Below are 144,179 nucleotides of genomic sequence, written 5' to 3'. Positions count from 1 at the left end.
GTGCTGGTTGCAGACACTCCACTATGCCATGTCTGCCTGGCATAGTAGAACTGTTGGCTCTCAGCAGCCCCAGATCAGCTCTGCCAGGGTCTTCTGTCACTTTGCTGGTCTGTTATTCCTATAACTGGAGCTCAAGTTTCAGTGAAAGCCTGAACATTAAGAGTAAAAATGTAGTGTCTCCCAGAGATCTTTTAAAACCCCTTGAGGAACATAGTATGTACATAAAATATTAGAACAATCTAATATATAAAGTTGAGTATATGTGTGTATGTATCTATGTGTGTATGTATGAGTGTATGTCCACTAAATGAATCTGCACTATTGCATTTGCAATCAAGAAATTTTGCAGAGACACCTCACTTGTCTCAGGAAATGTCGTAGACTATGTTTTAGGGGAAATTTTAACCCTGCACTTTACAGTTATTCACCCAAAAAAACGCTTACTTATTGTTTGGATGTGTGAGGTAATATATTGGCTGTTTTGACAGATAGTCTGGATTTGTATCAGGTGGCCTATAGCACCCAATCACAGCTAGGCTTCTATTTTGCTACAGGTCAATATTATAAGCTCTGATTGGTTGCTATTGGCATCAAAGGACATTTTTAATATGACAGCTTATGTGTCAGTTAATATGATTTCAGTTGTGAGGGGGGAGTGGGAGAGATGGAGAGAGTGAGAGAGGTAGAGTGGGAGACAATGAGAGCGGGAATGTGGGTGAGTGCAAGAGTGGGAGAGAGGGAAAGAGGCAGAGAGTAGGAGAGAGAGAGTAGGACAGAGAGAGAGACTAAAGGCCACTTTACACACAGCGACATCGCTAGCGATGTCGGTGGTGAAAGCACCTGCCCCTGTCGGTTGTGCTTCACGGACAAATCGCTGCCCGTGGCGCACAACATCGTTAGTCCCCCATCACACATACTTACCTGCCTAGCGACGTCGCTGTAGCCGGCAAACAGCCTCCTTTCTAAGGGGGAGGTTCGTTCGGCGTCACAGCGGGGTCACTAAGCGGCCGTCCAATAGAAGCGGAGGGGCGTAGATGAGCGGCCGGAACATCCCGCCCACCTCTTTCCTTCCTTATTGCCGGCGGCTGCAGGTACGATGTTGTTTCTTGTTCCTGCGGTGTCACACCGTAGGAACGACGAACAACCTGCGTCCTGCAGCAGAAACGATATTTGAGATTAGAACGTGTCAACGATCAATGATATGGTGAGTAATTTTGATCGTTAGCGGTTGTTCATGCGTTTCACACGCAACGACGTCACTAACGAGGCCGGATGTGCGTCACGAATTCCGTGACCCTAATGACATCTCGTTAGCTATGTCGTTGCGTGTAAAGCCCCCTTTAGTTACTATCCCGGGCAAAAGCTGGATACAACAGCTAGTAGTATAATAAAAATGAATCATTTGACTCCTCCACCCCAAAAAAAACACAAAAAAGAAATTACTTAGTAAAAAAAAAAAAGCATTTTTATTGTGTGTACATTCCACAAGACAACATACTTATTAGATATCTACTTGACTGTAATAACCTGTCAAATTAATTCATCATGTTAATCAGTGGGAAATATAGGCTGCATAAAATATATAAAAAAATGTAATTTTTTATTGTCAGTAAAAACCTATATTAATCACACAGTAATTTCCAGTTAGGTCTAGAAATATTTGGACAGTGAACTAATCATGATTTAGGTCAGCATACCACTATTTTATATTTAAAATTAAATAAACTAAGATGCAATTGAAGTGTAGACTTTCAGGTTTAATTAATCCTTTCACCACCTTGCAATTTTCCATTTTTGCGCTTTAATTTTTTCCTCCCCTTCTTCCAAGAGCTATAACTTTTTATTTCTCCTTCAAGGTAGCCATATGAGGTCTTGCTGTTTGCAGTATCAGTTGTACTTTTGAATGACCCCATTCATTTTACCATATTGTGTATTAGAAAACAGAAAAAAAAATCCCAAGGCGGTAAAATTACAAAAAAAAAATGCAATTCCACAATTCTGTATATTTTATAATTTACCATGTCCACTATATGGTAAAACTGACCTGACAATATGATTTTGCAGGTCAATACAAGTACATTAATACCACCATGTATAGGTTTTTTTTTACTTAAGTGGTGAAAAGAAACTCAGAAATGTTTTTAAAAAATAAATAAATTAGATTTTGGTGCCATTTTGTTGAACCGTACTGTTTTTATTTTTCGTGATCTGGGGCTAAGGCTTTTATTGTGTCCTGAGCTTTTACTGATACAATTTTATGGTAGATATAATGTTTTGATCGCCTTTTATTGCAATCTTGTGGTTAATTCTGGCGTTTTGATTTTTTTTTTTCTTTACACTTTTTCTTTACATTTTCTTTACAAATTGGATTAATTTGTTTTATATTTTGAAAGAGTGGACATTTCTGAACAAAGCAGTACCACACTTTGTTTTTTTTTTTACATTGTTTTATTGTCAAATGGGCAAAAGGAAGGTGATTTGAACAGTTTTTTTTATTTTTCATAATTTTAAAAACTTTTTATTATATTTACTAGTCCCCTTAGAGGACTTGAAGCTGCAACTGTCTGATCACTTCTGCTATAGAGAGCAATGCATCAGTACTGCTCTGTGTAGCACAAATCCTGGTCTCCTGTGAATGCTGGCTGGCAGCCTACGTTCACAGGAAGAGTGACATGACTGACACAGGGATCATAAGCTGAGTCCTGGGTGTCATGTCACGGGAGAGCTGATGGAAGTGGGCATTGGCGCACTCCCCAAACGACGCAAGTTATATCCCGCTGCCAGAGATTGACAGCAGGATTTAACTTGCTAACAGCCATGGGTGCATTCACCAGTCCAAAGTTGGACATGATGGATCATATTTCCTGTACAATCAGATGGTCATCAGTAGAGTTGAGCACGGTTCGTGGTTCGTGGTTCTCCAGTTCTAGGCTCGAGTGATTTTGGGGCATGTTCTAGATCGAACTAGAACTCGAGCTTTTTTGCAAAAGCTCGATAGTTCTAGAAACGTTCGAGAACGGTTCTAGCAGCAAAAAACCAGCTAAATCCTAGCTTGGTTTCTGCTGTAATAGTGTAAGTCACTCTGTGAATCACACTATTATGACATTTCAGTGTATACTGTGCGGGAACAGCGCCTTCAGATCACTGCTGTTTGTATAATGGCGATCGCCATTTTTTTTTTTTTTTCTTGTCTTCCTTCCCTAAGCGCACGCGTCTTGTGGGGCGGGCCAGCATGTCAGCCAATCCCAGACACACACACAGCTAAGTGGACTTTTAGCCAAAGAAGCAACGGCATGTGTGATAGGATGTCCATGTCACATGTCCCTGCATTATAAAAACGGACATTTTCCTCCAGGACGCCATTATCTCTTCTGCGTCTTTGGTGTCAGACATCACTGTCGCAGCTCCGTCCTCCTGAGTCCTATCGCCGATACAGCTGTATGCGCTCCATACACAGCGCTGGACAGCATAGGGATAGCACTTTCTAACAGTCCTTTTAAGGGCTCAAACCGGCAGGGTCAGAGTTAAGGTGACAGGTCCTGAAAACAGCGCCAGCGTCTGTGTAGCCAAGGTCAGGGATTTCCTCCCTGCATTTCCCTATTAGGAGGGATAGAAAGGCAGGCTTCCATTCCTCTACCCAGAGCCCCAAAATCCTGGCACTGTACCCTCGTGTCGTCTGCATACTCCAACTCATTATAACTAAGCCATTATACTAGCAAACACTCAGTGTACCTAGTGGCATCCTATCTGTGGCTATTGGACTTTGCTATAGTCCCACTAGTGCAAAGACATTTGCAGAGCGCGTCTGCCTGCATTGCACACTCCAACTCATGATAACTAAGCCATTATACTAGCAAACACTCAGTGTACCTAGTGGCATCCTATACGTGGCTATTGGACTTTGCTATAGTCCCACTAGTGCAAAGACATTTGCAGAGCGCGTCTGCCTGCATTGCACACTCCAACTCATTATAACTAAGCCATTATACTAGCAAACACTCAGTGTACCTAGTGGCATCCTATCTGTGGCTATTGGACTTTGCTATAGTCCCACTAGTGCAAAGACATTTGCAGAGCGCGTCTGCCTGCATTGCACACTCCAACTCATTATAACTAAGCCATTATACTAGCAAACACTCAGTGTACCTAGTGGCATCCTATCTGTGGCTATTGATCTTTGCTATAGTCCCACTAGTGCAAAGACATTTGCAGAGCGCGTCTGCCTGCATTGCACACTCCAACTCATGATAACTAAGCCATTATACTAGCAAACACTCAGTGTACCTAGTGGCATCCTATCTGTGGCTATTGGACTTTGCTATAGTCCCACTAGTGCAAAGACATTTGCAGAGCGCGTCTGCCTGCATTGCACACTCCAACTCATTATAACTAAGCCATTATACTAGCAAACACTCAGTGTACCTAGTGGCATCCTATCTGTGGCTATTGGACTTTGCTATAGTCCCACTAGTGCAAAGACATTTGCAGAGCGCGTCTGCCTGCATTGCACACTCCAACTCATGATAACTAAGCCATTATACTAGCAAACACTCAGTGTACCTAGTGGCATCCTATACGTGGCTATTGGACTTTGCTATAGTCACACTAGTGCAAAGACATTTGCAGAGCGCGTCTGCCTGCATTGCACACTCCAACTCATTATAACTAAGCCATTATACTAGCAAACACTCAGTGTACCTAGTGGCATCCTATCTGTGGCTATTGGACTTTGCTATAGTCCCACTAGTGCAAAGACATTTGCAGAGCGCGTCTGCCTGCATTGCACACTCCAACTCATGATAACTAAGCCATTATACTAGCAAACACTCAGTGTACCTAGTGGCATCCTATACGTGGCTATTGGACTTTGCTATAGTCCCACTAGTGCAAAGACATTTGCAGAGCGCGTCTGCCTGCATTGCACACTCCAACTCATTATAACTAAGCCATTATACTAGCAAACACTCAGTGTACCTAGTGGCATCCTATCTGTGGCTATTGGACTTTGCTATAGTCCCACTAGTGCAAAGACATTTGCAGAGCGCGTCTGCCTGCATTGCACACTCCAACTCATTATAACTAAGCCATTATACTAGCAAACCCTCAGTGTACCTAGTGGCATCCTATCTGTGGCTATTGGACTTTGCTATAGTCCCACTAGTGCAAAGACATTTGCAGAGCGCGTCTGCCTGCATTGCACACTCCAACTCATGATAACTAAGCCATTATACTAGCAAACACTCAGTGTACCTAGTGGCATCCTATACGTGGCTATTGGACTTTGCTATAGTCACACTAGTGCAAAGACATTTGCAGAGCGCGTCTGCCTGCATTGCACACTCCAACTCATTATAACTAAGCCATTATACTAGCAAACACTCAGTGTACCTAGTGGCATCCTATCTGTGGCTATTGGACTTTGCTATAGTCCCACTAGTGCAAAGACATTTGCAGAGCGCGTCTGCCTGCATTGCACACTCCAACTCATGATAACTAAGCCATTATACTAGCAAACACTCAGTGTACCTAGTGGCATCCTATACGTGGCTATTGGACTTTGCTATAGTCCCACTAGTGCAAAGACATTTGCAGAGCGCGTCTGCCTGCATTGCACACTCCAACTCATTATAACTAAGCCATTATACTAGCAAACACTCAGTGTACCTAGTGGCATCCTATACGTGGCTATTGGACTTTGCTATAGTCCCACTAGTGCAAAGACATTTGCAGAGCGCGTCTGCCTGCATTGCACACTCCAACTCATGATAACTAAGCCATTATACTAGCAAACACTCAGTGTACCTAGTGGCATCCTATACGTGGCTATTGGACTTTGCTATAGTCCCACTAGTGCAAAGACATTTGCAGAGCGCGTCTGCCTGCATTGCACACTCCAACTCATTATAACTAAGCCATTATACTAGCAAACACTCAGTGTACCTAGTGGCATCCTATCTGTGGCTATTGGACTTTGCTATAGTCCCACTAGTGCAAAGACATTTGCAGAGCGCGTCTGCCTGCATTGCACCCTCCAACTCATGATAACAAAGCCATTATACTAGCAAACACTCAGTGTACCTAGTGGCATCCTATCTGTGGCTATTGGACTTTGCTATAGTCCCACTAGTGCAAAGACATTTGCAGAGCGCGTCTGCCTGCATTGCACACTCCAACTCATGATAACTAAGCCATTATACTAGCAAACACTCAGTGTACCTAGTGGCATCCTATACGTGGCTATTGGACTTTGCTATAGTCCCACTAGTGCAAAGACATTTGCAGAGCGCGTCTGCCTGCATTGCACACTCCAACTCATTATAACTAAGCCATTATACTAGCAAACACTCAGTGTACCTAGTGGCATCCTATCTGTGGCTATTGGACTTTGCTATAGTCCCACTAGTGCAAAGACATTTGCAGAGCGCGTCTGCCTGCATTGCACACTCCAACTCATTATAACTAAGCCATTATACTAGCAAACACTCAGTGTACCTAGTGGCATCCTATACGTGGCTATTGGACTTTGCTATAGTCCCACTAGTGCAAAGACATTTGCAGAGCGCGTCTGCCTGCATTGCACACTCCAACTCATTATAACTAAGCCATTATACTAGCAAACACTCAGTGTACCTAGTGGCATCCTATACGTGGCTATTGGACTTTGCTATAGTCCCACTAGTGCAAAGACATTTGCAGAGCGCGTCTGCCTGCATTGCACACTCCAACTCATTATAACTAAGCCATTATACTAGCAAACACTCAGTGTACCTAGTGGCATCCTATCTGTGGCTATTGGACTTTGCTATAGTCCCACTAGTGCAAAGACATTTGCAGAGCGCGTCTGCCTGCATTGCACACTCCAACTCATTATAACTAAGCCATTATACTAGCAAACACTCAGTGTACCTAGTGGCATCCTATCTGTGGCTATTGGACTTTGCTATAGTCCCACTAGTGCAAAGACATTTGCAGAGCGCGTCTGCCTGCATTGCACACTCCAACTCATGATAACTAAGCCATTATACTAGCAAACACTCAGTGTACCTAGTGGCATCCTATACGTGGCTATTGGACTTTGCTATAGTCCCACTAGTGCAAAGACATTTGCAGAGCGCGTCTGCCTGCATTGCACACTCCAACTCATTATAACTAAGCCATTATACTAGCAAACACTCAGTGTACCTAGTGGCATTCTATCTGTGGCTATTGGACTTTGCTATAGTCCCACTAGTGCAAAGACATTTGCAGAGCGCGTCTGCCTGCATTGCACACTCCAACTCATTATAACTAAGCCATTATACTAGCAAACACTCAGTGTACCTAGTGGCATCCTATACGTGGCTATTGGACTTTGCTATAGTCCCACTAGTGCAAAGACATTTGCAGAGCGCGTCTGCCTGCATTGCACACTCCAACTCATTATTAGAGTTGAGCGCGGTTCGTGGTTCGTGGTTCTCCAGTTCGCGGCTCGAGTGATTTTGGGGCATGTTCTAGATCGAACTAGAACTCGAGCTTTTTGCAAAAGCTCGGTAGTTCTAGAAACGTTCGAGAACGGTTCTAGCAGCCAAAAAACAGCTAAATCATAGCTTGGTTTCTGCTGTAATAGTGTAAGTCACTCTGTGAATCAAACTATTATCACATTTCAGTGTATAGTGTGCGTGAACAGCGCCTTCAGATCACTGCTGTTTCTATAATGGCGATCGCCATTTTTTTTTTTTTTTTTTCTTGTCTTCCTTCCCTAAGTGCGCGCGTCTTGTGGGGCGGGCCAGCATGTCAGCCAATCCCAGACACACACACAGCTAAGTGGACTTTGAGCCAGAGAAGCAACGGCATGTGTGATAGGATCTGCATGTCACATGTCCCTGCATTATAAAACCGGACATTTTCTTCACGGACGCCATTATCTGCCTTCTGCGTCTTTGGTGTCAGACATCACTGTCGCAGCTCCGTCTTCCTGAGTCCTATAGCCGATACAGCTGTATGCGCTGCATACACAGCGTTAGACAGCTTAGGGAGAGCACTTTATAGCAGTCCTTTTAAGGGCTCCAACCGGCAGGGTCAGAGAGCCATAGGTGACAGGTCCTGCAAACAGCAACAGCGTCTGTGTAGCCCAGGTCAGGGATTTCCTACCTGCATTTCACCATTAGGAGGGAATAGAAAGGCAGGCTTCCATTCCTCTACCCAGAGCACCACAATCCTGCCACTGTACCCTCTTGTCCTCTGCACACTCCAACTGATAACTAAGCCATTATACTAGCAAACACTCAGTGTACCTAGTGGCATCCTATACGTGGCTATTGGACTTTGCTATAGTCCCACTAGTGCAAAGACATTTGCAGAGCGCGTCTGCCTGCATTGCACACTACAACTCATTCTAAACAAGCCATTATACTAGCAAACACTCAGTGTACCTAGTGGCATCCTATACGTGGCTATTGGACTTTGCTATAGTCCCACTAGTGCAAAGACATTTGCAGAGCGCGTCTGCCTGCATTGCACACTACAACTCATTCTAACCAAGCCATTATACTAGCAAACACTCAGTGTACCTAGTGGCATCCTATACGTGGCTATTGGACTTTGCTATAGTCCCACTAGTGCAAAGACATTTGCAGAGCGCGTCTGCCTGCATTGCACACTCCAACTCATTAAAACCAAGCCATTATACTAGCAAACACTCAGTGTACCTAGTGGCATCCTATACGTGGCTATTGGACTTTGCTATAGTCCCACTAGTGCAAAGACATTTGCATAGCGCGTCTGCCGGCATTGCACACTCAAACTCATTTTAACTAAGCCATTATACTAGCAAACACTCAGTGTACCTAGTGGCATCCTATACGTGGCTATTGGACTTTGCTATAGTCCCACTAGTGCAAAGACATTAGCAGAGCACATCTGCCTGCATTGCACACTACAACTCATTCTAACCAAGCCATTATACTAGCAAACACTCAGTGTACCTAGTGGCATCCTATACGTGGCTATTGGACTTTGCTATAGTCCCACTAGTGCAAAGACATTTGCATAGCGCGTCTGCCTGCATTGCACACTCAAACTCATTTTAACTAAGCCATTATACTAGCAAACACTCAGTGTACCTAGTGGCATCCTATACGTGGCTATTGGACTTTGCTATAGTCCCACTAGTGCAAAGACATTAGCAGAGCACATCTGCCTGCATTGCACACTACAACTCATTCTAACCAAGCCATTATACTAGCAAACACTCAGTGTACCTAGTGGCATCCTATACGTGGCTATTGGACTTTGCTATAGTCCCACTAGTGCAAAGACATTTGCAGAGCGCGTCTGCCTGCATTGCACACTCCAACTCATTAAAACCAAGCCATTATACTAGCAAACACTCAGTGTACCTAGTGGCATCCTATACGTGGCTATTGGACTTTGCTATAGTCCCACTAGTGCAAAGACATTTGCATAGCGCGTCTGCCTGCATTGCACACTCAAACTCATTTTAACTAAGCCATTATACTAGCAAACACTCAGTGTACCTAGTGGCATCCTATACGTGGCTATTGGACTTTGCTATAGTCCCACTAGTGCAAAGATATTAGCAGAGCACATCTGCCTGCATTGCACACTCCAACTTTTTTAAACTAAGCAATTTTACTAGCAAACACTCAGTGTACCTAGTGGCATCCTAAACGTGGCTATTGGACTTTGCTATAGTCCCACTAGTGCAAAGACATTTGCAGAGCACGTCTGCCTGCATTGCACACTACAACTCATTGTTACTAAGCCATTATACTAGCAAACACTCAGTGTACCTAGTTGTATCCTAAACGTGGCTATTGTACTTTTGTCTATTCACAGTATTGGAACGATATTTGCAGCACGTCTGCCTGCATTGCACACTCTAACTTTTTTAAACTCAGCCATTTATAGTAGCAAACACTCAGTGTACCTAGTTGTATCCTAAACGTGGCTATTGTACTTTTGTCAATTCACAGTATTGGAACGTTATTTGCAGCACGTCTGCCTGCATTGCACACTCAAACTTTTTTAAACTCAGCCATTTATAGTAGCAAACACTCAGTGTACCTAGTTGTATCCTAAACGTGGCTATTGTACTTTTGTCTATTCACAGTATTGGAACGTTATTTGCAGCACGTCTGCCTGCATTGCACACTCTAACTTTTTTAAACTCAGCCATTATACTAGCAAACACTCACTGTACCTAGTTGTATCCTAAACGTGGCTATTGTACTTTTGTCAATTCACAGTATTGGAACGTTATTTGCAGCACGTCTGCCTGCATTGCACACTCAAACTTTTTTAAACTCAGCCATTATACTAGCAAACACTCACTGTACCTAGTTGTATCCTAAACGTGGCTATTGTACTTTTGTCAATTCACAGTATTGGAACGTTATTTGCAGCACGTCTGCCTGCATTGCACACTCAAACTTTTTTAAACTCAGCCATTATACTAGCAAACACTCACTGTACCTAGTTGTATCCTAAACGTGGCTATTGTACTTTTGTCAATTCACAGTATTGGAACGTTATTTGCAGCACGTCTGCCTGCATTGCACACTCAAACTTTTTTAAACTCAGCCATTTATAGTAGCAAACACTCAGTGTACCTAGTTGTATCCTAAACGTGGCTATTTTACTTTTGTCTATTCACAGTATTGGAACGATATTTGCAGCACGTCTGCCTGCATTGCACACTCTAACTTTTTTAAACTCAGCCATTATACTAGCAAACACTCACTGTACCTAGTTGTATCCTAAACGTGGCTATTGTACTTTTGTCAATTCACAGTATTGGAACGTTATTTGCAGCACGTCTGCCTGCATTGCACACTCAAACTTTTTTAAACTCAGCCATTATACTAGCAAACACTCACTGTACCTAGTTGTATCCTAAACGTGGCTATTGTACTTTTGTCAATTCACAGTATTGGAACGTTATTTGCAGCACGTCTGCCTGCATTGCACACTCAAACTTTTTTAAACTCAGCCATTTATAGTAGCAAACACTCAGTGTACCTAGTTGTATCCTAAACGTGGCTATTGTACTTTTGTCAATTCACAGTATTGGAACGTTATTTGCAGCACGTCTGCCTGCATTGCACACTCAAACTTTTTTAAACTCAGCCATTTATAGTAGCAAACACTCAGTGTACCTAGTTGTATCCTAAACGTGGCTATTTTACTTTTGTCTATTCACAGTATTGGAACGATATTTGCAGCACGTCTGCCTGCATTGCACACTCTAACTTTTTTAAACTCAGCCATTATACTAGCAAACACTCACTGTACCTAGTTGTATCCTAAACGTGGCTATTGTACTTTTGTCAATTCACAGTATTGGAACGTTATTTGCAGCACGTCTGCCTGCATTGCACACTCAAACTTTTTTAAACTCAGCCATTATACTAGCAAACACTCACTGTACCTAGTTGTATCCTAAACGTGGCTATTGTACTTTTGTCAATTCACAGTATTGGAACGTTATTTGCAGCACGTCTGCCTGCATTGCACACTCAAACTTTTTTAAACTCAGCCATTTATAGTAGCAAACACTCAGTGTACCTAGTTGTATCCTAAACGTGGCTATTGTACTTTTGTCAATTCACAGTATTGGAACGTTATTTGCAGCACGTCTGCCTGCATTGCACACTCAAACTTTTTTAAACTCAGCCATTTATAGTAGCAAACACTCAGTGTACCTAGTTGTATCCTAAACGTGGCTATTGTACTTTTGTCTATTCACACTACTGCAAATCTATGTGCAGCACCTCTGCATGACAACCTCGTGCTCTGTTTTTAATAAGCTATAATGATAGCACAAAATACTGCCATTTTGTGGCATCATAGAACTGGCTGTTGTATTCCATTAGTGCCCCACTGGTGACAAGCTATTTCTAGCACCTCTACATCACACCCTCATGCACATTTAGCTACGCTAATGTTATAGCAAACTCATGGAATTCATTGCTGCATTTCATAATTCGGAGGGATAGAAAGTCAGGCTTCCTTTAGCTTTTCCTTCTGTTCATAGACAGCATCTCCAAGACAAATTTCCCCTCCACGTCTAAGTGTGGAGAGGCAGCTAGTGCGCATGCGTGTGCCGATGTACCCCAGCTGCAGCATAATTACAGTGTTTCGCCTAGTGAGTATGCTCAGCCTGACTGTGCCATTCCTGACGCTAAGTCTTCATTTCGGGATACAGCGCATGCTCCCACACTAAGTGTGAAAAGCCTCTTTGCACAGGTGCTTGCATTCTGTGCCGGGTCTAAGTCCTGTTTTGTGCCTAGACACCATGCTAAAGCTGATAGTCTTTTTTCAGAGACTGTATTTCATGCTACTGAGCATGCTCAGGCACTTCCTGCATCAGAGACTAGGTCCGGTAATGAACTCTTTGGCCCTGGCCCTGATGTGGGGGTCCCATATAGACCACAGGGCATCAGGTGTCCTCCCAAATGGCTTGCAGAGGCCCACACCTATGACTTGTCACCGCATTATTGATGGTCAGACGATGACTGGTGAGGTGTTTGGGTCATGGCAGCCATGAGGTCATCATTGAAGTTGCGTTTCCAAATAGGACGCTAGTTATGCCACTCATGACGTGTCACTCTGCTTTTGTCTCCAGGAGGTGCATTGTGGTTCACCCTGGTTTGGGGCGGACCCAGGTTATAAAAGGGGCTGGAGCCAACAAGGAGGTGCGCAGTCTTCTATTATGCTCCGAAAGAGCACACCTCCATGTGTTGAACCCATTGCGGCTTTAGGCCAGAGGTAGGCAGGGATAGGGTGGTGGATGCAGGCCACCACCACAGTTGGTAACGCAGAACGGTTAAGACCAGCTCCTGTCCTAACAGTCCTGCTTGTGCAGCCCAGTGGCATTAACAGGCCTGCTGCTGCTGATGCGCCTGCTGTCCACAGGTGTGGCCCCTACGCACACGGTCAGCGTACTCAATGGCCCCTGTGTTGTTAACAGGGAGTTCCTGGGCTGGGTGGGCATGTGGACCCTGTGACGCTAACAGGGCTCACAGTCTCCAGATCCGAATGGCGTCTAACTCGGTTCAGGCTACTATTAGTTTCATAGCCACACAGCTCTGTATCCTCCACCAAACCTTCAAGTTGCCAACCTCTCCTTTTCCAACTGGGAGCACGGTGGACACTGACTGCTGAAGGTGATATATACCTTTCTCTTTCTTTTCTTATTAATTTTTGTTATATAGCGGTCACAGATTATATACCACTTTATCCAAATCTGCCAGTCCCACTGTAACAGATGTTGTTTCTTCAGCAAATGTTACAGTTGTTTAACCACCAAATCCACGGACCAAAATTTTTTTCCCCTTTCCAACACACCTGTTCCCCTTTCCAACAGCATCTGTCCTTTTTCAACTCATTTTGGGATATGACCAAAAGTGCAACTGTGCAGGGACACCGTACTCAACGCCATCTCAGCACAGCAGCCATCCCTCGGTCCCTCCGATGTGGACAAGTAAAAGACCATTTCCTCCTATCCATGACAAAGTGTTGAGATTCACTCTGTGCAGCACTGGTGTTTAGTGGAAAAGTAGATCTAAGATTGCGTACCACATTCTGCAGATACTCCTGTATACGTGCGTCTATTTCTATGGCAGGAATTAGTTCGCCAAATTTTGTCTTGTACCGGGGATCTAACAGTGTGGCAACCCAGTATTCAGGATTACTTCAAATTCATACAATCCGAGGGTCATGTAGGTAGTGCAGCAAGAAGGCGCTCATGTGTCTTGTGCATCCAGGAGGACCAAGTCCTTGGTGTGTTGGTGGCAGAGAGGTGAGAATCGTGCATCCTTCCTCTGCCCTCTACCCACAACCTCGCACAACCGAAATGTGAGCAAGCTCTCACTCATCTGCTGAGTCTTCCATGCCCATCGCCAGTTCGTCCTCCATTTCTTCATGGGCTCCTGCACTTTCATCAACACTTTTTGCTGATACTATGCGCCCTTGTTAATCCCTCTCCCTCACCATGACTGCCGCATAGGTGCCGCTGACCATCTGGACCTCGTAGATCTTGTTATCCCTTCCGCATATGACTCCTCCTGTACTTCCTCCCCTTCCTCTTGTCCCAACACCTGACTCCGAATAATAATTACAGTGTGCTCCATCATGTAGATGACCAGAATTGTCACGCTGAGAATGACATTGCCAGTGCTAAACATCTTCGTCGACATTTCAAAACTGTGTAGCAGGGTGCATAGGTCCTTGATCTGACACCACTCCAGCAGCGTGATCTGCACCACCTCTGGATCAACTTATCACAGGCTATATGTCTTACCGTATTTCAGCAGGGCTCTGCGGTGCTGCCACACACGCTGCAACATGTGCAGATTCCAATTCCTGCGTGTCGGAACATCGCATTTCCGGCGTTTAACTGCCAGACCCTAAGACTTCCGGAGTGATGAAAGTTGTTGAGCTGCTGTGTGCGCACGATGGAAGTGAGCACATAGCGAGCGTGCCCGCTGCACAAGGCCATGTAGGCCGTGATGGTGTTTTAAAAATTGCTGGAGAATTCGGATCAACACGTGAGCCATAAAAGGCACGTGTGTCACATTGCCCTGAGGATGGCCCGCAGCCAGGTTTGCATCATTGCCGCACACGGCTGTTAAGTCACCAACGGAGTCCGCTCCGTCAATTTGTACTCCGGTCGCCAGGTGACAACGTGTTCCTTTCATGAATAGTGCTGATGATGGGAGAGTAGTCGATGCCAGCGGCGCAGGTGGACGCAGGTTATGCTCACCCACTGGGCTGCATTACCTTGACAGATGCAGAATCTCTGGCTGAATGTAGCTGGTGGGTATCTCACAGATGAAATACCATCATTCAGCTACAACCAATGGGAAGACACCACACCCTTTTTTATGCCCATCCTGTCTGCAGACCACTGCCAGACATAGCTATGAACCTCTGGTTAATTTTACCCCCAGTTCAGTTTTATGATTTTGTGTGCTTGTTACCTGACTACTTTTCCTGCTTGCTGTTTATGTACCTTGTTGGCCGATACGCATTTCACCTCTGCTTGTTTTCTGATTAAGTCCTGGCCGTCCCATTCTGTTCCTGTTCCTCAATTAATGTTTTGACCCTGCCTGACTACTATTCTCTGTAATAGCGGTGTGACTCACATTTCCCATACATTTCAAAGTAAAACTTTGACCGCCTGATGGCATTGAGCTCTGCTGCCAGCATAGTAAGGAGGTGTGTGGTAGTCCTTGTGCGCAGTTGCAAGGAAGGGTGGCCTGACCACACAGGGTTTGCGCAAAGGTAGAGGACCCACACGAGGTTGAAGAGGCAGAAGCAGTGTATTAACTTCTACATACAGAACAAGGATTGAAACAACTCGTGGGGACGGCAAGACTTGTACAGCAGACCCTTCTCCATCTCTCACCATAGTTTGCCAGTGCCCAGTCAGTGACATGTAATGACCCTGTCTATGCTTACTGGTCCAAGTATCTGTGTTGAAATGCACCCTGTCGCACACAGATTTTCTCAAGGAAGTGGTGATGTTGTGTGCGACATGCCGGTGTAGCGCGGGCATGCTTTTCTTGGAGAAGCAGTGGTGATTGGGCATCTGGTACTGGGGCACAGCGACAGACATAAGGTCTGTAAAATCCTGTGTGTCCACTACGCGTAAAGGCAGCATTTCGGTAGCCAACAGCTTACAGAGGGATAGAGTCAACCACTTAGCTTTGTCATGGGTCGCAGTAAGTGGCCTTTTATTTGACCACATCTGAGGGACAGAGATCTGGCTGCTGTCTGTAGACGGTGTTGAGTAGGGTGTCCCTGGAAAAATGCAGGTTTGTGAGAAAAGTGCAGGCGGAGACATGATGTTGGCTTCATCTTGCCTTCAGATCTGTTCATCTTGTATCATTTTTAAAAAACACAGCAAGCAAGGGTTACTCCAAGCGGAGTCTCCCTTTTTTTCCAAAAATTGGGCCCCACACAGACACCTTATCAGTGGCAGCACTTGTGCCCTAGTTGCAAACAGGATGTTTTGATTTGCATCAAGCACATTCCAAATCCACAAGCATTTACTCTCCCCAGGATGACACAGGGGTAGTAAATTCCTTCTGGATCCATGACTTGTTCATTTTGATGAACGTCAGTCTGTCCACATTGTCACTGGACAGACGCGTGCGCTTATCTGTCAGCACACACCCAGCAGCACTGAAGACACGTTCAGAGACAACGCTGGCAGCTGGACACGACAAAATCTTCGAGGCGTAACTGGAGAGCTCTTGACATTTTTCTAGATTTGAAGCACAAAAGGAGCAAGGCTCCATTTGCAAAGTCATTGCATCGATGTTCATTTGGAGATACTCCTGTATCATCCTCTCCATCCGTTGACTATGTGTCAGACTTGTTGTCTCTGGTGGCCTTGCAAAGGAGGGTCTAAAAAAATTATGAAAAGATTCCATAAAATTGCTGTTACCAGCACCAGATACGGTCCTACTGGTACGGGTAGACTGTTGAAGATGACGAGGCCGTCCCATGTTTGTCAAGTTACAACTGGGAGAATCACTCCCTTCACCTGCACGGTTGTTTGGTGGAAAAGCCGAGCTAAGATCGAGTAACAGCTTCTGCTGATACTCCTGCATACGTGCGTCCCTTTCTATGGGTGGAATTATGTCACAAAATTTGGACTTGTCCCGGGGATCTAATAGTGTGGCAAGCCAGTAGTCATCATCACTTCTAATTTTGACAATACGAGGGTCATGTTGGAGGTAGTGCAACAAGAAGGCACTCATGTGTCTTGCGCAGCCATGCGCACCAAGTCCACGCTGTGTTTGTGGCATAGAGGTGCTAACCGTTCTTTCTTCCTCTGTCATCTCCCCCCAACCTCTTTCAACTGAAATTTGACCAAGGTCCCCCTCATCTGCTGAGTCTTCCATGTCCATGGACAGTTCGTCCTCCATATCTTCATGTCCTCCTGCACCTTCCTCAACATCTCACCTGCTACCATGCGCCCTTGTTGATCCCTGTCCCCCATGGTCCCATGCCTGCCGCGTTGGTGATGATGAACGTCTGGACCTTGGTGATGTTGTTGTGTCTTGCGCATATGAATCCTCCTGTAGTTCCTCCCCTTCCTGTTGTCCCACCCCCTGACTACGAATAGTGTTTAGCGTGTGCTCCAGCATGTAAATGACTGTAATCGTCATGCTGATAATGGCATTGTCAGCGCTAAACATATTCGTCGCCATGTCGAAACTGTGCAGAAGGGTGCATAGGTCCTTGATCTGAGATCACTCCATCAGGGTGATCTGCCCCACTTCTGCATCTCGTTGGCCCAGGCTATACATCATGACGTATTGCACCAGGGCTCGCCGGTGCTGCCACAGTCGCTGTAACATGTGGAGAGTTGAATTCCAGCGTGTCGCCACATCGCATTTCAGGCGATGAACCGGCAGGCCGAAAGACTTCTGGAGCGATGCAAGTCGCTCAGGTGCGGCGGTTGAACGGCGGAAGTGAGCACTGCAGACAGTTTCCGTGCCCTGGTCAGAAGGCCATCTAGGCCGGGATAGTGTGTTAAAAATTGCTGGACAACAAGGTTAAACACGTGAGCCATACAAGGCACGTGTGTCACCTTGCCCAGGCGAAGGGCCGCACCCAGGTTTGCAGCATTGTCGCACACGGCCTTACCAGGCTGCAGGTTGAGTGGAGACAACCATTTATCAAAATCAGTCTCCAGAGCTGCCCACAACTCAGTCGCTGTGTGACTCCTATTTCAAAGACATGTCAAGCTAAAGACCGCCTGATGCCGTTGCGCTCTGCTACCAGCATAGTAATGAGGGGTGCGTGATTCCTTCTGCGCAGTGAGAACGCTGGTGGCCTGACCAGGCAGGCTTGGGGCGGAGGTGGAGGACCCAGATGAGGTGGAGGATGCAGAAGCAGTGGCGGAACTTGGACAGACAGAGGATTGACACACAAGTCGTGGGGACGGCAAGACTTGTGCAGCAGACCCTTCACCATCTATCACCATAGTTACCCAGTGGCCAGTCAGCGACATGTAACGTCCCTGTCCATGCTTACTGGTCCAAGTATCGGTGGTGAAATGCACCCGTTCACACACAGAGTTTCTCAAGGAAGCGGTGATGTTGTGTGCGACATGCTGGTGTAGCGCGGGCACACCTTTCTTAGAGAAGTAGTGGCGACTAGGCATCTGGTACTGGGGCACAGCGACAGACATAAGGTCTCTAAAATCCTGTGTGTCCACTAGGCGGAAAGGCAGCATTTCTGTAGTCAACAGCTTACAGAGGGATAGAGTCAACCTCTTCGCTTTGTCATGGGTCGCAGGAAGTGGCCTTTTATTTGACCACATCTGAGGGACAGAGATCTGGCTGCTGTGTGTAGACGGTGTTGAGTCGGGTGTCCCTGGAAAAATGCAGCTTTGTGAGGAAAGTGCAGGCGGAGACATGATGTTGCCTTCATCCAAAGTTGGTGCTATCGATGTCTGAGAGAGCTGTACACACTCACTTGTTTCCCCTTCCAAACCAACTGACGACCTACCAAGCAAACTGCCTGTTGCGGTTACAGTGGTGGAAGTTGTGGGTGGAAAAACAGGTGTGACAGCTGTCCCCACAGTCCTAGAAGATGACGAGCGCGCGGATGCACTGGAAGGGGCAGGCGGTGGATGGTTCGCTCCGCTAGGCCGCATTGCAGCACGGTGAGCTTCCCATCGGGCCATATGATATTTATTCATGTGACGATTCATGGAAGAAGTTGTCAAACTGCTGAGGTTTTGACCTCTACTAAGAGAACCATGACAAATTTTACAGATCACATAATTTGGGCGATCTTTTTCTATGTCAAAAAAGGACCTGGCTAGGCAAGGCTTAGAGGCCATGCGACCTGTTGATCCACCCCGAATAATGCTCAGAGGCAGAGTGGTGGCTGAGGATGCAGTTGTAGACGTGCTACCAGTGCTCCGACTGTGTCCAGGAAGGCGCCAGGTTACTTCGACGTCGGTTGCATCCTCCTCCACCGCCTCTGTTGACCTCCTCGAGTGTCTGACTGTGGGTTGACAGTAGGTGTGATCTAGAACTTAATCATCAATTGTTGTGTTTGCACTCCCCTACCCCTCAGACCGAGTTTCTTCTTGCCCTGACCGAATATTTAAGTTGTCATCCCAATCGGGTATCTGCGTCTCATCTTCATCAGTATGTTCCTCATTGCCTATAACCACAGTTGTTGGAAAGGCAGCATTTTGGTAGCCAACAGTTTGCATATGATGAAAGTCAACCTCCAAGCCATTTCATGCCCTTCTAAAAGCATGTAAAACACAGCGAGGGGACTCCAACCACAGTCTCCCTCGTTGCCACTAACTGGGCCACACACACCCCACTTGACTGGCATCGGTTGACCCCCCCTTTTGACAAAGAAAAAGATGCTTTGCATGAAGCACTCTCAAAAATACGCGTGCCTTTCCCGTCCCCTGGCTGACCCAGGGGAAGAAAAGTCCTCTGAGAGCCATGACTTGTTCATCTTGGTTCTTTTAGAGACACAGCGAGGGGACTCCAACCACAGTCTCCCTCGTTGCCACTAACTGGGCCACACACACCCCACTTGACTGGCATCGGTTGAGCCCCCTTTTGAAAAAGAAAAAGATGCTTTGCATGAAGCACTCTCAAAAATACGCGTGCCTTTCCCGTCCCCTGGCTGACCCAGGGGAAGAAAAGTCCTCTGAGAGCCATGACTTGTTCATCTTGGTTCTTTTAGAGACACAGCGAGGGGACTCCAACCACAGTCTCCCTCGTTGCCACTAACTGGGCCACACACACCCCACTTGACTGGCATCGGTTGACCCCCCCTTTTGACAAAGAAAAAGATGCTTTGCATGAAGCACTCTCAAAAATACGCGTGCCTTTCCCGTCCCCTGGCTGACCCAGGGGAAGAAAAGTCCTCTGAGAGCCATGACTTGTTCATCTTGGTTCTTTTAGAGACACAGCGAGGGGACTCCAACCACAGTCTCCCTCGTTGCCACTAACTGGGCCACACACACCCCACTTGACTGGCATCGGTTGAGCCCCCTTTTGAAAAAGAAAAAGATGCTTTGCATGAAGCACTCTCAAAAATACGCGTGCCTTTCCCGTCCCCTGGCTGACCCAGGGGAAGAAAAGTCCTCTGAGAGCCATGACTTGTTCATCTTGGTTCTTTTAGAGACACAGCGAGGGGACTCCAACCACAGTCTCCCTCGTTGCCACTAACTGGGCCACACACACCCCACTTGACTGGCATCGGTTGAGCCCCCTTTTGAAAAAGAAAAAGATGCTTTGCATGAAGCACTCTCAAAAATACGCGTGCCTTTCCCGTCCCCTGGCTGACCCAGGGGAAGAAAAGTCCTCTGAGAGCCATGACTTGTTCATCTTGGTTCTTTTAGAGACACAGCGAGGGGACTCCAACCACAGTCTCCCTCGTTGCCACTAACTGGGCCACACACACCCCACTTGACTGGCATCGGTTGAGCCCCCTTTTGAAAAAGAAAAAGATGCTTTGCATGAAGCACTCTCAAAAATACGCGTGCCTTTCCCGTCCCCTGGCTGACCCAGGGGAAGAAAAGTCCTCTGAGAGCCATGACTTGTTCATCTTGGTTCTTTTAGAGACACAGCGAGGGGACTCCAACCACAGTCTCCCTCGTTGCCACTAACTGGGCCACACACACCCCACTTGACTGGCATCGGTTGAGCCCCCTTTTGAAAAAGAAAAAGATGCTTTGCATGAAGCACTCTCAAAAATACGCGTGCCTTTCCCGTCCCCTGGCTGACCCAGGGGAAGAAAAGTCCTCTGAGAGCCATGACTTGTTCATCTTGGTTCTTTTAGAGACACAGCGAGGGGACTCCAACCACAGTCTCCCTCGTTGCCACTAACTGGGCCACACACACCCCACTTGACTGGCATCGGTTGAGCCCCCTTTTGAAAAAGAAAAAGATGCTTTGCATGAAGCACTCTCAAAAATACGCGTGCCTTTCCCGTCCCCTGGCTGACCCAGGGGAAGAAAAGTCCTCTGAGAGCCATGACTTGTTCATCTTGGTTCTTTTAGAGACACAGCGAGGGGACTCCAACCACAGTCTCCCTCGTTGCCACTAACTGGGCCACACACACCCCACTTGACTGGCATCGGTTGAGCCCCCCTTTTGACAAAGAAAAAGATGCTTTGCATGAAGCACTCTCAAAAATACGCGTGCCTTTCGCCTCCCCTGGCTGACCCAGGGGAAGAAAAGTCCTCTGAGAGCCAGGTCCACATTGTCAGTGGACAGACACGTGTGCTTATCTGCCAGCAGACCCCCAGCAGCACTGAAGACAGGTTCCGAGAGAACGCTGGCTGCAGGACACGACAAGATCCTCAAGGCGTACGTGGCGAGCTCAGGCAATTTATCCAGATTGGAAGCCTAAAATGAGCAGGGCTCAAGTTGCACAATAATGGAATCGATGTTTCTTTGCATATACTCATATATCTGTGTGTCTCCCTCTTTTTCCTTGTCCAGCTGTTTTGTTTTCACATGAGTATATGTCCTTGTCACTTTCCCATGTGTTTGTGTTATGTTGTGAGTTGTTTGTCACCTTTTGGACACCTTTCAGGGTGTTTTCTAGGTGTTTTACTGTGTTTGTGATTGCCTGCCATTGTTTCCTATGGGCTCGAGTTCGGTTCGTCGAACGTTCGACGAGCCGAACTCGAGCCAGACCCCCCGTTCGGCGAACCGCCTCGAGCCGAACCGGGACCGGTTCGCTCATCTCTACTCATTATAACTAAGCCATTATACTAGCAAACACTCAGTGTACCTAGTGGCATCCTATCTGTGGCTATTGGACTTTGCTATAGTCCCACTAGTGCAAAGACATTTGCAGAGTGCGTCTGCCTGCATTGCACACTCCAACTCATGATAACTAAGCCATTATACTAGCAAACACTCAGTGTACCTAGTGGCATCCTATACGTGGCTATTGGACTTTGCTATAGTCCCACTAGTGCAAAGACATTTGCAGAGCGTGTCTGCCTGCATTGCACACTCCAACTCATGATAACTAAGCCATTATACTAGCAAACACTCAGTGTACCTAGTGGCATCCTATACGTGGCTATTGGACTTTGCTATAGTCCCACTAGTGCAAAGACATTTGCAGAGCGCGTCTGCCTGCATTGCACACTCCAACTCATTATAACTAAGCCATTATACTAGCAATTTTTGCTGCCAGTTTAAGGGCCGTAGTTGCATTGTCAGGGATATTTATTCTTTATTATTCTGCTTTTAATAAAGCTAGACCACCACTGCAATCTTCACCACCTCTCAATTTTTACTACCACATTTTCAGTCCACAATCTTGTCGCAATCAACATGAGTGGCAAAATGACAGATGCTGGTGGAAAGGGGAAGAGGCGTGGTGGAAAAGGCAAAAAAGGTTTTGTCTTTGGGGAAGGTGGCAAAGCTCCATTATCATCTGCTGAAGATAGACCATCTACCAGCAAAAGTAAGATGTCTACTACTTACCGTGGACAATCCGATGTGCTCCCTTTTTTACGGACACGAACAACAGGAAGAAAGGTAGATGATGGGCAAAAAAGGAAAATGCTTGAATGGATCTCAAGTGGTCCAACAAGTGCCCTCTCAGCCACTTCAAGTACCGCATCCAAAAAACACCAGTCCTCTGAGTTGTCATCCCAATCACACTTGATTTCTCCCAGCTCTGAAGTCTCCATCAGCCCTGCACAGTATGGTGGAACTGAGATGGCTGAGTCTGCAGAGCTGTTCAGTCACACTATAGCCTGGGAATCAGAGGTCTGCTCCCAAGCTACAGTGAGTACAGAACAGGAAATGGTCTGCAGTGATGCCCAGAACCTTTGTGAGTCTGATTCAGGCCGTGAGGACCAAGTGTCTGAGCATAATGTTGACCCTTTGTCACAAACTGTAACACCTGTGGTTATAGACAATGAGGAACATACTGATGAAGATGAGACGCAGATACCCGATTGGGATGACAACTTAAATATTCGGTCAGGGCAAGAAGAGGCTCGGTCTGAGGGGGAGGGGAGTGCAAACACAACAATTGATGATGAAGTTCTAGATCCCACCTACTGTCAACCCCCAGTCAGGCACTCGAGGAGGTCAACAGAGGCGGTGGAGGAGGATGCAACCGACGACGAAGTTACCTTGCGCCTTCCTGGACAGAGTCGGAGCACTGGTAGCACGTCTACAACTGCATCCTCAGCCACCACTCTGCCTATGAGCATTATTCGGGGTGGATCAACAGGTCGCATGGCCTCTAAGCCTTGCCTAGCCTGGTCCTTTTTTGACATAGAAAAAGATCGCCCAAATTATGTGATCTGTAAACTTTGTCATGATTCTCTTAGTAGAGGTCAAAACCTCAGCAGTTTGACAACTTCTTCCATGAATCGTCACATGAATAAATATCATAGGTCCCGGTGGGAAGCTCACCGTGCTGCAATGCGGCCTAGCGGAGCGAACCATCCACCGCCTGTCCCTTCCAGTGCATCCGCGCGCTCTTCATCTTCTAGGACTGTGGGGACAGCTGTCACACCTGTTTTTCCACGCACAACTTCCACCACTGTAACCGCAACAGGCAGTTTGCTTGGTAGGTCGTCAGTTGGTTTGGAAGGGGAAACAAGTGAGTGTGTACAGCTCTCTCAGACATCGATAGCACCAACGTTGGATGAAGGCAACATCATGTCTCCGCCTGCACTTTACTCACAAACCTGCATTTTTCCAGGGACACCCTACTCAACACCGTCTACACACAGCAGCCAGATCTCTGTCCCTCAGATGTGGTCAAATAAAAGGCCACTTCCTGCGACCCATGATAAAGCTAAGAGGTTGACTCTATCCCTCTGCAAGCTGTTGGCTACCGAAATGCTGCCTTTCCGCCTAGTGGACACACAGGATTTTAGAGACCTTATGTCTGTCGCTGTGCCCCAGTACCAGATGCCTAGTCGCCACTACTTCTCTAAGAAAGGTGTGCCCGCGCTACACCAGCATGTCGCACACAACATCACCGCTTCCTTGAGAAACTCTGTGTGTGAACGGGTGCATTTCACCACCGATACTTGGACCAGTAAGCATGGACAGGGACGTTACATGTCGCTGACTGGCCACTGGGTAACTATGGTGATAGATGGTGAAGGGTCTGCTGCACAAGTCTTGCCGTCCCCACGACTTGTGTGTCAATCCTCTGTCTGTCCAAGTTCCGCCACTGCTTCTGCATCCTCCACCTCATCTGGGTCCTCCACCTCCGCCCCAAGCCTGCCTGGTCAGGCCACCAGCGTTCTCACTGCGCAGAAGGAATCACGCACCCCTCATTACTATGCTGGCAGCAGAGCGCAACGGCATCAGGCGGTCTTTAGTTTGACATGTCTTGGGAATAAGAGTCACACAGCTGAGGAGTTGTGGTCAGCTCTGCGGTCCGAGTTTAATAAATGGTTGTCTCCACTCAACCTGCAGCCTGGTAAGGCCGTGTGCGACAATGCTGCAAACCTGGGTGCGGCCCTTCGCCTGGGCAAGGTGACACACGTACCTTGTATGGCTCACGTGTTGAACCTTGTCGTGCAGCAATTTTTAACACACTATCCCGGCCTAGATGGCCTTCTGAACAGGGCACGAAAACTGTCTGCTCACTTCCGCCGTTCAAGCGCCGCAGCTGAGCGACTTGCATCGCTCCAGAAGTCTTTCGGCCTGCCGGTTCATCGCCTGAAATGCGATGTGGCGACACGCTGGAATTCAACTCTCCACATGTTACAGCGACTGTGGCAGCACCGCCGTGCCCTGGTGCAATACGTCATGACGTATAGCCTGGGCCAACGAGATGCAGAGGTGGGGCAGATCACCCTGATGGAGTGGTCTCAGATCAAGGACCTATGCACCCTTCTGCACAGTTTCGACATGGCGACGAATATGTTTAGCTCTGACAATGCCATTATCAGCATGACGATTCCAGTCATTTACATGCTGGAGCACACGCTAAACACTATTCGGAGTCAGGGGGTGGGACAACATGAAGGGGAGGAACTACAGGAGGATTCATATGCGCAAGGGACAACAACATCACCAAGGTCCAGACGTTCATCATCACCAACGCAGCAGGCATGGGACCATGGGGTACAGGGATCGACAAGGGCGCATAGTAGCAGGCGAAATGTTGAGCAAGGTGCAGGAGAACATGAAGAAATGGAGGACGAATTGTCCATGGACATGGAAGACTCAGCGGATGAGGGAGACCTTGGTCAAATTTCAGTTGAAAGAGGTTGGGGGGAGATGTCAGAGGAAGAAAGAACGGGTAGCACCTCTATGCCACAAACACAGCGTGGACTTGGTCCGCATGGCTGCGCAAGACACATGAGTGCCTTTTTGTTGCGCTACCTCCAACATGACAGTCGTATTGTCAAAATTAGAAGTGATGATGACTACTGGATTGCCACACTATTAGATCCCCGGTACAAGTCCAAATTTTGTGACATAATTCCAGCCATAGAAAGGGACGCACGTATGCAGGAGTATCAGCAGAAGCTGTTACTCGATCTTAGCTCGGCTTTTCCACCAAACAACCGTGCAGGTGCAGGGAGGGAATCTCCCAGTTGTAACTTGACAAACATGGGACGGTCTCGTCATCTTCAACAGTCTACCCGTACCAGTAGGACCGTATCTGGTGCTGGTAACAGCAATTTTATGGAATCTTTTCATAATTTTTTTAGACCCTCTTTTGCAAGGCCACCAGAGACAACAAGTCTGACACATAGTCAACGGCTGGAGAGGATGATACAGGAGTATCTCCAAATGAACATCGATGCCATGACTTTGCAAATGGAGCCTTGCTCTTTTTGGGCTTCAAATCTAGAAAAATGGCCAGAGCTCTCCAGTTAAGCCTTGGAGATTTTGTCGTGTCCATCTGCCAGCGTTGTCTCTGAACGTGTCTTCAGTGCTGCTGGGTGTGTGCTCACAGATAAGCGCACGCGTCTGTCCAGTGACAATGTGGACAGACTGACGTTCATCAAAATGAACAAGTCATGGATCCACAAGGAATTTACTACCCCTGTGTCATCCTGGGGAGAGTAAATGCTTGTGGATTTGGAATGTGCTTGATGCAAATCAAAACATCCTGTTTGCAACTAGGGCACAAGTGCTGCCACTGATGGGGTGTCTGTGTGGCCCAATTTTTGGAAAAAAGGGAGACTCCGCTTGGAGTAACCCTTGCTTGCTGTGTTTTTAAAAGAAGCCAAGATGAACAGAGCTGGGATCAGGAAAGACTTTGCTACCTACCCCGGTGTCATCCTGGGGACGGATAAGAATGGCGTATTTTTGAATGTGCTTGATGCAAATCTAGCTGTGAAGTGTACAACTGGGGCACAACTGCTGCCACTGAAGGGGTGGGTGTGTGTGGGGCCCAATTTTTGGAAAAAAGGGAGACTCCGCTTGGAGTAACCCTTGCTTGCTGTGTTTTTAAAAGAAGCCAAGATGAACAGAGCTGGGATCAGGAAAGACTTTGCTACCTACCCCGGTGTCATCCTGGGGACGGATAAGAATGGCGTATTTTTGGATGTGCTTGATGCAAATCTAGCTGTGAAGTGTACAACTGGGGCACAACTGCTGCCACTGAAGGGGTGGGTGTGTGTGGGGCCCAATTTTTGGAAAAAAGGGAGACTCCGCTTGGAGTAACCCTTGCTTGCTGTGTTTTTAAAAGAAGCCAAGATGAACAGAGCTGGGATCAGGAAAGACTTTGCTACCTACCCCGGTGTCATCCTGGGGACGGATAAGAATGGCGTATTTTTGAATGTGCTTGATGCAAATCTAGCTGTGAAGTGTACAACTGGGGCACAACTGCTGCCACTGAAGGGGTGGGTGTGTGTGGGGCTCAATTTTTGGAAAAAAGGGAGACTCCGCTTGGAGTAACCCTTGCTTGCTGTGTTTTTAAAAGAAGCCAAGATGAACAGAGCTGGGATCAGGAAAGACTTTGCTACCTACCCCGGTGTCATCCTGGGGACGGATAAGAATGGCGTATTTTTGAATGTGCTTGATGCAAATCTAGCTGTGAAGTGTACAACTGGGGCACAACTGCTGCCACTGAAGGGGTGGGTGTGTGTGGGGCCCAATTTTTGGAAAAAAGGGAGACTCCGCTTGGAGTAACCCTTGCTTACATTGTTTTTAAAAGAAGCCAAGATGAACAGAGCTGGGATCAGGAAAGACTTTGCTACCTACCCCGGTGTCATCCTGGGGACGGATAAGAATGGCGTATTTTTGAATGTGCTTGATGCAAATGTAGCTGTGAAGTGTACAACTGGGGCACAACTGCTGCCACTGAAGGGGTGGGTGTGTGTGGGGCCCAATTTTTGGAAAAAAGGGAGACTCCGCTTGGAGTAACCCTTGCTTACATTGTTTTTAAAAGAAGCCAAGATGAACAAGTCATGGGTCAGCAAAGACTTTATCTACCTACCCCGGTGTCATGCTGGGGACGGTTAATTATGGCGTATTTTTGAATGTGCTTGATGCAAATCAAAACATCCTGTTTGCAACTAGGGCCCAAGTGCTGCCACTGATGGGGTGGGTGTCTGTGTGGCCCAATTTTTGGAAAAAAGGGAGACTCCGCTTGGAGTAACCCTTGCTTGCTGTGTTTTTAAAAGAAGCCAAGATGAACAGAGCTGGGATCAGGAAAGACTTTGCTACCTACCCCGGTGTCATCCTGGGGACGGATAAGAATGGCGTATTTTTCAATGTGCTTGATGCAAATCTAGCTGTGAAGTGTACAGCTGGGGCACAACTGCTGCCACTGAAGGGGTGGGTGTGTGTGGGGCCCAATTTTTGGAAAAAAGGGAGACTCCGCTTGGAGTAACCCTTGCTTGCTGTGTTTTTAAAAGAAGCCAAGATGAACAGAGCTGGGATCAGGAAAGACTTTGCTACCTACCCCGGTGTCATCCTGGGGACGGATAAGAATGGCGTATTTTTGAATGTGCTTGATGCAAATGTAGCTGTGAAGTGTACAACTGGGGCACAACTGCTGCCACTGAAGGGGTGGGTGTGTGTGGGGCCCAATTTTTGGAAAAAAGGGAGACTCCGCTTGGAGTAACCCTTGCTTGCTGTGTTTTTAAAAGAAGCCAAGATGAACAGAGCTGGGATCAGGAAAGACTTTGCTACCTACCCCGGTGTCATCCTGGGGACGGATAAGAATGGCGTATTTTTGAATGTGCTTGATGCAAATGTAGCTGTGAAGTGTACAACTGGGGCACAACTGCTGCCACTGAAGGGGTGGGTGTGTGTGGGGCCCAATTTTTGGAAAAAAGGGAGACTCCGCTTGGAGTAACCCTTGCTTACATTGTTTTTAAAAGAAGCCAAGATGAACAAGTCATGGGTCAGCAAAGACTTTATCTACCTACCCCGGTGTCATGCTGGGGACGGTTAATTATGGCGTATTTTTGAATGTGCTTGATGCAAATCAAAACATCCTGTTTGCAACTAGGGCCCAAGTGCTGCCACTGATGGGGTGGGTGTCTGTGTGGCCCAATTTTTGGAAAAAAGGGAGACTCCGCTTGGAGTAACCCTTGCTTGCTGTGTTTTTAAAAGAAGCCAAGATGAACAGAGCTGGGATCAGGAAAGACTTTGCTACCTACCCCGGTGTCATCCTGGGGACGGATAAGAATGGCGTATTTTTGAATGTGCTTGATGCAAATCTAGCTGTGAAGTGTACAACTGGGGCACAACTGCTGCCACTGAAGGGGTGGGTGTGTGTGGGGCCCAATTTTTGGAAAAAAGGGAGACTCCGCTTGGAGTAACCCTTGCTTGCTGTGTTTTTAAAAGAAGCCAAGATGAACAGAGCTGGGATCAGGAAAGACTTTGCTACCTACCCCGGTGTCATCCTGGGGACGGATAAGAATGGCGTATTTTTGAATGTGCTTGATGCAAATCTAGCTGTGAAGTGTACAACTGGGGCACAACTGCTGCCACTGAAGGGGTGGGTGTGTGTGGGGCCCAATTTTTGGAAAAAAGGGAGACTCCGCTTGGAGTAACCCTTGCTTGCTGTGTTTTTAAAAGAAGCCAAGATGAACAGAGCTGGGATCAGGAAAGACTTTGCTACCTACCCCGGTGTCATCCTGGGGACGGATAAGAATGGCGTATTTTTGAATGTGCTTGATGCAAATCTAGCTGTGAAGTGTACAACTGAGGCACAACTGCTGCCACTGAAGGGGTGGGTGTGTGTGGGGCCCAATTTTTGGAAAAAAGGGAGACTCCGCTTGGAGTAACCCTTGCTTGCTGTGTTTTTAAAAGAAGCCAAGATGAACAGAGCTGGGATCAGGAAAGACTTTGCTACCTACCCCGGTGTCATCCTGGGGACGGATAAGAATGGCGTATTTTTCAATGTGCTTGATGCAAATCTAGCTGTGAAGTGTACAGCTGGGGCACAACTGCTGCCACTGAAGGGGTGGGTGTGTGTGGGGCCCAATTTTTGGAAAAAAGGGAGACTCCGCTTGGAGTAACCCTTGCTTGCTGTGTTTTTAAAAGAAGCCAAGATGAACAGAGCTGGGATCAGGAAAGACTTTGCTACCTACCCCGGTGTCATCCTGTGGACGGATAAGAATGGCGTATTTTTCAATGTGCTTGATGCAAATCTAGCTGTGAAGTGTACAACTGGGGCACAACTGCTGCCACTGAAGGGGTGGGTGTGTGTGGGGCCCAATTTTTGGAAAAAAGGGAGACTCCGCTTGGAGTAACCCTTGCTTGCTGTGTTTTTAAAAGAAGCCAAGATGAACAGAGCTGGGATGAGGAAAGACTTTGCTACCTACCCCGGTGTCATCCTGGGGACGGATAAGAATGGCGTATTTTTAAATGTGCTTGATGCAAATGTAGCTGTGAAGTCTACAACTGGGGCACAACTGCTGCCACTGAAGGGGTGGGTGTCAGTGTGGCCCAATTTTTGGAAAAAAGGGAGACTCCGCTTGGAGTAACCCTTGCTTGCTGTGTTTTTAAAAGAAGCCAAGATGAACAGAGCTGGGATCAGGAAAGACTTTGCTACCTACCCCGGTGTCATCCTGGGGACGGATAAGAATGGCGTATTTTTGAATGTGCTTGATGCAAATCTAGCTGTGAAGTATACAACTGGGGCACAACTGCTGCCACTGAAGGGGTGGGTGTGTGTGGGGCCCAATTTTTGGAAAAAAGGGAGACTCCGCTTGGAGTAACCCTTGCTTACATTGTTTTTAAAAGAAGCCAAGATGAACAGAGCTGGGATCAGGAAAGACTTTGCTACCTACCCCGGTGTCATCCTGGAGACGGATAAGAATGGCGTATTTTTGAATGTGCTTGATGCAAATGTAGCTGTGAAGTGTACAACTGGGGCACAACTGCTGCCACTGAAGGGGTGGGTGTGTGTGGGGCCCAATTTTTGGAAAAAAGGGAGACTCCGCTTGGAGTAACCCTTGCTTACATTGTTTTTAAAAGAAGCCAAGATGAACAAGTCATGGGTCAGCAAAGACTTTATCTACCTACCCCGGTGTCATGCTGGGGACGGTTAATTATGGCGTATTTTTGAATGTGCTTGATGCAAATCAAAACATCCTGTTTGCAACTAGGGCCCAAGTGCTGCCACTGATGGGGTGGGTGTCTGTGTGGCCCAATTTTTGGAAAAAAGGGAGACTCCGCTTGGAGTCACCTTGCGGTGTTTTACATGACTTTAGAAGGGCGTGCCATGCCTATATCTGTGTGTCCTCCTCTTTTTCCTTGTCCAGCTGTTTTGTTTTCGCATGAGTATATGTCCTTGTCACTTTCCCATGTGTTTGAGTTGTTTGTCACCTTTTGGACACCTTTGAGGGTGTTTTCTAGGTGTTTTTCTGTGTTTGTGATTGCCTGCCATTGTTTCCTATGCAGTTCGAGTTCGGTTCGTCGAACGTTCGACGAGCCGAACTCGAACGGGACCTCCGTTCGGCGAACCGGCCTCGAGCCAAACCGGGACCGGTTCGCTCATCTCTAGTCATCAGCCCCATACCAAGAGTGTCAGCCAAACCCATTGATATCAGCAGGTGCTGCCAACATTAATCTAATGTGTATGGGGGGGCTGTAGGAATTATCCATTGTCTGTGTGTACAGCTCATACATATATATACCACTAGGAATAGGCCCAATGCTATCACATCAGGAGTGCTGTGAAATGAACATCTGTCTATGCTTAGTGGTGCTGACAGAAGCAATGGACTTTTATCTGTTGTATGTCATCCCTTTGTATTTGTGTATTGTATGTGTTGCATCATTTGACCTCTTTCACCCCTGTGCACTGTCTCTTCCTTGTGTGCTTTATATTGGTATTTGGTGTTGTGTTTCTTGAGCTGTTATCACTATGTGATGTGGTGTCTTCCCTGTATGCTGTGTGTATTTACACTATGTGGTCGATTGTAAGCTGTTGTGACTATAATTGGAGGTGGTACATTGTTTAGTGCAGTTTGATGTGTGTGTGATTGTCCGTTCCCAAAGTGGACAAAAAAACACAAAGGAAGTGAGAGGATAAAATTTATTAACATGTCAAAAATAATGGCAAAGCTCCTTACTTTTACATAACAGTCCAGAAAGACAATAAATGGAAATGTTATTATATTCTATTTCTATGTATTAGGTATATTGATATATATTATTTATGTATGTACGGGTAAACTATGTATATTTGTATCTATAATGTCTCCTCAAGCTATATATGTCTATATATCTATCATCTATGTTTATCATATTAAGAAATTATATATCTACAGTGTCTTGCGAAAGTATTCGGCTCCCTTGACATTTTCACCTTTTTCCCGCATTTCAAGCTTTATCATCATCAGTCATTTAGGACAACATTGAATCATTCAGGGATCCTCAATGAACTTCTGGAGTCAGTTTGCTGCACAGAAAGTAAAAGGGACTAATAATATTGCACGCCCCACTTTTCAGTTACCGTATTTTTCGCTTTATAAGATGCACCTGATTATAAGACGCACCCCCAAATTTGGTGAAGGAAAAGAGATTTTTTTAATGTTAAATGGGGTCTGTCTTATAATGCCAGTGTCCATATAACAAACCATATAGGGTATATGTCCCTCATAGCTCCCCATCCTAAATTTAGCCCCCTTAATCTGGATATGGTCCCCTTATATTGAATATAGCCCCCTTGTGCTGGCACACGTCCCCCAGTGATGGCACATGTCCCCTATTGATGGCACATGTCCCCTATTGCTGGCACATGTCTCCTATTGATGGAACACATCCCCTATTTATGGCACACGTCCCCCTGTGCTGGAACACGTCCCCTATTGCTGGCACATATCCCCTACAGCTGGCACAGGTCTCCTACAGCTGGCACACATCTCCTACAGCTGGCACAGGTCTCCTATGGATGGCACATGTCCCCCTGTGCTGCCCATGGCCCCCTATGGGTGGCACACGTCCCCCTGTGCTGCCCATGGCCCCCAATGTATGGTACACGTCCCCCTGTGTTGATACGTCCCCCTGTGTTTGATATGGCCCCCTATGGATGGCACACCTCCCCCTGTGTTTGATATGGCCACCTATGGATGGCACACATCCCCCTGTGTTTGATATGGCCCCCTATGGATGGCACACCTCCCCCTGTGTTAGATAGAGCCCCCTATGGATGGCACACCTCCCCCTGTGTTAGATATGGCCCCCTATGGATGGCACACCTCCCCTTGTGTTAGATATGGCCCCCATGCTGCTGCCCATAGTAAAATAAAACACTCTTTCCTTACCTTCCCCAGTGCTGTCCTTCCTCATGTCACCCTCCATGCTGCTGAGCTCCTGCACTTCCTGGATCTCGGTGCCGGTCATGTGATCAGCACAGCAGAGTGACATCATCTCTGCATGCCTGATCACAGCGGCAGCAGGGAGACACCGGGAGATCAGCGCTGTAGGTGGTAAGTAAAGAGTTTTTTATTTTACTATGGGCAGCAACATCGAGGCCATATCTAACACAGGGGGGCATGTGCCATCAAAGGCGGGCGCAGGCAGATATATTTTGCGCCGCTGCCCCAGCGGTTTCAGCACCACAGTGATGGACATTGGCAGTGCATATTATATGAGCGGGAGCAGGAGATCTCTCGCTGCCTCCTGCAGCTTTCACCAGCCCCCCAGCACCACTCCAGAGCTGCCCCAACCTCCCCTGGACTCTGTACAATATTATATATACAGTTAGGTCCAGAAATATTTGGACAGTGACACAATTTTCGCGAGTTGGGCTCTGCATGCCACCACATTGGATTTGAAATGAAACCTCTACAACAGAATTCAAGTGCAGATTGTAACGTTTAATTTGAAGGTTTGAACAAAAATATCTGATAGAAATAGTAGGAACTGTACACATTTCTTTACAAACACTCCACATTTTAGGAGGTCAAAGGTAATTGGACAAATAAACCAAACCCAAACAAAATATTTTTATTTTCAATATTTTGTTGCGAATCCTTTGGAGGCAATCACTGCCTTAAGTCTGGAACCCATGGACATCACCAAACGCTGGGTTTCCTCCTTCTTAATGCTTTGCCAGGCCTTTACAGCCGCAGCCTTCAGGTCTTGCTTGTTTGTGGGTCTTTCCGTCTTAAGTCTGGATTTGAGCAAGTGAAATGCATGCTCAATTGGGTTAAGATCTGGTGATTGACTTGGCCATTGCAGAATGTTCCACTTTTTTGCACTCATGAACTCCTGGGTAGCTTTGGCTGTATGCTTGGGGTCATTGTCCATCTGTACTATGAAGCGCCGTCCGATCAACGTTGCGGCATTTGGCTGAATCTGGGCTGAAAGTATATCCCGGTACACTTCAGAATTCATCCGGCTACTCTTGTCTGCTGTTATGTCATCAATAAACACAAGTGACCCAGTGCCAATGAAAGCCATGCATGCCCATGCCATCACGTTGTCTCCACCATGTTTTACAGAGGATGTGGTGTGCCTTGGATCATGTGCCGTTCCCTTTCTTCTCCAAACTTTTTTCTTCCCATCATTCTGGTACAGTTTGATCTTGGTCTCATCTGTCCATAGAATACTTTTCCAGAACTGAGCTGGCTTCATGAGGTGTTTTTCAGCAAATTTAACTCTGGCCTGTCTATTTTTGGAATTGATGAATGGTTTGCATCTAGATGTGAACCCTTTGTATTTACTTTCATGGAGTCTTCTCTTTACTGTTGACTTAGAGACAGATACACCTACTTCACTGAGAGTGTTCTGGACTTCAGTTGATGTTGTGAATGGGTTCTTCTTCACCAAAGAAAGTATGCGGCGATCATCCACCACTGTTGTCATCCGTGGACGCCCAGGCCTTTTTGAGTTCCCAAGCTCACCAGTCAATTCCTTTTTTCTCAGAATGTACCCGACTGTTGATTTTGCTACTCCAAGCATGTCTGCTATCTCTCTGATGGATTTTTTCTTTTTTTTCAGCCTCAGGATGTTCTGCTTCACCTCAATTGAGAGTTCCTTAGACCGCATGTTGTCTGGTCACAGCAACAGCTTCCAAATGCAAAACCACACCCCTGTAATCAACCCCAGACCTTTTAACTACTTCATTGATTACAGGTTAACGAGGGAGACGCCTTCAGAGTTAATTGCAGCCCTTAGAGTCCCTTGTCCAATTACTTTTGGTCCCTTGAAAAAGAGGAGGCTATGCATTACAGAGCTATGATTCCTAAACCCTTTCTCCGATTTGGATGTGAAAACTCTCATATTGCAGCTGGGAGTGTGCACTTTCAGCCTATATTATATATATAATTGTATTTCTGAACATGTTTTTGTAAACAGCTAAAATAACAAAACTTGTGTCACTGTCCAAATATTTCTGGACCTAACTGTATATATATATATATATATATATATATATATATATATACACCTGTATATTCGGATTATAAGACGCACCCCCTTTTTCCCCAAAAATTTGGGGGAACAAAAAAATGCGATGTCGCTAACGGCGCCGGATGTGCGTTACAAACACCGTGACCCTGACGATATATCGTTAGCGATGTCGCAGCATGTAAATGGCCCTTAAAGCATTTCAATGTATGTAAAAAAGTAAATCCCTATTAATGTGATATAATACTATGTACATATTATTGAGATGACTAAAGAAATAAATTAATTTAAAACATTTTTATAAACTACATTTTTAGGGAACACTTTATCACTACCATGTAACAACTGTCCTTGTAGTGGTGAATCTAAAACTTTCACTTTGACATGGGAGCGTTGCTTAACTCTGGAGAAAGCAGCATATAGCTGCTCATGGCCAAAGGCTGGTTGAGGTAGATAAATACCCCTACAATGTAGAGTCTGTCCTTGCGCCTTGATAATTGTCATTACAAAAGCTGGCTTAACAGGAAACTGTCGTCTTTGTAGTTTGAATGGTAACTGACAGTGCCGCAGTGCATTGTGGGTTACAGTTACATCCACAACTGGCAATTATGTAGATGTTGCCTGCTGATCAGATAGCATATTTAATGTGACAAGTTTCCTTTAAAAATGTTTGTCTGTGGGCAATGGTAAGTTATAGTGGCTTCCGGGCTCCATATAAATTTTTGAAATTACTCTATATGGCTCCAGATTGCCAAATCCTCATTCCACTCTATTGCCGACATGAGCCGTTGTCACAAAAGAGGAAGTAGTTGCATTCTGGCGGTCACTCTCCGATTGGCAACTTTTTTCGCTTAACTTTACCCATTCACCCAAAGGTGATTTTTCTTTTTGTTTTTTTTTGTCCTCTCCTTTTTCCAAAATACATAACGTTTCTCGTAAATATAGCCATAAAGGCTTGTTTTTTGCTGGACAGGTTGTACTTTTAAATTACACTATTTATTTTGCTACATAGTGTCCTGGATAATGGAAAAAAAATTCCAAGAGTGGTGAAATTGTAAAAAAGTGCAATTACACAGTGGTTATTAAGGTATTTTATTTAGCATGTTCAATATATAGTAAAATTGACCTGCAATATTCTCCTGGTCAGTCTGATTATGTAGATAACAAAAATGTATTTCTTTTTTTTATTTCAGGTGAAAAAAATTCAGAAATTGGTCCTCCCCAAAATTTCCCTTTTTGTCGTCATATTCAAGACACATAACCTTATTTATTACACTAAGCACACCATCTGGAAGGAGTTTGTATGTTCTCCCTGTGTTTGTGTGGGTTTCCTTCGGGTACTCCAGTTTCCTCCCACACTCCAAAGACATATTGATAGGGAACCTAGATTGTGAGCCCCAATGGGGACAGTGTTGCCAATGTATGTAAAGTGCTGTGGAATTAATAGCGCTATATAAATGAATAGATAGAATGATTATTATTATTATTTTTAATGTATAATGGCTTACTTTTTTATGCCCTGAGCTGACATTTTTACTGATCCGTTTTTAGGGTAGATACAATGTTTTGATCACTTGATATTGCATTTTATTGCAATGTTGTGGAGATTGAAATGCTGTAAATCTGTTATTTTGATTTTTTTTTCTCATTACGTCATTTACTGATCAGATTAATTTTATTCTATATTTTGATAAATCAGACATTTTTGAATGCATTGATACCAAATACATGTATTTTTTTAATGATTTTGTTTTTAATGGGGAAAAACAGTGGTGATTTGAACTGTTGTATTTTTTTGTTTTTTTTAAGATTTTAAAAAGGTTTTTACATTTTTTCTACAGTATTTAATAGTCTTCGTATGGGACTTGAAGCTGCGGTCGGTCGATCGCCTGTGATATACAGAGCAGTGCATCAGCCTCGTTCTAGCTCTCATAGAGATGGATTGGGAGCTTGTGATGTAACTTCCTGCTATTCACAAGTTACTGTCACAAGTTGGCGCCACGGCAGCGGCAAAAGGTGAAGCCACCGGAAGGTGAGTATATTGACAGGAGGCTTAGAAAGCCACTCCAGTGCTGAAAAATAAACTCTGGAGTGGTGCTTTAATGAGAAGCTAGTTGGAATATCACATACTTGCAGTTCCGTGACGTTCGAGCTGCCAAAGTGTGACTGTGTGCACATTGCACACTGTTATGATTCACAATTTTATGTCCAGTCCAAAACCCCTTTAATTGGTGAGCGTAAAACATATTCATAAAATATAAAACATACCCTTAGTTTAACATTTTTTTAATGGGATCCAAGTATACATTTGTACATTTCTTTTTTCTAATTATTCCTTGAAGATCATTTTTTCATTAATGTGCTTAGTATAAAGTGACCATTAGAATTTGAGAATATTAGAATTTATAAACAGGCTGTCAATCCAAGACATGAAGTATGTATTTAAAGGGTTTAAATTTCATGTCTCCACAAGTTCACACAAACCTTCCTTTGTGTTGTATGATTTTTTTACACCACTATAAATGGGCTTTACTTCACAATCTAATTTGTTAACATGCATTCAGTTGCACTCAGTCTACCATGAAATGAATATATTATTGCAATAATAAGAAAATGTCTACTGACAGAAAATTAAGAAGAATTCTTTTTTGGTAGTCATTTCTACAACATTATTGGAATAGTACATTTGTTTTGGAGAATAAAAATTATTTCAAGAGATTTATATTCTGTATTGTATTTTATATGTCACAGCACAAGATGATTTGATGCAGATTCTTGATGTCATGATTCTCTTGTGGCTCTGCTCTCTGCAGAGCCAGTGTGTTTTGTGTGTTTTCTCATTGTCTGTATTCTCTGGGTCTGTGCCTGATGGCAGGGGCCTATTCAGTCATGCCCTGTTTCGGGGGATCGCTCTGCCTTATCTTGGAGCCGTTTTACCCGGAATGCTGCCAGTGATAGTTTCTGCTCTGCAGTGTATGTTTCTATTTCCCGTGAGTTGTTCTGATCTTCCCCTGTTACCTAGTTTTCCATTTCCTGTTCCTTCACTGAAATCCATATGGCAACACTTCTGTCTTGTGTTGTTATGGGGTCACTAGAGAGGTCACTTCTACAAAAGGGTGTGCATAAAACACACATGGAGTTCCATATTCATAAAAATATGTACATTTTATTAAATATATACAAAAATTAATAATATAAAACATCATCATACAATAATGTGATATATGTGGAGGGAGGGCTCCAATAAGTATCCCCTCAGGTCAGTGACAGCATACAAAAACAGAGAATAGGATAACATTTCCATACTTATAAAGTGCGTGTTCCTTTTGTAGTTTATAAGAAGGAGTATTCAGTCAAGTGTCCAATATAAAGGGAAAAAGGAAAAATATTTGAATATAATTATGATTTCTGTATAATACTCTAATTCCCAAATATCTGTGATTGGTGTTTTTTTGGTGCCTTGTAAGGTGTGCCTGAATGATAACTGTCTACAAATTTAGTAATTCAGGAACTAAGCTAACCCTAATTAAATTTTATAGATGTGATTATTTTGTTTAGTTTGTTAATAAACCCATTATGAACAACAGAAGAATGAAGCCTTCAGGGAGCTGCCTGCTGCTATTAAATGGCTATTGTAAGGATTTTAACCCCTCACTCCCTCCATTTTTATTTTATTTTTTTTTTCATTTTTTCCTCCCCTTCTTCTAAGAGACATCTTTTTTTTTTAGTTTTTCCTTTCACATAGCCATATGAAGACTTATTTGTTTGTAGGATGAGTTGTTATTATTTAATGAAACAATTACCGTAATTCTACCACATAGTGTAGTGGAAAACGAGAAAACAAATCCAAGTACGTTGAAATTTCAAAAAATACAATTCTACTAATTTTAGATTTTTTATTTTTTTATTTACCATAATAACTATATGGTAAAACTGACAGCACAAGATGATTACTGAGACCAGTATGAGTGTGCAGATACCAAACATGTATATATTTTTTTTAATTACCAAATTTTTCGCGTTATAAGACGCACTTTTGTTCCACCAAATTTTGGGGGAAAGTAGGGGGTGAGTCTTACAATCTGAATATACGGGGGGGGGTGTATATATATATATATATATATATATATATATACTACAGAGTCCAGGGGAGGTGGGCACAGCTCTGGAGTGCTGCTGGGGGCTGGGGAAAGCTGCAGGAGGCAATGTTAGATCTCCTGCTCCCGCTCATATAATATGCACTGCCGCTGTCCATCACCGTGGTGCTGAAACCGCACCGCAGTGATGGGCTGGGGCAGCGGCGCATATTATTATATCTGCCTGCGCCCCCCTTTGATGGCACATGCCCCCCCCTGTGTTAGATATGGCCCCCATGCTGCTGCCCATAGTAAAATAAAAAACTCTTTATTTACCTCCTCCAGCACTGATCTCCTGGTCTCTCTGCTGCTGCTGTGATCAGGCATGCAGAGATAATATCACTCTACTGTGCCGATCACATGACCGGCACCGAGAACAAGGAAGTGCGAAGCTCAGCAGCACAGAGGGAGACACGAGGGAGGACAGCACTGGAGAAGGTAAAGTAAAGTGTTTATTTTACTATGGACAGCAGCATGGGGGCCATATCTAACACAGGGGGACGTGTGCCATCCATAGGGGGCCATATCAAACACAGGGGGATATGTGCCATCCATAGGGGGCCATGGGCAGCACAGGGGGACATGTGCCATCCATAGGAGGCCATGGGCAGCACAGGAGGACATGTGCTATCCAAAGGAGACCTGTACCACCTGTAGGAGACGTGTTCCATCTATAGGAAACCTGTGCCAGCAATAAGGGACGTGTTCCAGCACAGGGGGACATGTGCCATAAATAGGGGATGTGTTCCATCAATAGGAGACATGTGCCAGCAATAGGGGACGTGTGCCAGCAATAGGAGACTTGTGCCATCAATGGGGGATATGTGGCATCACTGGGGGACGTGTGCCAGCACATATCAATATCAGGGGGCCATATCCAGATTAAGGAGGCTAATCTTAGGATGTGGGGCTATCAGGGACATATACCCTATATGATTTGTTAGATGGACACTGGCATAAGACGGACCACATTTAACATTAAAAAAAAAAATCTCTTTTCCTTCACCAAATTTGGGGGTGCGTCTTATAATCAGGTGCGTCTTATAAATCGAAAAATACAGTATTTAAATGGTAAAAAAAATCCTGAAATATGTAAAAAAGAAAAAAACAGTAGCTTTTGTCGCCATTTTCTGAAACCCCTAACATTTCAATTTTTGAGATACATGGCTGTTTGATGGCCTATTTTTTGTGCTCTGAGCAAATGGTATCACTGATAGCATTACCATACCAGCGGCAGATATGAAGTTTTGATTGCCTCATACTGCGGCCTAAAACCCATAATTTCTGTGTTTTGATTTTTTTCTTGTTACATCGTTTACCAATTAGATCAATTTACTTTATATTTTGATAAATCAGACTTTTACAAGAGCAGTCATACCAAATGTGTATTTTTTATGTTTTTTTAATTCTTTTAATGCTTTTATCAGTATTAGGCTGGGGCCACACGGGGACTACTGCAATCCACTTGCAAGACACTCGGCTCGTGCTGGCAGTACAGCAGAGCCGAGTGTCGTGCGTGTGTCCTTGCAACTGAGGTCCGTTCGTGCGAGCAGACCTCAGCTGCAGGGGGGCGGGCCGGCACTCAGGAGGGGAGGGAGGGATTTCTCTCCCTCTCTCCTGCGTAGCCGGCTATTGCCATTCTCGCACTGCACTAGCGGTACACCGGTGTACCGCAAGTGCAGTGCGATTTTTCTCTCGCCCCATTCACTTGAATGGGTGCGAGAGAAAGTCTCGGCTTACATCGCAGCATGCTGCGATTGTTTTCTCAGTCCGATTAGGGCTGAGAAAATAATCGCTCATGCGTGCTGACACACATGCTAGAATTGGTCCAAGGGGAATGCGATGTTTTATCGCACTCCACTCGCACTGTTTTTCTCGCCGTGTGGCTTAGGCCTAACTTCTGCTGTAGACTCTGGGGGGCCTGGGCAATTTTTCATGTGCATAAACTATTGGAAGGCCTTTGATTTATTGCTATGGAGTCCCCAATTTTACAGTCTACATATCGATCTGGATAGCGCATTTACTGGTCAACCTAGTTTAATACTTTAAGCATTAGAACATCGTCTGAATGGGTGAGATCTTTCTTTTTTGTGCTTAATTTATGTGTTGATAACAGATAAAAGGGGATATATGTCCTTATATTTGCGGTGCCCTTTGTGAAGCCGCACTTAGGAAATAAATATCCTTTTGTTTGTGGTGCCGTGTGTGGAGCCACACTTATTGTATATCCATTTTATGTGATCCTGGTCTAAACATAGAAACAAAAAAGTGAGCCGGAGTATGAGATGGTATACATGGAACTTGTGAGACCATGTTCACACTGGCCATGAGACAAAGAGAAACCAAGGAAAAAATTGTGAAAACATACCCTGCTGTAACTAAATAAAAGCATAGTGCATATAAACATAGGGTACTTGGTAAACACTGTTTTTGATAAAAAAAAGCATAAAGCTATCCCACCAAACGTCAAGGTGTACCCAGTTGGGATAGTACCTACACTCTCTAATATTAAAACCTTACCATGGGTCTAAAATAGGCCTCAATGTGGCTAAGGGCTGAGAGCGACCGGGTCCCAACAGGACACACACAGTCAGGGGGATTCACAGATTCTATTCTATTTCCTGCCTCAGGGCAAGATGGGAAGGAGGTGACGTGGGGTCAGCAGCACCGCGCTTGCGCAGAACGAAGGAGGCCGAGGGGGAAAGCGCGGTCCCACGATTATGGGCGGTTGCTTGGTAATAAACATCACAGCACTGCCCATAATCTAAAGCCTGTGCGCACGTCACCAGCGGTGACACTGGGCACAGTGCTCATCCACGAGAGATAGGCACTGGGAATGCGCGGGGACCTGTGGAGCACTGGACGGCGTCCACAGCTATGGAAATCAGCTATGGGGGACAGGAGGCAGAATAACGGCCATCAGGCAGCCCGCCCCGTGTCACATTTACAGAATCTGAATACAAAAAAGTACCACTTTATAAAGTCTTTATTTTGGTCAGAAAGGGGGCACAATAATAACAGGGACCTTTCTAGAATGCAGCCCAGGAGCTGCAGAGGGGGAATCTTTTAGGTTTTGGGCGAAATTTCTGCTGACAGGTTCCCTTTAAGTTTCATCCCATTGCTTCTTACACTTCCTTGTGCTAATGAGAATAGGGTAGTTCCCTCTGCACTGTGACTACCTTTCAGATATTTGAGGACTGCTAATAAGTCTCCTTTCAGTCTTCTCTTTTTCAAACTAAACATCCCTAGTTCTTTTAGCCGTTCTTCATACGACATGGTTTGGAGACATTCTACCATCTTGGTTGCTCTTCCCTGGACTTGCTCCAATATATAAGGTGCTGGATCCGGTTCCTCATTGCTGATAATAGCTCCAGTGATTCTGGTCTTACCGTGCAATCCAGTTTCTGGTGATCTGTTGTATGATCTTGTGTGGTTTGTAAATATCCTTTTTGTCAGTTTTTTTTCCTCCCTGTATGTTATTTCTTCCTGTGCAAGTGTTGTCTCTCCCCTGAGTCTGATTGTAGTGTGTATGTGTTTTGTTTCTCCCCTATGTTATTTTTGGGATTTGTTACTTCTGTCCCGACCCTTTCCAGGGAGGGGTGGGGGAGAGGGGGTGTTAAACCAGGATACGGACAGGAATTAGGGTCATGCTGGTGGTCCACACCTCGCTACCATAGAGCATACCTTTGGAATAAGGGACAGCATAGGGTATCCAGTCTGAAGGCCAGTCTAGGTGCCCCTGCTTCAGTTACCCAACACTACCGTGACACATATATTCACATATAGCATATTTTTGTAAAGTAAACTATGTTGAATATATTACACTACAACTGTACGACAATAAAATTGAGTCCCATTTAGTAAAGCAGCTAGACAAAATGAAAAGGACAATTTGATATATTTGATTGTGTATATAAATGTTGGTCATGCCCCATTATTTTGGTAGAGCAGGTAAGCATTAAGTCATAAAACAGCAAGCTCTGTATTGCTGAATCTCCGATGTAAATAATAAAGCGATGCTTCTGTTATCATAGCTGCGGCTGTTTATTTCACTTAAGAATCCCCAGGGCAAATTCACTGGGAATAAAGTAGAATGCGCTAATAGAAACATTTTTCTTGTATTATTTACTATGTCAGGGTATGACAGACAAAACAGATGAGCTGCAAGATGTTGCACTTCATTAAACAACATTAGCCTTTTCTCTTCTAATAAAAGTCTCCGTTTATTAAATTTACAGGTCTGGTCCTATCTATACAAAGATCTCTTAGCTGTAATAGTTCACATTCAAATGTACTGTACCGAACATTCTTCAATTGTCATCCAGTTTCTTGCACATAATTATAATACTAATGCACTTTCTTATACATTTATGCATGAGTGAGCCAGAATCCTAGTCCATGAATTTATAGTGCAATCTTTAGTGCAACACATCCTCTGTGGCTTAGGCTAGTTTCCCACTTGCATTGAACGGTATCCGTTGCATTGCGTTGTGTGACGGATGAAACGGATGTGTTGCATATAGTGGCACAACGGATGCAACGGATGCTGCAAAACAATGGAATCCGTTTAGATTTTTTTTTTTTTTTTACAGTTTACCGGCGGCAGACTATTGTGAACGATCAGCTGATCGCTCACAGCAGCTGGTCGCCGGATGATCAGTTGATCGCTTCCAGTAGCCAGGCGCCGGGTGATCAGCTGATCGCTCCTAGTATCTGGCCGCCGGGTGATCAGCTGATCGCTCCCAGTAGCCGGCCGCCGGGTGATCAGCTGATAGCTCCCAGTAGCCGGCCGCCAGGTGATCAGCTGATCACTCGGCCACCGAGAATGTGTGCGGGGGGTGGAGTGAGGAGTGGGTGGAGCCGAACGGGGCCATGGCGCTGAGGACAGGTGAGTGTGCGTGTGTGTGTATGTATATGTATGTGTGTATGTACATACATGCGGGATGGGGCGGAGCCAAGCGGGGAAGTGTTGGGTTCCCTGCACACTTAGGCTGCTTTCACACCTCCGGTTTCTGCAATGCGGTACAATCCGGCACTTTGCAGTAAAATCGCAACCGTTTTTTTTTGCTGCCGGTTGCGATTTTCCTGCATAGACTTTAATTAGTGCCGCATTGTGCCGCATGGCCTTGGGTTCCATCCGGTTTTTGCCGCATGCGGCAGATTTAGCCGATGCGGCGGCCAGATGGAACGTTGCCTGGCACGTTTTTTCGTGCAGCAAAAAAAAACCGCATCGCGCCGCATTCGGCCGATGCGGCACATTTTTCAATGCATGCCTATGGTGGCCGGATGCGGCGCGATGCGGTAATAACTGCATCCGGCCGCCGCATGCGGTTTTTGCCACTGCGCATGCTCAGTAGCATGCCGCAAGCGGCAAAAACCGGACTAGCCGCAAAGGAAAAACTTATGCAAAGGATGCGGTGTGTTCACCGCATCCGTTGCATAGCTTGCACAGCCGGATTGAGCCGCAGAGCTCAAGCCGGATGTGTGAAAGCAGCCTTAGCAAGGGTAAATATCGGCAAAGCACTTTGCTTGGTTACCCGATATTTACCTTGGTTAAAGGGTACAGGGAGCCAGAGAGGGCATGCGCAGTGAAATCCAACGGATTGCGCTGCTCAAAAAAAGCTACATGCTGCGTTCCTCCTGCCCGGCACAGCGTCAAAATAACGATGCTGCGTCGTCCAGCGGATGCAACGCTGACACTTGCGTTATAGTGTGTAGTCCATACAAGTCTATGGAGAATAGCACAGTGCGTTAACGGACTGCGCTATTCTCCATAGTGATGGACTCAGCTGAACGCAAGTGTGAAAGTACCCTTACTGTAAAACAGACATAGCCCAATTTATCCAAAATGATATTACCCTCTCAAACTCAACCATGGGCAGACATATTCATTCAAGGAGGTAAGGGAGCCACTTCTACCTTCAAAGCAGGTGGAATTGTGTATTAACCGCTTCATCACCCAACGATTTTCCATTTTTGTGCTTTCATTTTTTCCTCCCCTTCTTCCAAGAGCCATAACTTTTTTTATTTTTCCATCAATATAGCTGTTTGGGCTTGTTTTTTGTGTTAAAACTCCTTTGAACTTGGGTGTTAGGTAAACAAAGTTAAGGAAAGTTGAATTTTAACCTGTAACTGTGCACTGACATAAGAATCCACTAGTGACTTATTTACTGATGATGAGCAAGCACTAAAATTCTCGAGTGCCCAAATCGAAGAGGTCGGATGCTCGGATTGGCTCAATTCGAGTAACGAGTATAATAGAAGTCAATGGGAAACTCGAGGATTTTTCCTGAAGACCTGCAAGGAGGGCTGAGAAGGCATAAAAATTGTTAAAATGGATGGAAACTATGCTCAAATGAAATGGGAACACCATGGGGAAGACGCCTGGATGCATCTCTGACTTTCAGGTCACTGCTGGGAACAATGTGGTCAGAGTATTACGTCACTTTTATGAACTGACTGTAAAACATATAAACCGAAGATATAATTGTGACGCCCTGCCTATCAAGTCGTCACAGGGTATTGTGCAATCTGCTCTTCCATACAATATCCACCTCCTCCTTGGTTACGGGTCCCTGACCTTTGTTGTTGCCGATTGTGAAGATGTAATTTACCCTCTCACTGTATATGCTGTGATACTATGTCATGATATGCATATTTCCCTGGTTGTATTAGTTGTAATTCATGTATTTTCTTGGGGGAGCTACTGATCTCAATGTGTCTCTCTCATACAATTGTAGTCTTGGCATCTAATGTGATTATGTAAATAGCCTGTCCTCTTCTTTCCAGAGTTGTGTATCTAACCTGTAATTGAATTGGCCAGTGAAGGAATAGTCATTGTTCTGCACAGCAGGGGATCCCTTCATCTACTGTGGCTGGCAGACATATCGGAGCCCTGTGATGGACCAAACCATAGATGATAGGAGGTGTGACCCCCACCCCCTGAACATGGTGGGCTGGTCAAGGAGCACAGACAATGCATTTCCCTTTCTGTAACTTCAGAGTGAGCTGAAACTTGAAGAGAGCAGGAGCCCCAGCCTGTGTGGCTGTGGACACGGACGGAGCTAGGCCTGTGTGGCGGCCCGTGGGATTGTGTGGAACTCTTTGGACTACTGTAAGGACGATTGCTTTGTTATCCGGTCCGAGGATTGTCGGGAAGGGCCCCCGAATCTGTTTTACGTGGACTTATCGTGTGCTGTTCTTGTATTCCTGTTAATAAACCTGTTGGATCGTCCCTCGGCCTCGTCCATCCTTTGCTCTGCTGTACCCCCCGTCACAAACTGGTGGCAGCGGTGGGATCAGAGCAGAAGGAATGGAGGACAATGGCTCAACATCAGGAACCAGCACTGCAGAGTACAAGACCTGGACTTTGGGGAGCCTGCAATCAAAGGCCCGTGAAGTAGGAGTTCGTTTCAAAGGACTCTCCAAGGAGCAGCTGATTGAGGCGCTAGAAGGAGTCTGCTCGCAAAATGACGTGGAGGAAGGATCCTCACAGCAAAGGGAGGAAAGACGGGAGCTGGAGGTAAATACCCAAAAAAGTCAATGGATTGTGTGGTACAAGGAAAAGATGGCACTGCTTGGAGATGAGGCCACCATAGAAGATAAGAGGGAGGCCATGCGTGGAGCTGAAGAGAAGGAGCGCAGGATGGAGGAGATGGCATTGCTGGATAAGCAGCTCGCTGTGGAAGCCGCGAGAGGTTCCAGACAGACTGTAACCCCAGCACCCATCATGAGGGAACTTCCCAGAGTGTCCCGCAAAGACTTCAAGCAGTTTAATGAGGCTGCTGGTGACATTGAGGGCTTCTTCCAGGACTTTGAGCATCAGTGTCGATTAATGGAAGTCCCAGAAAGGGAGCGCGTCCGGCATCTGGTTGGGCTCCTAGAGGGGGGAGCTGCTGAAGCCTATAGAGCTATGGACCCTCGGTGGAACTGTGAGTATGCGGAGATTAAACAGACTATTCTAGAACATTATGCTGTGACCCCAGACACTTACAGGACTCAGTTCCGTGCTTTAGCCTGTGATGGGGAAGTGTCTTTTAAGATATATGCTCATAGACTCAAACAAATATGTAATCGCTGGCTGGAGGCAGAGGAGGCCTTATCTTGGGAGACCTTCCTGCAGGTCATCCTAAAAGAACAATTCTTTGCCCAGTGCCCCGCTGAGATCCGGGAATGGGTGCGTGAGAGAAAACCAGCGACAGTGGAGGAAGCTGCTGCTCTCGCTGATGAGGCTCTCACCATCAAGCCTCAGTGGAGGGTTCTGTTGGAGGATGGAGAGACGCCTAACAGCTCCACAACACCGGATGCCCCCAGTTATTCTGTCCCCATTGTTCCCCGTTCCTCTAAGCCACCACATGTTGATACCCGTGTTAATGTGCCTCCTGTTGCTTCTACTGCACTTTCTGGAATACGCCGGGGAGAGGAAGTAACAGAGCGCAGGTGTTATGTTTGTAGGCATCCCGGGCATTTGCAGGCCTCATGCCCAGCCAGCCCATGGAGGAATCATCCTCAAACCCCTATAGCACCTTCAGGTGGGAGCCGGCCTCCAAGTTCCCCTACCCCTTACCCAAGAGGATGCCTTGGATGGAGGGAGACCCAGCTCAGATGCTATCAATGTGGACAGCCAGGGCATCGGCAAGTCTCCTGCCCAGCTGTTCAAATGAGGACTGATCCTGCACCCAATCGGATTGTTAATTATTTACAGCCCAGTGCCATGGAGGAAGATGTGGCACCGTTATGTGAGGACTGGCCTAGTGACTCAGCCCCCCATGTTGCACCACCAGGAGTTTACGGGGTGCGACCCGCAGTTATGACGACTTCTGCTCATCGAGGTAAGCACTTGCAGGAGGTTGTGCTGGATGGACAGAGACTTGTTGGATTTTGTGACTCGGGTGCTTTCCTCACACTGGCTGATCCCCGAGTGGTTCGGCCTGAGGCAATCCATAGAGGACCTGGGATTGTTATTGAACTGGCTGGTGGACAATGGAGGACTATTCCCACAGCCACTGTGGATCTGAACTTTGGTTTTGGGGTCAAGCGATGTGTGGTTGGGGTGATGGGTGGTCTGCCTGCAGCTGTTCTCCTGGGCAATGATGTGGGAGAGCTACGATGCCAATTCGTGGCTGCATGAAGCCACATGTAAGTAACGCTCTGCCTGTGTGTACTTAACCAGTGACCTGTAGAGGTCCCTAGTACGTACACAAGTTGGGAGGGGGAGGTATTGTGAAGATGTAATTTACCCTCTCACTGTATATGCTGTGATACTATGTCATGATATGCATATTTCCCTGGTTGTATTAGTTGTAATTCATGTATTTTCTTGGGGGAGCTACTGATCTCAATGTGTCTCTCTCATACAATTGTAGTCTTGGCATCTAATGTGATTATGTAAATAGCCTGTCCTCTTCTTTCCAGAGTTGTGTATCTAACCTGTAATTGAATTGGCCAGTGAAGGAATAGTCATTGTTCTGCACAGCAGGGGATCCCTTCATCTACTGTGGCTGGCAGACATATCGGAGCCCTGTGATGGACCAAACCATAGATGATAGGAGGTGTGACCCCCACCCCCTGAACATGGTGGGCTGGTCAAGGAGCACAGACAATGCATTTCCCTTTCTGTAACTTCAGAGTGAGCTGAAACTTGAAGAGAGCAGGAGCCCCAGCCTGTGTGGCTGTGGACACGGACGGAGCTAGGCCTGTGTGGCGGCCCGTGGGATTGTGTGGAACTCTTTGGACTACTGTAAGGACGATTGCTTTGTTATCCGGTCCGAGGATTGTCGGGAAGGGCCCCCGAATCTGTTTTACGTGGACTTATCGTGTGCTGTTCTTGTATTCCTGTTAATAAACCTGTTGGATCGTCCCTCGGCCTCGTCCATCCTTTGCTCTGCTGTACCCCCCGTCACACCAAGAACAAGCAATCAAAATCCTAGAAACACTCTGCACCACACCCACCAGACACACCAGTGGCTAGCCTGAAGGGAATAGGGTTGGCCACTTGGGGGGTTGGTTGAAGGGGAGGTCAGGAGTGTTACGAGATGGGGAGTTGAGTGGACTCCTTGAGACTACTAGGTGCCAGACATTGGTCTGGGCCTGGTAGGAGCTGGACCCCGGTTACAGGGGATCGTGACAAGGGGCACAGACTGTCGAGGAGGACAGTGGGTGGCCTTGTGCCATCACCGGGCAGGGGCCAGGGCACAACGGGGTATGTGGACCCTAGGCCAGGAAGTAGCTTCAGGCGTCCTGGTAATTTACCCGACGAGGATGGAGCCTTCAAGATCCGTTCTCCACCCGCTCCAAAATCGGGGTACTAGCGCAACGAGGGGGATAGGACTTTCCCACTACAAGGTCCAGAATATCCAAAGTGTGAACCCTGAGAGCAAGTTCACCCAGTTAGCCACACTGGAGAGCGGGACCCGACTAGTTTTATGCTAAAGGGACCAGTTAGAAGAAAAAGTGCCAAGGAAAAGGTCACAGACTAACAGGCAACACCAATGGGCACGGGATCCAGGCGTGCTCCATCCCTGCTGCAGCGATATCAAGAACTTTGGTTTACCACGGTTGTCGGTTTCAGCGTTATTGGACTGAGTGAGTACAAAAGTGACCCTTACAGCCCCAACGTCATATCCCCGTCACCATTACCGAGTCTCGAGGCATTCCCACTACCCGTGGAGAGGTTAAACACCTGGCTGCCCACACCATCGCCACCGGGTACTCCCAACTGCAGCTGTGGTACTCCATCTTACCACACACCATGGGTGGCGTCACGAACTTTCCACATCCTCCCTTGTAAATATTCCCCCTTTAATTCCGAGTGGCCGCGCGACCCCGACCCCCGGGTCCGGAGACCCCTCGAGCCACCGCAGATCCGGATCCAAGCAGTAGCGGCAGGCTGCTGATGCGGGGGCAACACGTAATGGATTTTACAGAAACAAATATTAAGAAACATTAGTTCCTGTATAATGACTTGCATATAAGGCAAAATAATAAAGAGAAAATAACACCTCCTCCCCGTACACTATGTATGCACGCACGTAGCGTTTTTGCTGCATTTGTGCTCTTTCTCATTACTTTCAATGTTTAAAAATGCTGTCAAAAAGCTGCTAAACGCTGAAGGAGTTGGATTGAATCATGCTTCTTTCAAAAATGCAGCATTTCAGTAGGAAAAAAACATTTATCTGCATTAGATTTATGAAAGCTTGTAGCTTTTGCTGGTACTGTAAAAAATGGATTTTAATTTGCATAAAACTCATGGAAAAACGCTGTAAAAATGCAGCAGGAATGCAACATATGAACATAGACTTACACTACATGCGTATGCCGCGTTTTTGCCGTGTTTTTGGTGCAGTTTTGTTGTAAGAAAGTTCTCACTTTTGAATTCCCAGTATAGTCTATGAGAATTCAAATTTGCTTGTCAAAAACCTGCAGGCGCCCAGGATTGTGACATCCATTAGACAACCCTCGCACTTTACCTGGCTCTTCCTGATTGCCCTGGCAATCCAGGTAATTAAGGGTTAATGGCAGCCCTCAGCTGCCATTAAGCTTTTGATTAGTAATGGTAGGCATCTATGAGACCCCCCCATCACTAATCTGTAAGTGAAAAGAAATAAAAACAAACACCCCAAAAATCCTTTATTTGAAATAAAATACAAAGAAAGACCCTCATTCACCCCTTTATTAACCCTAAAAACATCCCTGCAGGTCTGACGTAATCCACACAAGATCCTATGACGATTCAGATCTGCTACATCTGAATTCACACCGAGCGGCCATAGAACATGACCGCTTGCTGTGAGGGTCAGGCAGAGACTGAGTGATGTCACACAGGTTAGCTACGGTCATGGCTGTAGGTTCCCACTGTCCTCCACCTGTGGCCACGGGTAACCTGACCTCAGAGGTCCTCAATGAACTCAAGTGAGGTCACTGAAGCCCCACACCCGCCTCCCCCTGGCCAGCAATGTCAATAGTAAAGTGCGGGGCCATGCCCCACACCCCGCCAACTCTTTAACACTGACAGTTCTAGCCAGGGGTCTGGGAGTATAGGGCAGCCACGAACCCCCCCTCCTCATGGCTAGCACTGTCATGGCTAAAGCATTGACAGTGCCAACACGGTGGAGGGGAGAGTGGGCCTATCCCACACTCCCCTCTCCCCAACGAGCACTATCACTGTTAAAGCGCGGGGCCTTGCCTCACACCCTGCCAGCCCTTTAACACTAACATTGCCAGCCAAGGGGGAATGCAGAGCTGCCAGCTGCCCCACAGTCCCTAACCCCTGGCCGGCACTGTCAAAATTAAAGGGCACTTTAAGTCAGAGTGCAGTACTCAGGTAACTGGAGGTCATACATTGGGAGCCTTGGTATGACCTCTGGTGAACTGAGTGACATCACTGCTGCCAGCTGGGTCCCACTTGTCAGTGTTTCTCAGAGCCTGGAGAGATCGGACATGCTTTCGGTCTCTCCAGGCTCGGATGTAGCAGAGCCAGGACCATTGTGGGACCTCGTGTTGATTACTTCGGACCTGCAGGGAAATTTTGGGGGTTAATAAGGGGATGAAAGAGGGTCTTTCTTTGTATTTTCTTTCAAATAAAGGATTTTAGTGGTGTATGTGTTTATTTCTTTTCATTTACAGATTAGTGATGGGGGTTAAAAGCAAAAGCTGCATGCGGTTCCTCCTATTTTAATACATAGCCAAGATAACTGCTGGGAGCTACAGCCTGTAGCTGAGGGCTTTATCTGTGCTGGGTATCATAATATGGGGGAACCTTACGCCAATATTTTTTATTTATTTATTTTTACTGTACGCTATAGACCCACAGACTGGGTCTGTGATTGGAAACGTCAGACAGGCTGTCACACAGGCTGGGGGCGCATCTGACATTAACCAATTACAGATGCTGGTGGAATGGGAAAGCAGTGAATATGCATGCGCCTGATGAGTAGCCCCTTAAGAAGAATGCGCGGCCACGGGAGCAGTGTACAGTCGCGCCGGTGACTCGGTAAGTAAATCGCGTTTGCTTTATTATTTTTTTTTTCATTCTACTTTATTTTTTATTTATATTTCCTGAGTGTCCAACTCCCGTGGGTGCCTTTGAACCCAAGGTAGGCAGACTTCACAGTCTGGTCCACCCATCACAATTTTCTTTTACAAAAAAAATCGCATTAAAATCAGAATTAACAAACGCACCAAAAACACATCCAAAACGCACCCAAAATGCAGAATCATTACAAGTGATGAGTTTTTTACATTTCCAGGCACTCTGTGACAAAGTGCAGTTTTTGTTGCAGTTTGGGTGCAGTTTTGGTGCAGTTTTTTGTGACAGCAAAACTGCAGCGTGCACATGTAGCCTAATAGCTGGGCCATAACTCACCGTATTTCCCTATGACTACAATAGATGACATAATAGAGGGGGAACTAAAACTGTACCCGCCAGTAGTGACCGGTAAATGTAATGTTAACATTTTACTACCTTAGGCACCCTTCACACGTCCATATTTCATATACATGTGGTGTCCATTTTCACACGTACCAAAGACATGTTCGCAAGCATGCTAATTAAAATCAATGGAGATCTTCACACCGTCTTGTTTTCACACAAACCATGTGGCACTGTAAACACAAGGAGACATGTCCGTTTTTTCCAGCAGTGTGGATGAAATGCAGATTGGATAGCATCCAAATGACATCCGTGTGACACATACCAGAAAATATGAAAATACTGAAATGAATGCTTTTTTATGTGTAAAAGATGTGCATAGATAGATAAATAATAGACAGACAAAAAAATGGCTGGGGCTCCCCTCTATTTTTCATAATCAGCCAAGATACAGCAGACAGCTGGGGGCTGATATTAATAGGGTGGGAAGGCCCATGGTAATTGGGCCATTCCCAGTCTAAAAATAGCAGCCTGCATCCGACCCAAAATTGGCACATCCATTAAATGCCCAATTCTGTCTCTGTATGTGGCTGTTTCCAACTACCCTGGTGCGATGGCAATTGGGGTAATGGTTTATGGGTTTGGTGCCAGCTGTGAATTGCCTAGGCTCCTTGACTAGTAAAGTCTATGCACTACATGCAAGGGATGTCAAAAATTTGAAGAAGGAACTGCAATACTCCCTGGAAGACAAGTAGAGGAGGGCCTCAAAATGCAATTTTTTTACCACTATTAGGGAGTGGAACTCTTAGACTAGTAAAACCTATGCACTATGTGCAAGGGATGCCAAAAACTAGAAGGAAGAGAGACTCTGATATACTCTGGAAAACATGTTGAAGAGTGACTCGGAATACAATCTTTTTCCAATTACTAAGGAGTGGGACTCGTGGAATAGTAAAGCCTTTGCACTATGCACAAAGGCTGCCAAAATTAGAAGGAATATTGACTCCGATACACCCTGGAATACAAGTAGAGGAGAGTCTCAGAATATATTTTTTTCCCATCATTAAGGAGGGGGACTACTAGATTGGTAAAGCATGTGCACTCTGTGCAAGAGCTGACAAAAATTGTGAGGGACTGCAATATCCCCTGCAATACATGTTATGGAGAGCCTTAGAATACGATATTTTTTCCCAGTATTAAGCAGTGATGATGACGCGATGTGGCCAGCAAATCACAATGAAAATATATAGCATATGTTTATTGGTTGAAAAGCGGGGTGAGTACTCGAGCATAATTCTCAAGCACCTGTGATAATGATTGAGTAAAAAATGTGCTCAAGCACCCCGATAATCAATTGAGTATCGAACAGTGGCAAGCACGCTCACCCATCACTATTATTTATCTCTCTATAATGAAACAATAAAGAGCCAGGTGTACATGCTTATGGGGAGGTCAGGGAGGTAGACATTGACTGAATGAACATTTGGATGACAGCTAATTCACAGCTTTGGAGAATTGCATTATGTAAAGTGCCAAAATATGATATATTGCTCTTAGACAAATTAATTTGGCTGCAAAAACCTGTTGTGAAATGAAAACTTGATTGAGTGATGCTGGCGTCACACGGTACGATATATCAGGCGATATGTCGTCGGGGTCACATCGTTAGTGATGCACATCTGACATCATCAGACATATTGTACCGTGTGACACCTCGGAACGACTGTGAACGAGCAAAAAATACTCACCTTATCGTTGCTCGTTGACAAGTCGTTCATTTTCAAAAAGTCGGTCCTCCTTTTGTGCTCCGGTTGTTCATCGTTCCCATGGCAGCACACGTCACTCCGTGTGACACCACGGGAATGACAAACACAGCTTATCTGCATCCCGCTGGCAATTCGGAAGAAAGGAGGTGGGCGGGATGTTATGTCCCACTCATCTCCACCCCTCCGCTTCTATTGGGCGACCGCTGAGTGACGTCGCTGTGACGCCGAACGTCCCTCCCCCTTCAGGAAGAGGATGTTCTCCGCCCACAGCGAGGTCGTTTGGATGGTAAGTACGTGTGACGGGGGTAAACAAGTTTGTGCGACACGGGCAACAAATTGCCCATGTCGCACAAACAATCGGGGCGGGTACGATCGTAGATAGATAGATCGTCCCGTGTGACGTTGGCATTAGATCAGAGCTTTTTCTCTGTGCTCCACTGTTTTCCCACTATTTCATGGCCAGTTGTGGTACAGATGTGCAATCTTTCTATTTTCAATGCACTTCCTCCGTTATCACTGAAGACGAATGACTCAATATTTAGAGTAATGTAAAGTTTCTTTTACATGTAAATATTGTTATGCTGTTAACATGATGAACAGTCAAGGTCATTAATTTTAAAAGCAAACACGGAAAACCCACATGCATCACTGTGCTATATAATTCCAGAGCATAAAGCAAATGCACATAAAGTTTCCATTACATTTGCTGTACTGCTGTACTGTTCATTTACTTACACTGCAGTTAATCTGCTTCAGCTTTCTAATGACTATTGTAAAATGTATGTGTGGCGCCCCTGACCTGGTCAGGCACCACTGAGTACTGCACCCATGCTGGGGACAGTACAACACAGGTAATCCAGAAGGCTGACAGGGGTGTGGAACACAGGCGCATAGTGATCAGGTCTCACACATGTACCCATGAGAGGACCCCTGGGGATCCCAGGAGGGGGCAAGCCTTCACCTTCACTGGAATAGTGGAGGGGGTAGAGCCTCCATCTCCTCTCAAGGGGTGTGGTGGAGAGTCTGGTTGCTAGGTGGCGTAGGCAAGAACAGGAGAGGAGGAGCAGTGAGCCAGTTCAGTGTAGAGTCCAGGGAGCTCAAGTGAGGAGCAGATCCCTGGAGCTGTGCAATCTGACAGCGTCCGCGCAGTGGCTACAGACGGGGGAGAACGGTCAACTAGGAGTGCTGCCTGAAAGCCAGCTTCAGCTAGAGAGTGCAACGGAGTGGGAAGTAAGGAGACTGCTAGAGAGCACCAGGCCCAACCGGGCGGCAGATCCCGAAGCGAGGATAGATTCACCTTTCCCTGCTAAACCTGCCAGTGTGGGGCTCTTAAAGCCCACACCACAACACCACAAAAGCCGCAGCCACGTAACCGCAGTGAGGGCCCATAGGTCACAGGAGGCAAGCAGCTGGAGTGGCCTGGTCCGGGGAACAAGCACACGGCCAACAACAAGGGGAGAGAGGCTGCAGCATCTTCCCTGGGTGACCCCCATAGGGACTCAAAGTCGGGGTCACCCCAAACCACCAAGGGCTAAGGAAGGCGAGTCAGTAGTCACCCTCATAAAGTCAGCCTGAAGGATACCTGGTTCCCATCTGGTTCATCCCAGCTACGCCCGGGCTACTCACCCTGCCATCAAATGTGAGTAAAGCCCTTGAAAGACAGTTCTGCCTGTGTGAGTCATTCTGCGACTTGTGGTACTACAAACCTACACAGGGCCCTGGGGCTTGCCTCACTCTCAGGAGGCTACTACATCCGACTGCACCCACCATCAGCCCCAGGCGTCCCCTAACCTGCAGTGGCGGTCCCCACTGACCGCAAATCTGAGAGTGGCGTCACGATCAAAACAGAAGATTTCCTACCAGTGACGGAGATCCAGCAACGTGGAGTCCCTGAAGGTAACGCACCGACACCGACACAACACCTGCGGGGCTTCACATCTGGCGTCACGAACAGGATAAGGACTAGACCTGTTCAGACAGGTGACCATGTGCCTAGGCGGTCCGTTTGGAAAATTGGAAGCGCCGCCATATTGCCACCATGAAAAGCGCTCTGAAAAACAACAGCAGCCCGCGCTGGAAGAAGTTACCGCCCACGAAGAGGTGTGGCTACCCAGAGATCCCCTGCAGAGTCCTGACCTCGCTGATGAAGAAAGCGGAGGCGTCCAGAGACGGCGGAGCAGAGAAGAAGCCAGTAGCGTGCTAGAGGAAATGGAGTCCAGACGTGGATACCCAGAGCCAGGCTCTGCTGCCTGGTGGTGCCGGGAGCTTGCCATCTTCTGCGACCAGCTGGAGGCCAGGATTGTGCGACAGCTTAGGGAAGAACGCACGGAGCTCCTGGAGATGGCTGCGGCGGTGCGGACCTACGAGGAGGGAGCCGCGCGACGCATGTCAGACCGAGCGGCGACGACGCAGACCCCGATGCTGCCACAGATGGGTGAGTCGAGTGATGCCCCGGCCAGCACAAGTGCCCCGACCCCTGCTGCCACGCCCCGCGGTCCCGGAAGAGGCGCCCGGCGCGGCGCCACCGAACCAGGCCGCAGCCACGCTAGATGCGGCCCGCCAAATCCAGGCCGCCGCAGCCATGCCCCGCCTGGCCCGCAAAGGTCCGACTACCACTGCGATACTGATCCGTGCCGCAGGTGTGACACTGACCCAGGCTGCCACCCTGCTGAGCCCAGTCCGCCAAGACCCCACCGCAGCAGCGACGCTCGTCCGCGCCGCAAGTGAGATGCTGAACCAGGCCGCAGCCCCGCCGGGTGCGGCCCGCCAAGCTCCGATCGCTGCAGCGACGTCCAGCCCAGCCTGCACAGAGCCCCCTGCAACAGCGACACTGATCCAGGCCGCCGCCATGCCGGGCGCGGCCCGCCAAGACCAGGCCGCCGCCATGCCAGGCGCGGCCCGCCAAGACCAGGCCGCCGCCATGCCAGGCGCGGCCCGCCAAGACCAGGCCGCCGCCATACAGGGCGCGGCCCGCCAAGAGATTGCATCACTATTTTCCCCGGCCTGCAAGGCCAGAGCAGACACCGCTCCCCAGTCCAGAGAGGTCCCTGCTAGGAAGACCCTGATAGGAGAGGACCCCGAATACTGGAAGCTGAAGGCTGACCTAGAGGCCCAGTTTCCACAAGAGATGGTGGATCGGTATTTGCTCCCTCCGTATACCCCCAAGGAGATTCCGGCAACCCCTGCAGCCGCGCCAGAGAGTCCACCGCCCAGACCAGCTGAAGAAAGCCCATCCCCAGCACTGCCACAACCAGAGTGCAGCGAAGAACTAAGGGGGAGAGGAGGCCAGGAAGCTGAGGAGCTGACTCCAGTGCCACCAGCAGTGGACCCATACCCAGAGCCAGAGATGCTGCCCTATTCTCGCTGGGATGAGGAAGATTTGACACCGTCTGCAGACGAAGATCAGCCCAAAGACCTCACCTGGGAGCCCGCAAGCATGAACCCAGCCCGCAAGACACGGCGCAGCAGAGCAAAGTATCCTCCAACACCACAGTCTCCAGAGCAGAGAGAGGTCACAGCCAGAGACCTGCAGGAGAAAAGATTACTGAGAAGGTCTAGAGTCCAGGTCAGAGGACCCCTTTACAGAGGAGTTGTAGAGGACTTCAATTTGAAAAGCGGATACGGCTTTATTGTAGCAAGAGGAATAAAAGAGGGCATATTTGTGAATCGGAGAGATGTTCAAGCCCACCTGCCCAGAGGACATTCAGGCAGAAATTTGAAAATTGGAGACGCAGTACAGTTCACCTTGCATCAAGGAGAAAGGGGCTACTATGCCTTAGACGTAGCACCATGTCCCAAAGAAGAAAGAAAAGACAGAGATAAAGAAACAGATGCAGAAAAGGGAACAGATGAAGATCAAGAAAGAAAAGACAAAGAGCCTACAGATGAAACTACCTCAGAGGATGACAAGGAGCAAGAAAACAGCAGGTGCCGTAGCCCAATAGGCCAAAGCCCTGGTACCGAGGAGTAAAGTAAAGAAAGAAGTACCGAAAGTTTGACCAGTTTGACAAGTTGAAAAGTTTGCAACGTTATTGTTTAAGCATGTGCCCACAAAAACTATTGTGAGAAATAAACTTTAAGGCTATGAACTTGCTATAGCCACAAACTCTCGCAGTGTAAATAGTTACACCAGTGGCACCGCTACCAGAGCCAGCCTGTTTAGGGGCTTGGCTCGTCTGCAACCAGGAGGAGTCCGTCCGTATATAGGGCCTTGGCTCACTTGCGACCAGAGAGCATGCCTGTTTATGGGGCCTGGCTCTCCACCACAAAGAGGGTACCTGGTCAGCACCAACTGTGGAGGCCGCCTCTACATCCTGCCAGAAGAGGCTGACGGCGCGGATCCACCAGGCCAGGTATACCCTGAAACCACCAGCCCATGAAAGCCGCCTCTACATCCTGCCAGAAGTGGCTGAAGTCGCGGCCAACGGGAGAGGAAGATTGGAGGAAAGGTCTGGGGAAACGGATGGCCCAGACCTGGTTACCAACAGGACCGGTGACCTGCCTCCTGAGAGGGTTTTGGGTGGGTTAACGGACTTGTGGGTGGAGGGTGGTGATGTCTGATACCTGGTGGTTTTAAAAATGTTTTACATGTTTTAATGTTTTATGCATTTTAAAATGTTGTCTTGCAGCCCGAGGACGTGCTGGTGATAACTAAGGGGGAATGTGGCGCCCCTGACCTGGTCAGGCACCACTGAGTACTGCACCCATGCTGGGGACAGTACAACACAGGTAATCCAGAAGGCTGACAGGGGTGTGGAACACAGGCGCATAGTGATCAGGTCTCACACATGTACCCATGAGAGGACCCCTGGGGATCCCAGGAGGGGGCAAGCCTTCACCTTCACTGGAATAGTGGAGGGGGTAGAGCCTCCATCTCCTCTCAAGGGGTGTGGTGGAGAGTCTGGTTGCTAGGTGGCGTAGGCAAGAACAGGAGAGGAGGAGCAGTGAGCCAGTTCAGTGTAGAGTCCAGGGAGCTCAAGTGAGGAGCAGATCCCTGGAGCTGTGCAATCTGACAGCGTCCGCGCAGTGGCTACAGACGGGGGAGAACGGTCAACTAGGAGTGCTGCCTGAAAGCCAGCTTCAGCTAGAGAGTGCAACGGAGTGGGAAGTAAGGAGACTGCTAGAGAGCACCAGGCCCAACCGGGCGGCAGATCCCGAAGCGAGGATAGATTCACCTTTCCCTGCTAAACCTGCCAGTGTGGGGCTCTTAAAGCCCACACCACAACACCACAAAAGCCGCAGCCACGTAACCGCAGTGAGGGCCCATAGGTCACAGGAGGCAAGCAGCTGGAGTGGCCTGGTCCGGGGAACAAGCACACGGCCAACAACAAGGGGAGAGAGGCTGCAGCATCTTCCCTGGGTGACCCCCATAGGGACTCAAAGTCGGGGTCACCCCAAACCACCAAGGGCTAAGGAAGGCGAGTCAGTAGTCACCCTCATAAAGTCAGCCTGAAGGATACCTGGTTCCCATCTGGTTCATCCCAGCTACGCCCGGGCTACTCACCCTGCCATCAAATGTGAGTAAAGCCCTTGAAAGACAGTTCTGCCTGTGTGAGTCATTCTGCGACTTGTGGTACTACAAACCTACACAGGGCCCTGGGGCTTGCCTCACTCTCAGGAGGCTACTACATCCGACTGCACCCACCATCAGCCCCAGGCGTCCCCTAACCTGCAGTGGCGGTCCCCACTGACCGCAAATCTGAGAGTGGCGTCACGATCAAAACAGAAGATTTCCTACCAGTGACGGAGATCCAGCAACGTGGAGTCCCTGAAGGTAACGCACCGACACCGACACAACACCTGCGGGGCTTCACATATGAACATGAGCAATTTACCTTATATTTATGGGACATGGACAACAAGATTCCCAATACCTGCTTCATCTGCTCAATTAACCATCTTTACATGAATTATTAATGGCGTCTTTTCCATAGAACAGAAGATATCAATATGAATCCAGCCCACCTGAAGCAATATGCGGGATGAACAGAAAAATCCTGCACTCTTGATTATATACAATGTAGAAATAACAATCCAGCATTAGGGATGAGCGAACCCAAACTGTAAAGTTTGGGGTTAGTACTGAACACTCGATGTCCATGTTACTGTTTGGGTTCACCAGCTTTTAGGCTATAGGCACATCTGGAGCCATCACAGCCATGTCAGGCATTGGCATGGCTGTGATTGGCACCACGTGACACGGCCTATATATAAGTCGGATAATGGCTTGCACGGCCATTTTGAATCCTGATTCTGGTGCAGTGAAGAGTGCCCTAATACTGGCTGCTTTAATCAGCTCTAATACCACCTGGTCCAAACAGCTCGAATATAGCCTGGTGTTTTACTGCTCCAATACCACCTGGTGCAATACTGCTCTAATAGGATATGGTGCAATACTGCTCTAATATTGCCTTGTGCAAATAGCTGTAATAGCAGTATCATTAACTAGCTCTAGTATCTCCTGGTTCAAACAGCTCAAATATAGCCTGGTACACTACTGCTCTAATACCGCCTGGTGCAACATTAGTCTAATAGGGCCAAGTGCAATACTGCTCTAATATGGATTGGTGCACTTAGCTGCCATAAACAGCTTTAATACCACTTTTTGCTAACAGCTCGAATATAGCCTTGTAAAACTCTGCTCTAATACCGCCTGGTGCAATAGTGCTCCAATACATCTTGGTGCTCTATTGCTCAAATACTGCCTGGTGCAAACAACTGTACTACCGGCTGCTTTAAAAAGCTCTAATACAGCTTGGTGCAAACAGATCGAATATAACTGAACTACATCTCTAATTCCAGCTGGTGCGCTACTGCTCTAATACGGTCTGTTGCTTTACTGCTCTAATAGCGACTCCTGCAAGAAACTGTAATACCGGCTGCTTTAACTATCTGTAATACCACTTTGTGCAATACTGCTGTAATATTGGCTGCTTTAGTCAGCTCTAATACAGCCTGGTGCAATACTGTTGTAATACTGGCTGCTTTAATCAGTTCTAATGCTGCCTGGTGCAATCTGCTCAAAAATAGCCTGCTGCACTAGTGGTCTATAACCGCCTGGTGCAAACAACTTGGATATAGCCTGGTGCCCTACTGCTCTACTACCACTTGGTGCAATAGTGCTCTAATATGGCCTGGTACACTACTGCTCTAATACCGCTTGGTGCAATACTGCTCTAAAACGGCTTAGTGCTTTGCTGTTCTAATACCACCTGGTGCAATACTGGTCTAATACTACCTGGTGCAATACTTCAGTAATATCACCTGGTGCAATACTGCTCTAATACCACCTGACACAATACTGGTCTTAACCCTTTCACGACCGGCCGATTTTTCGCTTTCCGTTTTTTTTTTTCGCCATTCTTTTTCTGAGAGACGTAACTTTTTTATTTTTCAGTCAATATGGTCATGTGAGGGCTCATTTTTTGCGGAACGAGCTGTACTTTTAAATGAAACCATCAGTTTTACCATATTGTGTACTAGAAAATGGCAAAAAAATTCCAAATGCTGAAAAATTGCAAAAAAAGTGCGATAGCACTATGGTTTTTGAGATATTTTATTCACTGTGTTCACTATATGGTAAAACTGATGTGTGGGTGTGATGCCTCAGGTCAGTGCGAGTTCGTAGACACCAAACATGTATAGGTTTACTTTTATATAAGGGGTTAAAAAAAAATCGGAAGTTTGTCCGAAAAAAGTGGCGCACGTTTTACGCCATATTCCGTGACCCGTAGCGTTCTCATTTTTCGGGATCTTAGGCTCAATGACGGCTTATTTTTTGCGTCTCGAGCTGACGTTTTTAACGGTACCATTTTTGCGCAGATGCTACGTTTTGATCGCCTCTTATTGCATTTTGCGCAAAAGTTGTGGCGACAAAAAAACGTCGTTTTGGCGTTTGGAATTTTTTTGCCGCTACGCAGTTTACTGATCAGATTAATTGATTTTATATTTTGATAGATCGGGCGTTTCTGAACGCGGCGATACCAAATGTGTGTATATTTTTTATTTTTTTAACCCTTTAATTTTCAATGGGGCGAATGGGGGGTGATTTGAACTTTTAGGTTTTTTTGTTTTTTTTTAATTTTTTAAAACTTATTTTTTTACTTTTTTTTTTTATTTTACTAGTCCCCCTAGGGGGCTATTGCGATCAGCATTCCGATCGCTCTGCAGTATCTGCTGATCACAGCTGGAAGGCTGTAAACAGCAGATACGCTGTCTTTCTCTTTTGCTGTGCCCCGGGCACAGCGAAAGTGAAACCAATTCATGTGTAGTACAGGAGTCATCACATGACCCTGTACTACCATGACAACTATCGGGAGTCACGTGATCGCGTCACGTGACTTCCGGTTTCGGCGGTAAGTAAAAACTTTACCGCGATTGCGCTTATAATGGCGCTGTCATGTATTGACAGCGCCATTATAAGGGGTTAATCGGCACGAGCAGATAACGATTCTGCTCGTGCCTAGCAGGCACACATCTCAGCTGTGAAAATCAGCTGAGATGTGTGCCGATCGCGGCATGCTGCCGCCGGAGGACCGCGGGCAGTAAGATTATGTCATTTAGGACGTAATTTTACGGCCCGCGGTCGTTAAGGGGTTAATACTGCCTGGTGCAATCCTGCTTTAATGACTCCTGATTAGTGATGAGCGAGTATGCTTGTCACTACTCGGTACTCGCACGAGTATCACTGTACTCGGGCTACTCGGCGGGTACCGAGCAATTTCGCAATACTCGTGCTGTACTCGTGGTCTTCATCCCTGCATGTTGGCGCTCTTTTGAGAGCCAGCCCTCATGCAGGGATTGGCTGGCAGACCACTGCAATGCCACAGCCCTGTTAGTTGTGGAATTGCAGTGATTGGCCGGCCCGCACAGCGTGACCGAACCTTTATACCGGCGTGCACGCTGTGCTCTGCACACAGCCATCTCGTATTCCCTGCTATCCCCGCCCACAGGCGCCTATGATTGGTTGCAGTGAGACACGCCCCCACGCTGAGTGACAGGTGTCTCACTGCACCCAATCACAGCAGCCGGTGGGCGTGTCTATACTGTGCAGTAAAATAAATAAATAATTAAAAAAAACGGCGTGCAGTCCCCCCCCTATTTTCCGTGGAGTACGCCGGACATGGAGGGTTTGTCGGGGTTAATAAATTGGTGATGAGGGACTTTGTTATTGTTTTTTATTTCTAATAAAGGATTTTTCTGGTGTGTGTCTTTTTAACTGTAATTTACAGATTAATCATGGAAGGTTTCTCGGGGAGACGCCTGACATGATTAATCTAGGATTTAGTGGCAGCTATGGGCTGCCATTAACTCCTTATTACCCCGATTTGCCAACGCACTAGGGTAAATCGGGAAGAGCCGGGTACAGTCCCAGAACTGTCGCATATAATGTATGCGGCAATTCTGGGCGGCTGCTGACTGATATTGTTAGGCTGGGGGGCTTCCCATAACGTGGAGCTCCCCATCCTTAGAATACCAGCCTTTAGCCGTATGGCTTTATCTGGCTGGTATTAAAATTGGGGGGACCGCACGCCGTTTTTTTTTAATTATTTAATTATTTATTTCACTGCACAGTATAGACACGCCCACTGGCTGCTGTGATTGGGTGCAGTGAGACACCTGTCACTCAGCGTGGGGGTGTGTCTCACTGCAACCAATCATAGGCGCCGAAAAGCAGGAAAGCAGGGAATACGAGATTGATTAATGAGCGGCCGGCTTTTTCAAAAGAGGAAAAGCCGCCGGAGTTTAGTGAACAGCTGTGCAGCGCCGCGCCGGAGATCGGGGAACGGTAAGTATGAGAGAGGGGGGAGACTGACCGACAGACTATGAGAGGGGGACAGACAAGACAGAGAGAGACCGACCGACAGACAGAGACCGACCGACAGACTGAGGGAGATAGAATGAAAAAAAAAAAATGACCGACATCGCTAGTAAAAAGCACAAAACGTGCGTTTTGGACATCGGAGTGCCACACAATGTTTTTACGTAATATCTTTCATGTAATAATCTCAAAAAGTAACATACACCAGCTCTATCTCACTATTGGGTATGTGCCCTTAAAGGGAACCAACCATCAGGATTTTCGTGTATAAGCTGCAGCCAGTGCAGTACTGGCACTATCATGCACAGTGTGTACATACCATCAGGGGGCAGCTCGGGTGTTTAGTCAGTGAAATACAACTTTATAAAGTTTGAAATTTCGTGCACTTTTTGATTGACGTGTGCACCTCTGTTAATGTCCGGGCGGGTTATGCAGGAGTTCCCCGCCCCCCCGCGCCGCCTGTTCCTCCCTCCCTCCGGCTGTATGTAAATATCTAATCTTCAGAAACATGACGCCGGAGTGGGCCTCTGCGCATAGCGCTTATCTCCGGCGCCATGTTTCTGAAGCCCCCGCATTACACAGCTTGGTGTCTGCAGACTGCAGAACAGCTGATCGGAGGACGCGATCAGCTGTAGCTATGATGACGTGCCGCCCCAGGACACCGGGCCAGGACAGGAGCTTGCCAGCGACATCGGGGGTCAGGTGAGGTAAGTTCACAATGGACTCACATGACCCCGTGACGGCAGTGCTGCGAGACCCGGTCACGGTAGTGATATCGGGTGGCACTGTCTTCACGGGGTCAGGTGAATGAAATTACTAGCACCTGTGATGTCATTGCCCCAGCAGGCACGCACACATTATACACACACACACACACACACACTATATATATATATACACACACACACACACACACACACTGCTGTGTGTGCGCCCCTGCGTTGACCTGGGCTCATGTCCGCGCGCGTAAAATGTGTGTGCGCGTGTATAATGTGTGTGTGCGCGCGCGTGTATGTGTGCGCGCGTGTATAATGTGCGTGCGCGTGTATAATGTGTACGCGCGTGTATAATGTGTGTGCGCGCGCATGTATAATGTGTCTGTGCACGCGCGCGTGTATAATGTGTGTGTGCGTGCGCGCGTGTATAATGTGTGTGTGTGTGCGCGCGTGTATAATGTTTGCGCGCGTGTGTGTATAGTGTGTGTGTGTGTGTATAGTGTGTGTGTGTATAGTGTGTGTGTGTATAGTGTGTGTGTGTATAGTGTGTGTGTGTGTGTGTGTGTAGTGTGTGTGTGTATAGTGTGTGTGTGTGTATAGTGTGTGTGTGTATAGTGTGTGTGTGTGTGTGTGTATAGTGTGTGTGTGTGTGTGTATAGTGTGTGTGTGTGTATAGTGTGTGTATAGTGTGTGTGTGTGTGTATAGTGTGTGTGTGTATAGTGTGTGTGTATAGTGTGTGTATAGTGTGTGTATAGTGTGTGTATAGTGTGTGTGTGTATAGTGTGTGTGTGTGTATAGTGTGTGTGTATAGTGTGTGTGTGTATAGTGTGTGTATAGTGTGTGTGTGTGTGTGTGTATAGTGTGTGTGTGTATAGTGTGTGTGTGTGTATAGTGTGTGTGTGTATAGTGTGTGTGTGTATAGTGTGTGTGTGTGTATAGTGTGTGTGTGTGTATAGTGTGTGTATAGTGTGTGTGTGTGTGTATAGTGTGTGTGTGTGTGTGTGTATAGTGTGTGTATAATAGGATAATAATGATGGAGGAGGAGGATAATAATGATGGAGGAGGAGGAGGAGAATGATGATGGAGAAGTAGGAGGAGGTGGAGTATTCATAGAGCTTACCTATCCCCGCTGCCTGCCGCGTCCTCGCCACCTATGCTGCTGCTACTTGCGGTTGTATAATGAATTTTTCATCGATATGTATGTTGGAAGGTGGCTTGTGCAACCAACGCACCAAAACCGCAGGAAAAACGCATGCGCTTTTCCTGCAGTTTTCGCGCGGTTTTTCCACAGGTTGGTTCCTGCGGTTTTTTTATGAACTGCAATAAATAATATAGATAATCGATAGACAGATAATGGATAGAGGGATAGATAGATAGATAGATAGATAGATGAGAAAGACCTATATAATGTCCCACCCCCTGCATATTCTAAGCTGGCACCCTTTAGTGACTTTCATGTGACACTAAAGGGTGCCTAGCCTTGTAATTAGCCAAAAAATAAATTGAAAAAAACGACGTGGGGTCCCCCTAATTTTTTGTAGCCAGCTAGGGTAAAGCAGACGGCTGCAGCCTGCAGACCACAGCTGTCAGCTTTACCTTGGCTGGTAATCCAAAACAGAGGGCACCCCACGCTGTTATTTTACATTAAATAAATAATTTAAAACAAAAAACGTGGGGTCCCCCCCAAATTGGATCACCAGCCAAGGTAAAGCGGACAGCTGGGGTCTGATATTCTCAGACTAGGGAGGTCCACTGTTATTGGACACTCCCAGCCTAAAAATAGCAGGCTGCAGCCGCCCCAGAAGTGGCGCATCCATCAGACGTGCCAATACTGGCGCTTCGCCCCAACTCATCCCGTTGCCCTGGTGCGGTGGCAAACGAGGTAATATATGGGGTTGATAACAGCTGTGAATTGCCAGCTGACATCAAGTCCTGGTATTAGTAATGGGTGGGCATCTAGTAGACACCCCCATTACGAATTCCTTTATTTGAAAGTAATACTTTTTATTAGAACAAAAAAACCCCCGACGCCATCCCTCGTTGACAAATTTATTAACAAAATTATTAAAATGCTAAAGGTCCGCCGTAATCCATTTAGATGTCCCCCGACGTTCTCCAAAGTTGACCCTGAAAAGACATAGAAATTAGAACACAATAGACGCCATCTTTTCAAATTTAATTCCCTGTGACATCCATAATCCAGGTCCACCGAGATCCAAATCTGGGGTTGATCTCATACTCCCTGGTACGTTCAATGCAGAACTAAAAGTCCACCATTGATTGTGAGAGCAGCCCCTCACTTCCACCTGTGACGTCATTGCCCCAGCAGAGAGGCGCGCGCGCGCACACACACACACACATACTATACGCGCACACACATTATACAGACGCGCACACACACATTATACAGACGTGCACACACACTATATACACACGCGCGCACACACATTATATACACACGCGCGCACACACATTATATATACACACACACACGTTAATACACACATATATATACACACACTATACACACACACACACTATACACACACACACACTATACACACACACACTATATACACACACTATACACACAGTATACACACTATACACACACACACATACACACACTGTATACACACACACTATATACACACTATACACACACACACATTATACACACACACACAATATACACACACACACTATATACACACACACACACTATATACACACACACACACACTATATACACACACACTATATACACACACACACACTACACACACACACACTATACACTACACACACACACTATACACTACACACACACAGACACATACACACTATACACACACACACACTATACACACACACACACTATAGAGACACACACACTATACACTACACACACACACACAGACACACACACACACACTATACACACACAGACACACACACACTATACACACACACACACTATACACACACACACACACTATACACACACACACACACTATACACACACACACTATACACACACACACACTATACACACACACACACACACTATACACACACACTATACACAAACACTATACACACACACACTATACACACACACACACACTATACACACACACACACTATACACACACACACACACAATACACACACACACGCGCGTGCGCACACACATTATACACGCGCGCACACACATTATATATGCGTGCGCACACACATTATACACGTACGCGCGCACATTATACACGCGCACACACATTATACGCGCGCGCACACATTATACACGTGCGCGCGCGCACACACATTATACATGCGCGCGCACACACATTATACATGCGCGCGCGCACACACATTATACATGCGCGCGCGCACACACATTATACGCGCGCGGACATTATACACGCACACACACATTATACACATTATACACACGCGCACGCGCGCACACACATTATACACACGCGCATATTATACACACGCGCACGCACACATTATACACACGCGCACGCACACATTATACACATGCGCACGCACACATTATACACACGCGCACGCACACATTATACACACGCGCACGCACACATTATACACACACACACATTATACACACGCGCATACACACATTATACACACGCACATACACACATTATACACACGCGCATACACACATTATACACATGCGCATACACACATTATACACACGCGCATACACACATTATACACACGCGCATACACACATTATACACACGCGCATACACACATTATACACACGCGCATACACACATTATACACACACACAGCTGTGAGTGCTTTCCTGCAGTGACCTGGAACTCAGAAGGTGAGCCCAGGTCAACGCAGGGGCGCACACACAGCAGTGTGTGTGTGTGTGTGTATATATATATATAGTGTGTGTGTGTGTGTGTGTATAATGTGTGCGTGCCTGCTGTGGCAATGACATCACAGGTGCTAGTAATTTCATTCACCTGACCCCGTGAAGACAGTGCCACCCGATATCACTACCGTGACCGGGTCTCGCAGCACTGCCGTCACGGGGTCATATGAGTCCATTGTGAACTTACCTCACCTGACCCCCGATGTCGCTGGCAAGCTCCTGTCCTGGCCCGGTGTCCTGAGGTGGCACGTCATCATAGCTACAGCTGATCGCGTCCTCCGATCAGCTGTTCTGCAGTCTGCAGACACCAAGCTGTGTAATGCGGGGGCTTCAGAAACATGGCGCCGGAGATAAGCGCTATGCGCAGAGGCCCACTCCGGCGCCATGTTTCTGAAGATTAGCATTTTACATTCAGCCGGAGGGAGGGAGGAACAGGCGGCGCGGGGGGGCGGGGAACACGTGCATAACCCGCCCGGACATCAGGAGAGAGGGAGGAACAGGCTTGTGGGGGGGCGGGGAACTCCTGCATAACCCGCCCAGACATTAACAGAGAGGTGCACACGTCAATCAAAAAGTGCACGAAATTTCAAACTTTATAAAGTTGTATTTCACTGACTAAACACCCGAGCTGCCCCCTGATGGTATGTACACACTGTGCATGATAGTGCCAGTACTGCACTGGCTGCAGCTTATACACGAAAATCCTGATGGTTGGTTCCCTTTAACATTTCCTCCATGAAAATTCATTTTGGTGTCATTTGGAAGGTTTTCTGGCGAGTCCTTAAAAATGGCGTAAAACTCGGACAAAATTGTTCACAGCTGTGACTTTTGAGTGATAAATGCTTCAAGGGGTCTTCCCCATGCTGTTGCCATGTCATTTGAGCACTCTTCTGAGACTTTTGTGACATTTTTAGGGTTTCTACATGCTGCCGGGGGGTCATTTCATAAAAATACTCGGGTCTCCCATAGGATAACATTGGGCTCGGTGCTCGGGCCGAGTACACGAGTATCTTGGGATGCTCGGCCCGAGCCTTGAGCACCCGAGCTTTTTGGTACTCGCTCATTGTAACGCCCCTGTAAACGAGTCGTTACAGGGTATTAAATGTTACCCCATTTTATCCGGGCAGGAGGAAGAAGGGTCCCCACAACACACACTAACATCACACGGGCAGGAAGGAGTTAACAACATTTGCAGCATGAAGTTTGTTCTGAGTCCATGACTCATCCTGTCTCCTTAATGAGCAGGTGGCTGGACACAGGCAGGTCCCCATGACAACCAAGGGGAGGGGGGCCTGAAGGAGTGAGTTTAGTGCAGAGCACACAGAAGTTTTGGCAGAACGTCAGGGGCTGCAAGGGAGAGCAGACGTGCAGAGAACCGCTCCTGTTGAGGAGATGCCACGAGACCAGGGCTGATAACACCTAGAGGAGGGGAATGGAGCTGAGGACTGGGGTTCCCTGGAGCAAGTTGTACCCGGTGGCGGTTGTGTTACGTCCGCTACCGGGGAGGAGAGAGACAGAGAGGCGGCGAGTTCCCAAGATGCTCTATGCCACGGGGACGGCACTAACGCACCGAAAGGGAGAGACCCCCAGAACACCTCACCGGACACCCCTTCCTCCTACCTGCCCGGGACCGACCAAAGGTTACAGGCGGCGAGGACCAGCACCCGGGTGCGATGTGAAACGGACTTTAAATAAAGAACAACTGGAACCGCACACCGTGACTGCTGTGAGTAATGCCGCCGCCCTGTGCCCCCGGTGTCCCTGAGGACTGTTGCCCTGGGTCTCATTAACCTCCCGGGGCTCCCCCGCTCCACCCGTGGGGAGCGATTCCATCCGGCTGCCCGTAACACCTGCCTCAGAGAGAGACCGCGCAGCGGCGGCTTAACACCTGACCGCAAACCACGGGTGGCGCTGCAAGCACCCCCATCCTGTACCATTTCCTGGGGAAGAGCGATGGCAAGCCCCCCCCAGGGACCCCGTTACCCTCCTTCCGTCCCCCTTGTAATACCGGACTGACGGTTGGACTTTCCTTTTTATTGAAACCCGCCGGGGGTCACGGAAGCCGGGTCGGGCCACTCACAGCCTGACCCCGAATACCACCGGCCCGGTGACCGTGCGAGCCCTGCAAGCCCCGGCGTGGGCGTTTCATCATCACTACTGACAATGCCACCAGTTCCTTTGCATTGTCGTCTACCTGGTCCCCCTGCTGAAAGTGCAGAGTTGCCACCTGGGGATCATGGTTATCTGTCTTCCACTTTTGAAAATCAGCCAAGCAGTGTGAGCCTCAAACCATATATTAGTAACTTCTGCTTTTTGATGACTCTGCTGTAAGAAACAGAGTGCACTGATGTCCAACCACTTCTTGTGATGGAGGATGAGTACGTTGCTGGACTAGTGCATGCATTCAGCAGACCATCGCAGCACATCTCTGAGGATGAGGAAACACAGGTGCTTTCAACAGTGTGCAGACTTGCAAAGAGGGCAGGGGTGAAGAGTGGGTTGAAGACAGAGCCGGACTGGGACTAATTTGGGGGTGCACAGGCCTGGTGCATGGTGAATGTATAATATCTTTGTGCACTTGTAGATTATGTAACGCGACCATATAACATGTACTTACGGCTGCGTCCAGTATTACAGCTCAGGCCTATGTCTTGCTCTTAGTAGCAGGACCTGGTGAAGCCGCTATTTTCCCTACAAAGCTGGGTCTCGCAGATAATGAAGAGGATGCTGCTCTCCGTATAATGCTGCGGTCATATAGCTGATGGGCAGGGATACAAAATCACATCCCCCTGAACTAATATTGATGACCTATTCTACAGATAGGAGATCAGAGAAGCTGTGGTTGTCACCGGGTGATAATTTTGGACACATACCACTTAGGGAATGTGCAATGACATTTTTGGGGGCAGATCCCACCGTGGAAACTACTATGAAAAATACTGGCCATGAATGACCATTTGCATCTCCTCGCTGTGCACAGGGTCATGATTTTCTGCATCTCCTCGCTGTGCACAGCTACAGGATTTTCTGCATCTCCTCGCTGTGCACAGGATCAGGATTTTCTGCATCTCCTCACTGTGCACAGGATCAGGATTGTCTGCATCTCCTTGCTGTTCACAGCTACAGGATTTTCAGCATCTTTTACCCACTTCAGGTTTTTAAAACCACCAAGTGATAAAAGACGTGGCAGCTCCATTCTTCTGGTGTTTTCCACTCGGAAAACGCTCTGTATTCTACAATGCAGATCAATGGGAAGGCTCGGAAGATGCCGGAATCTACAACTCCCAGCTTGTCTTTGACAATGGTAAGGAGATGCTGGGAGTTGTTGTTATCAGACTCCGGACCATATAGGAACCACAATACTGATAAGACGCACGCAATATCACAAATAATCATCTACTCCAGGTACCTTTATAGGTGACATCTTCTGAGTCGCTCCCATCCTTTTTGCCTCTACGCAGTACAGACGCCATGATGAGGTTTTGCGCCATGATGAGGTTTTGTGCCCACTGCTCGTCTCTGAAGATTTCCCTCTTTATTCTTTAGCAGCACTTCCCCACACAGCACCTTTAAAAATAAAAGTATCATTATACTGCCCCATAAATATAAATATCTCCCATGCTGTGTCCCTGAATAAATAACTGCTGTGCTTCCTTCACAAAATATCCCCCTACACTGCCCTTATCCAAAATACCTCCCACACTGCCTCTCTCCTTAATATATCCCCACGCTACCTCTTTCCATAATGTCCCAATACACCACAGCTTCTCTCCATAATGGCCTCTCCACAGTCCACACTGCTCTCTTTATAATATACCCCCACACTGCCTCTCTCCATAATGTCCCCCCATATTGCCCCTTTATTATTATTAATGATAATGAAAATAATAAAATTTAGATATTCCCCCCAAACTACTCTTCTCCATTACCCCTCCCCCACACGCACAATGCAATGCACCCCCATTACCCCTCCCGCCCCACACACAATACAATGCATCCTCATTACCCTTACACACACACACACAAAATGCAATGCACCCTCCATTACCCCTCCCCTCACACAATACAGTGCACCCTCCAATACCCCTCCCAACACACACACACACACACACACACAATACAATGCACCCCCCGTACACACACAATACAATGCACCTCCACATCACCCCTTACACAAACACACACACAAATACAATACACCCCCCATTAACCCCTCCCCACACACACAAATACAATGCACCCTCCATTACCCCTCCCCCCACACGCACACACACACTACAATGCACCCCCCCATCACCTCCTACACACACACACACACACACACACTACAATGCACCCTCCATTACCCCGTCCCCAGACATAATACAATGTACCCCCCGCACACACAAATTACATCACTACCCCATCACGACACATTCCTGCCTCCCACCCTCCCTCGGAATACAGTACTCCCTCTCTGCTTGTCACAAAGCTGTGTTCCTTCCCCGTGATGTGTCCTCAGCCCCTCCCCACTCACCCCCATTAATATCTTCGGTTCCTCCATGGATCGCTTACCACTTCCTGATGTCTCCTGTGTGGCGCTCGCAGCACTGTGATGACGTCAGCAAGGTGCTGATCTCATCACGTTGCTGCATGTTGGGGGCGGGGCCCAGTCCCGGCGCACTATTCAAATGTATTTACGTCTGAAAGACGCAAATAAATACATCTAAATAGGAAGGAGGAAGCTGTGGTCACCGCCACCGCCGCGCTCCTCACTGTCACACAGCAGGGCCAGCACAGCACAGCACTGCCTCCTCGTCCTGCTGCAGCTAGTGTGCCCGGCATGCACACACTGCTGAGGAGTGCAGCGGTGACTGCAGACACAGCGGCCCATTACAAGCACCGGCCCACTACAGGGACCGGTCCACTACAGAGACCGGCCCACTACAGGCACCGGCCCACTACAGGCACCGGCCCATCTGGCATTTACCAGAATTGCCCTCTGGTCAGTCCGGGCCTGGTGGAAGATGATGCAGGGGATGAGGAGGTCCTAGAGGCCACATGGAGCAAAGGCCATTCTACTGACATGTGCAGTTCGAAGGAAGGAGAGGTGGTCACACTGACCCAGTAGCAAAGAAAAAATGCAAAATCAGAGTTGCTCGCTCCTAACCAATATGTTGGCTGCTACCACAAACCAAACTGAGGAAATGACCACACCAAAGCCAGCTCCAAGGAGCTCCTTGGCCTGGTGCATTTCTTCAGGCAATGTGCTGACATCAATAGACGTGTGGTTTGCATGCTGTACTGTCAGAGCCTGAAGTGAGGCATAAATATTCTGAACCTGAGCAGCACTGGCATGATGAGGCATCTGAATTTCAAGCACAAGCTGCAGTGGAGTACACATCTGAAAAACCAGGAAAGATATGAGGCTCCTCATGCACCCTCATCTGCTGCTGTCTCAGCCTCTGCCTCCCACTCATGATCAACAGGGTCACCTTCCTCCCCACAAAGAGAGGATGTGACAGCACCACCACCTTCAGCAATATCATCGAGCATCTTCAAGCATCCAATGGAAGTGTTCAGCTCTCCAGCTCCTGAACCCTGGAGAGCAAGGAGAAATACCCCTCTACCCACCCACGAGCACTGGCCCTGAACAACAGCATTTCAAAATTTTTGGCCTTTGAAATGCTGCCATTCTAACTGGTGGAGATGGACAGTTTTAAAAAACTGATGTTGGTGGCTGTCACGCAGTACATTGTTCCCAGTCGTCACTACTTTTCCTGGTGGGCCCTCCCTGCCATGCATACACTTTAGGTGTACACTGCTCAAAGCCCTCAGTGGCAATGTCCCTATGACCTCTGATATGTGGACCAGTAAGTAGAGGAAGGGACATTATGTTTCCCCAACTGAATACTGGGTAAATGTGGTGGCAGCGGCATGCCCTGAGCTGGAAGGCGTTCTGGAGCATCTCCTTCCACTACCAAGGATTGCTGGATGTTTCTCTGTCCATGTTGTTTCCTCCTCCTCCTACTCCACTTCCTCCACCACCCACACCACCAACTTCAGCACAACCAGGGGGAAATAACAACAGGCTGTTCTGTGACGCCCTGGGCAAGCCAGGGGTCACAGGTAATGACATCACCACACCCTACACCCGGGTTAGGTACACCTAAGCTAGACCTGAAATCCTTGTTGCCTTCCTCCAGGTGCTGATGTCCACACCAGGGGGTGGAACCAGGCGGTTGGTCTCCGCCCACCAAGGAGTTCATAGTCCTGGAGGAGGGAAAACAGGCAGATAGAGTTTGGAGGAGGAAGTGAAAGGAGGTAGAGTGAAGCTAGGAAAGTGGTAAAAAAGCAGCCTGAAGTGAGTCCGGGTGTGTGCCCCGGACTGAGACAGCAAGGTTAGCAGACGGCGGTGACCGTCTGCAGTGGAGGCTGATCGGAGTTACCGTAAGGACCGCGGACGGGTGGTGGCCCGGTGGTACCGGACCGGTACACAAGGAGAAGCCAGCACCATTGGCAGGGGCCTTTTGGATCTCGGCAAAGCTAGGAGTCGCCGTGAATTTGCCAAATCCATCAGTGAAGGGGACCTCCGGGTCTCCAAACAACTAAGTCCCGATTGAAGGCAACAGTCCAACCGTGAAGGAGAGACACCGCCACCGCCAAAGCACCAGTTTCTCAGGGCCAGCGCCTGTGGGCAAAGAGGGGCTCCCCCGGCCCATGTCCAAGTCGGGGAGCGGGTTACCGGTGGGAATCCATCGCTACCAACATTACACAAGGTGCAGGGAAAAGAGACAGTCACCGTTGACTACCGGGGAAAAGCAACAGCAGCCGTCCATGGGAACCGTCTTTCCAGCCGTGTGTTTTACCGAGAACTGTGTCACCGTCTCAGGCTGAGTGAGTACCACCGTGCCGTGAGGCACAGCGCTTCCCCCGCGACCCTGCACCTCACCAGGCCCCGCACCCAGCCTGCCATCCACCCCTACCCCATCACCGGGCCCCGGGACAACCAACCCCCTACCCACGGAGGGGAGAAATAACAACAAAGCTGCTCCCTGTCACTGCTCCCGGGATCCCCATACAGAGCAGCGGTGGTGTCTACACAATCACCACAACCGTGGATGGCGTCACGGACAATAAATCCCCAAAACCAATCCCCTTTTCACTCACGGGCGAGGAGCGCCGCTCGAGTCCCCGGGATCCGGCACATCGCTCGAGCCACCGAGCAGCAGAGGCCGCAGCAGCAGCGGCAGCCAGACCCGAGCAGAGGGAGAGCGCAGCGTCTCCTCCTCCGCCCGCGACAACTTGGCGTCACGAACAGGATCTTACCGCTCTGCCGTCTGGTAGAGGTGCGCCTTGTTACCGCCGGAGGTGTCCGGCCAGAAAATTCCAGAAGCTGCCATCTTTGGCGCGAAAAGTTCCCGCTCGAGCGTCTCCTCGAGTAGTGGAGGCGCGAAGGCCAAAACCCCGCCCCGATAGAGGAGGAGCCGGAAAGAGGCTAAGGGGGACGAAATGGCGACTGGTCGCATGTAGCCGCGGCTATAAAGATTGGGACGCCGGGACCCCACGATCCGCCGACCCCTGCAAAGAATGTCCGCTCCACCTAGCTATGCGGAGGCTACCGAGCCAGTGCCCGGGACAGCAACATGGCTGAGGGCCCGAACGGCAGGGATCTGCCGACATTACCGGAGCCAGATCTGTGGACTGATGGAGCAGTGGACCGCGGAGGTGGAGGCGGTAGCTGCCGTTGCACGAGTATATGGAATGGAGGCCATGATGGAGGAGCTGGTGAGTGACCCACGCCCCTGTGTCCCCGAGGGACCGGCCGTTGCAGCTGAGGGACCCGGTCTACCCCTGGCCCCCATGCCGCCTCCGTCCTCCTTGCCCGTGCACCGCGCTGCGCCTGGCCCGTCGGGCGTACACTCCTTCGTGACAGTGGCCGAGAGAGTGGCAAGCCTGGAAGCTGCGGCAGCTGGCGGCAAACCGCCTGGCGCAGGGACGGACGATAGTGATTCCGGGCCTGACACCGAGCCCGTTTCGGAAGAAGATGAAGGAGACGTCGCTCTGCATGGCATGGAGGCCACATATATCCCCCGGAGTGGAAATAACGGGTATCGGGCGGCCCTTTCTCGCCGTGCTTGCTATGCACTATAGGGGCTGGTGCCCGTGTTCTTCCACCCAGAGCCGGGTGGGGAGGACGAAAGTGCACAATGATGGCAGCGGAGCACCGCTGCACCGTCCCCGTTGGGACCACCAGTATGTGTGTACAAGTTCAAAAGTTCTGAAAGTTGTGAAAAATGAAAATGAATGATAAGTCAATGATTACCGTGAACGGGCCCGAGAACTTGCTGGGCAACCACAAACGTTAGTGGGTTGTAAATATGTTTGTTGCAGCTTACCGTTACCGCCTCCGGAGAGGCAGGTTGGAGGGAGGGCCCGCAGTGTAGCAGGCTGGGGCCCAGCCACCACCGGAACCGGTGGCTACCCTCTGGAGGGGAAGGACAGATCCCGCTCGGGTAACTTGGTGCAGGACTGGGGTCAAGGGGTGCTGCCTGTTTCTTAGAGGCAGCATCAGGGCCAGGTTACTTTTGTGGGAGAGAGCAAAGCCGCAACCGTTTAAACTGTTACCGAAACGTTTAAGAAAAAGTGCCTCCCGTTGTGGGATGATGTTATTGTATTTGTATTTTGTTTTTATTATCTTTTCAGAAAAATAAAACCGGTGTTAGACGGGCAGCCCGCGGACGGTCTGCATTTTTCTAAGGGGGAATGTGACACCCTGGGCAAGCCAGGGGTCACAGGTAATGACATCACCACACCCTACACCCCGGTTAGGTACACCTAAGCTAGACCTGAAATCCTTATTACCTTCCTCCAGGGGCTCACAGTCCTGGAGGAGGGAAAACAGGCAGATAGAGTTTGGAGGAGGAAGTGAAAGGAGGTAGAGTGAAGCTAGGAAAGTGGTAAAAGAGCAGCCTGAAGTGAGTCCGGGTGTGTGCCCCGGACTGAGACAGCAAGGTTAGCAGACGGCGGTGACCGTCTGCAGTGGAGGCTGATCGGAGTTACCGTAAGGACCGCGGACGGGTGGTGGCCCGGCGGTACCGGACCGGTACACAAGGAGAAGCCAGCACCATTGGCAGGGGCCTTTCGGATCCCGGCAAGGCTAGGAGTCACCGTGAATTTGCCAAATCCGTCAGTGAAGGGGACCTCCGGGTCTCCAATCAACTAAGTCCCGATTGAAGGCAACAGTCCAACCATGAAGGAGAGACACCGCCACCGCCAAGGCACCAGTTTCTCAGGACCAGCGGCAAAGAGGGGCTCCCCCGGCCCATGTCCAAGTCGGGGAGCGGGTTACCGGTGGGAATCCATCGCTACCAACATTACACAAGGTGCAGGGAAAAGAGACAGTCACCGTTAACTACCGGGGAAAAGCAACAGCAGCCATCCGTGGGAACCGTCTTTCCAGCCGTGTGTTTTACCTCACCAGGCCCCGCACCCGGCCTGCCATTCACCCCTACCCCATCACCGGGCCCCGGGACAACCAACCTCCTACCCACGGAGGGGAGAAATAACAACAAAGCTGCTCCCTGTCACCGCTCCCGGGAACCCCATACAGAGCAACGGTGGTGTCCACACAATCACCACAACCGTGGGTACCGGGATCCGGCACATCGCTCGAGCCACCGAGCAGCAGAGGCCGCAGCAGCAGCGGCAGCCGGACCCGAGCAGAGGGAGAGCGCTGCGTCCCCTCCTCCGCCCGCGACAGTTCCCTCACCGAACAGGAGCTGTGGATGGGGATCAAACAACTTACAGATGAGTGGTGAACCTCAAGCCCGGCCTGGTGGTGTGCTATAACAGGCAAAATCTCGTATCAGCTCTGGGCCTTGGCAGTTGTATTCACATCCCTTGCCTAACACATGTGCTGAATTTGGTGGTGCACAGCTTCCTAATCAAATGACCCACATATATTAGAGCTATTGCTGAAAGTGAGGGCAGTCTCTGTACACTTTCGGCATTCTCTTCCTGCTGCTGCTCACATGTCTACACTACAGCATCACTTCAGCATTCACGCTTACTGTCTCTTATGCAACATACCAACAAGATGGAACTCCACCTTGCATATGGTAGAAAGACTGTGAGAGCAGCAGGCAGAAATAGTGAAGTTTCAGCTGCAGTATGTGTGACGCCCCTGGACTATCAGGTCGTCACAGGGTACTGCACAACCTATCCTTCCATGCAGTATTTTACCTCCCTCTTGGTTCTGGGTCCCTATCTTAATGGTGTTGCCTCCAACAGCAAATCAAATCCTAGATACATCCTGCACCACACCCACCAGGCACACCAGTGGACGGCTTGAGTGGAATAGAGTCTCCCACCTGGGGGGTCAGGGAGGGGAGGTGAGGAGTGTAGTGAGTGTGAGGAGTGAGGAACCCCTCGAGCTGTGAGGAGCTCAGAGGAGGCTAGGAGTAGTGGCTGCCAAGAGAAGCTGTCTAGGTTGCAGACGTGGTCTGGACCTAGAGGAGTTGGACCCCGGTCGCAAGGGATTGTGGCAAGGTGCCTGGACCTGTCGAGGAGGACAGCCAGCAGCCTAGCACTGTCACCGGTCCGGGAGCAAAGGTACGGCGGGGTACACGGACCCTAGGTCGGGGAGAAGCTTTAGGCAGCCCGACAATTCACCTGAGGAGAACGGAGCCTTTATGATCTGTTCCCACCCGCTCCAGAATCGGGGCATTAGCGCAACGAGGAGGAAAGGACTTTCCAACCCAAAACGGTCCAGAAAATCCCAAGCGTGAGCCCTGAGAGCAAGCTCCCACACTTAGCCACAGTGGGGAGCGGGGCCCGGCAAGTTTCAGACTACTGGGCCACCATGTTGAAGTTAAACTTAGTGCCAGGAGGAAGGTCACGGATCACCAGGCAACACTACATGAGACGGGACCCGGACAAGCTCCCCTCGGCAGCAGCGGTACCCAGAGAATTGGCTTACCCGGTTGTCAGTGTCTGCTTATGGAGTGAGTACGAGAGTGACCCCTGCATCCCACGGCATCCCACACCGAGTCCCAGGGCATCCTCCCCTACCTGTGGAGGGCTACGACACCTTGCTGCCCCACTTCATCACCCCGGGTACTCCCAACAGCAGCGGTGGTACTCCCAATTACCGTACACCACAGGTGGCGTCACAGACTATATGTAAATTCCCCTGTACATACTCCCCTTTCATTTGAGTTGCCGCATGACCCCGGGTCCGGAGTAGAGATGAGCGAACCGGTCGTGGTTCGGCTCGAGTTCGGTTCATCGAACGGAGGTCTCGTTCGAGTTCAGTTCGTCGAACGTTCGACGAACCGAACTCGAACCGCATAGGAAACAATGGCAGGCAATCACAAACACATAAAAACATCTAGAAAACACCCTCAAAGGTGTACAAAAGGTGACAAACAACTCACAACACAACACAAACACATGGGAAAGTGACAAGGTCATATACTCATGCGAAAACAAAAAAGCAGGACAAGGAAAAAGAGGAGGAGACACAGATATATGAGTATATGCAAGGAAACGTCGATGCCATTACTGTGCAACTTGAGCCCTGCTCATTTTAGGCTTCCAATCTGGATAAATTGCCTGAGCTTGCAACGTACGCCTTGGGGATCTTGTCGTGTCCTGCAGCCAGCGTTCTCTCGGAACCTGTCTTCAGTGCTGCTGGGGGTCTGCTGGCAGATAAGCACACATGTCTGTCCACTGACAATGTGGACATGGCTCTCAGAGGACTTTTCTTCCCCTGGCTCATCCAGGGGAGGTGAAAGGCACGCGTATTTTTGAGAGTGCTTCATGCAAAGCATCTTTTTCTTTTTCAAAAGGGGGGTCAACTGATGCCAGTCAAGTGGGGTGTGTGTGGCCCAATTAGTGGCAACAAGGGAGACTGTGGTTGGAGTCCCCTCGCTGTGTTTGTAACCAAGATAAACAAGTCATGGCTCTCAGAGGACTTTTCTTCCCCTGGGTCATCCAGGGGTGGTGAAAGGCACACGTATTTTTGAGAGTGCTTCATGCAAAGCATCTTTTTCTTTTTCAAAAGGGGGGTCAACTGATGCCAGTCGAGTGGGGTGTGTGAGGCTCAATTAGTGGCAACGAGGGAGACTGTGGTTGGAGTCCCCTCGCTGTGTTTGTAAAAGAACCAAGATGAACAAGTCATGGCTCTCAAAGGACTTTTCTTCCCCTGGGTCATCCAGGGGAGGTGAAAGGCACGCGTATTTTTGAGAGTGCTTCATGCAAAGCATCTTTTTCTTTTTCAAAAGGGGGGGCAAATGATGCCAGTCAAGTGGGGTGTGTGTGCCCCAATTAGTGGCAACAAGGGAGACTGTGGTTGGAGTCCCCTCGCTGTGTTTGTAAAAGAACCAAGATGAACAAGTCATGGTTCTCAGAGGACTTTTCTTCCCCTGGGTCATCCAGGGGTGGTGAAAGGCACACGTATTTTTGAGAGTGCTTCATGCAAAGCATCTTTTTCTTTTTCAAAAGGGGGGTCAACTGATGCCAGTCAAGTGGGGTGTGTGTGGCCCAATTAGTGGAAACGAGGGAGACTGTGGTTGGAGTCCCCTCGCTGTGTTTTACATGATTTTCGAAGGGCATGACATGCCTAAGAGGTTGAGTTTCATCATCTGCAACTTGTTGGCAACAGAAAGGCTGCCTTTACACCCTTTTGAGACCGAGGATTTTCGAGACCTTATGCCCATTGCAGTGCCCCAAGAGCCGATGGCCAGTCGTCACTCCTTCTCCAAGAAAGGCGTGCCCGCGCTACCACAGCAGGTCGCACACAACCTCACCGATTCCTTGAGAAACTCTGTGTGTGACAGGGTGCATTTCACCACAGATACTTGGACCAGTAAGCATGGACAGGGGAGTTACATGTTGCTGACTGGGCACTGGGTAACTATGGTGAGAGATGGAGAAGGGTTTGCTGTACAAGTCTTGCCGTCCTCACGACTTGTGTGTCAATCCTTCCTCTGTATGTACAAGTTCCTGCACTGCTTCTGCCTCCTCAACCTTGTGTGGGTCCTCCACCTCGGCCCAAACCCTGTGTGATCAGGCCACCCTTCCTTGTAACTGCGCCCAAGGAATCCCACACACCTCCTTACTATGCTGGCAGCACAGCTCAACAGCATGATGCGGTCGACTCTTTACTTAGAAATGTCTGGGAAATGTCACACCGCTGAGGAGTTGTGGACGGTAAGCTCTGGTGAGTGAGACCGAGTTTCATCAATTGTTGTCTCCACTCAACCAGCAGCCAGGGAAGGTCGGGTGCGACAATAATGCAAACCAGTCTGCGACCCTTCTTCAGGGCAATGTGACACACGTGCCTTGTATGGCTCATGTGTTGAACCTGGTTGTCCAGCAATTTTTAAAACACTATCCCGGCCTACATGGCATTCTGCAGAGGGCACGGTGTAACGCCTGCCTGGATCGACACACTCAGATGGGCTGTAAAGGATAGGCTAGAGGCAAGCCACTCACCAAGCTGGACACCCAGAACCCTGAAACCCTTTAACCCCTATATAGTGATTTGAAATTACACAGGGCCCAAGTTGATCAATACCTGTGGAAGGCTGCAGTTCCAGAGAATAGTAGTCATGCAGGGTCAAAAACATTAATTGAGGAAGAGGAACAGAATGGGATGGCCAGGACTTAATCAGAAAACAAGCAGAGGTGAAATGCGGATCGGCCAACGAGGTACATAAACAGCAAGCAGGAAAAGTAGTCAGGTAACAAGCACACAAAATCATAAAACTGAACTGGGGGTAACAGTAACAAGAGGTTCATAGCTTTGTCTGGCAGTGGTCTGCAGACAGGAGGGGCCTAAAAAAGGGTGTGGTGTCTTCCCATTGGTTGTAGCTGAATGATGGTACTTCATCTGTGAGATACCCACCACCTACATTCAGCCTGTGGTTCTGTATCTGTCAAGGTAACGCAACCCAGTGGGTGCCCATAACCTGCGTCCACCTGCGCCGCTGGCATCGACTCCTTTCCCATCATCAGCACTATGCACGAAAGGAACACGTTGTCACCTGGCGACCGGAGTACAAATTGATTGAATGGACTACGTTGGTGACTTAACAGCCATGTGCGGCAATGATGCAAACCTGTCTGCGGCCCTTCGGCAGGGCAAAATGACACACGTGCCTTGTATGTCTCACGTGTTGAATCGGATTCTCCAGCAATTTTTAAAATACCATCCCGGCCTACATGGCCTTGTGCAGCGGGCACGCTGCTATGTGCTCACTTTCATCCTTCGCACCCAGCAGCTCAACAACTTTCATCGCTCCTGAAGTCTTAGGGTCTGGCAATTAAACGCTGGAAATGTGATGTTCCGACACGCAGGAATTGGAATCTGCACATGTTGCAGCGTCTGTGGCAGCACCGCAGAGCCCTGCTGAAATGCGGTCTGACGTATACCCTGGGCTAACTTGATCCAGAGGTGGTGCAGATCACGCTGCTGGAGTGGTGTCAGATCAAGGACCTATGCACCCTTCTACACAGTTTACAAATGTCGACAAAGATGTTTAGCACTGGCGATGCCATTCTCAGCGTGACAATTCTGGTCATCTACAAGATGGAGCACACTGTAAGCATTATTCGGAGGCAGGTGTTGGTCCAAGAGGAAGGGGAGGAAGTACAGGAGGAGTCATATGCAGAAGGGATAATGATTAATAAGATCTACAAGGTCCAGACGGTGAGCAGCACCTAGGCGGCAGTCATGGTGGGGGAGAGGGATTAACAAGGGCTCATACTATAAGCAAAAATTGTTGAGGAAGGTGCAGGAGCCCATGAAGAAATGGAGGACGAACTGGCGATGGGCATGGAAGACTCAGCAGTTGAGTGAGAGCTTGCTCACATTTCGGTTGTGCGAGGTTGGGGGGAGAGGGCAGAGGAAGGAGGCACGATTCTCACCTCTCTGCCACCAACACACCAAGGACTTGGTCCTCCTGGATGCACAAGACACATGAGCGCCTTCTTGCTGCACTACCTACAACATGACCCTCGGATTGTACGAATTCGAAGTAATGCTAACTACTGGGTTGCCACACTGTTAGATCCCTGGTACAAGACAAAATTTGGCGAAATAATTCCTGCCATAGAAAGGGACGCACGTATACAGGAGTATCTGCAGAAGGTGGTACGGATTCTTAGATCTGCTTTTCCAGTAAACACCAGTGCTGTACAGAGTGAATCTCAACGCTTTGTCATGGATAGGGAGATTTTGGTGTATTTCGATGATTTTTCTTGTTGGATCATCAGTGGGTTTTCGTTTACTTGTCCACATCTGAGGGACCGAGGTCTGGCTGCTGGGCTGAGATGGCATTGAGTACAGTGTCCCTGCAGAGTTGCACTTTTGGTCATATACCAAATGAGTTGAAAAAGGACTGATGCTGGTGGAAAGGGGAGCAGTTGTGTTGGAAAGGGGAAAAAAGTTTTTGTCCGTGGGTTTGGTGGTTAACCAAAAGTAACATTTGATGAAGAAACACCATCTGTTACAGTGGGACTGGCAGATTTGGATAAGGTGGCATATCCTGTGTTACCACTATATAACGAAAATTAATAAGAAAAGAAAGAGAAAGGTATATATCCCCATGAGCAGTCAGTGTCCACCGTGCTCCCAGATGGAAAAGGAGAGGTTGGCAACTGGAAGGTTAGGTGGAGGATACACAGCTGTGTGGCTATGAAACTAATAGTTGCCTGAACCGAGTTAGACGCCACTCGGATCTTGAGACTGGGAGCCCTGTTAGCGTCACAGGGTCCACACGCCCACCCAGCCCAGGAACTCCCTGTTAACATCACAGGGGCCATTGAGTACGCTGACCGTGTGCATTGGGGCTACACCTGTGGACAGCAGGCGCATCAGCAGCAGCAGGCCTGTTAATGCCACTGGGCTGCACAAGCAGGACTTGTAGTACAGGAGCTGGTCTTAACCGTTCTGCGTTACCAACTGTGGTGGCAGCCTGCATCGACGCCCTATCCCTGCCTACCTCTGGCCTAAAGCCGCAATGGGTTCAACACATGGAGGTGTGCTCTTTCGGAGCATAATAGAAGACTGCGCACCTCCTTGTTGGCTCCAGCCCGTTTTATAACCTGGGTCCGCCCCAAACCAGGGTGGACCACAATGCACCTCCTGAAGACAAAAGCAGAGTGACACGTCATGAGTGGCATAACTAGCGTCCTATGTGGAACCGCAACTTCAATAATGACCTCATGGCTGCCACGACACAAACACCTCACCAGTCATCGTCTGACCATCAATAATGAGGTGACAAGTCATAGGGGCGGGCCTCTGCAAGCCATTTGGGAGTGGCCTGGCCACATCGTCAGGACACCTGATGCCCTGTGGTCTATATGGGCCCCCCACATGAGGGGCAGTGCCAAAGAGTTCATTACCGGACCTAGTCTCTGATGAAGTAAGTGCCTGAGCATGCTCAGTAGCATGAAATACAGTCTCCGAAAAAAGACTATCAGCTTTAGCACGGTGTCTAGGCACAACACAGGACTTAGACCCGGCACGGAGTGCAAGTACCTGTGCAAAGAGGCTTTTCGCACTAAGTGTGGGAGCATGCGCTGTATCCCGAAATGAAGACTTAGCATCAGGAATGGCACAGTCAGGCTGAGCATACTCACTAGGACAAACACTGTAGTTAGGCTGCGGCTGGGGTAAATCGGCACACGCATGCGCACTAGCTGCCTCTCCACACTTAGACGTGGAGGAGAAATTGCTCTTCGGGTGTGGACTTGGAGATGCTGTCTATGAACAGAAGGAAAAGATAAAGGAAGCTTCACTTTCTATCCCTCCGAATGATCAAATGCAGCAATGAATTCCCTGAGTTTGCTATAAAATTAGCGTAGCAAAATGTGCATGAGGGTGTCATGCAGAGGTGCTGCAAATAGATTTGCACCAGTGGGACACTAATGGAAGTCCAACAGCCAGTTCTTGTATGCCACTAAATGGCAGCATTTTTTGCTATCATTATAGCTTATTAAAAACAGAGCAGGAGGGTGTCATTCAGAGGTGCTGCACATAGATTTGCACCAGTGGGGCACTAATGGAGTACAACAGCCACTTCTTGTATGCCACTAAGTTTACTCAATTTTTGGTATTATAATGTCTTAGTAACAATGAGTTTCAGTGTGCAATGCAGGCAGACATGCTGCAAATATTTTTGCACTAGTGGGACAATACAGAAGTCCAACAGCCACGTTTAGGATGCCACTAAATTCACTCAGTGTTTGCTAGTATAATGGCTTAGTAACAATGAGTTTGAGTTTGCAATGCAGGCAGACGTGCTGCAAATATCTTTGCACTAGTGGGACAATACAGAAGTCCAACAGCCACTTTTATGATGCCACTAAGTTCACTGAGTGTTTGCTAGTATAATGGCTTAGTAACAATGAGTTTGAGTGTGCAATGCAGGCAGACGTGCTGCAAATATCTTTGCACTTGTGGGACAATACAGAAGTCCAACAGCCACGTTTAGGATGCCACTAAGTTCACTCAGTGTTTGCTAGTATAATGGCTTAGTAACAATGAGTTTAGTGTGCAAAGGGCAGGAGGGTACAGTGGCAGGGTTGTGGGTCTCTGGGTAGAGGAATGGAAGCCTGCCTTTCTATCCCTCCTAATGGGGAAATGCAGCGAGGAAATCCCTGACCTTAGCTACACAGACGCTGTCATCTTGTGTAGCTGTTAAACTCTGTTTTCACGGAGCTGTCACCTATGGCTCTGATCCTGCCGGTATTAGCCCTTAAAAGGACTGATAGAAAGTGCTATCCCTATTCTGTACAGCGCTGTGTATAGAGCGTAAACAGCAGTATCGGAGATAGGCGCTGCGCCAGCGGTGACTGACACCAAGGACGCAGAAGAGATAATGGCGTCCCCGACGGGCAGATACTGGTTTTTATAATGCAGGGACATGTGACATGGACATCCTATCACACATGCCGTTGCTTCTCTGGCTAAAAGTACACTTAGCTGTGTGTGTGTCTGGGATTGGCTGACATGCTGGCCCGCCCCACTACACGCGCGCGCTTAGGGAAGGAAGACTAGGAAAAAAAAAAAATGGCGATCGCCATTATCCATACAGCAGTGATCTGAATGCGCTGTTCCCGCACACTATACACTGAAATTTCATAATAGTGTGAGTCACAGAGTAACTTACACTATTACAGCAGAAAGCCAGCTAGGAATTAGCTGGTCTTTTTGCTGCTAGAACCGTTCTCGAACGTATCTAGAACTATCGAGCTTTAGCAAAAAGCTCGACTTCTAGTTCTATCTAGAACAGCCCCCAAAATCACTCGAGCTGCGAACTGGAGAACCTCGAACTGCGCTCAACTCTAGTCCGGAGACCCTCGAGCCACAACGAACCCGGATCTGAGCAGCTCTGCTGCTTCCACGGGGGCGGCACATATGCATGGGTGAATCGTTTTCTCGCATAGCATCACTTCCCCACCGAGTGAGACTCTATGCGGGACATGAGTACAGTGTGTTGCCCTCCTTCAAATTCTCCACCAACATGGCCATGTCACTTGTATGCCTGCTTGAAAAATCACTTGAGTGTCATGCTAGGTACAGGGAAGTACTAAGCAAACAGTGAAAGGGAAGGGAAAACCTGCATCTAGGGTAGGGGGAGATGGTGACCCCTGACTAAACCTACCGCTGGCCCCTGGGGTCCTTCACCATCTTAGATAGGTTCTGCACCTATGCGCTGAGCCAAATACCTGACCCTCGGATGACCTTAGAGCTGGGTTATAGATAGGGAATGGATGGGATGAGCTCTTCTTCAACCCCTCTAAACACTAAAGAAGACACAGGGAGCACACACACGGGGGAAAGCACATGAACAACTTATCTCCTCAGGAAGATATTCAGCAAAGAACAGCAATGATCCTACAGATAATTGCAAGCCACCTGCTTGCATCCAGAGCTTGTGAAGGAACTTAATATCACCAGCACAAGTCCAGGGAACATGAGAGTATTTAAACCTAATAGGAAATACAGATGATTAGCAGCTGAAGGGAAGAGATGCTCCACTGTGTCCTAAAGGGAAAAGGATGAAGACATAGTAGAGGAGATACCTAGTTCACTGAATACTGAAAACAGGAATAATAGGGAGCATTTTATGCCGCCAAACGCTGTGACCTTCTAATGCCGGACACCACAGGACTGTCTGTCACCCATGAAACACCCGTGACATTGAGGCCGTGATGGATGAGGTGGTGGCACAAGAGTAAGAGGAGCTACATGTACAGAGAACATGGACACCATTATCAGAGCTGTCGTCCACACAAGGAACCAAGGGTAAGTCTATGTACCATACGTGGGCATGTACACAGGTTTTCAGCCAGAGGAAAGTTTTGAAGGAGAAGGAAGAACCATCTTCACAGCAGTGTGGCAATGAATTTTGCTCAGGGGCATCACTGAAACATGGCTGGGGGATCCAGAGGACCCAACCCACACACCTTTGATTGAGAACAGCTTGTCGTTGCCTCTGGGCCTGGTACACATAAGCCAATACTTGCTGTTGTGCTTGCGCAATAACTGCTGAGTTACCAGAACTGTGACCAGTGCGGATTACTGGATGGCCACCATTCTGGATCCACACTATAAGGCCACTGTACCATTTTTACTTCCATCACTGGAGCAGTATCATAAAATGTGTGAATACTAGCACACACTGGTAGAATCACTACTGACGTTTTTCCCACCTGACAGTGGGGGTTGAGTGGAAGAACAAGGCAGAGGAAGAGGAGGCTCAGTGGCCAACACAGCACCACTTCGGAAATGAGGGTTATTGTGGCTGAAATGTGGAAAACACATACCACAGCACCATCATCTGATATGCTCTGTATTAGCAGAAGGCAGCATTTCAACAACAAGGTGTAAAAGTACATGTCCACAAGTCTATCCATACTAAGTGATGGGTCTGCCCCATTTAACTTCTGGTTCTGTAAATTAGATGTCGCTTGGTGGAGTGAGAGTGATGGATGTGGCCCCGTTGCTTGTGCCCCCTAGAAGTGAGATGATGATTTGGTGTAGGGCAGCAGTAGGACCTCAGGGGCGTGACTACCCTGCCATGATGGAGCCCATACCCTCCGAGCACTGGCCCACCGTAATAGCCGCCCCGAGGGAGGAGGGTGTCGGCACACTACGCTCACCCCCTTCTGCTCGGGTCCGGCGGCCGCTGCTCAGTGGTGGCTCGAGCTGTAGGCCGGATCCCGGGGGTTTCTCGAGCGGCACTCCTCGCCCGTGAGTGAAAGGGAGTTGTTGGGTGTGGGGATGATTATTGTCCGTGACGCCACCCACGGTTGTGGTGATTTCACCACCGCTGCTCAATACGGGGATCCCGGGGATGGTGATGCGGAGCAGCCAGGTGTTGTGTTGCCCCTCCGTGGGCAGGGGTTGGTGATCCCGGGGCCCGGTGAAGATTTGTGAGGTGCGGGGCCTGGTGGGCGCGGGGACACGGGGGCAGCGCTGTGCCTTGCGGCACTGTGGTACTCACTCAGCCTGAGACGTGGACACAGTTTTACGGTAAACCAAACGGCTGGTAGGACGGTCCCACAGACGGCTGCACCTGCACTCCCGGTAGGTGACGGTGATGTCCCTCTTCCTTGCACCTATGGTTGACTTGTGGTAGCGGTGGATTCCCTCCGGTTACCCGCTCCCTGGCTTCAATCTGGACCGGGGGAGCTCTACTCTTTGCCCGCAGGCGCTGGCCCTGGGGAAACTGGTGCCTTGGCGGTGGCGGTGTCTCCCCTGTAATGGTTGAGCTGTTGCCTTCAATCGGGACTTTGTTGTTGGGGGATCTGCGTCCCCGTCACTGACGGATTCGGCAAATTTGGCGACTCCTAGCCTTGCCGGGGTCCGAGAGGCCCCTGCCCTGGTGCTGACTGTCCTTCGGAACACTGCTCCAGACCACCGGGCACACAGCCAACGGGGTCCTTCCAGGAACTTCCAAACGATCCCCCTCCAGACAGTCACCGCCATCGCTGACCTTGCTGATCTGGCCCTACACCAAGCTGGACCCTTCAGGCTTTCTTTCTTTACTCTCACTTCACTTGCTTTCCTCCTTTGCTCCTTTTCTTCCTTCACTTTCACTTAGCTGTTTTCTTTAGCCCTGTCTGGGCTACTCCTCCACTCCTTCCACTTCCTCCTCCCTGAGCTCTCTCCTAAACTGAACTGCCTGGTTTCTCCCGCCTCCAGAGCTGTGTCCTCCTTGGTGGGCGCAGCCAACCGCCTGGCCCACCCCCTGGTGTGAATCATCAGCCTCTGGAGGAAGGCAACAAGGATTTGTAGTTTAGCTGTGATGTGCCTACCTGGGGTGTGGTGGTGTTGTGACCTGTGAACCCTGGCTTGCCCAGGGCGTCACATAGACACATGGTCTGAGCTTGCACAATATGCCTTGTAGATGCTGGCCTGCCTAACAGAAAATGTACTTTTAGGAAGTGTGTTTAGCATGGCAGGAGTGTGATCACAGACAGGCATATGTGTCTGTCCACAGCCAATGTGGGCAGGCTCACATTCATTAAAATGAACCAGGCGTGGATCACAAACGACTTGTCCGTATGTTTGGCTAAGTAGACAACTATACCAGCCGTATCCAGTCATTAATATACTCCATTTACCATTCACAATGTTTTGGGGCCTCCAAAATAAAATAAGTAAAAAACTGAAAAAAGGGATGGTCACCTCCTCCTCTGTCATTTTATCAACATCTCCACATCCGTCTCAACCTCCTCCCTTACTTGGACCTCCTCCTCCTTCTTCAAGACTTTTTTTTATCTATTTTAATTTAAATAATTTTCCAAAACAAATCCCCCCCCAAAAAAAAAAAAGAGAAAGGCAAAAAACAGGATTGGATACCTCCTTCCCGTTTCCCATCTACACTGCCACATTCACTACCACCTCCACTTGGACCTCCACCTCCTGGTTGATTTTTTTTTTCCCTATGTTAAAGGGGTTCTAGGTGCTCTGTGGTTCAACTGTGAAATGAGGCTTTGTAGAGTCTTTTTTGAAATGTATTGCTCTGTGCATTAATTCTGCACAGTGTGACGGGTGTTAGCGATGTTGTGCACCACGGGCAGCGATTTGCCCGTGACGCACAACCGACGGGGGCGGGTACGCACGCTAGCGATATTGGTACTGATATCGCTGCATGTAAAGTGGCCTTTACACTCTTGGCTGTGTAGATAAACTCTGAAAACAGGCTGTGTAGGGGCCTTTTTGAAAATTGTTGCTCTGTGGGTAAACTCTGAAAATGTTGTCTGTCTTGGTCAACTCTGAAAACAGGCTTTGCAATGGACTTTTTTTTATTATTGCTCTGTAGTGAACTCTGCCAATCTTTGCTGTGTCTGTAAATTGGCAAAATAGGCTATATAGGGGCCTCTTGTTAAACTTGTTACTTGGTGGGGAAACTCTGCCAATCTTGTGTTGATGAACTGGGAAAACAGGCACTGTAGGGTTTTTTTTGAGAAATGTTGCTCTGTGGGGAGTCTCCAACAATCTTGGCTATGTGAGTGAACTGGGAGTATAGCGTCTGTATGGGCTTTTTTGAAAATCGTTGCTAACAATCTTGGCTGTTTGAGTCAACGTTTAAACAAGCTATATAGGGGCCTTTTTGAAAATTGTTGTTCTGTGGGTGAACTTTACCAACCTGGACTGTATTGGTGAACTGGCAATACATGCACTGTTGGGGCATTTTTGAGAATTATTGGTCTGTGGGGGAGTTCTAACAATCTTGGCTGTGTGAGTAAGCTGGGAAAACAGGCCCTGTAGGGACATTTTGAGAACTGTTGCTGTGAGGGAACTCTAACAATTTTGGCTGTGTAGGTAAACTCTGAAAAAGGCTTTGTAGGGGCCTTTTTGAGAATTGTTGCTCTGTGGGGGAACTCTAACAATCTTGATGGTATGGGTCAATTCTGAAAACAGGCTATATAGGGCCTTTTTGAGAATTGTTGCTCTGTGGGGAAACTTTAACAATCCTGACTGTGTGAGTGAACTGGGAAAACAGGCTCTGTATGGGTTTGTTTGAGAATTGTTGCTCTGTGAGGAAACTCTAGCAATCCTGGCTGTTTGAGCCAACTCTTAAAACAGTCTATATAGGGGCCTTTTAGTGAATTATTCCTCTGTGGAGGAACTCTAACAATCTTGGTTGTTTAGGTGAACTGAGAATACATGCTCTGTAGGGGCCTTTATGAGAATTTTTGCTCTGTGGGGGTACTCTAACAATCTTGACTATGTATTTGAACTGGGAAAACATGTTCTGTAGGGACCTTTTTGAGATTTTTTGCTCTGTGGGAGAGTTGTAACAATCTTGACTGTGTGGGTGAACTGGGAAAACAGGCTCTGTTAGGGGCCTTTTTGAGAATTGCTGCTCTGTGGGTAAACTCTAACAATATTGACTGGATGAACTGGGAATACAGGATTATAGGTGTCTTTTTGAGAGTTGTGGATCTTCTCTGCACCTGTGATCTTATCAGAGGATCCAATTTCAATTGCTTGACCTTCTGCTCACGCTTGCAGCAGAGCCTGAGCCAAGGTATAATTAGCATATTGCATGCAATGGCATCTGCAAGTGGGAGCAAGACCTAACATTAGTAATATTAAATGGCAACCAATATTTGCAAAATAGGAGAGAGACAAAGTTTGGGTATCAGCATTATAGGCACTGGTCTTCAATAGATGACTATATAGAAATGGTTGCCTTGATCATTCAAAATATTTTTTAGTGTTGAGTGTTGTCTAGGAAGACTGACACATGTATGAACATTCTGAAGAATGGAAATATATTAGTTTAGAAAACTGACACTTCAATGGAGTTTTCAATACATTCAGTATAAATATTACTTTAAACAAGTTCATGTCAGCTTGATGTAATCCCTCTAAATTGTTTATACAGTATGTGTATATTGCTTTTGCAAGACAAGTCCATCTTTTCTGTTAGCTAGCCAGTTCATTCTTCTATTGTCTATTATAGAGTAATTTAAATTTGAATACATATACAAATGAGCTGGAGCATAACTACAATACGTGCGGGGATTGCAATTTCACCCAGTCCCTGAAGCCTAGAAGTCCAAAAAAGTCCCTTTAGCCTGTATTAAAAGATCAATGCTATTAAACACGTACAATAATTGGGGGGTTTTGCATTGGGTTCCCTGAGTTTCACCGTATGACACTGCAAAGGAAGCTGAAGTGCTTTAGGTGTGACAAAGCACTTGTTAAGCCTCAATCTCCACAGTTCTATTTCCTCTATAGCACTTTCTTATCTTGAGTAACTGAGAGCTCCTTTCCATTCATTCTCTCCTTTGCTTTGTAACTTCAAGCCAAGGATCTTTTAGTCAAGCAGGAGAAGACATCATTAGGTGGGCAATAAGGCTGGGAGAAGATGGAAAAGTGCCTCAGCTTATTTAGTATAGTGATTTAGATGGCGATTTGAATTTTGTTGTATAGCTAACCAGACATTTTGCCTACATAACTATTAGGTTGTAGGCTATGAGGTCTGATTATTATTATTTTTTATTATTATTATTAGTATTAGTATTATTAGTATTATTATTATTATATCACCATTTATTCCATGGCGATTTACAAGTGAAAAGGGATATACATAAAAACAAGTACAACAATTATGAACATTACAAAAACATACTGGTACAGTAGGAGAGAGAACCCTGCCCACGAAGGCTCACAGTCTACAGGGGATGGGGATGATACAGTAGGTGAGGACAGAGCTGGTGTACTGGTATGAGGGTTATTGTAGGTCGTAGGCTTGTCGGAAGAGGTGGGTCTTCAGGTTCCCTTTGAAGCTTTCCACAGTAAGTGAGAGTCTGATATGCTGGGGTAGAACATTCCACAGTATGAGGGAAGCGCAAGAGAAATCTTGTATGTGATTGTGGGAAGAAGAGAAAAGAAAGGAATAGAGGCGAAGTTCTTGTGAGGATCTGAGGTGGCGTGCAGGTAGGTACTATTAGACTAGATCACAGACATATGGAGGAGACAGGTTGTGGATGGCTTTGTATGTCATGATTAGTGTTTTGAACTAGAGCTTTTGGGCAATGAGAAGCCAGTGAAGGGATTGGCAGAGTGTCGATGCTGAAGAATAGCAGGGAGATAGGTGGATAAGTCAGGCCGCAGAGTTTAAAATAAATTGGAGGGGTGCAAGACTGTTGGAAGGGAGGCCTCAGAGCAGGGGGTTGCAGTAGTTGAGGCAGAAGATGATGAGGGAATGCACTAGTATTTTTGTTGACTCTTAGTTAAGGAATGCACAAATCTGGGAGATATTTTTGAGTTGTAGCCTGCATGAGGTGAAAAGAGCTTGGATTGTGGCTTGAACAATAGAGCAGAGTCGAGGGTTACTCTGAGGCAATGAGCTTGCAAGACTGGGGAGAGTGAGCAGTCATCAACTTTGATGGATAGGCTTGTTGTGGGAATTGAGAGAGGGGAAAGAAAGATGATGAAGTGAGTTTTGTCCATGTTAAGCTTTAGGAATCATGCTGAGAAGAAGGATGAATTAGCAGACAGGCATTGTGGGATTTTGGTTAGTAGAGAGGTGATGTCAGGTCCAGAGAGGTAGATCTGTGTGTCATCGGCATAGAGTCTGATAAGCACTTCTCTTTTGGTTCCACTACACCAAGACATTATACTATTAGTAAGCCTTTATTTTGTATGTATAATACATTTAAGGGATTAGTTCATATAGGCAAATCATTTGAACTATCTCTGATTTTCATTATCAATAGAGGAAATTATTCATGGATGAAATCTCTCCAACAAAGGAATAACTACGTCCATGAAAGAAGGTTTGTTATTGTATGTAGATTAAGTGAGCCAGGCAAAAATTCCCAATGTGTCGTTTTATACCAACAGATATACATGAAAAGAAATACCGCATTATTTCTCAAGAGACACTTTTCTTCGAAAAGTGTTTGAAGAATGAGAATTTGTTTTATAGGATAATGTATCCTCCAGGATTTTAAGCAAGACCTTAACCAAATTTCTTAATTTGCCTTATAAGATTTTATTAGTCATTTGTTTCAAGTAAATGCTCAGTCAGTTAAAACAACATGTCCCCTACTGATATGAACATTTTCTGCTCCCTTATAAGCCATTTGTACAGAGAACAGGCAAGTCCTCGGTGGAGCTATCATCATTTATTTCTTTGTAATATACACATAAGAGCAATTAAAAGCATATCTGAGCCAATTACCCTATTTTGAATTTGTATTAGCAGAAATATATTCTCATTTATCATTCAATAAAACGCATATAGATTGAGTTGTGTATTATTTCCACAGCGTCAGTCATTCAGTAACCTCATCAGCTACTGATGACCCAGTGTCTTTTTCTGTTTCCGTGCTTTACAGCACAGCATTCCAGCATGACTAATTTATAGATTTTAATTAGATAAATGCAGAGGCTCAATTTAACTAATTAAAAAATCAGATTGCTACTGTATATCCAAGGAAAGACTGCTGGGTTTTCCTCCGCATCACCCTTCTCTTGCAAGTCCTAATGTGTGAATGTATTTTATTTAACTATACAGTGTTACAGTATATCACAAAACTGAGTACGCCCCTCACATTTTTGTAAATATTATATTATATCTTTTCATGGGACAACACTAAACATATAACTCTGATATAATGTAAAGTAGTCAGTGTACGGCTTGTGTAACAGTACAAATTTGGTGTGCTCTCTAAATAACTCAACCCAGCCATTAATGTCTAATATGTTGGGGGGAAAAGTGAGTACACCTCTAAGTGAAAATAGCCAAAATGTGCCCAATTACTTATTTTCCCTTCCCGGTGTCATGTGACTCATTAGTTTTACAAGGTCTCAGGTGTAAATAGGGAGCAGGTGTGTTACATTTAGTGTTACCACTCACACACTCTCTCATACTGATCACTGGAAGTTCAACATGGCACTTTATGGTATAGAATTCCCAGGATCTAAAAAAAAATTGTTGCTCTACATGAAGCTGGCCTAGGCTATAAGAAGATTGTTTAACACCCTATAGTTGAGCTGCAGCATGGTGGCCAAGACTATACTGCGGTTTAATAAGACAGGTTCCACTCAGAATAGCCATCACCTTGATCGACCAAAGAAGTTGAGTGCATGCACTCAGTGTCATATCCAAAGGTTGTCTTTTCAAAATAGATATGAGTGCTGCAAGCATTGTTGAAGAGGTTAAAGGGATGAGGGGGTCAACCTATCAGTGCTCAGACCATACGCCACACACTGAATCAAATTAGTCTTCATGGCTGTCAACCTAGAAGTAAGCCTCTTCTAAAAATGATGCACAAGAAAGCCCACAAACAGTTTGAGGAAGACAAGCAGACAAATGACATGGATTTACTGGAACCATGTTTTGTGGTCTGAGAAGACCAAAATAAACTTATTTGGACCAGATGGTATCAAGCCTGTGTAGTGACAATTGGGTGAGAAATACAAACACAAGTGTGTATTGCCTACAGTCAAGCATGTTGGTGGGAGTGTCATGGATTGGGGCTACATGAGTGCTGCCGGCTGTGGGGAGCTACCATGAATGTCAACATGTAATGTGACATACTGAAGCAGAGCATGATCCCCTCCCTTCAGAAACTGGGCCACAGGGCAGTATTCCAAAATAATAACAACTTCAAACACGCCTCCAAGACAGCTACTGCCTTGCTAAAGAAACTGAGGGTAAAGGTGCTGGCCTGGCCAAGTATCCAAGCATGTCTCCAGACCTAAACCCTTTTTGGCATCTGTGGGTCATCCTCAAATGGAAGGTTGAGGAGCACAAAGTCTCTAACATCCACCAGCTCTGTGATATCATGGAGGAGTGAAAGAGTATTTCAGTAGCACCTAAAAAAACTGTAGTGAACTCCATGCCCAAGAGCATTACGGCAGTGCTTTAAAATAATTGTAGCCACACAAAGTATTATCCCTTTGGGCACAATTTGTCAATTTTCCCTTAGGGGTGTACTCACTTTTATTGCCAGTGGTTTAGACATTAATTACTGTGTTGAGTTATTTAGAGGGTACACCAAATTCACATGGTTATACAAGCTGTACACTGACTACATTACATTGTATGAAAAAGTCATATCTTCAGTGCTGTACCATGAAGAGAACTAATAAAATATTTACAAAAATGTGAGTTATGTATACACTTTAGTGTTATACTGTATATATATATATATATATATATATATATATATATATATATTAGTGATGAGTGAGCACTAAAATCTCGAGAGGTCAGTACTCAAATCAAGTAGGTCAGACACTTGGATTTGCTCAATTCAAGTAATGAGTTTAATGGAAGTTAATGGTAAATGAGAGCATTTCTCTTGCAAACCCTCGAGGAGGTCTGGGGGACAGTAAATTCTCTGACATGGATAAAAACAGTACATAAATGGAATGGAAATAATATAGGAGTGATGCCTGGACGCTTCTCTAACTCCCAGGTCACTGCTGAGAACAATGTTGTCAAAGTATTACGCCACTTTTACAGGGTGACAATAAAACATACAAAACCAAAGATAAAATGAATTTTTCAGTAAAGAATATTAGGAAACATTCTGTCCACTATAATGACTTGTACAGTGACAAGTAAAAGTTTGGGCACCCTTGGTCAAAATTACTGTTATTGTAAAAAGTTAAGCAAGATGAAGACTAAATGATCTCTAAAAGGTGTAAAGTTAAACATGACACATTTTCTTTTTATTTTAGGCATAACAAACTAATTTTCATGTTTTACATTTTTAAATTACCAAAAAAGGAAAATGGGTAAAAGTTTGGGCACCCTTCGTGCTGCATTCCAGGCCTGTGAGTTTCGTATGCATGGACAGAATTGTTTATACCCTTCTGTCAAAATAAGAAAACCCTCAATGGTCAATGAAATAACTTGACGCTAACAAAATTAATTTTCAATTTAAAATGACTATCGTCTAATGAAAATCAGACATTACTTTTGAATTGTGGTTTGACAGAAAAATTAAAAAACATAAATTAATCAAACTAGTCGGGATAAAAATGATTGTACCCCTAGAAAAGAAGTATGAAAGGAGATTACAAAGAAAATATTAGATAGTCATGTGAAAGGTAAAGGCTATAATACAATCTCCAAACAGCTTGATCTTCCTGCTACTACAGTGACACATACTGTATTATTCGGAGGTCCTGCTACTACAATTGCACATATTATTCAGAAATCCAGGGAGGTTGGCTCCAGTTTATGGGACTGTAGCTAGAGATGAACGAACCTGTGAAAATTCGATTCGGCAGGTTCAGCTGGACTTTGGATAAAGTTCGGTTTGGGACCTGGACTTTACCTGAACCCCAATGGAAGTCCCTAATTTGGCAATTTGGGTCTCTGACCACATGCAACCACAAAAAACAAGCCACTATACTGCTCCATCAGCAAAAAAATAAAAAAGTTATAGCTCTCAGAATACAGTAATGCAAAAACATTTTTTTCTATAAAATTGTTTTTATGGAGTAAACGAGGCAAAACAAAAAAACCTATATAAGGCCCTATGCGCACTGGCCAGTTTTTGCCGCGGATTTCCTGCGGTTTTGCTGCATCTTTCGCTGCAGAAAATGTTCATAACATCTCTGCAGTGAATCACCAGCAAAACCTATGGGAAAAAAAATGCTGTGCACACTATGTGGATTTTGACAGCTGCATGTTTTGCTGCGGGAATCCCGCAGCAAAAACAATTGCATGTCACTTCTTTTCCAAACGTCGCTGCGGCATTTCACTCCATTGACTGCAATGTAATTGTGAAATCCCGCAGGGAATAACGTAGGCTGCAAATTCTGTGCAGTTCATTGCGTTTTCCTGCGTTATTCCCTCCGGTATTTCGCGGTTTACCTGCAGTAATGTACATCGCTGCCTGCGGTTTGCAGGGAAGTGATGTCATTATGACAGGAAGAGGAAGCGGAGCAGAGTAAACACGCACATCACAGACACAGACATAGAACACACACATCGCACTCACACACAGACATATAGATTACACATAGAAATCAAACGGAAATATAGAAAAAAAAACACGTGGCTCCGCTGTATTTTTACCGTCCAGCCAAGGTAAGCAGACAGCGGTGGCCCGGTATTCTCAGGCTGGGGAGGACAGGGGGCAGGGTTAATGCCCCCCTCTCCCGCAGCCGAGAATATCAGCCCACAGCTGCCCCAGGACTGTCGCATCCATTATGGTACCGGAGTGTCCCCAGCTCTTCCTGTTGCCGTGATGCGGTGGCAGACAGGGTAATAAGGAGTTAATGGCGGCGGATCGCCGCCACTAAGTCCAGGCTTGATCATGGCAGCGTCTATGAGATAGCTGACATGATCAACCCATAAATAAAGTGAAAAAACACACCCCGAAAAATCCTTTATTTTAAATAAAACACAAATAAGCCTCCTCGTTCACCCTTTTATTAACCCCCCCAAAACACACAGCTCCGGCGTAATCCACGTCCTGCGATGCTTTCATCCAGCCGCGACTGACACTGACAGCGCTGAATGCAGCCTCGCAGCGAGACAGCAGAGATAACCACAGGGCATTTCCCACGGCCGGTAATGTGAACTCACTACCGCTCGGGAGAAATGCAGCGATCTGTCCTCTATCTGTCTATCCCTCTATCTATCCCTCTATCTATTCTTCTATCTATTTGTCTATTTATCTATCTATCTAATATCTATCTCAGAAGGAAATGATTTTTTTTTTTTTTCAATGTGCTTTATTGCATTGAATGCAATAAAAACATGTACCAACCCGCACGCGGCAAAACCGCAACAATACCGCGGTAAAATCGCAGCAAACCGCGGCAAACTGCATGTGGTTTTCGGGTGCGGTTTGCTGCGTTTTTTTTACTGTGCGTGCGGTAATCTTTCAGTGCCTGCGGAATTTTCTTGAGAAAATTCCGTTTTCCAGTGCGCACAGGGCCTAAATGTGGTATTGCTCTAATTACACTGACCCGAAGAATAACACTGTCATAAATTTTAAGGTGCAGTGAACGACGCAAAAAACCCAAAAATCTATTCCTGAAATGCTTGTTCTTCATGTTTCTGCCTCACAAAAAGCGAAGTAAATAACAATCAAAAAATATTATGTGGCCCAATAACAACTCCAACTCCTGCAAAATTCAATCCCTCACATTACTGTGTTGGAAAAAAATTAAAAAACTATAGCCTTCAAAATCCAGTGATGCAAAAAACCTTTATTTTGTAAAAGAACATTTTTTTTAGCATGATAGTAGCCAAACCTAAAAAATATATAAACCTGGTATTGCTGAAATCGTACTGACATGAGGAATAAAGGAGCCTAATGACATACCACACGGTGAACGGAAAAAAAAATAAACCCAATTCTTCAACTACTGTTGATTTATGTATTCTGCCTCCCACAGAGCACAGTATGTTGTGGCTCATATTTATCCTGTGCTTTATGCTGAATGCTTACACCAGTAATAACGTGTAAATCTTCGAAAAATGTTATTCCGACATAATGCGTAACAGAAAATTACTGTAATGAGGCAGAAGGAGTCACTTTGATCTCACATCTGACCTGTAGTGTGGCGGTGTCCATCTTTTTATGCATATTTTTGGAAGGGCACAAAAGTGCGGTCATCAACAGCTTTGTTTTCTTTTGAAAAAACGGACACCGTTATACAGAGGTCGAACTCTGCTACCTCATTAGTAAATGGCTCCATTGGAGGTTTCACCTGAGTCACGTATTTCGGAGAGGTAGATGGAAACCCCGATGTAAGTGCTCAACATAAAGCACAGGATAAATGTGAACTGATTCAAAATGTTCTGTGCCCAAATCACCACCGAATAGCATTCAACTCAACCCATAAAAACACAAATTTCACTCGGGTCCATCATCTGTTAATGAAAAAATAGGTGGCTTCTATGTTACTGGTAGCACAAAGGCTCTAGAAGAATGCTTTACTCCACCCTCAAATAATAAGTCTAGAAAAATCTGCGCTCCCAAATCCGAATGTCCCCTCTCATCTGAAACTCATATTGTGTCTAAACCACAGTTTAACATCCGCATGTTTGGCATTGTAGTAGTGAGTAAACCCAGCTTAATTTATGAGCTGCAGATTTCCGGAAGCAAGAGCTGGGCACAATGTACAGGTACAACAATGTACTGGGAGCAACAAGGACTGATTTGCAATTATTAATTGTGAAACATTCACTGCATTTGATGCCATTGGTGTCTTCCGAGACTAAATTGTTACTCCACCCATGCATGAATTCCCAGAGGGGTGTAATTTCCAAACTTTGGTCACTTGAGGGGACTTATGTTGTTCTGGCACTTAGGGGCTCTGCAAATGGAATCCATTAACTATTCCAGGAAAATCTGTGTTCCAAAAATGAAATTGTGCTCCTTCCTTCCTGAGCCCTGTGGTGCGGCTAGACAGTACTGTATAGTCACATGTGGGACATTGCCACATTCAGGAGAAATTGTGTAATACATTATGGGACCTTTTAACCTATTCCCCTTCTGAAAATTGGAAATCTGGGGTTATAACAACATGGAAAAAATGTAATTAGTTTTTTCTTCACTACCTAATAGTATGACATTTTGTGACACACCTGTGGTGTCAATATTCTCACTACACCCCTGGAGGAATTAGCTAAGGCATGCAGTTTTGTAAAAATCAGGTCACTTGTGGGGTATTTATGCTGTTTTGGTACCTCAGGAGATCTGCCAATGTGACATAGCATTCGCAAACCATTCCATCTAAATCTAAACTCAAATATGGTGCCTCTTCCCTTTCTCACTTTACACTGTGCCTCAAAAGTACTTTTCAAACACATATGGGGTAGAAGAAATTGCACAAAAAATTGTATGGTGCATTATCTTTGGTAATTTTTGTGAATTAAAAAATTTGGGGTTAAAGCAACACATTTTGTGGTTAAAATGTATTTTTTCTTTTTCACGGCTCAACGTTATTAAATTCTGTGACGCACCTGGTTCTTCAAGGTGGTCACCAAACATCAAGATAAATTCCTTGTGGTGTCTAGTTTCCAAAATGGGGTCACTTGTGGGGGAGCTCCACTGTTTAGACACCTCAGGGGCTTTGTCAATGTGACATGGCACCCACAAACCATTCCAAGTAAATCTGAAATCAGTATAGTGCTTCTTCCTTTATTCACTTTGCACTGTCTCAAAAGTAGTTTTTGACCATATATAAGGTATTGGAGTAATCAGGAGAAATTGCTTAACAAATTTTATGGTCCATTTTGTCCTGTTACCCTTGTGAAAGGAAAAAATTGGGGTTAAAGCAACATTTTTGTGGTTAAAAATGTATTTTTTAATTTTCATGACTGAACATTATACAATTTTGTGAAACACCTGGGGATGCAAGGTGTTCACCATCCATCTAGATATATTCCCTGAGAGGTCTAGTTTCCAAAATGGGGGAGATCCACTGTTTAGGCACAACAGGGGTCTCCAAACATGACATGGCATCCGCTAATGATTACAACTAATTTTGCATTCAAAAATTAAAATGGCACTCCTTCCCTTCAAAGCCCTTTTGTGCACCCAAACATTACATTTTTTCCACATGTGAGGTATCAGCGTACTCAGGAGAAGTTGCACAACAAATTATGTGGTGCATTTTCTCCTGTTGTCCTTGTGAAAATGAAAGATTTGAGGTTACAGCAACATTTCTGTAGTAAAAATGTATTTTATCATTTTCACTGTTTAATGTTGCAAATTTCTGTGAAGAACCTGGGGTTCCAGGTGCTAACTAAACATCTAGATAAATTCATTGAGGTGTCTAGTTTCCAAAATGGGGTCACTTTGAGGGGAACTCCACTGTTTAAGCACCTCAGGGGCTCTTCAAACGCAACATGACATCCACTAACATTTCCATCTAAGTTTGCATTCAAAAATTCAAATGGTGCTCCATCCCTTCCAAGCGCTGACGTACGCCCTAATAGTAGATTTCTACCACATTTGAGGTATCAGCGTGCGTAGGAGAAATTGGTCAACAAATTATATGGTGCATTTTCTCCTGTTACTCTTGTGAAAATGAAAGATTTGAGATTAAAGCAACATTTCTGTGGTTAAAATATTTTTTCATTTTCACTGCTCTATATTGCAAAATACTGTGAAACACCTGGGGGTTCAAGGTGTTCACTACACATCTAGATAAATTCCTTGAGGGGTCTAGTGTTCAAAATTGGGTCACTTGTTGAGGAGCTCTACTGTTAATGCAAATCAGGGGGTCTCCAAACATGTCATGGCGTCCATTAGTGACCCAAGCTAATTTTGCATTTAAAAAGTCAAATGGCACTCCTTCCCTTCCAAGCCCTGCTGTGCGCCCAACCAGTTGTTATCCACGACATGTAAGGTATCTCTGTATTCAGGAGAAACTTCACAACAAATTATATGGTGCATTCTCTCTTGTTACCTTTGCTTAAATGCAACATTTGGGTCTAAAGTAACATTTTTATGGGAAAAAGTAAAATTTTCATTTTTTCCTTCACCATTGCTTTAGTTCCTGTGAAGCACCTAAATGGTTAATAAACTTCTTGGATGTGGTTTTGAACAATGTGAGGTATGCAGTTTTTAGAATGGTGTCACTTTGGGTATTTTCTTTCACTTAGGCCTCTCAAAGTCACTTCAAATGTGATGCAGTCCTTTAAAAAGAGATTTTGTACATTTTGTGGAAAAATGAGAAATTGCTTTTAAATTTTGAACCCTCCTTCCTAACAAACAAAAATGATTTTTCAAAACTTGTTCTGATGTAAAGTAGACATGTGGAAAATGTTATATGGTAATAATTTTGTGTAAGATAACTCTCAGGTTTAATTGGAAATTGAGAAATGTTTAATATTTTCATTACATTTCCCAATAAATCATCTTAAGTTTATTACTATCATGAAGTATAATATGTCACGATAAAAACAGCGTCAGAATCACTAGGATCCGTTGAAGCGTTCCAGAGTTATAACCGGTCAAAATGACACTGGTCAGAATTGAAAAAAATGGTGTGGTCAGGAAAGTGAAAACAATATTTAGGGATAAAGTGGTTAATCCGAGTTTGATCAGAATGGGATCTGTTTTTCTCGGATGTTTAGAAGATAGAAAAAAAATATTTCTCCATTTTCTCCATGCTGTCAATTTGTGAAAATCATACTGCACTCAGAAGTCATCATGGTCCTCTTTTTTTTCACGGACCCATAGACTTGAAAGGCTGTGCGCCATCTGATTGTGGAAATCAAATTGTGCATGTTGCGGTTCTGAGGAAAAAAATCATACATGTGCAATGCCTCATTGAATAATATTGGTTCAACATTGGTGCATGTTTGTGCACGCGTGTGTGTGCGTACAGTATGTGTATGTGTGTGTGCGTACAGTATGTGTATGTGTGTGTGTACAGTATGTGTATCTATGTGTGTGTAGTGTGTGTGTGTGTACAGTATGTGTGTGTGTAGTGTGTAGAGTTGAGCGATGTTAGAGGTTCGCCAATTTCATGTTCGAGGGATTTTGGGGGGTGCTCGAGATCGAACTCAAACTCAAGCTTTTTGCTAAAAGCTCGACGGTTCAAGTTACGTTCGAGAACGGTTCGATCACTATAAACGTGGCTTTTCACAGTAAGGCTATGTGCACATGTTGCTATCTGCATGTGTCCTGCGTCCCCAGCACAATCCCTCTCCCTTTTCTACTCACCGATCACGGGCGTCTCGCTCCACGTCTGTCACAAATCTGCGGCGTCTTTTCCTCTTTAGAAAATGGCTGCCGCTTCATTAGTCAATTAGTTATTCCATGCGTTCCCTGCCCACCGGCGCCCATGATTGGTTGCAGTCAGACACGTCCTCAAGCTGAGTGACAGCTGTCTCACTGCAACCAATCACAGCCGCCGCCGGGGGGGTCTATATCGTGCAGTAAAATAAATAAATAGGTATTAAAAAAAAAAAAATGTGGTTCCACCTTATTTGATACCAGCCAGGATGAAGCCACATGGATGGAGGCTGGTATTGTCAGGATGGAGAGCGCCACGGTATGGGAAGCCCTCCAGCCTAACAATATCACCCAGCAGCCGCCCGGAATAGCCGCATCCATTAGATGCGACAGTCCCGGGGGACTCTACCCAGCTCATCCCGAATTGCCCTGGTGCGGTGGCAATCGGGGTAATAAAGAGTTAATCATGCTAGGCACCTTCTATGATCAACCTGAAGTGAAAGTAAATAAACACACACACCGAAAAATCCTTTATTTGGAATAAAAGACAAAAAAAACCACCCTGTTTCACCCCTTTATTAATTCCCAAATACCACTCCAGGTCCGACGTAATCCACACGACACTGTCAGCTCTGCTCCTTGCAGATGTAGCAGCACCGTAGAACACCATCATGCTGCATCAGGTCCACGTAGCAATGAAGTGAATCGCGCTGTCACCAGAGACTTCAGTCAATTGCTCAGTGGATAGAGAGCTTGCCTATGAAGCATTAGCTCGCGAGTTCTAGTCTCGGCCGTCCCGGGGAAGAATTTTTTTTTTTTTTTTTAATTATATCGTGCAGTAAAATAAATAAATAAATTTAAAAAAAAAATGCCATTCCCCCCATATTTGATACCTGGTGCGGTGGCAATCGAGGTAATAAAGAGTTAATCATGCCAGGCGTCTCCCCAAGACACCTTCCATGATCAATGTGAAAGTAAATAAACACACACACCAAAAAATCCTTTATTTGGAATAAAAGACAAAAAAAACCCCTGTTTCACCATTTTATTAAAATCCACAAATACCCCTCCAGGTCCGACGTAATCTACACGACACTGTCAGCTCTGCTACAGAACACGAGTGCTCTGTATCAGCTCCATGTAGCAATGAAGTGAATCGCGCGGTCAGCAGAGACTTCAGCAATGCAGACTTCAAGATTACCAAATTACTGCCTATCTTTATCAATAGAGTCAATAGCTGAGTGGATAGAGCGCTCACCCAAGAAATGTTAGGTCGCGAGTTCTAGTCCCGGTAAAGACCTTTTTTTTAATTTATAATTATAATTTAATTATGCACTGAGGGGAGCCGCGGGGCACACCTCTAAAATCAGAGCAGTTCACGGAATGAGGCTGCATTGCTCTCTCTCGCTCTCTATTCTTTCTTTCTTTCTCTCTTCTTTCTCTCTTTCTCCCTCTCTCTTCTTTCTCTCTTTCTCTCTCTCTTCTTTCTCTCTTTCTCTCTCTTCTTTCTCTCTTTCTCTCTCTTCTTTCTCTCTCTCTCTCTTCTTTCTCTCTCTCTCTCTTCTTTCTCTCTTCTTTCTCTCTTTCTCTCTCTCTTCTTTCTCTCTTTCTCTCTCTCTCTTCTTTCTCTCTTTTTCTCTCCTCTCTCTTTCTCTCTCCTCTCTCCTCTCTCTTTTTCTCTCTCTCTCTCCTCTCTATTTTCTCTATCTTTTATCTCTCTCTCTTCTTTCTCTCGCTCTCTTTCTCAGACCTGGCGGTGATCAGCTGATGCCGTTGGACAGGAGTCTGCACTGAAGTGTGTAGTTTTTTTCCACTGATGCATCAGCTGATTGTATAAAAGCCGTTCATACAATCAGCTGCTGTGTCATGTGATTCAGGCCCTTGAACCTGACACATCATCTGATCGCTTTGCCTTCCAGCAAACCGATCAGATGATATTGGATCCGGATTGGACGGAGCGGGACCCTTGACCCAGGAGTACTGCGGAGGGGGGTTCTTTAATTCAATAAAGATGGAGTTACTAATTGTCTTGTGTTTTATTTATAATAAAAATATTTTTCTGTGTTGTGTTTTTTTTTATCGGTACTAGAAATTCATGGTGGCCATGTCTAATATTGGCGTGACACCATGAATTTCGGGCTTAGGGCCAGTTGATAATATACAGCTAGCCCCAACCCCATTATTACCCAGCGAGTCACCCGTCACCAGGGTAGCTGGAAGAGTTGGATACAACGCCAGAAGATGGCGCTTCATCTATCTTTGCCATGTTTTTGTATGCTAGCCAGGTACAGCAGGCACCTACGGGCTGCCTCCAACCCCCAGCTGCCTATTTGTACCCGGCTGGAAGCCAAAAATATAGGGAAGTCCGTTTTTTTAATTATTTCACTTATTTCATGAAATAATTAAAATACAAATGACGTGGGCTTCGCCATATTTTTGTGTCCAGCCAGGTACAACTAGGCAGCTGGGGATTGGAGTCCGCAGCACAGGTTGGCCTGAGCTTTCTGGGCCCCTCTGCTGCGAATTGCAATCCGCAGCCACCCCAGAAAATGGCGCTTTCATAGAAGTGCCATCATCTGGTGCTGTATCCAACTCTTCCAGCAGCCTTGAAGCCGGGTGGCTTGCTGGGTAATTATGAGTTAATACTAGCTTTGTTTTACTAGCTAGTATTAAGCCAGAGTTTCTTAATGTCAGGCCGTGTGCCAGAGCATCTCGCTGGTACACGGGGATGCACAAACGTGCACCGCGTACCGGAGAGATGCAATGACAGGACCTAGCATGACGTCTAGCCATTTGACCAGTCTGTAGCCAATGAGATAATTGACACGTGACTGCTCACATGCGATTTTGACGTCACGATAGGTCCTATCATCAGTGCTGGTTACCGAGAGGACGCAGCGATTATCGGAAGTTAAAGCGTCGGGAGACAGAGTGCAGGACGCATCGCGGGGATAGGTAAGTGTTATAGCAATGTTTATTAACTGTATGTGTACATTTATAATGTGTTTTTATGTGTTTGTGTTTGCCTGCCATTGGTTTCAATGGGGCTCGAGAGGTTCGTCGAACGGCTCGCCGAACCGAACTCGAACGCGGCCTCCGTTCGACGAACCGAACTGAACTCGAGCCTCTAGAGGCTGGCTCATCTCTTGTAGTGTGTGTGTGTGTATAGTATGTGTATGTGTGTGTAGTGTGTGTGTTTACAGTATGTATATCTATGTGTGCATGTGTGTGTATACAGTATATGTGTGTGTGTGTACAGTATGTGTGTGTGTCTACAGTATGTGTGTGTGTGTGTATATGTTTGTGTAGACGTAAACCATTGGGCTGACAAAAATACTTGATATAAGTTCCCGCGATAGTAGTGAAAAGCTGCTAGATATTACTAATGCTGTAATAAAATGTTAGAAAATAAAATTACTTTATAAAAAAAAAAGAAAAAAACATTCATGACACTATGAATGTGACCATTTTATTTAAGGCATGGATCCCATGAAGGTCCAATGTAGTCCATCAAATTCTATGTAGACCAAATTTGAAACCTGCAAAATATAAAAACATTACAAACAACATGGTTTCAATAATATGATAAAATAGACTTTTGTGGACATGGTAATACTAAATACCTTTTATTTTATTTTTTCTTTATTTTTATTAGATGAAAAGGGGGTAGTTTGAATGTTAATATTTTTATTTTTCATATATTTTGTAATCAGTGTCTTTATTTTTTAGTCCTCTTAGGGGTCTTGAATCTGTGATTGCTCATACTACATTCGTCAACACTTCTGTTTTGCAGTATATAGAGAAATTGCAGATTTTTGAAGTTCAGTCTGTGGCTGAGCTTCACAGGAGGACCAAGATGGCAAAATAAAGGGCCATTGGTTGTATCATGGAAGCCAATGGGAGTTGGAGTGTAGTCACCATGTAATTGCTGCGGTCACAGATTGATTACAACATTTACTGCGGTGATCAGAGCTTACTGGTGCTGCTGCTGTTACAGGCAGATGCCGGCACAGTAACATCTGACGTCTGCTTGGTATGAAGCAGATTCAGCCCCTGAGCAGTTCATACATTCTTTATCAACTTTGGATGACAATGTACGTCATAAGTCATTAATGTTAAACAGTAAAACATGGACAGCGCACATCTGTGTGTTATGTTTTTGTTTTCTTTTTTCAATGACTTGCATTGCCGAATTTGCTAAACAACATGGATCAAAGTAGGGTATGTTAAATTATATTTTTATTTTTCCACACTAAAAAAATTAAGTGTAATAGCATATTCACTGTAATGGGTCTGTGATCTATTGCAAAAATAACGGATAGAACATGTACCAAAAATCCTGTTTTGTGAAAGAGCCTTTATTGACAAATATGGGGGTTGGGAGGAAGGGTCCCTTAACCAGTTATAACTTTACTAATATAGAAACAGAAATTTCTGTAACTCTTCACTTCTATAGACTATATTTGGAAAGTTCTTATTCTATATCACCTATAGGTTCATAATTGTTTGAGTGCAAAAAGAACGTATTTTCAACTCACTGCTCTTTGTGCAGAGCTTTAAAGGAGTAGACCACTTGATCCTACATGGACATCCCAGGTATAGAGATCCAGATTAGAAGCAGCAAATTCCAGCGGATCACAGGCAATAAGTAGATTAAAATATCCTCTTTATTCTCACATTAAAAATGGACAGACGGAGCTACAGAGATACAATATTTCATCCAATGCATTTCCACATAACGCAGTGTCGTAGATTCTTATTCATGGATGAAAAGTCTACGACACTGCGTTATATCGAGACGCGTTGGATGAAATATTGTATCTCTGTGGATACCGTCTGTCCATTTTTAATGTGAGAATAAAGAGGATATTTTAATCTTATTATTGCCTGTGATTCGCTGGATTGGTTGCTGTTGGATGTTGTGGAATGGGGTTCCCCAGTCATCCAAAACTGATTCTAAACTAGGGTCTTCTGAATTTAGAGACTTGACTGGTATTTTGCCTTAACTTTCACATGGAGCTTAAAGGGGAATTCTCAAACTGTCTCTTGAGCAGCTCACAGCTCTGCAGTCTCCATACTTTCCAGTTGTCAGGGGGTAAATAATACTCCTTGAGTGACAGTTGGGGTCATTGTCTGTCATGTTACTGATATGATTTTGTGGTCAACACTACTATCACTATATTTCATATATAAATGATAGGCTTTTGAAAAATCACAATGGCTAAGAAAAGTAAAAGATGTGATTACAAGACCTTGTATGCAAACTGCAGATGCTGATTGTGATTTTGCAGGACTAATAACATCAGATCCTGGTCAGGAGCTGTGCCTTAGGCCCCCTTCACACGCATGTGCCTCCGGTACATGTTAGGTCCGTTCCTGCACATACCGGAGACATGGGCACACGTACTCCAATGTTAATCAATGTACTGAGTTACACGTTCGTTTTTCCATATGGAGCATGTGTCCGTGTGCGTGATACGTTTGTTTGTGCGTTAAACACGGAAGCATCTCCGTATGGTCCGTGTCCGTTTTTTGCAAATATGGCAATGATTGTATCATTTTGGAACAGGTGCATGTGATTAGAAAAGGTACCTAGGAAATCGTATTTATCTTGCAGGACACAGTGAGGGTGAGTGAATTGAACACACCAGCAACATATAATCCCATTCATTACAGGACTTTTTCCAGCTACACGTACTAGCAAAACTGATGGCATACGGATTACATACGGACTACAAACACGGACACACGCACATCTCATACGGACATACGAATGACACACACATCACACGCGGAGCCAGAAAACGAATGTTAAAAACGCAACACGGACATGAAATATCGTTCACATAACACGTACGTGATTTACACGCATGTGTGAAGGGGGCCTTAGGGAGAGATGAGCAGCTAACTGCTGTATAGAAATCAATGGGCTGCAGATAATTCTTCTATTGGAATGTAGCTATTGCACATACTCATAAAAGCTCTGCTGGCTGGTCTCCTTGGAAACAAGCGCCACACTATGTAAGATAAAATAACTCCCAGCAGGATAATGAAAGCAGATAAGAAAAGCAAGTAAATTGAAAACTTTATTTTCATGCTGTCTAATAAAAGGGAACCTGGCACCCCCCCAAATGCCTTTAATCTGCAGATTAATCCAACGCATGCAGGTTAATAGCATTCTATACCTGCCCAACTGCTTCATGGAAAGCCTACCTGCTGGAAGGAAATTAACTTTATTGCTCCCGGCAGCCTTCAGTCATAGAGGTGTGGCCAGTGCATTATCAGCCAACTCTCAGTCCATAGCATGCCGCTGTGATTCCTACTGGGAGGAATAAAGTTCATTTACTCCTTGCAACAGCTGGCCAGCTTTGGAAAGCTATTAAAGAGGCTGTCCTCTCTGTCCTCTACCCTTCTCATTATCCTTGTTTGCCCCAGAAGAATAAATAAACCTATACTAACCTCTGGTGTGGCAGTGGTTCCATTGAAGTCTGAAGTCATGTTCCCAGGGTTCACATGACATTAAGACATGCGAGCCCCACCACCAATTAGTGCTGGCTTCCTTCATCCCGCTTTGGGACCGTTGAGCAGGAAGTAAGCGTAGTGCTCACAACCTGCTCAAATGTCCAAAGGTGGGGAGCCAGGCAACGGGCACTGATTGGTCGCGGGGCTTGCGTGTCATAACAATGTCACATGAGCCCCATGAATGTAACTTCAGACATCGCTGGAACCTCGGGGGCACCGGAAATGAGTATAGCTTATTTATTTTTAAGGGGGTGAACAAAGGGAATGAGAATGGGTTGTCCAAGTACTGGACATCCTCTTTAAACTGCAGATTAACTCGAAATCTACAGGTTGTTAACATTTCACAACCTGATAGATTCCCTTTAAAGCAATTTAAAAAGATGAGAACACCCCTTTAAATATTCATTTTCAGAGGGCTTCAAAAGTATGGCGGTTTGGCTTTTCTAGTTACCCCCTTGGTATAAATCATTATAACTGACATTAAAATCAGTAAAACGCTCCGGAGTGAAAGAAGTTTCCGAACAGGTTTAAGATTTCCAAGTGTATTTTTGCAATATGCGCTAATAAAAATGATTTACATCATGTGTCAGACACCCTCTATGCAGAGGAGAAAAGGATATGACAAAGACAACGCGTTTTGGCTACTTAGTGTAGCCTTTGTCAAGTAAAGTCTGTAGTCAAGAGAATTCTTTTTATGGCTTCAAGCTTCAGGAAAACGCATGTGGGACTCTTCATTAGGCTTCTCTGATAGTCTTGTTTAACCCTTCGTTGTCTTGATCAAATTATCAGAACAACTGCACATCTAAAATTTACATCTAGAGACGATACGTATATTTGAGGAGATATTTTTTCCACACGTATGAAATATAGCACAATGTTTGAAGGAATAAGTTTAATAAATGTATAATACAAAATAACTTCACTAACATACACAGTGCATAATTACATATATTTGCAAGATAATAATAATGATGATGATGATGATGATGATGAGTATATACATGTAAAAAAATTTGATATTATAGTCAATTGCTCTAGGATTATATTAGAATAATATAAGTTCATTAGAAAAAGGGCAAACAATAAAGTTATACATTTAAGACAAAAAAAGTCCATTGTAAAAGAAACTATTTTCGATTGCCATTTAATATAAACATGCCTCTAATCACAGTGGAACATCCTAAACTCCCTATTTCAATGATTTTTTTATATTTAGTTTGTCCAAAAACATTTTTAGTTAAAGCACATTGAGGAAATATAGGGACAATATGCCTATATTTTCATATCAAACAGAAGTCGGGAAAAAAATACATATGACACAGAGAGTACACAACGGAATATGCTTAGTCTGCAAAATCTCATTTTTATAAACTTGTCAGGTATCATCTCATAGTAATTTTGTCAAAAAACCACAGATAAATATATTATTTGAATGTCATGATACTGTATAATATCAATTCAATTAAAGAGGGATACACCGCAAGGCTGAAAACGTTCCGTATTAATAATCCCATATGCAGTGAGGACATGTCTTCATTCTTTAATGGTATTGCCAAACATTGTATCTTACACTTTAAACCGCAATCAAAATCATCTATCATTGGAGTACGGTAAAAACGAAAAACACATATTAGGATTGCTGCAAAGAAAAAATCCGATAAGGAAATAGCATACCATAATATTAATTGTTCCCATTGCTTATGCTTGTGTATCCAAAAGAAATCCATTGCTTGGCAGGATTAAACATTTACTGGCATATCTATGTTGGTGTGACCTAAAATTGTCTCAATTTCGACTCAAAATGGACTAACCCAGTTTGTCCTCAAAAGAGATCATCATAAATAATGAGAAATATTCCCAAACACTGAAGCTTTCCGCATGTTCAATATGTTGTCTAAGGGCACCTCAGATCCATTTGTTTAATTTTAAATTTCGGCCAGAAGAAACTGATTTATTCTTTGTGGGGATTGTTACATATGATGAAAAAATATTTCCCTTCCACACAAGAGGAAAGGAAGAAAAATAAAAAGAACCTGTGTGTATACCAGAAAAGGGGAACTAATCAATTATACTGTAAAATCAAATTTCTATGGATGTTAAGTCCTTCTGGTTGTCTTGTTCCTAATTTAAAGATCCAATATGACTCTCTATTAAGGATCTTCCATCTAAAATTTCCCCCTCTTATAGGTCTTATAACTTTCTCTATACCGCTAAAGGAAAATCCTGTATTATCCCCTCCATGCACATTTGAAAAATGCTTAGAGACTGTTGAAATCCCAGTTTTATTTTGTCTTACTGCATCTAAAAGATGCCTTCTTATACGCTTTTTCAATGGACCTATTGTGCAACCAACATACTGTACACTGCAGATGTTACATGTGATCAAATATAAAAAGGTGGTGTCACACACAGTGACGACGACAACGACGTCGCTGCTACGTCACCATTTTCTGTGACGTTGCAGCGACGTCCCGTCGCTGTCGCTGTGTGTGACATCCAGCAACGAGCTGGCCCCTGCTGTGAGGTCGTTGCTCGTTGCTGAATGTCCTGCTTCATTTTTCGTCGTTGCTCTCCCGCTGTGAAGCACACATCGCTTTGTGTGACAGCGAGAGAGTGACGAAATGAAGCGAGCAGGGAGCAGGAGCCGGCGTCTGGCAGCTGCGGAAAGCTGTAACCACTGTAAACATCGGGTAACCAAGGGAAGACCTTTCCCTGGTTACCCGATATTTACCTTCGTTACCAGCCTCCGCCGCTCTTGCTGCTAGTGCCGGCTCCTGCTCTGTGCACATGTAGCTGCAGTACGCATTGGGTAATTAACCCTGTGTGTACTGTAGCTAGGAGAGCAAGGAGCCAGCGCTAAGCAGTGTGCGCTACGTTATGATCGCTGCTGTGTCGCTGTGTTTGACAGCTAAGCAGCGATCATAACAGGGACTTACAAGGTCGCTGTTACGTCACAGAAAATGGTGACGCTACAGCGATGTCGTTGTCGCTGTCGCTATGTGTGAACCCAGCTTAATACCTGTTGAGTTGCAATTTATTGCTCTTTTTAGCATAAGAACAGCAGGTACATACAGTACAGACCAAAAGTTTGGACACACCTTACCATTCAATGAGTTTTCTTTATTTTCATGACTCTAAAAATTCTAGATTCACATTGAAGACATCAAAACTATGAATGAAAACATGTGGAATGAAATACTTAAAAAAGTGTGAAACAACTGTAAATATGTCTTATATATTCTAGGTTCTTCAAGGTAGCCACCTTTTGCTTTGATTACTGCTTTGCACACTCTTGGCATTCTCTTGATGAGCTTCAAGAGGTAGTCACCGGAAATGGTTTTCCAACAGTCTTAAAGGAGTTCCCAGAAATGCTTAGCACTTGTTGGTCTTTTTGCCTTAACTCTGCGGTTCAACTCACGCCAAACCATCTCAATTGGGTTCAGGTCTGGTGACTGTATAGACCAGGTCATTTGGTGTAGTGTCACGCTTCCCGGTCCCCTGGCCCCGTTCTCCGGTTCCCGTGACCCGCTCCCCGCTCCCCGGCGGCGTTCCCTACTTACCACTCCGGTCCCGGTCTCCTCTTCCCCGCCTGCAGCCTCCATGCGTCCGGCTCCCTGCTCCCGGCGCTCCTCTGTGACAAGGGACTCCCAGCCGGGCGCTCCTGCTTCCTCCTCACCGCTTCCTGGACTGGCTTCTGGCACACAGGCCTCGCGCATGCGCATTAGGGCGCGAGCGCGGTCATTGACCCTTTCTTAAAGGGCCAGCACCCAGAAACAGGATATTGCAAAGACAGGTACAGGGTATATAAGGTTTCTCTTTCCTGGTGGGCGGGGCCTGTTCTACGTGTTTAGCAAGCTAGTGTTCAGGTCCCCGTATTGCTTTGCTCTGTGCTTTGCCGTGTATTAACCCTGTCCTGTCTCGTAGAGCCTATCCTGCCACGCCAGTTGCTCCGAACCAACTCCATCCCTGGACCCTGACGGTGACTTCGGCGGATGTTCCACTACCTCTGCAGCTCCGCCAGTCTCCAGTCTCTAGCTCCGCTCGGTGACCCGTTCCATCGCTCAGCAGGTTCCGGATCCCGCCTGACCCTATCACCCGGCCTCGGACCCTGAGCCTCGTCACCTGGACTACCATCCAGAACTCCGTGGGTTCAGCATCATCCACCTTTCCTGCTTCTCTATGGACTGTCCAGCTACCTATAGTGCTCCGGCTGCCGTACATTAAGACCCTCTGGCGGGGTGACCAGCTTGGCTGCCTTCTCAGGGGACATCGGTGTACGGTCCAGTGCTTCCACCACCCGGACGTAACACGTAGCATCCCATCACTCTCCTTCTTTGTCAAATAGCCCTTACACAGCCTGGAGGTGTGTTTGGGGTCATTGTCCTGTTGAGAAATAAATGATGGTCTAACTAAATGCAAACCGGATGGAATAACATGCCACTGCAAGATGCTGTGGTAGCCATGCTGGTTCAGTATGCCTTCAATTTTGAATAAATCCCCAACAGTGTCACCAGCAAAGCACCCCCCACACCGTCACACCTCCCCCTCCATGCTTCACGGTGGGAACCAGACATGTAGAGTCCATCCGTTCACCTTTTCTACAAAGACACTGTGGTTGGATCCAAATATCTCAAATTTGGACTCATCAGACCAAAGCACAGATTTCCACTGGTCTAATGTCCATTCCTTGTGTTTTTTAGCCCAAACAAGTGTCTTCTGCTTGTTGTCTGTCCTTAGCAGTGGTTTCCTAACAGCTATTTTACCATGAAGGCCTGCTGCACAAAGTCTCCTCTTAATAGTTGTTCTAGAGATGAGAAGGTGTGTCCAAACTTTTGAATTTTGGAAATGAAATTTGGCTGAAAAAGATTGTGGGCACCATGTCGCATTTGGAGGTCCCCTAAGGTACCTAAACAGCAGAAACCCCGCACAAGTGACCCCATTTTGGAAACTGGGCCCCTCAAGGAATTTATCTAGATGTTTGGTGAGTACCCTGAACCCCCAGGTGCTTCACAGAATTTTATAACGTTGAGCCATGAAAATAAAAAAATAAAATTTTACCACAAAATTGTTATTTCAACCAGGTAGCTTTTTTTTCACAAGGGTAACAGGAAAAAATTCACCATGAAATTTATTGTGCAATTTCTCCTGAGTTTGGCGATACCTTATATGTGGTGGAAATCAACTGTTTGGGCGCATGACAGGGCTCGGAAGGGAAGGAGCGCCATTTGACTGCAAAATTGGCTGGAATCAATAGCGGACGCTATGTTGCATTAGGAGAGCCCATGAGGTGTCTATACAGTGAAGCTCCCCAACATGTGGCCCCATTTTGGAAAATAGACCCCTGAAGGAATTTATCTAGATGTTTGGTGAGTACCCTGAACCCTCAGGTGCTTCATAGAAGTTTATAATGTTGAGCCATGAAAATAAAAAAATACATTATTACCACAAAATTGTTACTTCAACCAGGTATCTTTTTTATTTTCAAGTGTAAAAGGAAACAATTCAGCATAAAATTTATTGTGCAATTTCTCCTGAGTATGCTGATACCTTATGTGTGGTGAAAATCAACTGTTTGGGTGCACAGCAGGGCTCGGAAGGGAAGGAGCGCCATTTGACTGCACAATTGGCTGGAATTATTAGCGGACGCTATGTTGCATTTGGAAAGCCCCTAAGGTGCCTAAACAGTGAAGGTTTCCCACAAGTGACCCCATTCTGGAAACCAGACACCTCAAGGCTTTTATCTAGGTGGATATTGAGCAGTTTGAATCCAAGAGTACTTCACAGAATTTGATAAGCTTAGGTTGCCATATTGAAAATTTTCATTTTTTTCACAAAAATGTTGCTTTAGCATCATATTTCTTACTTTTTCAAGAGGCAACAACAAACCGTGGACCCCACAGGTTGTTATCCAATGTCTTATGAGCACAGGGATACCCCACATGTGGCCAAAAACCTCTGTTTGGATAAATGGGAGGGCTTGGAATGGAAGGAGCACCATTTGAATTCTGGAAAAGTTGAAATAAATTGCGGACACCATGTCACATTAGCAGGGCCCCTTGGGTACCTATACAGCAGAAACCCCCCACAAGTGACCCCATTTTGGAAACTGGATTTTATTCAGGAGTATAGTAAGCATTTTGAATCCACAGGTACTTCACAAAAATGTTGCTGTAGCAACAAATTTCTCACTTTTAGGCTATGTGGCCATGATCCAGCGACACGGCGTCTAGTACACAGTGCTAGCCTTCCTGCAGAGATGTGAGTGTTGTCCACGGGAGAACGCAGCTGCCCATGCCCACGATTTTGGTTCAGGCTGTTGTGGAGCTCTATGCTACCTGTAGAGAACACACTTGTCTCCGCAGCATAAATTGACATGCTGAGGCTCGGGAAGCTGCACCACAGGTCGGTTTATGCTGCAGAGAAAAGAAGCACATTGGGCATAGAATTTCTAAAAATCCTTCCACTGTGCTTCTACTGCACAATGCAGCGCTATGGATGCAGGGAAAATACTCTGCACCCAAAACGCTGCAAACCCTGATTGTGGGCACATAGCCTAAAATGCTACAATGGATGAATGGATAGATGTCAAACATATATAACGTCCCACCCCCCTGCATATTCTAAGCTGGCGCACTTTAGTGCCTTTCATGTGGCACTAAAGGGTGCCTAGCCTTGTATTTAGCCCCCCCAAAAATTAATAATTAAAATAAACGACGTGGGGTCCCCCCTATTTTTGATAGCCAGCTAGGGTAAAGCAGACAGCTGTAGCCTGCAAACCACAGCTGACAGCTTCACCTTGGCTAGTGATCAATTTGGAGGGCTCCCCAGGCGTTTTTTAAAAAAAAAAACAAAAAAAAAACCAAACGTGGGGTCCCCCCCAAATTAGATCACCAGCCAAGGTGAAGCGGACATCTGGGGTCTGGTATTCTCAGGGTGGGAAGAGCCATGGTTATTGGACTCTTCCCAGCCTAAAAATAGCAGGCCGCAGCCGCCCCAGAAGTGGCGCATCCATTGGATGCGCCAATCCTGGCGCTTCGCTCCAGCTCATCTCGCGCCCTGGTGCGATGGCAAACGGGGTAATATACGGGGTTGATACCAGCTGTAATGTCACCTGGCATCAAGCCCTGGGGTTAGTGATGTCACGGCATCTAAACAGATACCCGACATCACTAACCCAGTCAGTAATAGAAAAAAATAGAGACAAAAAAAAATATTTATTTGAAAAAAAAACTCCCCGAAACATTCCTTTTTCACCAATTTATTGAAAATAAAGAAATTTCGGTCGCTGTAATCCATTTTGGAGGTCCCTCGGCGACTCTGGACCTTCTAGAATATGGGGGGCATGTTCAGGGAATGTATCCCCCATTTTCTGGAAGAGCAAGCTCTCCATGAGCAGTGTGGGTGCAGTAATCTGAGAATACTGCACTCACACTGCCCCGGTCCAACCTAGGGCAGAGTGACCTGCAGTAACCTCATTCCAGAATATGAGGGGCACACTCACAGAACGTACCCCCCATATTCTAGAACAGCAGGCTCTCCATGTGAGGAGTGTGGCTGCAGATTACTGCACTGACTCTCCCCCGGTCCACAGCGCAGCAGCGAGGTCAGCGTCCCTGCTTGCAAGGATCCAGCTGACAGCCGCTGTCTGCGCATGCGCCACCAGCTTTCTAGGAGGCGGAGTGATCGCGGGGACGGAGCAGCAGGTAGGTAACGGGGCTGACCGGGGCTGACCGGGGGCTGACCGAGGGCTGACCGGGGGATCTGGGGACGACTTTTCTGCCGCATGTGACGTGTCACATGCGGCAGAAAGAGCAGAATGAATGCGGCCGAGCGCTGTGCGCTGCACGCCGCAATCTTGCATGCTCCGGAGGGGGGAAGGGGGGCGGCTCTGGAGAACCGGAGGGGCTCCGGTGGACCAGAGGGCTCCGGTGGACTGGAGGAGGGGTCAGGGGGAAGACATTTCCCTCCGATCTGAAATGTTTGATCATTTCAGATCGGAGGGAAATGAATGCAGAGCCGGCGCCGGCGGCAGTTTTCTGTGCGCTTCGGCGCCATTTTGACTACTCTGGAGGGGGGGTAGGGGTGGGGGGGACTCTCCGGTACCGGGGGCTTTGGGGGCACTAGGGGTTTATATTTCTTTCTCATCTGACATGTTTGATCATATGTATACCGTCGTGTATACCGCCGATCACATGATCGGGGTCCAAAAAAAACACCCCGATTCATAATCTGGGGGGTCTCAGCTACCCCCGGTAACTGAAACCCCCGAGATTTTCGGTTGCTGGGGGGCGCTACAGGGTTTTTTCGGTCCGCCGCTTTAAAGCGGCGGAACAGAATAAGTACCCTGTTTTGCCACCGCTTTAAGTCGTACGGCCATCGTTATGAGGTTAAAATAGGTAAATATTTTGTAATTGTTTTAATTATGTCAGGAAAATCAACACTGAATTGTGTGACAAAGCTTATATTGTTACTAGCATAAGAGGTTTTCACTTTATCATTCAAAAGACTAGCTCGATCTATTTTCTTTATCACTTTGTAAGAATTTTTTACCAGTTTTTTAGGGTATTCTCTATCCACTAGTTTCAAACATTTGTTTTTAAGTTCATTTTCCAAACAAAAATTATTCGAGCAGTTGCGTTTTGTGCGTATCATCTCTCCTTTAGGAATATTTGTGAGTACGTGACGTGGATGACAAGAGTTGTACTCCAAAATCATGTTTTCACTAGTATCTTTGTAAAAAGGTTTAATGAAAACCCTTGATGACCTCCTGTTGGCTGAGAGAGTGATAGAGGAAATTAATTTCATCCTGTCAGCGTGTATATGTAAACCATAGTTTAAATTCGTTATTATTTAAATACTGAATAAGTTGACATGCTTCCTCTTCATCACCCCCCCATTCCATCAAGAGGTCATCGATATATCTTCCATACTAATGTATGCATTGTTGCCATGGGTTACTTTTATTAATTTAAAATATTTCTTCCCAGAATGCCATAGCGAGGATAACAAGGGAGGGAGAGAATTTCCCTTCCATGCTAACTCCCCTTTTCTGTATAAAGAACTGGTTATTAAACAAAAAATAATTCTTCTTAAGAAGATATTTTGCTGTATCCAGTATGAAAATCTGTAGGTTCCTATTGTAGTTACTGTATTTGTTCAAAAAGTGCTCTAAAGATGTCATAGCTAACTCATAGGAAATGGAAGGATATAATCTTTAACCTTTCCAAAGATCTGTTTACACCTAGACCTGCGACTGGAACACAGAAGCATCCGCTACGTCTCGAGGAAAGAAGGTTTAATCATAACCACAGACGAGGATTCTTTACTGTACGAGCAGTGAGACTATGGAACTCTGTGCCGCATGATGTTGTAATGAGTGATTCCCTACTAACATTTAAGCAGAGCCTGGATGCCTTTCTTAAAAAATTTAATATTACCAGTTATGTATATTAGATTTTATGACAGGGTGTTGATCCAGGGAACTAGTCTGATTGCCGTATGTGGAGTCAGGAAGGAATTTTTTTTCCCCATTGGAGCTTGTTTGACACATTGGGTTTTTTTTGCCTTTTTCTGGATCAACATGTTAGGCTACGGGTTGAACTAGATGGACCTAGAGTCTCCCTTCAACCTTAAAAACTATGAAAACTATGAAACTATGAAACTATGAAATCCTATTACATCTCCTGTTAACCAGGAAAAACTATCCTTCCACTCAAAACTATCAAATGTACACAAAGCATTTTTAGTATCTTTGATATAGCCTGGTAGAGACTTCACCAAAGGTTATAACATGTGATCCAATCAAGCCCCCAATTTTTCAGATAATGAACCTATGGCAGACACTATAGGTCTGACATTTGGGGGGGGAACCTGTTATGATCCAGAACCATGGAAGACCACCACAAATCATTGGCAAAAAGGTGACAAGAGCATTGGCAACTAATCTGGCCACCATCCCCTTACTTAACCATCACAACTAGAAGTAGCCGAAGGGTGAACTAACATCCTGTGCACCGCGAACCCAGCCGGAGAACTAACTATCCTAAAGGTAGGAAAGATGAATAACTCTCTGCCTCAGAAAATAGACAAGAATAGCAAGCCCCCCACATTCAAAGACTGCGGTGATATAGAAAAAACACAATACACAGGTAGACGACAGGATTAGCAAAAGGTTAGGCCCCCGCTGACTAAAATAGGAAAGGACAGGAGAGGGACTGATGGTGGCCAGAGAAAAACCCTGCAAAATACCAACTTCCTGATAGTACAAAAAGGCCCTCAGATCGCTTGATCTGAACTCCGTCCTAAACCAGGTGCCCTTGTCATACCAATGAACAGAAAACAAGAATTATAACAAATTCAACAAGCCACAAACACATGGACCCAAAGGAGCAATACTCCACACAGAACTGCAGGGAGTTCCTCAACAATCCACTGAGGGGGAAAATCCCTGGAAGGAAATAAACTGAAACCAACCACAACAAATGACAAACCCAGATAAGCAAAAGAACTAGACCATAAATAAAGAGCAAGCACTTATCTGGAGTAGATGTGGTGTAAAGCAGGATTAAGCAGGCTGGAGATACAAAGAACAACTGGCATCTGGCAACAGCCTGCAATCAGACCAGGACTTAAATAAGCAGAGAGTTAGCAAATGAAACACCCACTGCCCAACACACCTGGTCCAAGTCCAAACCATTCCTGGCCACCAGAAGGAGCCTCCCAGCAGCCAAAACATAACCAACATTCACAACAGGAACCCCTTTGTGTACTTTTGGTAGGGCGTGATAGATGGGGACAACTGGGTTATCCACATAAAGATATTCAAATATTTGTATAATTGCACCCATCTCTACACTGTCCTTCAATAGATACAATAATTATTTCTGAAAATATGATGTGGAGTCACCACCCAGAGCATCATAGGTTTCAACATCACTTAATATTTTCCTGTTACAACTTATGTACATATCAGTATCCAAAATGATAATTGCTCCACTCTTATCAGCATTTTTTACTGTTATATTCCAATCTTTCTTTATTTCTTCTAAAGTTTTAAATTCCTGTGTAGTAAGAGTTTTGGAAATTTTTCTTGGCTTGCGCTGTAATTTAACCAAATCCCTGTCTACGAGATCTTGTAGCTTATTTAGTATAGGAGGTCTTGAATTAATAGCATAGTAATCATTATTGCGTGTATTAAAATTCACATTATCAGCACCTACCCCTAAGCTACTTTAAGCCTCCAATTGTCGAAATAACATGATCTTTTGAAGTTCCAAAAAACTAGGTATACAGATGGTATTGTACAAGGGTGAAGGATCTTCCATTTGTACATTAGTGTTTGAACATGGTGTATCATCCTCTTTACTTCCAGAAAAATGAAACTTCAAAGTTATGTTCCTTGTAAATTTATTCAGATCAAGAAGCGTTGAAAAAAGATTGAATCTATTTTTCGGAGCAAATCCAAGTCCTTTCATTAAAGCATTAATATGTTTTGTTTTGGAAAATTATGGTTGTTAAATTCCAAACCATATTTAATTTCTCTGTTTTCTTGTTGAATATCATTTTGATGCAGTGTCTTCTGCCCGCTCGTCTACCCCATTTTTTGAATGTGGTTTATCTATATCCTCCTGAGTGTTGGAGAGATCTTGTGTGTCCACTGAGGAAAAAGAATCACCTGAGGTCTCTGGATAGGAGGAACTCACTTTACGTTTGTTCTTATATTTGTTTTTTAGTATGGATTTATTTTTTTCTCCAAGTATAGACCTTTCCTGTGGAATAATCTTCATTATCACGTTTCCATTTGCAGACTAAGCATATTCCGTTGTGTACATGTGACACCCCTGGACTATTCAGGTCATCATAGGGTACTGCACAAACTGTCCTACCCGCAGTATTCAACCCCCTATGGTTCTGGGTCTCTATCCTGCTGTGCTGCCTCCATCAGCATTCACAAATCCTAGATACACTTTGCACCACACCTGTCAGGCACACCAGTGGGCTGCTTAAGCAGGAATAGGGCCACCCACATAGGGGTCAGACAGGGAGGTGGGAGGTATCAGGAGAGTTCAGTGGTAGCCCTCGAGCTGTGAGGAGCTCTGAGGAAGCTGGGAGTTGGAGCTCCCAGGGGAGAGGAAAACTAGGTTGCAGACGGTGGTCTGGACCTAGAGGAGTCAGATCCCTGGTCGCAGGGGATTGAGGCTAGGTGCCTGGGACCCATCGAGGAGGACGGCCGGCATCCTGGTCCTATCACCGGTCCGGGACTGAAGGCACGATGGGGTATATGGACCATAGGTCGGGGAGAAGCTTCAGGCAACCCGGCAATTAACCTGAGGAGAATGGGGCCTTTATGGACTGTTCCCACCAGCTCAGAGATCGGGGACACTAGTGCAACAAGGGGGATAGGGCTTTCCTAGCAAGCAGCCCACTTAAATCCCAAGCGTGAGCTCCTGAGAGCAGGCTCCTTCACTTAGCCATAGTGAGGAGCAGGGTCCGGATAGCTCCAAGCTACCGGACCACAATGGACAATCGAAAACTTAGCGCCAGGAGGCAGGTTACGGACCACCAGTAGCACTGTAGGGGATAAGACCCGGACGAGCTTCCCTCGAGAGGCAACGGCATTCAGAGACTTGGTTTACCCTGTTGTCAGCATCTGCTTCATTGCTGAGTGAGTACCCAACTGACCCCCTGCACTGCGTTCTATCACCTCCAAACAGAGTCCCTGGGCCTATCCCTACCCGTGGAGGGCAACGTCACCTAGCTGCCCCACTCCATCACCCCTGGTACTCCCAACGGCAGCTGCGGTACTCACAATTACCGTACACCATAGGTGGCGTCACGAACTATACCAAATCCCCTGTAAATACCCCCTTCTTCATTTGAGTGTGGCCCCTAAGACCCCGGGTCAGGAGACCCTCGAGCCACGAATCAACACCACCCCCTTATCTGAGCGGTTAGATCCGCTGCTGGGGCGGCACATACACTCAGTCTCATATGTATTTTTTTCCCGACTTCTATTTGAAATGAAAATATAGGCATATTCTCGCCATATTTCCTCAATGTGCTTTAACTAAAAATGTTTTTGGACAAACTAAATATAACACAATCATTGAAACGGAAAGTTTAGGATGTTCCACTGTGATTAGCGGCATGTTTATATTAAATGGCAATCGAAAATAGTCTCTTTTACAATGGACTTTTTTGTCTTAAATGTATAACTTTATTGTTTGCCCTTTTTCTAATGAACTAATGTTATTCTAATATAATCCTAGAGCAATTGACTATAATATCCATTATTTTTTACATGTATATATTCATCATTATTATTATCTTGGAAATATATGTAAGTATGCACTGTGTATGTTAGTGAAGTTATTTTGTATTATACATTTATTGAACTTATTCCTTCAAACATTGTGCTATATTTCATATGTGTGGAAAAATTATCTCCTCAAATAAACGTATTGGCTCTAGATGTAAATTTTATATGTTCAGTTGTTCTGATAATTTGATCAAGACGATGAAGGGTTAAACAAGACTTCCAGAGAAGCCTAATGAAGAGTCCCACCTACGTTTTACTGAAGCCTGAAGCCTTAAAAAGAATCCTCTTGACTACAGACTTTACTTGACAGAGGCTACACTAAGTGGCCGAAATGCGTTGTCTTTGTCATATCTTTTTCTCCTCTGCATAGAGGGTGTCTGACACATGATGTAAATCATCATTTTTATTAGCGCATATTGCGAAAATAAACTTGGAAATCTTATACCTGTTGGAAACTTCTTTCTCTCCGGAGCGCTGGATAACATCCCGTTTTACTTCATTGTAGACAGGTGGCTATGCCTACTGGTCCGTGCAGCAGAAGGAGCTGGAGCGCACAGTAAATGGGTGAGCTGAACTAAAAACTTCTTTTTGACATTAAAAGCAGGGCAGAATCTGCTTTAATTTGGTCTGTCAGCCTGTATGTACAATGTTCAAAAAGTTAAAGGGGGCTTTACACGCTACGATATCGTTAATGTTTTATCGTCGGGGTCACGTCGTTAGTGACGCACATCCGGCGTCATTAACGGTATCGCAGCGTGTAACGCTTACCAGCGACCTTAAACGTCCTCCAAAGTGGTGAAAATCGTTCACCATGGAGAGGTCGTCCTAAAACCAAAATTGTTAATGGTTGTTTAAAGATGTTGTTCCTCGTTCCTGCGGCAGCACACATCTCTATGTGTGACACCGCAGGAGCGAGGAACCTCACTTTACTTGCGTCCCGCCCGCAATGAGGATGGAAGGAGGTGGGCGGGATGTTCGTCCCGCTCATCTCCGCCGCTCCACTTTGATTGGCCTGCCGCTTAGTGACGTCGCGGTGACGCCAAATGCACATCCCCCTTGAGGGAGGGATTGTTCGGCAGTCACAGCAACGCCACCGACCAGGTAAGTGCGTGTGACGCTGCCGTAACGATAATGTTCGCTGCGGCAGCGATCACACGATATCGCATGCACGACGGGGGCGGGTGCTTTTGCATACGATGACGCTAGCAATTGCTAGAAATATCGTAGTGTGTAAAGCCCGCTTAACTGTAGTGAATGAATGAGATGTCTCACATCCCACCCCACGCCCTCATAAAGACCAGGGTGAAGATCACTGTTCTGGATGAATCAGGGCCTAGGTTGGTATGTATTCTAAACTGCTTAAATTACTGAAACTTCACTTTAAGGTTGCAGTAGGTTATGACTTACATTACTTCTATAATATAGGAACAATTTTTTGTTTCATTTTTTTGTCTTTAAAATCTGAAAAGGAAAGGTACTGTACACAGTATGACAGCTATGTGTTTATTGACAGTAAAATGACCACAGTTACCTTTTCTATGTATTTTCATTTTGAGTTGTTCTATTTGGTAGTGTGAAATCCCTACCACTGAGTTAAAATGTTACCTACATGCATAAAAGTGTGCCAAGTCATAACAGCAAGACATCAAATGAAAAGAATGAAATTATATATTAAGGTCATAGTGACCGTCCCAGTGTGCTGCCAAATAGTCTTGTTGGCTTGCTCGCAATTTGGCTCTGTTTCATTAATGATGCAAACACTAAATTAGTCCAAATAAGGTTTTGCTGAAAGTCAAAGTCCAATTTTGTGCAGCACAGACTGGCAGCATTACATATATGCACATCAAAAAGTGTGTAAAGTCTAAGTTCTTATAGCAAATTAGTTTTAAATAAAATATCATAATAATGATTATAAGAACTAAAAAATATTTGAGAGTAAATATTTAACCAGAGCAATGAGATCACTAAGAGAACAGTTCAATGAATACTCAGGTAAGAAAGCTATCTTGATTCTTGAGCCCTTTAGAAACAAAAATATATCAGTTCTATCAGCAGAATACCGGTTTACACATCTACTCCAGATAGGAAAATTGTTCCTGTACTCAATACTGAACGTAAAGCCATTAATGCACTGATTCCTCAAACATTGGGAGGACTCCCCTGCGTGTGTCTCTGGTCAGTGGATGTTTTAATATATAGTGAATTATTTTGTTAAGTGATGTCTATCCTGGCACTAAAACTCATAGGGTTCGCTCACACTGGCAAATACTCTCTCATGTGAGAGCATCGGATGCAATATGCTAATGACTAGAGATGAGCGGTGTTCGAATCGAACTGTTCGACAATCTTCAGTTCAACCTGTTTTAGGCGATGTTCGAGTCGTTCGACAAACGCAAACAATTAGCTTCAAGTTCGACAGTTCGAGGTTATGTTCGATAACGGTTCGATCACCCAAAGAGTAACTGGCTTTTCACAGTAACACTGTCATTCAATGTTAATACAGTGGAACCTTGGTTAATGAGAACAATCTGTTCTGGGAGTTTGCTTGTTAACCAAGTTACTCGTTCAGCAAAGCAAGATTTCCCATACGAAATCATTGCAATGCAGACAATTTGTTCCACAACTTGATAAATGTCCCATCCTGGTCCCCTATTGTGCCATTACACACATGCACAAACACGTACAAACACGTACAAACACACACAAACACGCACAAACATGCACACACATATTATGCTCACCTTACCTTCCGTTCCATTGACGGCCTCCTGGGACTTGCAGTTCGCCGGTACAGGATGCGTATCGGATAACCATGCGACTGATGCCCCGGAGCTTTCGCTGCCAGCACACTAACGTCAGGAACGGAAGGTAAGGTGAGCATAATATCTGTGTGTGCGTTCATGTTTTTGCATGTTTGTATGTGTTTGTGTTTGCCTGCCATTGTTTTCAATGGTGTTTGAAGGTGTTCAAAAGTGTTCGACGAACACATAAGCCGTTCGACGAACCGAACCGAACTCAAACACTAGGGTGGTGGCTCATCTCTTATAATGACACACAGCTCAGACTCTGTTGCGAGCATGAGCCGAGTGTCATTCACTATGCTCCGACTCTCTCATGCGAGTATCAAAGCACAGGTGAAGAGAAGATGGAAAGATTCATTTCTTCAACTTCACCATTGCTTATGTCGGCATATATTGGACTCCACCAGAGGCAGACATATCATTGGTGCAGCCTGTGTGGTCGCACATGGGACCAAGAAGTAGAGGGCCCATTTCCAACTCCAAAGCAGGTGGGATAGTGCATTTTGATGAGCTTTTGGGTTCCAAAGGACCCATATTTTGTTCTTGCACAGGGGCTCATTTTTGTCTGTGTCTGCCAGTGGACTGCACCCTCTGAGTGCAGTCTGATGTATTGCTCGCAACCATAGACTTGAAAGGGGGTGCACCATCTGAGATAGGGCTCTTTTCCACTTACGATTTTCATGTGCAAGTGCGATCCGATAAACCATCAGATTGCACTCGCACCAGTGTTAATCAATGAGGCAATGTGCTCTTTCCTTTTATTTCTCAACACGAATTGTGCTGCCGGTGCTATCGCAGCATGCTGCGTTTTGCAGCGAATCTCGGCTTACGCACCCCCATACAAGCCTATGGGAGTGTGTGAAACATCACACTGTACTCGCATGTTATGCGACTGCAGTGCAATATACACAGAGACAGACAGTGGAGGAGATTGGAGACAGTGCCCCCCCCCTCTTCTGCGAGGCTGTGATACAAGGTTCATTAGCATATTGTTTCCGATGCTTTCACATCGCAAGTGGTACGCAAGTGGAAAGGAGCCCGTATGTTGACTCTTACATGAGTAAAAAAACACTAGTCAGTATTGATGAGTAACCAATAAAAAGCTCGGGTGCTCGTTACTCAAAACATGCACATTGGACTGTTCAGGTGCTCAATTCAAGTAACTAGTATAATGGAAGTCAATGGGAAACTCGAGCATTTTTTTGGAAGGGCTGGAAAATCACTGAAATGGATGGAAACAGCACTCAGATGGAATGGCAATGGCCGCATCTCTGACCCCCCAGGTTACAGCTGGGAACAATGTTGTCAGAGTATTACGCCACTTTTACAAAGTGACAATAAAAAAATACAAAACCAAAGATAAAATGGATTTTGCAAGAAAAAATCTTAGGAAGCATTCTTTCTGTATAATGACATATACAGGATATCACAAAAGTATGTACACCCCACACATTTTTGTAAATATTTGTTTTTAATAGGACAACATTGAAAATGTGACACTTTGATACAATGTAAAATAGTCAGTGTCCTGCTTATACAGCTGTGTAAATTTGATGTGCCATCTAAATAACTCACACACAGCTTTTATTGTCTAAACCGCTGGCATCAAAAGTGAGTACACCACGGAGTGAAAATGGCCAAACTGTGCCCAAAATGTCAATATTTTCTGTGCCCACCATTATTTTCAAGCACTGCCTTAACTCTCTTGGGCATGGAGTTCACTAGAGATTCACAAATTGCTACTGGAATCCTTTTCCACTCCTCCATGATGACATGGCTGATGTTAGAGACCTTCCTCTCCTCCACCTTTTGTTTGAGGACGCCCCACGTATGCTCAATAGAGTTTAGGTCTTGGGACATACTTGGCCAGTCCAGCACATTTACACACAGTTTCTTTAGCAAGTCAGTAGTCGACTTGGAAGTGTGTTTGGAGACATTATCCTGTTAGAATATTGCCCAGTTTCCCAAGAAAGGGTTATTACTTTGCTTTAGTATGTCACAGTAAATGTTGGCATTCATGGTTCTCTCAATGAATGTAGCTCCCCACAGCACTCATGTAGCTCCAAACATTACACTCCTACCATTTAATTACATTTATCTTGGTCTCATCATACCATCAGACAAGGGTACAGTAATCCATCATCGTTAGAAGAGGCTTCCTTCTGGGATAACAGCCATGCAGACCAATTTGATGCAGTGTGCAGTGTATGGTCTGAGCGTTAACAGGCTGATTCCCCCCCCACCCATGTAACCTCTGCAGCAATAATGGCAGCACTCATATGGCTATTTTGAAAAGAAAACCTCTGTACATGACGCTGAGCCAATAGTTAAGCATTTAGTGGCTGTATAGTGAGTTATTTAGAGGGCAAATTTTTTAATTATTTGTTTAAATAATTAAGAAAAGTAGCATGGCATACCCTCTTTTTTAAAAAAAAAAACAGCCAAGGGACAGCTGACAGCTGAGGGTGACAGCCTGCAGCTGCTGTTTTACCTGTGCTGGTTATGAAAACTAGGGAAAACCCCACTTTTTTATATTAATTATTAATGCTGCTAAATAGCTGTACAAGCTATCAAACAATCTCTCTATCATTTATCTATCTCTTTACCTACAGTATCTATTATCTATCTGTCTAGCTATCATTTATCTTTCTATCTACTATATCTTTTATCTATCTATAAAACTATCTATCATCTATCTACTGTCTATCTATCTACATTTTGCTGGCTTTCTACAGTTGTCATTATCCCCGTATATTGCCCCGATTGCTAGTGCACCAGGGCAATCGGAATGAGCTAGATAAAGTGATGCTACATTCCTGGGTGGCTGCATGCTGCTATTTTTAGGCTGGTGAGGGCCCAATAACTATGGGCCGCCCCAGCCTGAGAACTCTAACCTCCAGCTGTGGGCTTTATCTTAGCTGGGTATCAAAATTGGGGGGACTGCACATTGTTTTTTTAAATTGTTTATTAAATAATTAAAAAATTCTTCATGGGGTCCCTCGTATTTTAATACACAGAGAAAAGATATCGTGCATAGCTGAGGGCTACAGCCTGTAGACCTAGGTTTTATCAGCGCTGGTATCAATATACGGGGGACCCTACGCCAATTTTTTATTTACTTTTACACTTCACTTGAGCAGACAGACAACTACTGTGAGAGCAACCAGAGACACCGGCAGTCTGACTGCAGCAATCACAGATGCTATCGCAAACAAAGGACGGGGAAGCAGTGCATATGCATGATAGATAATAAGTGGCCCTGGAAGCAGTGTGACAGCCGTACGGGAGACTCGGTAAGTATAATGCTCCTGCTTTATTCCCTATTTTCTTTATTTTGCAGCCCCCCAGCCCTTACTAACACCAGCCTACCTAGCCCTTACTAACACATAAGTTTTGCCTCCCATTGAATTCTATGGTGTTCGGATATGTTTGTTGAGCTGTAGGGAAAGTAGGCAAACACGAACCAAACCTTGACAGGTTCGCTTATCTTTACTGATGCTCAATATGATACATATGTTCAACTTACCTGGGGAATCCGGAGATGCAAACCACAAGCTGTAGATGTAAACTGAGATTGCAGGACATTATGAGAAAGCGCTCAATGCTAACTGAGAATGTTGATCATTTCAGGGAACATCGATCCAGTCATCTATATTACTCAAAGCTTCAGCAGTCCTTCCAAACATACGATGGCCTGAGCCATTCTGCATACCCACATAACAGTGGCCAAGGGCAGCAGAGGTGATGTCCCATCCAAAATACTTAGCCATTGCAGCTAGATGGACGGTAGAAGCTCTTCAACTTTATCAAACACTGGCAGGGAGCAGTGGGGAGATAGCACTGCAATGGCAAAGGCTACATTAGGAGAATGCTTCTTGATTAATTTGGAAGAATAAACAATCTTGGCCACAGTTTTTAATGAACCATGCAATCCCTTTTATTGGCACCAGTCTGAGGAAAGCAGTGCACAAAGGGAGGTACAACCATGAAAAGGGTCTAATTCATTATAAGAACCCATATTTTTAAATGGCATGATGAACATATACTCATATACTCATAGGCCAAATAGTCAGGTGTCCACATACTTTTGCTCATAAAGTATACATATAACAAAACAGCCTTGGTATGCAAATATCTAATTTGTTTAATGCTAAAATTCTGGAAGAAAGCCATATTATAAAATGGAAACATTGTCAAAAGCACTGAGATCTCTGTCTGCACAACTTTTATATTTAAACACATTGGATCTGTATGTACTGTACTCAGAACTATTTCCTGGAACAATGTTTTACTGAAAAATCTATGCCCTCAGCTCAGCAATAAAAGTTGGTTAGCATTCAAGAGCACTTATTTAATGCTTTCTAAGTAAAAAGATCTGTTACCCAAAAAGATTGTAATTAAAATTTGCATTATATTTACATACATTTTCAGAAAATTATGATCTATTAACCCCTTAATTGTAAACTTAAGAGGAAAATAATATTGTAAAACAGCTTATTTTTTTTAAACCAAGCATGTCTGATACACAATTTTTTTAAGTCTTTGATCATGTTCTTGATGAGGCTTTTTAGTCAATATTTCAAAAAAAAAAAAAAAAGAAAAAAAGAAAAAAAAAATCTGATTTTGCAATTTCCTTACTGACCATTGAACCCTAGCATGTCTTGTATTGTGGTTAGTTTTTAGAAGTCACATCATTTTCATCACAGGCAAAATTACAATGAAAATTAACAGGTGGAAGATGAAAAATCCAGCATCAGCAACAAAATAAAACTTAGTTTCATGAGTAAGAGCTATTTTGCTTGAAACGTATTGATGTTTCCTTGTTCTTAAAATATGCCCCACATAACTATACAGTGGACTTTTAATTTTGTTTAATAAACTAAGTTTTATTTCATTGCTGGTTGTCATGCCCAGACCTGCTGGACCGACCACTACTGGGTAGGGGTTTGGCACCCAGCACGCGGCTCCAAATGGTCTGCCCATCCCACTGTTCTTCCTTCCATACAGGGTAATCATTCGTAATCATTCGGATCATCATTCGGCTGGATCCTCCTCCAGCTCTCTGCCTGTTGCCTGCTCGTCCAGAAACATGCATGTACTGAACAGGTTTCCCAGGACCTTCCTTAGGTAATGTCCGCTGCATGCTGGGGGGATTTAAAGGGCCAGTACTCCTTAACCTGGACATACTTCTCAGCCTATTGTAGACAGGCACTGGATATATAAGGCAGCTTCCGCCTTCTGGGAGGTGCCTGAGCCGGTCCCTTAGTGTGGTGTTGCTTCCAGTCAGGTCTCTGTTCCCTGCCTTGTTGTTTAACCTTGCTCCTGTTCCTAATCTCTGCACCTTGCCTCCACTCAGAGATGGTCGTGCCTGTCTGCTGCTCTAGTCCATACCTGAGTCCCTGCGCTCCATAGAGTCCATACCTATCCGGTCGTGACCACTCCGCTTCAGCTCACTGGATCAGATAAAGCACCGCCAGAGGAGGTCCTTACCGATTTACCTGTGTCAACATCCTTCCTAGTACTTGATCAAGGCCTGGCTCGGTGTGACCACTGACTTCCACTTTGGACCGGATTTTCATGTTTTTGCATGTTTGTATGTGTTTGTGTTTGCCTGCCATTGTTTTCAATGGTTTTTGAAGGTGTTCAAAAGTGTTCGACGAACACATAGGCCGTTCGACGAACCGAAACGAACTCAAACACTAGGGTGGTGGCTCATCTCTTATAATGACACACAGCTCAGACTCTGTTGCGAGCATGAGCCGAGTGTCATTCACTATGCTCCGACTCTCTCATGCGAGTATCAAAGCACAGGTGAAGAGAAGATGGAAAGATTCATTTCTTCAACTTCTCCATTGTTTATGTCGGCATATATTGTACTCCACCAGAGGCAGACATATCATTGGTGCAGCCTGTGTGGTCGCACATGGGACCAAGAAGTAGAGGGCCCATTTCCAAATCCAAAGCAGGTGGGATAGTGCATTTTGATGAGCTTTTGGGTTCCAAAGGACCCATATTTGTTCTTGCACAGGGGCTCATTTTTGTCTGTGTCTGCCAGTGGACTGCACCCTCTGAGTGCAGTCTGATGTATTGCTCGCAACCATAGACTTGAAAGGGGGTGCACCATCTGAGATAGGGCTCTTTTCCACTTACTATTTTCATGTGCAAGTGCGATCCGATAAACCATCAGATTGCACTCGCACCAGTGTTAATCAATGAGGCAATGTGCTCTTTCCTTTTATTTCTCAACACGAATTGTGTTGCCGGTGCTATCGCAGCATGCTGCGTTTTGCAGCGAATCTCGGCTTACGCACCCCCATACAAGCCTATGGGAGCGTGTGAAACATCACACTGTACTCGCATGTTATGCGACTGCAGTGCAATATACACAGAGACAGACAGTGGAGGAGATTGGAGACAGTGCCCCCCCCTCTTCTGCGAGGCTGTGATACAAGGTTCATTAGCATATTGTTTCCGATGCTTTCACATCGGAAGTGGTACGCAAGTGGAAAGGAGCCCGTATGTTGACTCTTACATGAGTAAAAAAACACTAGTCAGTATTGATGAGTAAGCAATAAAAAGCTCGGGTGCTCACTGGATCAGATAAAGCACCGCCAGAGGAGGTCCTTACCGATTTACCTGTGTCAACATCCTTCCTAGTACTTGATCAAGGCCTGGCTCGGTGTGACCACCGACTTCCACTTTGGACCGGATTTTGCTGGTGCTCAGGTTATACCGCTGTGCATTCCCACTCGGCCATACCTATGGGTATTCAGACTATTCCTGTGGAAAGTGAACCTTCACTCTGGACCCTACCATAGGACGCTGTGTTGTTTGGTGCTGGTCGCGCTCTACTCATTAAAGTGATTTCCTTCCCTCAAGTTTTGTCCAAGTCCGTCTCTGGGGTCAGCTGCCACAGTCGTCTGTGGTCCTGTGGGTTCAGTACCGCACTCCCCCATGGGTAGCGCAACACTGGTGCTGGATTTTTCATCTTCTACCTGCTGTTTCACCTGAGAGCTGGACCAGGTTTTCCGAGCATCAAACCCTTCAATTCCTCTCCAGTGCACTGTAATTCTCTGATAAAAATTAACATCTATAAATAGTAAATGCAGCTTTACACTATTCAAACTAAATGGTGGTCACATTTCCCCTCCTTCCCTTCCCCGCACAGGTCACAGAGCTTAGCAGTTTAGTTGTTATTAGTGATGTGTGAGCGTGCTTGCCACTGCTCAATACTCAATCAAGCATCCAGATGCACTGGCACTCTCGTTACTCAGGCTTGTATCATGGGTGCTCGAGCACCATGCTCAAGTCACCGCCTCACATGTTTTGCGCAGCCAATCAACATGCAGGGATTGCTTGCCATACATGGTAATACCATAGCCATGTTGGCTGTTTGTACTACTGTGATTGGCAGACTGCATTGTGTCATATTTAAGACCCAGTGGTGCGATGTTCGTCACACTTCAGTTCAGGGAGTGCTGATCTGGGAGAAAGAGCTTAGATAAGATCAGGCATATAGGCAGGGTAAATTGCAAAACAATCCTTCTATATTTATACTGCTACTGCAACCTGAAACCAAAAGTCCTTTACAGGACTAATCACTGTCCTTTTATTCTAAAAAAAACAAAAAAACAAAAAAAAAACGATTCACTAAAAAAGTTATACTAATCAATACATAAAATCAATATATTATTTTTATTCATGGTTAAATCAGCTAAAGACAAAAAATGAACTTGCATAAAATAAAACAAAACAAATGGGGCGAATGCACAGGTGTCTATTATCCACATTTAACACCGAGGGAGTGTGAATTAACATCACAAACATCAATATGTAGGTAGATGGGGCTAGCACTGGAGTTGCTGCTATATATGGATATCAAATTATAAATATACAGTAGTAATTCCTAAATTAGTGTTGCCACTCAAGATGTAGAAAATGTAAAAGAGTCACCGAAATAACATTGCTGCAATGCCAAATTCCGTCATCAGACGGTATACAGTATGTATCAAAAATAATTATAGATGTTAAACGACAACATTGTATATACACAATAAAAAAGCAGTAGTGTAATGGAAATCAGGGAAAAAGGGGGAAGAACATTTGCCTTGAAAGAAATATTGCCATAATAATTAAAATTGTGCTTAGTGTCTATCAAGTTATAACTAGTGTAGCAGCAATGTAGGGCATAAGGGACTGGTGCCTACCAGCAATAAAATGCAATGTGTGTTAATATTAACGATGCAAAGTGACTGTTGGAGGCCCACGGCAGCAACATAATATATAGCAACAATACATATACAAGTGACTGGTACCTAGCAGCAATTAGATGCAATGCATGTAGATGTTAGCATTACAAAATGACCAATACATAGCAATATATTGATATAAAGCAGCATGAAATGTACAGGTGACTGATGACTAGCAGAAGAAAAAAATGCATGCTAATAAAATATAATACAGCCTGGAATATATACAGGTAACTTATGACAAGTGCATGCAGATAAATACAATGCAGTATAGAATGTACTGTATAACACCTAGCAGCACTTTGGATACAGTGCAAGCAGATCAATAGTAACTAGTGCCTCATTCATATCATGCCTGCAATCACTGTGTGGCAACAACAGATGAACTTTAAGGCTATGTGCCCACGGGGAAAAGTGTCCTGCGGTTATATCTGCAGGACATTCCGAAGGATCTCCCAGAAAACCGCAGCACAACTTTGTCTGTTTCCATGCTGCGGTTTATTTGCGGAATGTCCTGCAGATATGGTGCGGTATTCTGCATTGGGGATACAATACCATGACTTCGGCACTGCATCTTCAATGCAGAACAAGTGCTGAGTGATCGGGGCGTTCATACCTCCATCACGCAGCACTTCTCTCCCGTCTCCGGCAGTGTTTACACTGTGAAGGAGAAGGTTGGCGGGCCTGAACTAGCTCCGGCTGTCACATGACCGGAGCTCGTGCAGGCCACGCCCACCTCCTCCTTCCTGCTTCTGTGCACCGAGGGAAAATGACCGGGTGTCTGCTATCAAGGCAGGTAAGCAGGGGATTTCCGCAGTATATTCCGCAACCGCACATTCCGCAACGTGGACACAGCACTCCCCATGTCCCATAGGTTAACATGGGGAGTGTCTGTACATGCTGAAACCTGCGGATTTATCTGGAAAATCCAGATAAATGCGCAGGTTTTCCGAGGAAAAATCCGCAGAAGCAAGCTCCGTGGGCACATGGCCTAAGAATGACAGCATGCAGCAATAAGATGTTAAGTAAATATTGAGTATCATGCAGGTAAGTAGGTCATTCTACCTGGTAATTGTCCACCTTTAGAGTGCAACACCCACTGCACTGAAGATGGACAACTACCAGGTAGATTGACCTACTTACCTGCATGATACTCAATATTTTCTTCCTCAGGATCATAGGTGCATGGATGAGTTACATCTCCCTAACTGTCCACTGGGTAAATGTAATGGCGGCTGGGCCTGAGGCGGAAAGCATTTTGGCACATGTCCTGCCACCACAGAGGATTGCTGCACGTTTCTCTATCTGTGTTGCCTCCTTCTCCTACTCCGCTTCCTCCATTTCCTCCTCATCTTGGCAGCGTAACAACTGCACCATTAACTTCAGCACATCCAGGGGAAAATGACAGCAGGCCATTCTGACACTCATTTGTTTGGGGAGAAAAACCCCACACTGCGCAGGAGCTGTGGACAAGGATCAAACAATAGACCGATGAGGGGGACTTGGTACCACTGAACCTCAAGCCTGACCTGCTGGTGTGAAATAATGGGTAAAATCTCTCAGCAGCTCTGGGCCTAGCCGGTTTGATACACAGCCCTTGCCTGATGCATGTGGTGAATTTTGTGGGCAGGGATTCCTGAAAAAATACTGCAAGATATCAGAGCTGCTGCAGAAAGTGTGGGTTGTCTGTGAGCGCTTTCAGCGTTTTCACCCTGCTGCCAATTGCCTGTCTGCTCTGTAGCATTACTTCTGCCTTTTCGCTCACCACCCCATAAGTAACGTACCAACAAGATGGAACTCCACCATGCCTATGCTGGAGAGAGTGTGCGAGCAGCAGCAGGTAATAATTGAGTTTCAGCTGCAGCATGCATGGGTGAGTTGCTCAGCAGAACAACACCACTTCACAAGCAACATGTGGGCCTTCATGCATGACGAGTGTACAGTGATGCGCTCCTTCGAGTTCACCTCCAACATGGTCAGCACTAATGACTCCTTTGACAGCATTACTATTCCACTCACATGCCTCCTTGAAAAAACGCTTCAGGTGATGATAGATGAGATAGTGGCACAAGAGGAAGAGGTGGAGAAACAGGAACAACTCACGCAATTATCAGGCCAGTCGTCCACACATGGCTCTGAAGGTGAGTTCCTGTATGAACAGCAGAAAGTTACACAATTGTCCAGCCAGGGGACAGTTTTTGAGGATAAGGAGGAGGAAACGCGTTCACAGCAGGGTGGCACCCAAAGCAGCTCACGGGCATCATGAGAGCATGGGGATACAGAGGACATATATGATACACCTTCCACTGAGGATAGTTTTTTGATGCCTCTGGGCAGCCTAGCCAACATGAGCGAATACATGCTGCCGTGTCTGAGCAGCGACCACCAATTTACCCTTTTTCTTACCAGTGCTGATTACTGGGTGTCCACCATGCTGGACCCCGCTACAAGAAAAACGTTCCATCCCTACTTCCATCACTGGAGCGTGAACGGAAAATGCGGGAATACAAGCGCTTGCTTGTAGACGCACTACAGGCGGCGTTACCACTTGACAGGTGGAGCTTAGTGGAAGCACAAGGTAGAGGAGGAGGAGGAAGTCTCCATCTTGGAAGGCAGGGTTATCATATCCAAGATATGGAAAAACTTCCTCAGCACACCACAACATCCAGCATCACCATCTGACACTCTGTATTAGGCCCCTTTCACACTCACGTGTCTCCGGTACGTGCTAGGTCCGTGCCCGCATGTACTGGAGACACAGGCACACGTAAACCCATTAAAATCAATGAGTTTATGTGCATGCACGTGTGCAGCGATTGACCCGTGCCTCCGTGTGGAGCAGACGTGTGCCCGTGTGCTCCACACAGATGCATGTCCGTTTTTCTCCGGCAGCACAGATGTCACACGGCCAGCATCCGTACAACATGGATGTAGTGTGGATGTGGTCCCGTGTGACACGCGCCGGGGAAACACACGTGTCAGAGAAAAAAAAAAAAATTACTCACTTTCTCCAGCTCTGCTGTCTCCACGGCTGCTGTCACTTGCTGCCGACCGCCGCTCATTATGCTCATTTAATATTCACTTCACTGCAGCCGGAAGCTGCAGCAGCGGGGAGTCGGCAGCGCTGGAGACCGAAGATCAGCACCACGGACAGCGACGCCAGGGACAGGTGAGCAAAAAGTTCCGTTCTCCGTGTGTTATCACGGATAACACACGGAGAACACACGTAGTGCCATAAACACGGCAGACGGAGGGGAAAATGCACCTTTGACACGTCCGTGATTTTCACGGACGTCTGAAGGGGGCCTTAGCAGGAGGCAGCATTTCAATAGCATGATGGAAGAGTAAGTGTCTATACGTCTCCAAATACTGAGTGATTAGTCTGCACCATTTAACTTCTGAGTCACCGAATTTGGTACATGGCCTGAGCTTGCCCTGGGCAACTCGTCCAAGCCTTGGACTAAATATGAGCTTTTTAACTACAGCAACTGTATCATACACTACTGGAGCTGAAATTTTTTTTCTTTTGGGGAACTGTGAAAACAGGCAGTATAATAATCTGCTGGGCACTGTCTCAGTATACAGACCGTGTAACACTCTGCACATTTTTACGGTGCAAGGAATGAGGATAACATCAAATAAGGGCCGTGGTCGTGGCCATGGTGCTGCTGATGGTGGTGATGAAGCTATTGCAGAGAGAGGACATGGTCAATCTGTGCCTGCTTCATGCCCAATTGAAATACCTTTCTTTGGGGGACACATTTGACAGGATGTTCTGTTTAATTTCATAAGCCCAATTACTGCTTTTTGAATGATCAGGCCAGAACAAGTAGAGGTGGTTTTAGATTAAAGGGAACCTGTCATCAGAAATTTAGCTATAAACCTAAAAGTTTCCCCCTCTGCAGCTCAGGGGCTGCATTCTAGCAAGGTTCCTCTAGTTTTTCTGGCCCCTTTTATACCAAAATAAACACTTTATAAAGTTGTACCTTTTCGTATGTAAATTTCGTAAATTATCCATGGGGGCGGGCTGCCTGGTGTCCGTTACTGTCCTCCTGCAGATTTATGACGCCCTCGAACGCTCAATTTCAAACCTCAGGACGCCACCCCTGGGCGCCCGAGGTCCCGCGCATGTGTGGCGCCCTAGGACCTGGTCGCCACAACAGCATTGCCCTCCCAAAGGGTTAATGCTGAGCCTGGAGGTAATTGGGAGATCCATTGGCCAGCAGGTTTAACACCCAACACAGTTCTCCCTCCGGCCAGCAGGGGGAGCTCTGAACCTGGAATTCCAGGGAGCCTTCCTCTACCTGACCAGAGGGAGGAAGTGGAGTCAGTCTGAAGGGAGTAGTGGAAGTGAACAGACGCAGAGTGAGCTGTCCTGTGAATCTGGGGCCTAGAGCTGGAGCAGCTTGGCCCAGAGAAGCAGGAATAGCTGAGAGGCAGCAGAGAGACTCAGACATCGGAGTCTGTGGTTGCCAGGGTATAAAATCCGTCCCTGGTAGCCGAGTCCGAAGGGCAGGAGAGCTGCAAGCCCCTGGCCCAGAAAGATCCAAGGTACAGCTGCAGCATCAGGGCCCGGTGTGGACTCCAGCGGAGAAGCACCAGAGAGAGGGTCTGCGCAGCCACCTACAGAAAGAAGGGACGTGCCATCGGTCCCAGCAGCAAAGAGGGCCATTGCTGGATTCAGAGAAGCAGGGTCCTATCATCACAAAGCAAAGTACAGGAGTAGGCCTCATACTCAGCTGGCCAGAAAGATCATCCCAAGTACTTCCAGGCCGACCGGATCCCCATCACCACCTGTAACGGTCTCCCAGGACTGGACTGTTCCCAGAGTAAAAGAGGAGAAGGTAAAGAGACTGTTGTTTGTGCCTGGTTCTTTCCTCGCCTGTCGGCCCTGCACCGTGTTAGCCACACAACACCATAGACTTTCACGGGCACCAACGGTATCCCGGGGCATCGCTCCACCTGTGGGGAGCAGTACCATCATAGCTGTCATAACATCACCCCGGAGTTCTCCCATAACAGCGGCGGCTTAATAGCCGCATACCACAGGTGGCGTCACGAACATTAACCCTAACTCATCAGCCACATATTCAACTGACACCCACCAGGGCCACGGAGCCGGGCCCAGCCACCACTGACTACCACCGGACTAGTCCGGCCCGGCACCGGGTGTCCCATAGCCCTGGGGTGGGCGAGTCAACTTTGGCGTCACGAACAGGATTTCGTGCCCGGTCACACCGGGTACTGTGCGCCTGAAGAATTGCGCTTTAAAGACTGTATTACTGCGTGTTTCACTGTTTGAAAACTGCCGCCGCCATTAGCCTCACTGAGCGCAGGAAGAAGGGGGGCGTGCCTGACAAAGAGCGCGAAGGGAGCGCGCCATCAGAGCAGAGCGCTGTTAACCCCGCGCGACCCAGAAGGAAATTTGAAAAGTGAACGGAGCCTGGTAAGGTTCACTAAGGGGGAGGAAGATGTCCGACGCAGAGGGAGGGCAGGTGGCTGCCATAGCCCGAGACGCCGCAGCACCAGCCGAAGCGATCCCTGTCGCCGTCGCCCCAGCCCCCGCTGTAGCGCCGGTAATGCCGATCACCATGCCATACATACCGGGAGCAGAATGGCTGCCGCAGTACTCCGGGGAGTCCCATACCTTGAGCGACTTCAGAGAAAGCCTGCACAGCTTGTTCCGGGTGTATCCGCTGACTGAGAGCCAGAAGGTGGGCATATTAATGGGACAGCTAGCCGGCGCAGCCCAGCGTGAAGTGAAGTCCTGGCCTGATACAGATAAAGGGACAGTAACCCAGATACTGGCCAAGCTAAAGAGTACTTTTGACACCCGCACCGCAGCAGAGATAAAGATGAGATTCTTTGGGTGCAAGCAGCGGGCCACAGACAGCATAAGGGACTATGCCTTAAACCTGCAGGAGGCCCTGAAAGCGGTTAAACAAGTGGACCCAGAGAGTGTACGTGAGGAACACAAACTCCTAACTGAGCAGTTCATAGAGGGGCTCCTGTCAGATGCCCACAGGACCCAGCTGCGTATCATGGTCCTGCAGAACCCTGCTCTGGACTTTGCAAAGTTTAAGGACCAGGCCATCCGGGTACTGAGAGAATCTACACCGAATGACCCAGTACCCCTCCGGCCTCTTGCTATCACGTACCCCGGGGTGGTGCCTGCAACACGAGCCACTGCAGGGGCTGAGGCGCAGTCCCTGGATAAGGATCCCACTGCAGAGCTCAGACAGCAGGTCCAGGAGCTGACCAAGACTGTGGCTGCCCTTGCCAAGACCGTGCAGTCTCTACAAGTGACCCCATCGCCTGCAAGAATCGAGTTGGCCTCCAGCCCAGATGACGTCCCATGGATGCGACAGAGGAGGGTTCCGCCGACCCGAGGCAGAGACACAGACCGGTATGATTCAACGGGACAACCGATCTGCCGCCGCTGCAGCCAGGCGGGCCACATTGCACGATACTGTCCTTTAAATGGGCCGAGCCTGGGGCCAGGAGCCGACCCCCAGGTGTAAGGAAGCCCGGCTCAACACCCAGCCGCAGCAAGTATGTGGGAGGACGACCGGTCCTTCCTATTGTGCTGGATGGGATCCCTTTGAATGCCCTCCTGGATACGGGGTCCCAGGTAACAACCATCCCCTACAAACTGTACAAAAGATATTGGGCTGATTCAGACATTGACCATGGCCCAGATGATGATTTAACAATTGTGGCCAGTAATGGTCAGCCCTTACCTCAAATTGGGTACAAAGAAGTAACCATTAAAGTGGGGCGGGTAGAATTGCCGTGTCAGGGGATGATAATTGTAGATATTGATCGCAAAGAATCTGACCCATTGGTAACCATTGGTACAAATGTGATAGAAAATTGTGTTGCCGAAGTGATAATTTTGTTGCAGCAGGCGTCTGAAACTGCCAGCTCCGGGCAGCAGCGTGCCCTACAGAGGGAGATCAGAGCCCTGATGAGGAGGCAGCAGGTAGAGCTGGCCGGAGGAGAAATTGGCAGTGTGAGGGTAAGTGACCCCCTCCCCATTGCAATACCCCCAAGAAGTGAAATGTTGATATGGTGTCGGGCAGCAATAGGCCTCAAGGGTCAGGATTACCATGCCTTGGTAGAACCGGTGTATTCAGACAGCAGGCCTGGAGTCCTGATAGCCAGAGGGGTAGCAGACGTCCGCAAGGGGAGAGTGCCCATCCGTGTCCTGAATTGTGGGGAGGAGGAAGCCAAATTGCCCCGGTACGCCACTGTAGCAAAACTGTACACTGTCAGCAACAACACCATCAAAGCAGTGGAACCCTTGATCCCGTCCGACCAGGCGGAAGACAATGGCTCCAAGGGGCAGCTGGAAGACTGGTGCCAAAACTTACATGTGGGCACCGACTCCACCCCCTCACACCAAAAGCATGGGGTTTACCGGGTGGTACAGGAGTACGAGCGGGTCTTCAGCAAACACCCCCTAGATTTTGGGCAGGTGAAAGGGGTTAAACATCAAATCCCCACGGGTGATCATCCTCCCGTTAAAGAGAGATACCGCCCTGTACCCCCCGCACAGTATCAGCGTGCCAAAGAAATGTTACGGGAAATGAAGGAGGCTGGGGTTATCAGAGATAGTTGTAGCCCCTGGGCAGCTCCACTAGTGCTCGTAAAGAAAAAAGATGGTACAATGAGAATGTGTGTAGATTACAGGCAAATTAACCGCATTACACATAAAGATGCTTATCCACTACCCAGAATAGAGGAGTCACTAACAGCCTTAAAGTCAGCTAACTATTTCTCCACCTTGGATCTCACCAGTGGGTATTGGCAGGTTCCCGTGGCAGAGGCGGACAAGGAGAAGACTGCATTCACGACGCCAATGGGCCTCTGCGAGTTCAACTGTATGCCATTCGGGCTCTGCAACGCCCCAGGGACATTCCAACGGTTGATGGAGTGCTGCTTGGGCCACCACAACTTCGAAACCGTGCTGTTGTACCTGGATGACGTCATAGTCTACTCCAAGACTTATGAAGACCACCTGAAGCACTTAGCAGAAGTGTTTGAGTCTTTGTCAAAATATGGCCTGAAGATCAAGCCGTCCAAATGTCACCTCTTGAAGCCAAAGGTACAGTACCTGGGTCATGTGGTCAGCGCAGAAGGTGTGGCACCTGATCCGGAAAAAGTCACCGTAATCAAGGACTGGCCAAGACCCACCACGGTAAAGGAGGTGCGGCAGTTCCTTGGGCTGGTGGGCTACTACCGAAGGTTCATTGATGGTTTCACCAAGATAGCAGCGCCCCTTCAAGATCTCCTGGTGGGCCAGCCAAAGCAGGCTAAGAAGCAGAGCCCTCCCTTTGAATGGAGCAGCCAACTAGAAACATCCTTTGTCCAGCTGAAAGGGGCTCTCACGGGAGAAGAAATTCTGGCCTACCCTGACTACAGCCAGCCGTTTGTACTGTATACAGACGCCAGCAACGTGGGCCTGGGAGCCGTGTTGTCCCAGGTGCAGGGAGGCAGAGAGAAGGTGATAGCGTACGCCAGTAGGAAGCTTCGGCCCACAGAAAGGAATCCAGAAAACTACAGTTCCTTCAAGCTGGAGTTCCTCGCTATTGTTTGGGCAGTGACTGAACGCTTCAAGCACTATCTGGCGTCGGCCAAGTTCACCATCTTCACGGACAACAATCCGTTGACACACCTGGCAACAGCCAAGTTAGGTGCGTTGGAACAGCGGTGGATGGCCCGGCTGTCTAACTTTGACTTTACCATCAAGTATCGGGCTGGCAAGAAGAATAACAATGCTGATGCGCTGTCCAGAATGCCTCACTTACCCGAATCTGGAGAAGACCTGGATGAACTCGAAGAGATAGAGTTACCGGCTTTCCATCATCAGGGTGTTTCCCAGTGTGAGCATGCTGTGGGAGTGAAGCGCTCGAGCCAACACGAGGTCTCGGTTAACCCATTACTCCACCATAATTGGGAAGAAACACAGAATGGTGACCCGGCCGTGCGATTGGTCAAAGAGAAGCTAGCGCAAGCTGAGACCCATCTTGGCCCAGACG

This window comes from Anomaloglossus baeobatrachus, chromosome 3, assembly GCF_048569485.1.
Source record: "Anomaloglossus baeobatrachus isolate aAnoBae1 chromosome 3, aAnoBae1.hap1, whole genome shotgun sequence".
Classification (NCBI taxonomy): Eukaryota; Metazoa; Chordata; class Amphibia; order Anura; family Aromobatidae; genus Anomaloglossus; species Anomaloglossus baeobatrachus.
The sequence above is the reverse complement of the archived record's forward strand: the minus strand, read 5'-3'. Positions refer to the sequence as shown.